Source organism: Coffea arabica, chromosome 1e (assembly GCF_036785885.1).
Source record: "Coffea arabica cultivar ET-39 chromosome 1e, Coffea Arabica ET-39 HiFi, whole genome shotgun sequence".
Classification (NCBI taxonomy): Eukaryota; Viridiplantae; Streptophyta; class Magnoliopsida; order Gentianales; family Rubiaceae; genus Coffea; species Coffea arabica.
Genome location: NC_092311.1, coordinates 43948051 through 44092229, shown reverse-complemented (window position 1 = coordinate 44092229; position 144179 = coordinate 43948051). Strand labels below are relative to the sequence as shown.

General features: G+C 34.0%; 9 protein-coding genes and 1 pseudogene across 11 annotated transcripts; 3 read left to right on the top strand and 7 right to left on the bottom strand.

Annotated features, from left to right (window-relative positions):
• Nucleotides 1–18025: 18025 nt before the first annotated feature.
• LOC113705368 (NDR1/HIN1-like protein 1) lies at nucleotides 18026–19157 on the bottom strand. The gene has a single exon (XM_027227203.2). It carries the CDS (start codon nucleotides 18933–18935, stop codon nucleotides 18309–18311), a length of 627 nt encoding a protein of 208 aa, XP_027083004.1. The 5' UTR covers nucleotides 18936–19157; the 3' UTR covers nucleotides 18026–18308.
• Nucleotides 19158–28469: 9312 nt separating this feature from the next.
• LOC113705359 (NDR1/HIN1-like protein 10) lies at nucleotides 28470–29554 on the bottom strand. Its single transcript, XM_027227191.2, has one exon. It carries the CDS (start codon nucleotides 29438–29440, stop codon nucleotides 28685–28687), a length of 756 nt encoding a protein of 251 aa, XP_027082992.1. The 5' UTR covers nucleotides 29441–29554; the 3' UTR covers nucleotides 28470–28684.
• A 35453-nt stretch (nucleotides 29555–65007) lies between these two features.
• Nucleotides 65008–66255, top strand: LOC113695041 (putative F-box protein At3g52320). The gene has a single exon (XM_027214004.1). It carries the CDS (start codon nucleotides 65008–65010, stop codon nucleotides 66253–66255), a length of 1248 nt encoding a protein of 415 aa, XP_027069805.1.
• A 3805-nt stretch (nucleotides 66256–70060) lies between these two features.
• Nucleotides 70061–74592, bottom strand: LOC140018404 (uncharacterized). The gene is made up of 2 exons (XM_072071511.1): nucleotides 73263–74592; nucleotides 70061–72078 (listed from the first exon to the last, which is right to left on the bottom strand). Exons 1-2 carry the CDS (start codon nucleotides 74590–74592, stop codon nucleotides 70061–70063), a joined length of 3348 nt encoding a protein of 1115 aa, XP_071927612.1.
• A 29070-nt stretch (nucleotides 74593–103662) lies between these two features.
• Nucleotides 103663–104357, bottom strand: LOC113695029 (uncharacterized; annotated as a pseudogene).
• A 4035-nt stretch (nucleotides 104358–108392) lies between these two features.
• Nucleotides 108393–109055, bottom strand: LOC113695020 (uncharacterized). The gene has a single exon (XM_027213971.1). The coding sequence runs from the start codon at nucleotides 109053–109055 to the stop codon at nucleotides 108393–108395; it is 663 nt and encodes a 220-aa protein (XP_027069772.1).
• A 3259-nt stretch (nucleotides 109056–112314) lies between these two features.
• On the bottom strand, nucleotides 112315–121545 carry LOC113705348 (serine/threonine-protein kinase Nek5-like). The gene is made up of 14 exons (XM_027227172.2): nucleotides 120782–121545; nucleotides 120603–120669; nucleotides 120281–120346; nucleotides 120141–120187; nucleotides 119996–120041; nucleotides 119710–119790; nucleotides 119582–119624; nucleotides 119435–119484; nucleotides 118980–119061; nucleotides 118187–118236; nucleotides 115617–115690; nucleotides 114982–115033; nucleotides 114256–114900; nucleotides 112315–114182 (listed from the first exon to the last, which is right to left on the bottom strand). The coding sequence occupies exons 1-14, from the start codon at nucleotides 120877–120879 to the stop codon at nucleotides 112650–112652; spliced, it is 2934 nt and encodes a 977-aa protein (XP_027082973.1). The 5' UTR covers nucleotides 120880–121545; the 3' UTR covers nucleotides 112315–112649.
• Nucleotides 121546–130110: 8565 nt separating this feature from the next.
• Nucleotides 130111–133448, top strand: LOC113705327 (uncharacterized). 2 transcript variants are annotated; one of them, XM_027227145.2, is made up of 5 exons: nucleotides 130111–130215; nucleotides 130463–130630; nucleotides 130872–131128; nucleotides 131775–132226; nucleotides 133000–133448. In XM_027227145.2, exons 2-5 carry the CDS (start codon nucleotides 130503–130505, stop codon nucleotides 133270–133272), a joined length of 1110 nt encoding a protein of 369 aa, XP_027082946.1. In that variant the 5' UTR covers nucleotides 130111–130215; nucleotides 130463–130502; the 3' UTR covers nucleotides 133273–133448. The 2 variants fall into 2 exon arrangements, with proteins under 2 accessions (XP_027082946.1, XP_027082938.1); XM_027227137.2 differs by having other exon boundaries at nucleotides 130130–130215; nucleotides 130468–130630.
• A 3505-nt stretch (nucleotides 133449–136953) lies between these two features.
• Nucleotides 136954–137909, top strand: LOC113696569 (uncharacterized). 2 transcript variants are annotated; one of them, XM_072072501.1, is made up of 3 exons: nucleotides 136954–137138; nucleotides 137237–137301; nucleotides 137485–137909. In XM_072072501.1, the coding sequence occupies exons 1-3, from the start codon at nucleotides 137048–137050 to the stop codon at nucleotides 137656–137658; spliced, it is 330 nt and encodes a 109-aa protein (XP_071928602.1). In that variant the 5' UTR covers nucleotides 136954–137047; the 3' UTR covers nucleotides 137659–137909. The 2 variants fall into 2 exon arrangements, with proteins under 2 accessions (XP_071928602.1, XP_027071771.1); XM_027215970.2 differs by having other exon boundaries at nucleotides 137228–137301.
• Nucleotides 137910–142274: 4365 nt separating this feature from the next.
• Nucleotides 142275–144008, bottom strand: LOC113705318 (pentatricopeptide repeat-containing protein At1g05750, chloroplastic-like). The gene has a single exon (XM_027227126.2). It carries the CDS (start codon nucleotides 143964–143966, stop codon nucleotides 142383–142385), a length of 1584 nt encoding a protein of 527 aa, XP_027082927.1. The 5' UTR covers nucleotides 143967–144008; the 3' UTR covers nucleotides 142275–142382.
• Nucleotides 144009–144179: the final 171 nt, after the last annotated feature.

Genomic DNA, 144179 nt, shown 5'->3' with positions numbered 1-144179 from the left:
AATTGACACAAAATCCACCACATGGAAGGATACATTGGAAATATGGCTACTCTACCACTTCACGCGATAAGGGCAAGAGGCGTGTTAGTGGGTGATATTCATATTTTAAGAATTTTTCTTGTCAAATCTCCCGTTATTATCATTCAAGTTCATGTGCTAATTATTGCACTCATTTATCGTTTAAATGGTTGAATGCTACATTATTTATCATTATTTAAATTAACATTAAAACTAAAATATTAAAAACTTGATGACTTGGGCATATTTTATTTTCATTTAACAACATGCATGATTAGCACAATTCTTATAGGCGAATTAAATTTTAGATTTCGTGGTTAGGATTAATATTACATGTTAGGGTGTAGTGATTTCGAGTTTAGGGTTGAGTTTATGATTAGGATTAAGGTTAGGTTTTAGCAAAAAAAATTAAACGAATTGCCGCATTGACTTAATTGCATCATAATGCTGAATGCGGCAATTCTTAATTGCATTATAATGCTTCGCTTCGCCGCTCATGAAGGCTTTTCAAAAAAAAAAAAAGCTCCTTAAATAATAATTCAAATGAGCAATTTCATGAAGTAGTTTGATTAAATAATAATTTGGCCTTTGCCGCTCATTTCACACGCGGCAAAGGCTTTTCAAAAAAAAATTTGCTCCTTAGCTTTGTAGAGGAAAAAAAATAAAAAAATAAAATTTTTTTTAAAGAAGCCTCCATTACTGTTTGTGGCGATTCTTAATATAGAACGAGCTTCTAACTTACACCACTTTCGTGAACTTTTTTTTATTTTAACAATATTCGTAGAAATTTGCCAAAGTTGCTAGGGTAACGGCACTTTTGGACGGCTTAAAAAATGATCAGTAGAATTTAACAAAACTTGCAATGATCAGGTAATTAACCCCAATAATCGGGCTGAGCCAAGCATCCAGGCAACTGCAAAGTCATGTTCATCCTGTGACTGGAGTGCAAGATCTCCAAGCCATGCCATGTCATGCCTTTTCTCTTTCTTTTTTTTCTCTTCCTTATTTTTTTTCATTTTCTATGATATGGCTCTGGGCTTTTTCTCTTTTCTTTTTTCTTTTTCATGAAGAAAACGGAGATAATGGCTAGAAACTTCTCCTCAATGGCTGCATTATATATATGTATATGTCTATGTATATTGTGTAGAGCTTTATCAATCACAATAATATGCATTTTATGTTTTCCTATCATCTCGTGACTGCACTTTGGTATTTTCCATCATAATTTTTCATTAGATCTGTGCAGGCTTGTTTATATCCAACCTAACTTTTGGAAGAATTACATTAATATAATTGCGCGCCTTAGAAAAAAAAAAGAATCACTTATGTGACTATCTAGTTTAGATGGAGACTTACATGTTTTTGTTATACAGAGTTTTTGGGAGTCTTTAACATATGATTGCTTGTTATAGCGAAATGAGTGGCACGGAGATTCAATACAAAAAGATAAAACAGCAAAAGGGACTTCAAAGCCATGGCATTGATGCTACTATCAACTCGAGTCAAGCTTTATTAAACAGCTATATATTACCAGCATGTGGTGATTTTGGGAGTTAGAAAGCTGTTATCGTAAGTCTACCATCATCATCCCTACCACCTTTCTCAAAGTATCTCTTGAATTCTTGATCTCCTAAATGTTAATCTGAAACTTGTAACTTTTTTTATTTTGCCACCTTACTCGTTACAACGTTGGTAATTCTATCCATAAATTGAAATAGAATGGAAATCTAAAATTTTCACAAACCAAATCCATTAAAAGTGAAAATCTAAAATTTTCACATAAAAAACTCATTAAAAGCCTTTGCCTCACTAATCTTATTGTCATGCTACCTTGATTAGAATATTTGAATGATAGAAGGTGTTACAATTTAATGGCCATGATTGAAATAGTTTGGCCACAATATATAGCTTGGTCAAGAAGAATTGTTTTTCTTTTTTTCATTTTCTTTTTTTCTATTATCTTTTCCCTTTTTTATCAATGGCTTGTCTTTTGAAAAATTATGAAGGTTATTATAGTCATTATCTATCATCAAGAGAGGTAAGTGTAATATTGAAAATCTCAAGAGAGCTCAATGAAATCGTCAGAAACCTTAGAAGAGGTTTCTGAAATTATCCATTTTATTTTTTAAGGTAAATGAAATGCTAGGTAGGGGATCCTCCTACTTATGTCATTACAAAAAATAGAAGATTTTGTTTTCAAACCTCTCATTCACAAAAAAAATTATATGTATATATTTTATAATTATTCACTTAAAATAATTGAACATAATATCGTCCTAGTATTTGGATTTTTCTTTGTTATTGTTAATTGAGTTTCATAAATATCATCATTTGATAACAAATAACTCCTTTGTTTCCAAAAAAAAAAAGACAAAAAGGAAAAGGAGATTTTAAATACAAAAAAATTCTATAATCCCTTTTGGGTGCTATTCTCTTAACATGTATATCTAAGTATTTAACAATATTCAATCTAAGGATGAATAATACTTCTTTCACCATTTAGGGTCTATTTGTTTCGGGTGAAAATCTTTTCTAGGAAAATATTTTCCTAATTTTCCATGTTTGGTTGCAAAAAAGTTACTGAAAATATTTTACTGTGTAAAAGATTTTCGCTCATCCTACAGAAAACAACTTCCCTTCCAATTTTACTGAAACTGTTTTCCTAAACGCATGCGTCCCGCCTAATAAAGATATCTATCAAACTTTCAAAATTTATAGTATGTTCAAAATCAAAAAAAGGTCTCATCGTGCTCACTTCAATATCTTTGACACCAATGAGTTCGCCTTTGACGTTGACGAATTTGCTGGTGATGCCGACACTGTGAATTTGTTAACAATTTGGATTATTGTCAATTCTCACTGTCTTTTTTCAATCATTTTATTTTTCTTTGCAGTGTTTTCTTAAATCAAAATTACGTATCTTTAGTTCAAATTTGGCTTGATTTTAGTGCCTTTGAGATTGTGGTTTAATCGCCGGTATATGATCTTTAAACCAGATTTCATATACGAGTCAATAAGAGCACTAATCATATAAAAAAGAACAGAGCCTATTTCTTCAACTTGAGGAGATATTCATGCCTGGTCTTGCACTTTCATTGATTGACCTTAATCACCAACCATTTCGTGGTCTTAATATGTCTAACTTGATAATGTCTTTTATGGCACCAATAGTTATGAGTCAACGAATTGTCCTTTAATCACCAACCATTTCGTGGTCTTAATATGTCTATCTTGATAATGTCTTTTATGGCACTAATAGTTATGAGTCAACGAATTGTCCTTTATACTTGACCTGGATTCTTCTATTTTGAGTGGTTCTGCTATGTTTAGTGGTAGGAAATAGGAAGATCGGTTTTCCAGTGGTGGAAGAGAAAAGTGGGTGGCGAAAGGAGTAGAATTTTGATGATAAGAATGCAGTTAAAATTTTCAACCAAACATCAAAAAATATTGAAAAAGGTGAATATTTTCCCAGAAAAGAACTTCCATGGAAAATATTTTCTTAAGGAAAATACTTTACATCCTACCAAACAGAGCCTAAATGGGGAATTTTACTTGCAGGTATAATACCCAAAAGAGACTGTAGAATCTCCATTAAATACATAGCCAACTTGCCTTTGACAAGTTGGTTGATTGACAATAATCGCTTGTTCAAGCAGTTATACTAAACAATATCGGGGAAGGCATTTTTAATTTAAGTTCGTTGATAATAAATAGCTCACTTAAGTATTGGATAGTATTAGAGAATGTAGTTTGAGTATAAGCTGGTTGAAAATAAATAGCTTGTGTAAGTACGGACAATGGACAATATTGAAGAAAAGTAGCTTGTTGAGACGTGTTTTAGAACAAAATTTCCAGTATCTTACAATTGATTAGGAAGTTAAAGATATAATTAGTAACTACGAGAATAAAGCTTTAATTCAAGATTGCTGAGCTTTGATAGAAGTGTTTTTTCTCCTGGACTTGGCAATGGCAGTGGCATCCTATACATCTATTACAAAAAAAAGAGAGGAGTTCGTGGTTTATTGTTGATAAGTTTTCATTTGCCTCTTATAAGATTAACTTAGTAGTTTAAGTCACTATCGTTTAAAGCTTTCATTCTCGAATTGATTGTAATTTATGCAGAACCAACTAGTAATGATAGTTCCAGCAAACGTAAACGATTCTAGGATTCTTAGCAAGACTTCTTGCGCTTAAAATAGTATTGCAAGGTTTTGACAGTGGCTATAACATGTGTCTAGAATGAAAAAAAAAGAGGAATTGCTAAACTGATGACTAAGTTGATCAATATCTGGTGTACCAAGCTAAGAATTTAAAGCGTAATTGGGCTAATTCCTTCATTTATTGCTCACAAAAATCGTGCAAGTATTGATATGACAGAGAGAATGTATTAAATAATAAGTCCGGTAGGCTACGAATTTTTTTTAATTGCTGCCCAACAATCAGTTGAATTTAAAAAAAAAAACTGATGGCTATCGGATTGTGTCAAAAGGAAAAAACACACGTCAATGACTTTACGCTAAATTTCACTGTAAAATGAAATAAAACATATGTCAACTACATTATAAAATGACTATACCACTAGAATCCTTACATTTTTTTTATGAACTTTAACAGATGTTGATGAACCATTTCCTGCGAGAATAAAAGGAATTGATTTAGAAATAGAACACAACCATAGGAACTCAAAACCGAGACAACATTAAAAAAATGACCTTTATCGAAGACACCATCTGATCTACCATATTCTCCCTTATCAAGAGAATTAGAATTACTTTGGATAGAGTATTATTTGAAATATTATTTGGAATAACTACTGTTGCACTTTTTGTGATGTGATATATGTGAAATAAAAATGTGATTGGAAATATAAAAAGATGTGTTGGAAAATGTGTTTATGATACAAGCGAAATATTATTTGAAAAAATTTGATAACCAAACAGTATGCAACTACAAAGCTACGCCCGCTTAATTTTCTTCGCTTGGATGGTGCTTCATGTTAACATCTATATTGGAGAAAAATGAGGATTACAAGTATATGGAACCTACTACAGAGTTATTACAAAAATAATTTCAAGAACTTGACTAAACTAATTTTAAGAAATTCAAGAGAGTTTCCAAGGCGTGTGATCACTCTCCTTAAGGTGTTGCAAATCTAAAATTTCTTAAAACACAATTTGTAACAAGAGAAGTTAGACTACCTCTTATTTATAGGCAATACAAAAGTAAAAGTACATGAATTTCATTTAATGCCCATTTACGAATATAGTGCGCTAAATTCATGAACTGAGTAGTTCTATACATAAACTAATAAACTTGAGAAGATACAACAATGTATCTTCACTTAATATCCATTCATGAATTTAGTGCACCAAATACATGAATTGAGTGGTTCCGTGAATGAACTAATGAATTTGAAAAAAAAATCAATGTACTAATGAATTTTGTAGGAAATTCATTAATCAAACTTCTAGAAATAAAAAGAAAGATCATGTCACAAGTCATGATCAATTTTCATATCACAAACTAATTTTCAACATTCCCCTACTTAGTTTGTAGTATGAAATGCTAAACCAACACTTATGATATCATGCATAAAGAAAAATAACTTTCGTTTTAAACTTTTCCTTAGTGCAAATAATTCACAAGTCCTAATTAAATCAGGGTGACTAGATTGCTTAAACTAAGATTTAAGATTAGAATAAAATTATCACACACATGAACTAATCAATTGCATCCAACAATCACATATCATTTTTAGCACTATTACCGCTCACGTGCTCATTCTAGTTCATGATCATGTATAAAAAATTACCCTAAACTTTTACTAGAAATGACACCACTTCTATGATCATATAGGTAAATTATATTTCTAACTTTAAAAATAAAGCACTAAGAAATATATTTATTAAGAGAATAATTCTCAATCTGCTCAATTAAGAGAACATGTTGTACTACCATTTGGAATCATACATACAAAAATTATAGTATTCATAATCACTTATTAACAACTTGCTTTTACCCTTTAAACCTTTCTAATTAGGGGTAGTGCTAGAAGAAAATTGGGTTATCATTGCTAGTGATTCTAGACAAAAGGTTTTAATCCCATTCTTGATGTTGTCGAATTCATCAAGTCTCTTGCAAGAGATTTAGTCAACGGATTCGCTAAATTATTATAAGTTCTTACAAATATAATTGTGACAATGTCATCATTCAATATTTGTCTAATATAGGTGTGTCTCAAACTTATATGACTAGATTTACTATGGTACACTTTGTTCAATGTTTTAGACATGGTAGCCTCACTATCACAATACAATGCAATTGTAGGCATAGAACGAGGTCACAAATTTATATCAAGTAATAAATCTCTAAACCACTATGCTTCTCTGCATGCAAAAGCTAAAGTTATGAATTCAGTTTTTATGGTGGAATGAGTAGTCACAGTTTGTTTCTTTGAAATCCAAGAAACAGCTCCACTATTCAGCATAAAGATCCATCCACTTGTAGAATTTTGATCACTAATACTAGTTACCTAATTAGCATCTGTATACCCCTCAAGAACACTTAGAAAATTATTGTAGAATAGACCCAAATCTTTGGTTCTTTTAAGATAATTAAGGATTCTCGTCACTACTTTTCAATGATCTTTACTAGGATTCTTAATATATCTAATTAGTCTACACATTGAATAAGAAATATTTTATCTTATGCAACTCATTGCATATATTAAACTTTCAATTCTACTTACATATTCTAACTGAGCAATTGGATTACCAGTATTCTCATATAATTTAAAGCTAGAATCAAAGGAAGTACTAGTCTCTTTCACATTCAAATGTTGATTCTTGTTTAAAAATTTTATCAATATAATACGATTGTGAAAGTGCAAATCCCCCACTATACCTTTTAAAATCCCCCACTATGCCTCTTAACTTTAATTCTTAAGATAGTATCCACATCTCTAAAATCTTTTATTTTGAACTTAGCAGAGAGATACTTTTTAGTATCTACTACCGCTTGGTAGTTAGTACCTACAATTAGCATGTTGTCTATATAGAGATAAATGATCACTTCATACTTGCCTCTGAATTTAGAATAAATGCACTTGTCATCATTATTTGACCTAGATTCATGTGCACGTAAAACAGATTTAAATTTTTCATGCCATTGTTTAGGTGTTTGTTTCAATCTATATAATGATTTTACAAATTTACATACCTTATTCTCATTTTCGAAATTCTCCATTTATTCCATGTACGCCTTTTCATCTAAATCACCATTTAGAAAGGCTATATTGACATCCATTTGATATACACAAAAGTTATAGATTGAAGTTAGAATCAAAAGTACTCTAATGGATACAATTCTAGCAATCGATGCATATATATCAAAATAATCAACACCTTTCTTCTGTCTAAAACCTTTGGTCACTAACCTAATTTTATAGGTTAGTATGGATCCATCGGTGATATATTCCTTTTGAAATACCTACTTACAGTCAATAGGTTTAGAACCATGTGGTAAGTCAATTAGGACCCAGGTACCGTTAGATAACAATGAATCCATTTCGTCATTTACCACTTCTTTTTAAAATGGTGAATCTCTAGATTTCATAATTTCACTAAATGTTTTAGGATCATTCTCTATACTAAATAAAATTGGAGTTTTATTTAGTAGAGAATCTCTATTATTTTTAACAAGAAAGACAATAGCTTGTGAAGAAATGAAATCAGAGGGTAGATTCTTTTCTTTTCTTTGTTTTTGACTCCTCCTTAATTCAAAAGGAGTGCCAATTTTCTTCCTTTTTGTATCATTAGAAATATCAGCATTTTTTGGAAGAACTTGGTTCACAACTCTTGAATTATTGATAAACTTATTCTTAAAAAAGTCAACATCTTTTGATTCTACAATCACATTAGAATCAAGATTAAGTAACCTATAAGATTTAGAATTTTCAACATAACCAACGAATATTCTTTTAAGTGTTTTAGGTTCCAATTTTATTCTTTTATTTTTCAGAACTCTATAATAAGCTATAAATTTCCAAATTTTTAGATAATTCAAATTTGATTTTCTTCCTTTCCACAACTCTTATGGAGATACTTTAGTTTTCCAAGAAGGAATGCAATTATGCACATGACATGTAGTTAATAAATCTTCATCCTTTAAATTTTTTGATAGATCAGAACTTAAAATCATGACATTTACCATATCTTTCAAAATTTTATTTTTCCTTTCAGTCAAACTATTTTGTTGTGGAGTATAAGGGGCACTTGTTTGGTGTACAATATCATTATTTTCACAAAAATTGAGAATTTGGTAAGAAAATATTTACCATCTTTATCACTTTTCAATACTTTAATTTTTCTACTTGATTGATTTTCAACAAGAAACATATGTCTAAAACATATAAAAGGTTCCATCTTTTATTTTCATTAAATATACATGCACATATCTAGAGCAATCATCAATGAATGTGATGAAATATCTATTTCCACTTCTTGTTAAAATTTCATTCAATTCATAAACATCTGAATACACTAGATTAAGCAATTGTGAGTTTCTTTCTACTTTAGGAAAAGACAGTCTTGTTATCTTGATTTGAATACATACTTCATACTTCTTATTCACATTGTCATTAAATAAAATTAGACCATTTTTAAACATATGTTGTAGCATTTTGTGATTAACATGTTCTATTCTGTCATGCCGCAAAGAATAAGAAGAATCAACAAAATAAAGAGAAATGTCATCAATCTTATTGATACTCAATTTAAACATGTCATTACAAGAGTAGTCTTTTTCAACAAATACACAATTCTTGGACAATATCACTTTGTTGCCCTCTAATATAGCTTTCAACCATTTCTTGTTAAGAATATAAGCAGAGACAAGAGTTTTTACAATATTCGAAACATGAAATACATTAGTGAGGACTAATTTCTTGCTAAAAGTAAATTGGATATTCACACAACTTTTGCCATGCATTTTAGCCCTTACACCATTTGCCATCATCATTTCATGTTCTTTAAGAATTTCATAATCGTTGAATTGACTCTTGTTATTGCACACATGAATGGCTGCACTAGAATCATATCACTAGTCCTTGGAAGAATTAGGTGTGGTCATGTTCAATTCAATCACTATACCAATTGACATCATAGCAATGATTTTTGAAATTTCGTCATCAAGATTTGCGATTGAAACACCACTAGCCTTTTGTTTCTTATCGTACATGCATTCATATTTGTAATTGTTTTTCTTGCCACAATTATAGCAATTTCTATTCTTCTTTTTATTGTCTTTAGTGTCACGCCCCATTTTTTTGAAAATAAAAGAAAGTGTTAAAAAATATGTTTTTTATTTTATTTTAGAAAACAAAGAAAAGGGGTTGAAGATGGGACATAAAAAATGTGACGGTTTGAACCTAAAATATTAGTCTAAAAAGAATTTTTTTAAAAAAAGTAGAGTCGTCACTTGATATCGAGTTTAGGTATACCAAATCACCCAAAATATATTTTAAATAAAAAAATAAATAAAACCTTTTTATATGACTTCAAGTCATTAGAAAACAAGAGAAAAGAGTTCGGGAGTTACGGTTGAAAAAATAGAAGGCAAAGATTTGATAGGTTCAAATCTAAACCATCATTTCAACTTAACCAAAGTTAGTTGCGAGATTTAGTCAAAATTTTTTCTGATCTAACATCTAAAATTTATCACATTTGGATGCTTCTATATGAATGCAAATCTAGACCTAAGGTATTGAGAGGGATGGAATGTCTCTTCAAAATTTAATTGATGCAAATCACATTAATTGTGATATCCAAGAATGATTCTTTGAAGAGGTCACGAAAAATATGAAATATGAGACAAAAAAAAGAAATTATAATATTTAGATAAATATACATAATTTAGAAAAAGAGAATGCAATATAACGGGTATCAGAGACGAGAAGTCATGACTTAATTTTCTTTCTTATAGAAGGGTAATAGCGTGCTAAGGTTAAAAAAATCATATTCGCTCATTTTCCATATTGGGAGGGTAACTCTCTTAACCTATTCAAGCAAATGGACTAACCTATTTCTAATTTGCTAAAATGAGATGCAATTCTAAATGATATGGTCCAAGCATATAAAGGGTAAGGGGATAATAATAGAAAAAATATCATGCAAATGATAAAACAATCCTAAAAATAAGAAAAAAAAATACATGAGATGTAATAAATATCATACCAAAGCATGAATCTAACGTATCGATGGTGTAAAGGGTCTAGCGTTAGACTAATCCATTTCTTAAAGTCCTCACTAGTGTTGGACTAGTGAGAAATTAGAGAGAAAAATCACAACTAGCGTTGGACTAGTGTGGTGACGTCATGCATTTATTATAAATAAATAAAGTATAATTAAAGCAAATAAACAAATAAAGCAAATAGAGTACATAACACATATGCATAATATCTAGCTGCAAAATTTTAGAGAAAGTGAATAAATACACAAGCATACACACAAACATGCAAGCAAATAAAATTAGCTATTACATTGGACGCCCTAACTACAATTTAGAAGGAAAATTTTTTGAAATAATAAATCTATCTATTACATTTATCTAACTAATTACATTTTTGACAAAAATAAAATTTATCTATTACATGGTCTAATTAAATACATTTCTTGGGCACCTATCTATTACGATTTGGCATTTAAATACCTCCCAAATAATTAAAAATTAAATAAAACAAATAAAAAATTAAAGTGAATAAAATGTGTAAATAAAGGAAAAAGCACTCAAAATATGCAATCACACATAAAGCATATAGGAGTACATAAAAGAATTTAAAATAATAATAGAAGGTATCTCCCTTAACATAGTGGTTAAATGAAGTAAAGTTTGTCCTATTTATACTCCAAAATCAACAAAATGGTCAAGGCACCAATTTAATTAACAATTTAATAAAATGTAAACATGTAGCAAAATTCACTCTGTTATTCCAAAGAAATACGAATAAATATAAAATCCCTAAAATTCATCAATTAAATGTATCTAAATGTAGTATGATTAACAATTAAATGAAATAAACAATTGTAGTTAAGAAATGATGAAGATTAGGAACCTAATTGCAAAAATTGGAAGTTTTTGAGGTTAAATTATAATTATTAAAAAATTAGGGGTACAAATTAAATAAAAAGATAAAGTTTATGGACCAAAATATAATTAAATTTACAATCTAATTGAAATAAATTCAAAATTTTAGAGCCATTGTGAAATTAATTGAAAGATCAGAGGCCTAGTTGCAAATTTCGTTTCTGATTTGCAAGAAAACAACGCAGGCTTCTTGTGTTTTTTTTTTATTTTTATTGGGCGGTAAACTCCTTAGCCCAAGCCGAAACCCGAATCATTTTGTCAGGAAAAGAATGGACCAACCCACTTGTTTTATAAGTTCCAAACCCAAACAAAACATTGGGTTTTTGCTTCACAACCATGTCACAACCAAAAGAAAAATAAAAACAAACCCATTCATTAAAACCCATCAATACATCAACCCATTTCTTAAACCATTTTCATAAATCCCAAAAAGAAAAAGAAAATGTCTAACTAAGTAATTTAAATCCAACAAAATTATTTTTAATTATATTCTGGAGACCAGAAATAATTTATTCAAAGCATGTATATAGAATATATGAAAGAAATCAAGGCTTTAATGGAAGAAATTCATCCATTTCTACAAAATTTTGGGCTTTAGTGCGATTACACAAAATTTGGAGGGGCAACTTGCAAATTTCAGAATCCTTCATGCAAGAACAGCAAATGATTCTGCACTTTGGAGATTCACCAACCCAGGAAAATGTGCAAAAATGGTTGTCCAAGATTCGGATCCAAATACACAAGATTATAATCCAAATATCCACAAGATCTAAACATCCAAGTGCAAGATTCAACACAAAATTAAGTAATAGAAAATCTAAGCTGAAAGTCTGCAAAACAAATGGGGGAAAACAGCGGAAAGAAAAGGAAAAAGAAAGAAAAACGTGTGCAGCAAAATCTTGCTACATCTGGTGAGGACCTAGGCCCGTATGAAGAAGAAAGAAACGAAATAAACTACCTTTGATGCCTTGTAGAGTCAAATAAACGTGGTAAATCTCAAGGAAAACGGATCCAGGTGCTGAAACTAGGAAAAGCAACTTTTGTTGAAGAATGTTCAAGAGTTGTGACTGTAGCAAGTTAAAGCCTCAATACGAAGGGGTTGCAGCAATTTTTTTCGAAAATTTTCTAAATGAAATCTTCTCTACTAAGATCCTAGATTACCCAGAAACAAAATTTCTCCCAACAAAGCTATATCAAAGGAGAAAATTGAGCTCGAAGATGGCTGGTCGGTCAGCCTGTTTTTCCAGAAAAAATTTTTACAAAAAAAATTATTTTTTTCCTTGTTTGCCTTTCTTTTTCTCTTTTCTTTCTCTCCCTCCCCAGATTTTTGTGCAGCCGACTTTCCTTACCTCCTCTTCTTCCTAAGGCTGTGTCCTTTGCTATTTAAATGAAATGAAAGCCCCCAAAACCCTCCTCTCAAGGGTTGAGATGCAACCATATTTGCTGCTAATTTTTGGGTAATTTGATGGCCTCTTTTTCAGAGGTTTCTTGATAAGAGTTTGATTGGTGAGGTGGCCTTTGTACTGGTAATCTTGGGAAAAAAGAAAAGGAAGAAAAATCGAATCAAAATTCCTCAAAATTCCAACTGCATTTCTGTACAATATTGCTGGTTTCTGCTGAAGAAGAAATCGCGCGCGTGCACTGCACGCGGGCGCGGGAATTTTTTTTTTAAAAAAAACAATAATCTGATTTTCAAATTCCATTTTTATTTTCCTATCTTCATTTTCCTATATATATATATATATATAACTAATTAAATAAAAATGATTTTTCTTGAAATGATAATTAAAAGGTCAAATGTAAAAGTAAAAAAATAAAAATAAAAAGATAAATAAATAAATAAATCAATTAACAAAATTTTGGTGTCTACACTTAGAATTAGTATCTTCAAGTTTCTTCCTTTTGACATTGGAAGACTTTCTTTCATTCATAAAATTTACCTTAGATCCTCTACTTTGACTTTGGATTCACCATTCACATCTTTCTTTTGAAGATTTCTAGTATCTTTTTCAATCGTTAGATGTTTCAAAACACCATTTAAAGTCAAAATTTCGGAAGTATGGAGCCATTTCTTTTGATAGTCATTCTAACTAGGAGGCAATTTGGCAATAATAACCCCTACTTGAAATGCTTCTGAAATTTCAATACTTAAATCTTTGAGTTTCGAAACAATCATTTGCAAATTGTGAATTTGATCAAGAAGTGAGAAATTATCTATAAATTTGAACTCAAAATATTTTTTAATAAGAAACTTATCTGAACCTTGCTTTTGGTCGACATGTTGACACTCAAGGGTATCCCAAATCTTCTTTGGTAAATTGACGGTTGTGAATAAATCATAGAGAGTATCTGACAGAGTATTGAGAATATGACCTCTAAACACCACTTGATCTTCTTCACGCTTTTTCCTTTGTCTCTTCAAAGCCTCTGAATCGTCATCCTTTGGAGGAGGAATTTCTGGAAGATCTGGATTCAACACGTATGCCACCTTCAAGGCCGTTAAGAAGAAGATCATCTTATCCTTCCATCTATTGAAATTGGTTCCAATTCCATCCAAGCGATCCAACTTAACAAAGTCTTAATTCATCACCTTGATAACAGATTCTTGAATAGACTCCATACTAATTTCAAATAACACCTTAAGATTGTTGGAGAAAAATGGGTATTACAAGTGCATGGAACCTACTACAGAGTTATTATAAGAATAATTTCAAGAATTTGACTAAACTAATTTTGGGAAATTCAAGAGATTTTCCAGGATGCGTGATCACTCTCCTTAAGATGTTATTTGCTCCCACTATCTTGCTAACCGGGTTGAGATGGCAAATTACCTCTAAGATACAATGAAAACAACAATTAGCCTATAGCAAGTTTAAGTTTAGTTTTCACAAGAAATGGATGTAAGAAACTGGTTTTGCAAATCTAAATCTAAAATACCTTAAGCACAAGTTGCAACAAGAGAGGTTAGACTACCTCTTATTTATAGGCAATACAATAGCAAAAGTATATGAATTTCACTTAATGTCCATTTATAAATATAGCACACCAAGTTCATGAATTGAGTAGTTCCATACATGAACAGATGAACTTGAGAACATATAACAATGTATCTTCATTTAATATCTATTTATGAATTTAGTACACCAGGTACATGAATTAAGTGGTTCCATGAATGAACTAATGAACTTGAGAAGATAGATCAATGTACTAATGAATCTTGTAGAAAATTCATAAATCAAACTTCTAAACATGAAAAGAAAAATTATGTCACAAGTCATGATCAATTTCCATACTACAAACTAATTTCCAACAATCTATCCCTCGTGTGAATGAACTTTCTGTTTCGATAAAATGACCTCATTCCTTCAGCTACAATACCAATATGTTAGTCGTAAATATTTAGAGCAATAAAATAACTCTATAAACAACCTAGATAAATTAGTGAAAAACAAGGCATTCTCCAAGGACATAATGAAGAGTCTCCACTTATTGGTAGAAGTGTGAGTCGGAATCGAAATCGGTAATTCGAAACTTTGAAATGGGAATTTTTCTGAATTTTGGTATTAGAATTTCTGATCGAATTCGATTTCAAATTCACCAATTGTGAATTCGATTAATTCGGTAAATTCTGATTTCACCGAATTCATGAATATAAAAATTATTATTATTATATAAATGTTATATTACATATATATAAAAAAATTATATATATATATTTGAAATTGAAATAGGAATTTTAAATCACCAAATTCAAGAATATAAAAATTACTATTATAATATATATGTTATATTACATATATATATAAAAATAATATATATATATATATATATGAAAAACTGATTTGAAATCGAAATAAAAATTCCGAATTCCGAATTCGATTTCAATTTCGAATTGTGAATTCAAAATCAGAATTTTCGACATGAAAAATTCCATTACCGAATTCGACCCAATTTCGTCTAATTCGAAATCGGATATTCCAATTTTTATTTTGAATTACCGAATTATCGAATTCGAAATTTCGAATTCAATTCGAATTCCGTCAATAAATCGAAATTTTTTGATTTTGTACACTCTACTTATTGGTGTTTGAAACTTCATAATCTCTCAACTTGGGAGCAACTCTCCAGTATTTCGATTGCAGCATCTTCCTAATCCTTCGATAGCCATTGCGTGCTTGCGGCCTGAAGGCCCCAAACTTGGTGCTAAACTCATTGCACCCAAAAGAATTATCGCCATCATCTCTAATTCCTAAATTTACATTATTCTTGTGCTTGGGAAAAGAAGCACTAGAAACAGGGTCCTGTACTAGAATGAGCTTTTTTTTTCCCTTTTTCCTTTTGATGATGGCCACCGGGCCATCACAAAAAAAATCCAGCTGGAGCAATTTTTTTTTTTTTTTTTAAAAAAAATTCATAGTTTGTCGGGCTTAATAAGCCCGGCAGGCATAGTTCAATACATTCTCTCTGTCAGATCAATACTTGCACGATTTTTTTTCGAGCGATAAAGGGATCGAGGAATTATTAGCCGGGTAATTGCCACTCTAAAAGATTGAAATTTAACTAATGCTTAAATGTTTTTAATTAAATTATAAACTTCAATTCATAATATATATATACACACACATATGTTGTGATCATAGAAGAAAACTTTAGATAAAAATGCGTGTAATAATGGATGAACTATATAAAAGGGTAAGAAACATGTAAAAGATTTTCATGTTTTCTTTGTTCCTTTCTCTCACATGCTTTTGTTTTTACGGTACCTTGACTTGTACTTATTTACACTAAAGTTAAGGGATCACATCATCTGTGGAAAATGGAAGCGTTGAGAGAGACCAATTCCAAGCAGAGACCAATTCCAAGCACAACAAATCTTCATAGTTACATGCTACCACATGGTAGGTAAAATCACTTACCAATCACCACCTCTTTCCAGCCGTACAACCCACCGTTTTTTATCAACACACACATATATTTATATGTATGTGTGTGTATGTGTCTATATTTATATATATGTATATATGTATGTATGTGTATGTATATATACGTATGTATATAGGCTTCATTCACTAAGGATATGCCCACCACCAAGCAAGAATTTATTGTTTCCTTATTATCAAAACACACATATATTTATATGTATGTGTGTGTATGTGTCTATATATATATGTATGTATGTGTGTGTATGTATATATACGTATGTATATAGGCTTCATTCACTAAGGATATGCCCACCACCAAGCAAGAATTTATTGTTTCCTTATTATCAAAACAAAGCGGTGCTTTCCCATACTTTTAGATGCTTGAGTTAAAATAGCCGGGTTGAAAAAATAAACCTTAAGTATTGAAGAACCATAAAGATGGAGGTTTGTAGTAAAAAAACATGTGATTAATCCTTACAACGTTGTAAGTGGCTGCAATTATCCAGAACCAAAAATGAATTTGTCATTGCCATTTGGATTAATTAAGAATAGGCATTTATTAATGAAGTTAATTTGGAGATTGGGAGACAAGGAAGAACCAAATGTGGCCTAAGCTTGAAACTGTTCTCAAGATACTACAAATGTGCATGTCCAAGTTTCATGCAACATGATCCTGATATGGTGCTGATACATGTTAACGAGACCAAGAACGATAAAATTCTTAGAACTTGCTGCCAAATTGATTATTCCTTCACAGTACTCCCTCTGTCCCATTTTGATAGTTCTAATTTTTTTTTCATACAATTTAAGAAAAAATAGTTAACTTTGTTGAAACAATAAATTTAGGTGGCTATTTTCCTAAAATACCCTTACATTAAATAGAGTACAACTTTATATTAATTATTCATGAAAACTTGAATTGATGGTTTATAGGAACTTGAATAGATGGTCAAGAAAGAATCAATTCTCATTTTACATTATTTCACATTTTAGCTTGAAAGACTAACGAAGCTGGCTTTTCATATATTAATATGTCTTGGAAAATCTAAATGTATTAAATGGGGTAGGTTAATAGTCTATATTAAATAAGGTAGTTTATACTAATAACAATCTACATTGAATAAGGGTATTTTACAGAAATTAAAATATAACTACATTTTTCAATTGGAAAGTGAACTACCATTTAGGACAGACGAAAAAGGAAAACAAAACTATCAAAATGGGACGGAGGGAGTAGTATCTTTTTAATCAAACCTAGGAGTCCTTCATAAATTAGCAACAATCTTGGACAAAGTACTACCAAAAAAGAAAAAAAAGGAAATTGGGATAAGCATGCTGAAGAGAGCTGAGTAAAATGTGTTTCAACCCTTTGAAGCTGACAAGAAAACTTTACTCATAGACATAATTGAGAACTGGCTGCAAAATTTTCCCCATGACTTTAGTCATCAATGGAGCCAAGTGTTAATAATTTTGACAAGCCCCTTTCGGATCAGCAACATTTGTCTGTGGCACATTTATCCTTACCCAAAAAAAAAAAAATGGAGATCGACGGGCCTGTGATGAGTAGGACGAGGAGGAAAAGACAAAAAAAAAAATGGTTTGGGTAATTTAGTTTCCATGAAAGAATAATGCATTTCCCAAAGTTTTGAGCACCTATTTTGTTTTTGGTATTGAAACTTTAGTTGAACTTTTAAACCCAAGAATTTTTCAGCACTTCCACTCAAAAAGGAAAAGGAAAAGAAAAAAGAAAGAAGAAGAAGAAGAAGAAATTGTTCCATATTTTAAAGTTGCCTTTACGGGACCCATTAATGAGCAACTATGCCCTTTTCTTGGCATCTTGCATTTTGCCTATGTATATCAATTACCACAAAGTCTATATTTCTGTGCAGTGCCCACAATCAAGAATCTAACAAGAAAAGAAACAAGGGAATCACAAGCGTGCATGCATCCAAAAACAATTATCAGAACTAGAAGCAGCGGTTTGTCGGTGGGGCAGCTCCATTAATTCATGAAACATTTCTTTTTTTCTCCACCAATTACATTGTACATACTACAAATATAAAAATTTAAACTTCAAATTGAGTAAAAGGGGTTAAAATTAACCACTGTAAATTCATACATAATCTCCAATTGACAAGAATTTAATTCCTCGAATTGGATGAAAAGAAAAGATAGTGGAAATAACTCTTCACCTTGAGCGGTTGAGCCCACGAAATTGGAACTCGTTCAAACATCAACATGGCAGCTCTGCACCAATTGATACTTAATCGCTGGTCCAACCATAATGCCAGAATTCCGATTTCCAAGATTTATATAGGCAGGACAATTAACGTATAAACGGTATCTTCCAGAGATAAACGTACCAACTTTCCATCTAACTCTTCCATTAACTTTAATGTTGATCAAAACCGTCCCAGCAAATTGATCTTGAGTTAAAGCATCGGTATAATATGGTGCAATAGGAACTGAATTTCCATACAAGAATGGGGACCAAACCGTAATATCCTTGTGACCCTGGTAAGTAGAAGGCAGCAAAGTTGGCAAGGTGATTTGTTGGCCACGGTAGGATGCATAGGCATCAAGTCTATCGTAATAAATGCCAATACGGTCATTGGGGTTGCGAGAAGAAAGCGTGATTTGGAAGTCGGACGTGAGCAAGTTGGGAGCTGAGACGTTGAAGGCGTAAACGGTGGCGTCTTGTAGGAGGAAGTGTGGTTTTGTGGGACGTAGGATGAGCCATACAAGGAGAATGATGAAGAGAATGAGGATGATGAAGGCGAGTAAGGCCACGAATAGGCGGCGGAAGAGCTTCTGTTTCTCATGCTCGTAGTGGCCGCAGTCCTTGGCCGACATAATGGTGGTTTGGAGGGTGTTGGAAGAGGGTGGTTTCCGGCAATAGGGGATTAGTTAGAGGAGGAGATTTGGTTGAAAGTTGGAACTGGCTGGTATTGGTAAATGGCTTTAGCTTTGTGGTATGTTTCTAGATTTTAATTTGAGAGTGTGAGAGATCGCTATCGATGTTTTGTGGTGTCATATATAGCATTCATTGGGAGTAGGATTGAGTGGAGGGGCATTTAGGATATGAAGGTTATGAAAGCAATACTAGCTCTAGTAGAAAACAAAAGGCATATAAAAGAGTATTCATGCATTTGATCTTATACATGCTATAGTAGGATAGTACATTAAAAAATTAAGTAGAAGTAAGCCACATAAACTAGTGTTGTATATTGTGGGTCAAATGTGATGAAATAATTAATTAATTGTTGTTATGATCAAGGAAATGTTAGCGTTGCTAATGGGAGGTGAAAATTTGTGGTTTTTATAACACACAATTTTACACAGAACCATGATGGAAGTGTTCTTCTACATAAAGAAATGTGGAGATTGTGCAAAAATGAAGTGGACGGTGGAAATAAAGCCAAGGGCATTTGTTTGTTTGTTGCAGTGTGACCTTATCTTTTAGGGCAGATGCGTCTAAGCAAAGGCTACAGGATTCACGAATTATGGGAGGGGCCCTTCTTGTTTCACACTCTCATGGATGACATTTGGTAACTTGTAATGGCATCATTCTTTGGCCACCAACCTCTTGGCTATGGAAAGAACTATGATTGATATGAAATTAGCCATGCACATGAGGTAAGTTGCACAATTACTCAATTTTCTCTCAGTTCTCATCATAACATCAAAGAATATGTCTAACCAGATGAGTTGGATTCAAGATCATATTTTACAGATATAGAAATTGGACAAAATTGCTTCATCAATACAAGATTGATTTGGTAAGCTTATATAGGATCTTATTTAATTTTACTTTTTTTGAGTTTTCAAAGGGAGAAAAAGGGATAATGCAGTGGTGGTGAACAAGGATTGTAGAAATTTAGCCATTTGGATAAGAAATGAGGTGTATGCTATAAACCTATGCTCTTCTCAAATTAGCAGTCTTTTCAATTTCAAACATTTTGCTTGATATCTGATCGAGAATTTATGTAACGTTTAATTCTTTTCAAGAATATAAAAAAATTAAACAAGTCTTCATAAAAGGGAGTTGGAACAATCTGCTTGTTTTTTTTTTTTTGGGTCACAGCAATAGTATTAGTATAACTTATTTTAACCTAATTTAGAGAAATTGGGAGGAAAACCTAACCGACGAGAACCCGTCGAAAGCAGCCACGTTCGAGTGGTAAGGTGGGAGACAAGGATTCAACCTTTGACCTCCCACCTACAACACCAAGACTTTAAAGTCTTAGGAATGACTAACAGCCTTTCGAAACAATCTGCTTGCATTAATTGTGTAATTAATATTCTTGTCCTCTGCATGTGCCTTCTACAGTAAAGACGGTACACAATCAATGAATTTCTTTACAGATATTTACCATTCAGTTTATTATATCCATTTTAATTTTTGTGTCTCTTAATAAAAAAATTATCTTGAAATGATCAGAGTTTGACGAGACTCTTCCTGTTTGATCAGCGAAGGTGATGGAAAATGGTTTTCCAAGAAAGGGAGAAATTATTATAGATAGTCCAAGTTTTTTCTTTTTTAATGGATAGTCCAAGTTAAGTCTAAGTTTAGTATGCCTAATTAGCTACCCTTGTAGACCTGAGATACTGCAGACAATTTGTAACTTTTGTTCATATCATGTAAATCAGTAAATAATTAGCATTTTATTTACCAAAAAAATTAAGTAATTATTTGCTTTGTATCCTAAATGCAGAATTACTTTCAGAAGATAGAATTTAAGATTAGTATTCAGTACAACTAGAAATCTACCTAATCCACCGGACACATTTCACTGCACCATTCGGTGTGGTTTCCCCTCTCCTCTGGATATGGATAGAGCTTGACTACTAGTCAACTTTAGGACAATTTCACAATGTCATCAACCACGTGTCCGTTCAAAAGCATTTATTTTAAGTTGGGACAAACTGCACTACTTCCTAGTACGCCATTTCTTTAATAATAACAATAAATAAGTAGTAAACTTTTGTCAACATCTCCTATTTTTTAGAGTTTTTTTTTAAAAAAAATGTACTGTATCAAATTAACGTATGTGACATAAACAAGTAATTAAAAAATACATTCATAAAAAATGTAAAAATCCTTTGAGAAAAAATGACAATCCAAACGGGGTGAATTTTTTTGTCTCTGAATTTTATGTACTATTAGTGTATTACGACCATTTTATAACTCTAGTACAATACAGAATTTTGTTAAATCTCATACATCAAAAATTTCAAATGTCTGTTATATTACTACCTCTATTAAAATTTTTAGATGTATATGTGTTACACATCATACATTGCTAAAAAGTATTACTTACAAAATGAAACTAGAAATGCAATACTAAGTACTATTTGCCAAAAGCAAATACTACGGGCAGTTTTAATCAGCTATACAAATTCAGAGCTTGTTAAAGGCAAATGATGCGAAAGGCTAATTACTTTAGGTGAGTGGTCGCATCACATGATAAGATGGGGACTTCCCTTCTACTATACGTATTCAAGACCAATTCCCATATGTGCTATAAAAAACGTTAAATGAAATAAAAGATTGGAGAGTTGTGGAATATTAGAATATAGATAGAGTAAAGGACTTTCTATTAATTAATAAAAAGTTGATTCTTAGTAGGTCCTTTGGTCCCTTTAAGAAGCTGCAATAGAATCTCAGAATATCCTAGACATCAGTGTTAAGGAATGGCTGCAAAAAATATCAAACACTTTACTCTTATACCCTGTTTGGATTGCAGATTTTTGGGAGAAAGTTTACGTTATTTTGTGAATATTTTTTTTTTACACGTTTTCTAATCATTTTAAAAAATACTGTAGTAATTTTAAAAATAAAAAACATTCAAAAAATACTATAGTAATTTCGCACGCATCAAAGTACTATAATAAATTTTCTCCAAAAACTCTTCAAAAATTTTGATCCAAACAACCAATGTAGTTGAGTTAATCAAAGACATTACTAGCTTTATTTTGGCTACACTAATATATAGTTGTATACTTCCTCTAACGCTTAGTGAATTCCTTTCGTATATGAAAACTTTAACCATATCATGTATGTGCAAATGACGAGTCAGATTTTAATTTTTTTTTTTAAAATAAAGTTAAATTGAAAAAGATAATATAAATCAGGACAATAATTGTGAGTTTGTGAATTTACATAAAAAGTTAAATGCGATTTAAGTGTATTAAAAAGTGTCTATTGGATATCTATTGAAAAAAAAAAAAAAACCCAACATCTTTTTATTGACAAGATTACATACAACTCACATACTTTCTCCTCTTTTCTTTTTGTGATCATACATGAGTTTTTAACAAGGCAATTTGCTGTCTTGTCTTATTGATCTTTTGTTTGCATGACTACATATTGTACAAACAATTTTTATTTTTATTTTTTGGGTATTGCCTTGAATAAATTCACATTCCATAAAAGCATGATTCTTGTAATTGTTTCGCTTCAAAGCCAAGGAAATTTTGAACATACGTGGTTGTTTAGCTCCATCATGACACCACTTGCAACAACCGTTTGAAAGCACAAAGATGAATGAAGCCAATGGATTTCCAATTCCACCATTGTCAACTACTCCTATCCAATCGATCATGACTTGGATTGGACCATTTATAAGATTGAATTATACTTGATCACCATATTTTTTGTTCAAGAATTTCTGCATCAAAGGTCGACATTCCAAAAGATATGATGGTTGTTGCATCTACTGAAAATGATGGTGCTTTTCTTCCCCAATCTCGATATCATCATTTCTTCTTTGACCCTCTTTTTTGGTGAAATATTATGGTGGAGATGATGTAGCTATCAGATACAAGGGATATTACCCAATGAAAATTTCATGTCCTGTCTAAAATATATTAGGTAGGGAGCAACTTTATCATAGATGCAAGATTGGTGTCTTAAAATTTTTTTTTTTTAAGATTGATATATAGTCACATTAGTTAAATCTTGAAAGAATAGCTTCAAAAGTTCATATGATTCGCTGCAAAAGTTTACATGCTGCTATATGCAGGATAATTTCCCTCCATTATAAAACCGCAAGTATTTGGGGCCCCAAATTCCAATTTCATGGACTAAACACGTTGGGTCTTCTGCTGGCTAACAACTCCACCCAGGTGGTATGATGTCCATAAGTCAAGAACCACAAAAAAAAAAAAGGATAAATTCACTGAAGTAAGGACAAACATCAATTTAAGTTAATACTATTTTCTATATTTTCATGTTATTTATGTATTCCTTTTTTTATCTCAGCAAAAAAAGAAAAAAGAAATTATGTTTTCCTTTTTCTTGGGTTTTTGTTTTTGAAAGAAATGTCTGGTTAACTTCAAAAGTTAGATAAAAGATCATTGATCAAGCCTCAAAAATTGAATTGATTGTTGAATTGATAATTTCCTTTTTCCACAATTTTTTGTTGAAATGATAGTTTTCTATTTTGAGACATTGATTACCTGCATTTCTCTCTTTTCTTTTCGGGTTTTTACGTTTCCCTTCTCTGGTGGAAAAGGGCATTTCTCTTTTCCAAGGACGAATAAGCCTTTTTCATGGAACACAAGCCAAGGATATTACGTCTTCGCAACATTTCCAATTTGCATGCAAAAAGTTGAATATCTTAACCTTTATGAGCCCACAAAGCCCCCAAAAAATAGCTCCTTTGGATGGAGATATTCGTTTTCAATCTCATGAAGCTTCACTAGAATATCCACCAAAGTTATTGAGCCATAGACGACAAAATCCAAAAGCAGAGGTCACAAATTTTAGAAGAAATAAAGGTGCAAGAAGCTTCACGCGTGCAAGATTCTGTCGGAGATAAGAGAAGTGGTAAAGAAATTGAACACAACACCGGGGAAGGAAGAAATGAATCTTTTCAGAGTTTAATGAAACAACTTTTCAATTGAGTTGAGACAGGATAAGAATGGAATGATGAATTCTGAATTTGAGTGCTCACAAGTGAGGATCTCTACAAGGGATTGGGTTCAGTCCAAACTTTCTTTGCAGATTGTTTGTGGGCTCGAACTCAAGTTAAAGAACATTTTGATTCTGGCGCTCGGACAAAAGAATGCTCCAACTCAACTCAATAAATTGGGAGCCTAGTCCTAATGGAACCTCTAATATTTCTAGCATTGGTTTTAATTTTAATGTAAAGGGTAAGCAGGTAGAGTTACATATAATCAAGCCCCTTACAGTTACTGGGTTTGCTTGGGTGAGGGCTTTTAAAGTCCTCCTCGTCTGCTAGGTCACGGGTTCGGCTCTGACCTAGCAGATTGGGGGTTAGAAGTGGATTTGGAAAAGGAGGGAGGTAAAATAAAAGGCAAAAAAAAAAAAGAAAAAAGAGTAGAGTTATACTTACATGTATAATTAGTATTTAATTTTATGCAATTTCAGGAATATATAAGACAATGGCCTCAATCTTAAACACAATTAGCTTGTATTTCTTAAGATTTTAACCAAAGTATTAGTTGGATCGTCATAATATGAAACATCTTTGTACTATGTGTCCAAAAAAAGGGGAAAACTTTTGAAGGTTGTAGTAATAATTCTCCTTTGCATGTTAAAAAAAATACTGAAATATTTTTTTGATGTGATGTATATCGGATAAAAAGATAGTTTAAAAATATATTTTCAATGCAAGCAAATAAATTTTACAAAGAATCCACTGTCCAAACAAACCCACATGAGAAGTTGAGGACCATGCATTAAAAAATGACCAAATTAATATGAATTTGGACGGAGTTATTTGACTAGGTCATTTATTCGGCCATCGCCGTGAGATATGCTCTAGGATAAATTGTAGTGCAACTGTGTAATAATTTCTCATCAGAATCATGAATCCGTTCCTATTCACTGGACAGAAGCAAGAGCTGAGCTGCAAGCTGTATTGATTTGTTAAAAATATTTTACCAACTCAGATATTTTTGACCCTTACATTCATTAGTAGTCAACCATAAGTTGCTTGTATAGGATAGAAGACTTCAGACCATTGTCAAGAGTTTTCTCGCATTTTATTCTTCGTAATAAAACCAGAATCTCAAGCCGACTTCATCATTTCAAGTTCGTGTCATTGGTCAATAATTAAGACCTTACCCCATATTCTAGATCCAGATCTAAGATGACAAAACAAGTTGAGAATAAATGGCCTCTCCAGAGTTGAACATTACCATTAGGGATAATTTCATAAACATCCCTTGAGATTTGTAACAATTCCATTGAACTCTTTTGAAGTTTCAAAGATTACACGTACCTCCCTTGATTTGACAATTTTGATAACTTAACATTAGCTAGCAATTTAAATGAATACCCCAAAATACGCTCAACTTATAATGTTTAGTTACTTTCCAAAGTAATTATTAGCACAAATATAAGGAACGAGTGTCAAGTTTTCAATACCATATTTATTGTTTTAATTACTTTCCAAAGGAATTATTAGCACAAATATAAGGAAACGAGCATCAAGTTTTCAATACAATATTTATTGTTTGATAAGTAATTATGACAATAGTTCTACATTATGATAGAATGCTTTTAATGGTGATTTACTGGGGATAAATATTCTTCTAAATTGGAGATGAAAATATTGCCATGCTACTTTTAGAGTTTGTGAATTTTTAAATTGCTGGAATTACCATAATTTTGTAGTAGTTTTGACCGTTTCGTTTTGAGTTAGTGTGCCTTTTGATTAAAAAAATGGTCGACAAATAAATATTGGAGGATCGCATTCTAAGTCGTTAAAAAAAAAAAAGTCACCAGTTCAACATTCAGGGTCGATATTTATACTTTTCTACAGTTTCACTAGCCAAAATATATAACAAAAAAGGAATAAGAAGAGAAAAGGAAAAGAAAAAATAATTATAAATCCTATTCTTTGTATATACACATCCAACAAAAGAGTTTTATTAAAATATTAAGATAGTATTATCATTTTATGTGTAATTTTCAAAACCTTGAGGGAGCTCAATGAAATTGTCATAAACCTCAGGGAAGGTTTGTAAAACTTTCCCTTACAGTTAAATTGGAAGCAGAATAAAGAACTGCCACGAAACACAGAGCCAGTGGAAGAAACGGTCATGAAGAAGCCAGGGAATATGTAGTCAGCAAAACATCGTCATGAAGAAGGCTCAAAAACTCAAATAGAGAGATCACATCATACAAAAAATATACTCCAAAAACTCTTCAATTTTATTCGGTCAAATCCCACAAATATGCTCATTTTTCTTCCAGCACAAGGCTCGCCGTCATGTTGTCAAGGCACTTGCTCAGTGCATTACTGCAACTTACAAAAGATGAAAAGAAAGCCATGTGTTTCTCTAAACAACACCAGGATATGGCTCTAGGCTATAGTTTAGACCTTCAAAATCAATAGATTGCTCCTCGGTAGCATCTCATTCTGCCAAAAAGGATTTTCATATACCATTTATCTCTTAAACTGCAAAGGAAGAAAATAAGCATGCATATATCACCTTTTCGACAGCTAGACAATATTTTTCTGTCTGTTCAACTTACAAGAGTGCAACAACTCTCAAGAACAAGAGAAACAGTACTGTAGTGAACCGAATCTTACTCTGTAATAATTAACAAAGGTTGTATAACCTATTTATTCAGTCTCACTTAATTCCTTAAGGTATTATAGTTTGACTCCTGCCAACCTGCCAGGTAACCATGACATAAACTATGTGTAAAACCTGTTTATGCATGTAAATATAAATATACCTTTCAGGCAATACTGGATATAGACCATCCTTACCCAGCCAATGTTTTAGGAAGAGAATTGGAATTATACTTTTACATTTGAGAAATGAAACTTCAATCCATCCGCCTTATAAAACTGTACTACATTAATAATGCTTGCTACAATCTTTACTAAGTAATAAAACTTTAGAATGCAGCTACATCATCAACTGGTCTAAATCACTAAATATGCAGCATCATAACCAACTAATAACTCATTCTAGACCAAGTATCTTTCATGCTTGCCAGAATTAGAGTACCATGGAGACACAGAAAACTGTGCTTATAGGCCAGTAATATTTCATAATCAAGTTGTGTCAGCATGCTAATCAAATAATGGAGATCGAATAACATCTTTGCATTTGTACACCAACCAGAGATAAAAAAAACTTTGACAGAATCAAACATAGCATGTCGTCACACTCCATGTAGAAACAGTGGTCCAATCGATGCTGACGAGTATTTTGTGCTCGAAAGACAATCTTAATGCAGATCATAAAATTCAAGAACATTTTCAGATGTCTTTTATGCACCATAAGTTACAAGTGACACTAAAAAACTTAAAAGTAGATTTTCACTTTAAGTCAGAAATTGTTTCCCCATTAAAAAGGAGTGGAAAAGTGCTCCTCACCATGTCCTTGAAATCGCAGACCATGCCAACTATGTTATCAGAAACATATCAATCATTTTGTGTTTTACATGTCAGCCTGACCTAGCAATGGCAATATTAAACGTAGAACTTCGAAGGAGACACTTCTGACCTAAACACATAACCCGTCATCCAACTTAAAATTACTCTAAATTAAGTAGAGCATCTAGGCCACGTTCTCATCAACATCAGCTAAATTTCCTACAATTGAATCTATTCACCTGTATTCACCAAACTTCCAATGCTATGTAAATCAATTAACTATTTTTCTCATCTCAATGTACCTCAGAAGTCCAATTATGCTCGGTGATCTAAAGAAAAAATAAGGTCCAGGTTGAATTTCATTTTTTTTTACCACTAGCAGATCCAAAAACTAAAATTCATATGTCCATTCATGCTACAGTATATGTATGTCCTCACGTTTCAAGACCAATTATCTGTACCACACTAAACATCAGCAGAGATGCAGAGAACTAAGCACATTAGACTGGCAGTAGAGCAAGCAATAAGGAGTGCATATACCTAGCAGTATGCTCATGTAGACTATCTGCAATTGAATGGTGCAGACACTGTTTGGTTGCCAGTGGACAGTGTCCTCAGAAATGCTCCCATTGAATACTTTTCTAAGTCTTTAGACACTCGACTAATCATTTTCCATTGATCTTCTATTATGTAAAACCAACAACCTTTCCACAACCATCAACATAAGATCCCTCAAGTAACATGTGTTCACAAAATGCAGTAAAGGGCCAAATCAGTAGGTGGTGAAGGTAAGATCTATGTGCTTCTAGTGTAAGTGCCAATATGCCCTTCACCTGAATCCAGAACAAGGAATAGACAGCACAACAAAGAAAGTGCCAGATTGCAATTTCATAGACAATCAAGGCAACAGCAAACATTGGACCAACCGATAACAAACAATATCACATCATGCGAGAAAATATGAATACTGCAATACCAACTGTACACTAATCACTATGTAAGAACCTACGACAATACTGTCTAAAGCGTAATGGGAATTACACTACCAACACAGCGTTTCACAAACACAACATCAAGTCACAGTGCCCCTAATTCAAATGCCAATTCCTAATCATCATATTACATTGCTTATACTCACTAATCAAGGCACAATAAAATTGCATTCTAAGTATAAAACTACTAAGAACTTTAAAATTTTCATTGATTTGATAAAAATCCCATTTCACCTCAAATCCCTCAAAGGCCAACACGGCACTGTCGAGGTCCACCGGTTAAAGTCCCATTACTCGCATTAGCAGAAATCCCTACCGATAAATCCCCGCAAAACGCCTTCAAATACCTCCTCCTAGCCTTCCAAGCACCCGCCTTAAACCTCACCTCCATAAGCATCCTGACATTAAGCACCACATTTCCACTTTTCCCTCTTTCCCCATTAATCCCATTCGCAATATCTCCATCCAAATAAGCCTTTACCGCAGCCAATTCCGCCGTGAACGAGGTTTCATTCTTCTTCCCCTGAGAAAACGGCGGAAGAGTAGTTTGGGAAAGCTGAAAATTCTTAAAATAAACGGCCGCCTCAACGTTGTCGTAAAACAGAGTGATTTTTCCATTAGGGTTCCGAGCAGTAATTTTCACGTCGAAATCCGCCGAGACAAGGGTACTCGAGGAGAGATTGAAGTTGGAAACCGAGAGCGAGTCGACTCGGAACTCGGGAAGACGGGGGCGGAGAACCAGCCAGATGATGAAGAGGATGGTGCCGAGGATGATGACGCCGGCAATTATGAAAGCGAAGAGGCGGCGAAGGAAGGTGGCGCGGCGGATGGCGTCGGGATCAGGCTGATGGTAAGCTGGTCCAGTGTAGTATTGTTGGTTGTAGTAAGCAGCAGGTGGTGGTGCAGCGTAGGGGTAGGAGGTGTTGGACGGCGGCGGTGGGTGACCATTGGTGGCCGGAGCTGGGTAGCCGGTGACGGGTCGGTTATTCGGGTCAGCCATGGAAGAAGCGGAGGAGCATGAGGAGGTGCAGGGGTGGCAGGGCGGTGGTTATGAAGTTAGTGGAAGTAGTGGGACGAGGTGAGAAAGTCGGCTAAGAATCCAGCAAAGCATCCTCGATACTTTCTTTTTTTTTTATTATTAAAATAGTACACTTAAACGGGAAAAATTACATAAATAGTCCTGAATATTTTTACTCTGCGAGTTTTGGCCCTTCACATTTGAAATGTGACATTTAAGGCTTGAGAAAGTATATTAATAAGGAAAAATGATAATCACATAAATGGATTCACATATTTTTACTTAGTAGTAATTTTTAGGTCTACACCATATCTAATGATCAAGTTTCAAGTTTCTTTTTTGCCTAAAAAGATCAAGGATGCATCGAGTGACTGATTCTTTTATGAGTCTGTTTAATGGGTGCCTTTAACATATATTTCAAGTATCATATTTTTGAAAATGTAAGATTAATTAGAAAAAATAAATAAATACAAGAGAGAATGGGTAAGATTAAATAGATAAAATATATAAATGTAAGGGACGATAATAATTATTAATATGTGTATATACATGATAATTAGATGAATGTTAGGTGTGTTAACAAGTGTCTTATAGGTACCTATTAGAAAAATCATTCTTTAATACCAAAAATGAAAGCATAGTTTTTTTTTCTGTAACAAGTGAATAATTTTTCCCGCTACAATAAAAATTCCTTCAACCTATGAATTTTTTTTTTGTTGACACATCTTCAAGCAAAAAAATAGACTGAAACAAAATTTTTAGACACAAGGATTCTGAAGCATGGGGCCAAAATGGTTCATTTCGAATATGTGGGCTAAAAGACAATGAAGTAAAAATATGAGGGATATTTTTCGTTAATGCCAGATTGCAGTGTGGAAAATATCGGAGGTTTGATATTTTAACTTTGGGTATCGGCTATTCGCCTATGTTCTGTGGATTATTCTATTTTGCAGCTATGGAATTTAATTCAAATTCATCATAAAAGATCATTAGATTAGATATGATTATTGCCTTGTCCCCTTCAAGTTTATCCACTCGCTGCTTTTAACTTTCTAATTTCTTTTGAAGTTTATCCACTAGTTTTTTTTTCCACCGGAAAAGGACATTCGAATCAGTAAGAAGAAAGAAAAATATATGAATATGCAAATGGAAAATGAAGGGAAAAGGAAACCTTTTTACCCTAATACTTTTCCCCGGGAATTCTTACAATGGTTTTCCTAAAAAGATAACCCAAAAACATAAAAATGGAATTTGTTATTGTTTTCTAATATTAGATCTGCAAAATACTTCAATATTGGATGGGGCCTTGCAAAATACTTCAATTAGCTCTGTTTGTTTGATGGGAAAGTTGTTTAAGAAAGTGTGTCGTAGAAAAAGTAAAGTGAAGTGATGTAAAAAAAAAAACTGATTTTTTCACATTTGTTTGGTTAACAAGAAACTAATGAAAGAAAATACGAATTCTTTGTTTGTTTAGCCAGAAAGTAACGGTAAAATTTGACTAGTCTATTAATTAATAGAAAATATTCAATATTGAACTTATTCACTTTTGGTATTCAATATACATAAAAACATGTAATAAATATAACATTTTGCATATTGGAAGAATTGTTTATCTCAGAATTAATCGCATTCTTTAACAATTAGTTTATATGTGTGTGTAAGTTATTTCATAAGATTGAGTTTCGGTCAAAGAGAAGGTTGAATTTCAACCGCATAGGTAGGGACTTTTTGGGAATTCCTTATATTATGAAGTGTTTTGCAAGCTGAAGGTACAAGTCAGGAAAGCCTGTGATTGGGTATATTAACCGAAATGGCCTTCTTTATAGACATTTAAAACTTTAAATGTGGTTGCGTGTTTGGGTATTTATGGTATGTGCAATTAATCTGGAACCATTTGTTGCTTTTGGTACAACTCATATAAGCATGTGGGTTTGTGTAATTACTGAAATGGCCTTTACACAGCACACGTTCAGCTCTTGAGCCGCAGATAGCCGTTTGGGACTCGCGCTTTGGCTGAAATTGCCTAAAATGAGTCTTGGCCGCTCTCACAGACAACCGTTTGTGTCTGTAACTTGAACAGCCTTTTTCCCCGCTGTTCTTGGCCACTGTTGCCTAATGTTTCATGAGCTTTCCGGATAGCTTCATGTTTGCATCTGGGTATTAGTTTTTGTATTCTTTGGATGTTGTCTCATGATATTGTTAGCTTTACCGTCCTGATTCCCAGCTTGTCTTTTTATCCTCTCTCAGGTGTGAACTCCACTATTTTGCTGTCATTTATGCCTGAATTTAACGGCCATAAACATGGGTTTATTAATGACTCCATGTCTGGCCTTTGGGATTGGGTCTGTTTCCCCCCTTTCAGCTTCAGGGATTGGGATTTTCCATGCCTCTTCCTTTCCCCTCTCATCCGAGCTCATGTCCGAAAGACCCCATTTCTTTGACATTATAGCCTCAATTAAATAACCAAGCGTTTGTATGTTAATGCCCAAATGGCTGCGCATTGATTATGCTTATTTCAATGCCTCCTCTTTCGTCTTCTTCAGTTTCACCCTTTTAATATTCTGGGATTTGGGCTATTTTTTATGCCTTTCTACCGAGCATCTCAGAATGTTCTTTAGCCGCAGCTACTCCTGGTGGTTCAGCTTGAAGTAAGATTTTTCCCGCAATTTTGTCGTTCATGTGGATGGTTTGGGCCGTGTGTGGCATCGATGTGTGCTTAATTCCTAAAATTTGACACTTGACCCTTGTAATTTAGTTGCAACATACAGATTTTTTCACAAATTTAGAAGGCCTTTGTAATTTGACTGGTTTCCTTATAATGTTATAGGTTCGGGATAACAGCAAGAAAAAGCTCTCGGTGGGGTTTCCGGAATAAGGTTAGCTTTCTAAAATTTGACACTTGACCTTTGTAATTTAGTTGCAACATACAGATTTTTTCACAAATTTAGAAGGCCTCTGTAATTTGACTGGTTTCCTTATAATGTTATAGGTTCGGGATAACAGCAAGAAAAAGCTCTCGGTGGGGTTTCCGGAATAAGGTTAGCTTTCTGGGTATCAAGTCATTTGTGTGGTTTTCTAATATTTGTCACTACGGAACAACATCTGCATCTTGGAATACCGGAAGTGCAATAAGCACAACTGTAGTAGCCGACAACCCAGACCTCAACTCTAAAGGAACACAAATGGATGTTGCAATACAAGCAGTGGAGACAAAGAAAAGAGACAGCTCAACCACTTTGGCACCCTCACCGTCTATAAAGTCTAGTGAAAGAACCAGTGGTACAACCCCTGCAAAACAAAATGAAGAAACCACCAAGAAGCAACGTATCTGAATGCTGCCTATTACAGCATCTAAAAGATTTTACTACTATTACTATCACTAAATAAGTGGACATACATAATGTCCTTTTGAACTACTCTATTATCTATCTGGATCATGGGAAACCTATTCGTCCGTACATTTTTGGGAATTTGCTGCATCTACTTATTTGTCTTGGGGAGCTTGCTGATTCTAATATTAGATGGCTCTTATGTTGTTTGTCTCGTAATCGTACCTGCCTCTAATTATGTCGCACAGTGTACTATTTTTAGTTCAACGAAAACACTTCTTTAACCACAGATACCAAACACCCGCGCGATGCGCGGATACCCCCCCTAGTCATAAATATATAGACATAAAAATGAAGCATTAAATGTAAAAGTAAAAATACTAGGGTTAATTACATCTACCGCCCTTGTCCTTTGGCCAAAGTACAAATAGACCCCCTAGGTATGAAAAATAACAGTCAGCCCCTTTGACGTGACACTTGCTAAATGTCGTTAAAATTCTACATGTATGGACAAACATACCCCTTAAATGAGAAGAAAGATGAAAAAAAGAAGAAGCTATAAACCATCAAATACTAGTCATCATATTCAGGACAGCCAATCAAACCAACCCACAAATCTCTCATCTTTTATCGCTAAACACAAATTTATACCTACCTATCTTCAAATACTAGTCATCATATTCAGGACTTGAAAGATGTTGTTGCTCTTTTCTTTGGGTTGATATATTAAGAAAAAGGAATGGTGAATACACATGCAAAGGTAGCGATGGTTTTTGGAATAACAAACGATGGAGGCAGACCACCGACTTAGGGTTTTTCATTGTTTTCCTCTTCTCTGTTGCCCTTTTCTTTCATCTATTTATCCTGTTTTTTCTTTTTGCCCTTTCCTTTTATTTTAGGAAGACGTAGGGGGGTAATCTTGGACTTCTGAATATTCTTTGGCTGGCTTGGGACAAACAGACGTTAACAAACTAATGGGAAGGGCTCATTTGTTAGATCTATGTTCAGTCAAAGGAGGGTGACTGTTATTTTCCAAATCTAAGGGGGTCTACTTGTATTTTGGCTATAGCACAAGGGAGGTAAATGTAATTAACCCAAAATACTAATGTCCTATAAATTCAAAAAATTGCTCATTCATTAATTGTTAAAATAAGAATAAAATGTATAACTACAAGCTAGTTTTTTGAATGGTAAATTCTAAGACATTCTAATTTTTGTACAAGTTCAGAATGGAGGAAGTAGATTAGAAACTAGAAAGAAAGGAATTGTAAAAGAAATTTAATTAGTTGAAACTTTCTTGTGACTCACTTCCCTATCAATTTCAATAGGAAAAAGTTTATATCGCAAATACATATCCCAATCACCTTGTTATATTCAGTATCACATATATCACATCATAAAAAAAAATACTAGTACATGATTATTGTAAATATATTTTTAAATAATCTCCTATCCAAACCTACTCTTTGATAGTCCAATGAATTATTACTGTGAGCATTATAATAAGCGATAGTTTTAGAAACCTCCCTTGAGGTTTTTGATAATTTTAGCTAGCACCTCTCTTATTTTAGATATTACACTTACCTTCCTTATTACTACACTATGGCCATCTTAAACCACGCTAAATATCCAATGCACATATCAGTGCCAAACAAAATTAAATAAAATGAAAAACAGAAAACAATTAATCTTAGTTTCAAATTTTTTTCTGCCTAGTTATGGTGATTCTTGATTTTTTTGAACTACTCAGCTTTGTTTAATCTATAATTTTTATCAATAAAAAAGAATTCCTGCTAGAGAAAAAAAAATCTGATGTAAGTACTTTATTTATTTTTTAAAAATTTTATTTTCTTGCCGGTAGCTTGTGATATTTGTCGGGAGATCAAAGATGGCAGCCATGGTGTTATAGGGTTGATAGCGGTATTGGCACTGGCATTTAACAGAAAGGCATTACAGTAGGTCTTTTTCTCCTCCATCTCTCTAGTATTTTGGGATTTTTATTTGGATATGTACTATTCATAAGGTTTTGTTAATCAAACATTAAAATAAAGGAAATAAGTGTAATATTTAAAACAAGAGGAGTGCTATGTGAATTTTCTTTTTTTCTAGTGGAGGCTTATGAAATTTTCCCTTATAACAATTTAAAGAAGAAAAGTGAAAGAAAAAGAGGCATAGAAAAAGAAGATTTAATTATTAAGAGGAGAAACAAGGGAAGCTAGAGTTGTACAGTTGATTTTCATTTTTTATTCTTTGTAAGTCGAAGGACCACTCTGAATTTTTTTTTGGGGTGCCATTGGGCTTTTCCACTCCAAAAGCTAGCTCTTTTTTTTTTTCAACACAGAGGTATTCTGACTTACACTAGCCTAGTCTCCTTGTAGTGCTGCAGAATTCACTCCAAAGATATACCACACGGTAACAAGTGGAAATCGAAACGATGACATCTAAATAAGGATCCAGAAAGCCAAGCAGCGAATAACCCGTTTGGGGGTTTCCAAAAGTTAGCTCAAAAGGTGAGATTTTTTTTTTTCATCACACTTATAACCAAACACCCTGCTCTTTCCACAATCAACGTGGGATGAAACACCTTCAAATCCCACCGTAAAAGTTGTTTAATTTTTTCCACCTTGTGAAAATATTGGAAAATTGGCGTCTCTAACAAAACTTGGACTATGTTTTCTTCACGAAACTTGTCATCGTGATACAGGGAGGAAGTGCAAAGGACGGGACAAGCCAAACTAGTTATTGCTCTTGATTGAAAAACCAAAATTCCAATCGGCAGTTACTTGATTGGTAGATATGTTAAACTTTTTTGGAGTACGATCGTGTCTAAGCTGAAATTACTGTGTGTTTCTAGGAAGAATTTGACTACTTTTTAATACATTGTCATTAATTTGCATGCGAATTGGATTTAAGTGGAATTAATCTAAGAGGTTAGGATAGAAAGTGTTCAAAATTGAAATATAAAGTGTTCAAAAATCAAGAATTCACTTGGGTAAGAATATACAACTCAACTCAATCCTATCAACAATTATGGTAATTAAGAAATGATTATCAACACGATAAAAGGTCAATATTTCACGAATTCAGCACTACTGAATGTAGGCCAGGTAAAGTAGCCATCAGGATCATTTTATTCAGGAAAAAAGGGATATGGATACGGTAACACAGTCTCTCTACAATCCACAGAAATACCTTTGACATAACGTCCCATATATATATATATATATATATATATAGAGGAGGTTCTGCCAAAGTTTTCTTAGTTACAAAGTTCAATCATCACGCAGATAAATCTGATCATACTTCTGATCCACTCCGAATATATGGGCATCCGAGTAATTGTACTATCCTCAATTCTTCATTTAATCTAACAAAATCGTCCATCTATGATGCTCGGTCTCAATACATCGGACCAAGCTATTCACTTTCTTCTCTCTAACTTTCTCCACTCCTCTCAAACAAAACAACACCTTCCATGGGAGAGGAGGGAGGCCATTTGATCTTCTTCCCTCCTCCTAGAGGTGTCAAAATGGGTGAATTGGGCGGGTTTGGGTTGGGTAAAATGGATAATGGGTATAAGTGAGTTAACATATTTATATCCATTTAATTAGATGGGTATAAATGGGTAAGTCAAAAAATGAATTGGGTAACCCAATTACCCATTTATAACCCATTTATTTTAACTTTTTGTAAACTCATTTAAATTCATTTTTACAAACTAACTTATCAATTTATACCGCTCTTTGTATCCATCATTAGTTTTAAATATTTACTTATAATGTTCAACAAGCCTAATTACCAATTTTTTTTCATTTATACTCTATGTCACAAAATTACCTATTATTTAATAATTGAATAATAAGAATATAAAAATTTGAACTAAGTACTATAAAAATTAATATAAAAACTTAATCCAAAAATTTTGAACCCCTAACATGTTTTTTCATATATAAATTTAAAATTTCATTTTAGACAGATAAGAAAATAGGCTAAAATTTATCATAAATTGGTAATACTGAAAAATGAGCAAGTTAACAAACTAAGAGAAAATAAAACAATAAGATAAAACCAATAAATAATAAAAATAATGAAACAAAAGTAGTTAACATCATAACAAAATAAAAAATTTGAAAAAAAAAATGAGTGGGGGAAAAGAAGAGATTGGGGGGAAGAGAATTTTAAATGGGTTAATTGGGTTTGATGGGTTACCAATAATACCCATTTATTAAATGGGTATTATTGGGTAACCCATTTATACCCATATAAAAAAATTTAAGATACCCATACCCATCTATTCATGGGCGGGTATGGGTAAATTTAGTTAAGTGGGTTGATTTGTCACCTCTACCTCCTCTCAATCCTCCCAGTGATTTTTTTTTCTTTTTTTTTAATGTTAGTAGGTAATAACCAATGATTTTCTTTTTTTCTTTTTTACGTTAGTGTGTAACAAGTTTTCATTTGATCTAAAAAAATTTTTCTTTTAATTTGTGTTTTTCAGGCGTGTTTGTCAGATTTGTCATATGTCAGATCTCAACGGCTCGGCATAAATTGCATGCAGTAGCAATTAAACAGATCTGTTTGGCACAATTAGAAACTGTGCATAGATATTGGTTGGGGTCAAATTCATAATACAATATTTCTAATTTTATCAGATTTGATGATGTATTTGTAGATGATGTATTTTGATTTTTTTTTTTTTGTAAAAAAAATGACAGTAGATACAAACATGAAATCCAACTACGTTAGAAACAAACATGAAATCACAATAGATACAAATATGAAATCCAAATTACGATATTCTTGAACGATAAAACAAACATGAAATCCTTAAAATCAAGGAGGTGAACATGAAATCCTTAAAAAACAAACAAGGAGGCAGGGTCACAATATTCTAAAAGATAGATACAAATATGAAATTCTTAAAATTAAGGTGCCGTCACCTAGTATTGAGTTTTCCATAAAATAATGCACTAGAAATTTTACCTTTAAACCTACTTCCTAACTTAATAATCACGCTATAACTGGAATGTACTCCATTCAGAATAACAATCCCTCATCCATGGGCAACAGTCCCTCATCCAAGAAAAAAATTATTCCACGAAGAGTTACAATCACAATCCTTGCCATAATACACCCGTGTAGCAACTCCAGTAGTAGAATCTGACGAAATACCTATCTTCAACTTTAAACAGTCAACAGAAAGAGAACTTGCTGCCGAACGCATTATCCCCGACAAACATTTTTTAGGTATAGGTTCAACATCCCCTTCAGTTTTAGCTCCAGAGAGACATTCAAAAGTTCATATCTTTCTCCGCCTTCGTTCTTCAACTTCTTGTCAATGGGCACTGAAACACCCTCAAATCGTGCTGTAAAAGTTGTCTTGTTTTTTCCACCTTGTGAGAGAGTAGGACTAATGGCATCGGCGACGAAATCTGGTATACTGTTTCTGTCGCCGAATCCGTCAGTTTAGTAATAATATAGGGAGGCTTTGAACTTATAGGAAAAGCCAATCTTATTAGTGTTTTCGATAGAAATGTTGAAATTCCAATCTGCAGTTACTTGATCGGACGAGATGTTAATATTCTGGAGCGCTATGGAGTCTGTGCTGATCCATGGGGCATCCGGCGTTTTAATTGCTATGCAAATTACCGTTGCAATAATTGAGAAAGCGATGGCCACTATAATAATGCTAGAACACACGTAGTTGGGCTTTTATTTTTCCATGGCCGGCCGAAAGGGCTATCTCAGGGAACCTAAGGCTATATTGGAAGAATTTTGATTTAATATAATGGGTTGTTTAACCTTTTTACGGCTTTTGAAAGAATATTATCGGCTGTTAAACCCTTTTACGGCTATTGAAAGATCATGAAAACGGGTTTGTAGATGTTAGAGGGTCCTAATGAAGTAAATAATGAATATCAACAAGAATGACGTATCACAGTGGGAGTAGGATATTGGTTACTTTTCCCTTGAGATAATTTTATCCCAACTTCTGGTTTCTCCCTTGAAAGATAGCAGATAACCTTGTTGTTATAAACAAAATTGTCTTATTGTTATAAATCTGCACTAATGACGGATATAATATAGTGTTAATTACTAATTAAGTAGTACAAATTGCTAAACCGTTATCATAAATTTCTAATATTTTATTTACTAATATAAGATAATTTAGTCTTGAAATATTGAGTGTGTTTGGATTGTAAGTTATTTGCCCAAATATATTTGCTTACATCACCATTACAATTTTCAATACAATTTTAGACACTTTTATTTTTACTACAATTTTAGATTTTTTTAATTTAGTAATCTTTATAACTTAACTAACCGATAATAACAACCCCTACAAATCATGTTCCCTACAAATTACATCTGCAAATTATAAATCACGTTTGACATTTTATCACACAACTAATAGTAACAACTAATTGATAAGGAACTCTCACCTACAAACCAAATACAGTAAGAAAAAAAACACTACCTATCATGCTCTCACAATGGACGAATTCCACCTACAAACACTTTAATGGTGCCTCAATTCAAAACCATGGCTATAGTAAAATTACTCCATTTTAATTAATTACTGAACAAATTTTTCAATTCATAATCATAACCTGTACCTTCTTTCATTCTTACTAGGTTAAATATTTCCAAATACCTACTTAGATTCAGAGCATTAACATAGAAAACATGTTTTATCAGATATGCAAAAATTGTGGACAACTATGTGAAGGTCATTTTGCAAAAATAGTGTATATGCATTGTAATGACGTAGTTGACACCATTGTTGGGTAATTAATTTCATGTACCTTTAAGTTCAACATATTTTTCTGTACTGTATAAAACTTTTTCTTCTCAAACAGGAGCAATGTTAATATACAAATCAGAGATTTCAGCGGTAACTTGCATTTTAATCTACAAGACAGACATGCACGATTTGTATTTCATTGTGATGCTTCTTATCTTAGAGAATTGCAAAGGAAAGTAGAATTTTTTTGAAACATATTTATTTTTATAATACTATTTATAAACTGTGTAAAAATACACTAATTTCGAATTCTGCATGCTCTTAATTCTCAAGAAAGTAGAGGTAGGTAGTATTTGAATGATATACATATTTTTGTTATACTTTGAATTATTGCTAGACAAGTCTTACATTTTAATTATACTGGTACGATTTTTTAATTAATTTTTTTATTCACCCCCTCTTTTAATTTTTGTTAATAATATTAGCACTGTACATAGCACGGGTATTCATACTAGTTCCAATGTATGTATAGCTGTATCAAACTTTCTTTAGTTTAATTTTCGGATTAACTTAATTGCTTAATTTTGGCTGTGAACATATCAATATACTACTAGAGAATGGATGTGTTTTTGTAACTTATAACTAGAGTTCTATTTCCACTAATTAGTCTCTACACCCGGCTTTTTTCTTAACACCACTCCCCTTCCACATCAGACGTTCATCCAAACTTTCACTAACATTGTTGTCCTGGAATTTTTCTTGTATTACTAAAATAATTTATTGTCTATACGCCCTTTTAATCTTTCACTTGTTACTCTTTATTTTGTTATCCAAAATGTAGTTCTCAAAGCTTTAGAAAGAAAAATTACTTACCTGTATAAATTATAGGATGCTATGTATCTATATAAATCCCTAAATTACAGGATAAATCCCTTTACTACTCGTAAAGTGTACTTTTTTTGGATAAATTACTTATTAACCTCCTGTGATTTTACATAGATGATCTCTCTAAGGTTTTTAAAAATAGCCACATAACTCTCTTGTATGTAAAGTAAAAAAGAGAGGGAATGGCAAATTAGTTATGGTGTTTATACCAATAAAATCTTAATATCCATGTAACACCCTTAAAGTTTGTATAAATATCCATTTTACCTCTTGTAATTTCTGCATTTATCCATATAATCTCCCTATACTTTTATACGAGTTGTTTAAGTCATCGATTGATTTAGTATATAAGTAAGGACATTAATGGTATTTCAACTAACAACATTATATAGGCTATTTTTCGTCAAGTCTTCACTTTACATAAAATAATAGGGGGTGAAGTGGACGTTTTGAATTATTAGAGAGGTCATATGGTAAAAGATGAAACTACAAGGGGTGGTTATATGTAATTTACCCTACTTTTTTTAGAATGTTGTTTGATAAAATTTCATCTGAACATGTATCACTGGGACAGAATCGGGTATAATCCCGTGGATAATAGGAAGTTTTCCTGTCTGAAGAGTTTGCACCGAGTTTACCCTTTTCATACTTTTCTATGCCCTATCAACAAAATGTTACTTTTGAAGCATAACATATAACAAAAATCATGGCCACCTTTGCAAGAATATTTTACACAACTCAATCCTATAAAGAGTCAGAGTAGTTAAGCAAGGATGGTCAATTGGAAAAACAGGTCAATATATCACGCATTAGCACGACGGGATTTAAGCCAAGTAAAATATCCATCAGGATCATCTTCTTCGGTATACTGCAACAAAATATCTCTACAGTCCACAGAAATGCCATGACAATTAAATCCCATATTGGAAGTGGTTCGGGCAATGTTTTTACAGGTACATTCATTTCAATCATCCTGACCATTTTAATCTAAAACCTGATCGGACCACTTATCGAATCCAAAAACAAATAGGCACCCAAACAAACGTACTAGCTTCATATTAATCTAACATAACAAAATATCAGTCAATAATGTTCGTTCTTGGCCACTCTATTCAAAGGTGAAATCATATTCTAGTCCTCAAAATCGACACAGTTCAGATGGTGGGAATATGAACTCTTATACCCTAACATCTATTCTCAAACTTCTGTTCTTATTTTCCCCTGTACTGACTTGAAGTCTCCGATGCACTAAATATGATCATATATAGTGCATTTTGAAATCAATTGAAACCAATGGCTCAGATCGAGATCTTGGGTCAATGACTGGACGGTACCAGCCACTCATCCATGGGCACCAGTCCCTCATCCAAGCAAAAAATTATTCCACCAAGAGTAACAATCACCATCCTTGTCATAATAGACCTTTGTAGCAACTCCGGTAGTAGAATCTGACGAAATACCAATCTTCAACTTTGAACATTCGACAGAAAGAGATCTTACCGCCCAACGCATAATCGGTGACAAACTTTTTTTAGGCACAGGTTCAACATCCCCCTCCAGAGTTAGCTCTAGAGAGACATACGAAAGTTGTGAATTTCCACCACCATCCTTCAACTTATCGCAAATGGGAACTGAAACTCCTTCAAATCTCACCATAAAAGTTGTCTGATTTTCTTCACCTTGTGACAACGTTGGACTAATGGCATCTGCAACGAAAATTTCAGAACTGGATGATCTACCGTATTCGTAATAAAAATAATAATATAAGGTGCCTTTGAATTTATAGGAAAATCCAAACTCGTTGGAGTTCTTGATAGAAAAATCGAAATTCCAATCAGCAGTTACTTGATCAGAAGATACTTTAACATTCTGGAGTGGGACGGAGTCTATGCTGATCTTTGGGGCAGACGGATTGTAATTACATACGAAAATAGCTGTCCCCAAGAGTGAGACCAATGCGCCGCCGACTATAATGCCAGCAAAAAAGCAGAAGAAAACTTTCATGGCCGGGTCACAGACGATAGCCTGAGGCTATATTTGAAGAATTCTGATTTCAAAAGACGGGTTGTTTTAACCTTCCTACCGCTATTAAAAGATCTAAGAGAATATTGGGGGGTGACGATCAGAAAAATTATTGCAGTAGGAGTCGGATGTTTGTTACTTTTCTATGCATTGACATAATATCAACCCAATTTGTGGAAAGATATTTCTCCTAAATTTCGGACTATCTTAGTATGGATATAGTTTAGTCTTGAAATAATCTTTAAAGTCCTTCAATTGCTGCTCCATATTTTCTCATCCAAATTTAGACTAGTATTTTAGCTGTGCATCGGCATGGGAGTAGGACTTTTTGTTGGCATAGGACTTTATGTTTTGGATGATGTTATTGCCGTTCTCTCAAACAGTCTCTTGCTCCATGACTCCATGAACACTTCCCGGTTTTAAGCTCCGGAAAGAACAAATTCTCTTCTTAGTTCCAAATTCCAGAGGGGGCCCGTTCAAGTTCCAGACCAAACAAAAATAGTTCCTGGATTCGTAGCAAAATATGACGAACTGAAGGTCTTTTTTGTACGACAGAAACAAATTCTCGAATTTTTCCATGAAAAATTTTTTGTAAAGAAAAATTTTCAGCTGATGTTCTTCCATTTGATAAAGTTTACAAATGTATTTAGAGAATATTTAAAAAAAAAATTTTTTTTACGAAAAGCCAATGACTAGAGTAAGGAATTCGAAAGATCTAAATTTCAGTTCCAAAGACGTAATCATTACATATTGAATAGAAATGAAAGAGATCGAGCTATTGGAAGAATTGGGATTCTGAAAAATCACATAGCACTAAGTCTTCTACACTTGTTACTAAACAAATATCCTAACTTATAAATCACGCTATCCAAAGACAAACGATGACTATCCTTGCCATAATAGACATGTGTAGCAACTCCAGTGGCAGAATCCGACGAGATACCAACCTTCAACTCTGAAAACTCGACATAGAGGGGGCATACGGCCCGACGCATTATCGGCGACAAACTTGTTTTCGGTGCAGGTTCGATATCCCCCTCCAGATTTAGACCCAAATGGGCACCCGAAAATTCTGAATTTTCTCCACTTTCGTTCTTGGAGATCAACTTATCGTCAATGGGCACTGAAACACGTTCAAATCGTACTGTAAAAGTGGTCTGATTTTTTCCACCTTGCGAGAAAGTTGGACTATTAGAATCCGCGAGAAAAGTTTCAGCTCTGGCTAAGTTGCGGAGTTTGTAAGTTTTGTCATAATACAAGGAAGCTGTGAATAGATAGGAAAAGCCAAAATCGTTACTGTTTTTGATTAAAAAATTGAAATCCCAATCGGCAGTTACATGATCAGAAGATATGTTGATATTCTGGAGTCCAATGGAGTCGATGCTGATCTCTGGGGAATTCGGCTTGTTAATGTCTATCCAAAGTAATGCTCCCATCAATGACATATAGACCCCAGCGAGGCCGATAAATATGTAGCAGTCGGAGTTTTTCATGGCTAGCCAACAGGACGATCTAAGACAACCTAGGAAGAATTTTGATTCAATATATATGCAGCAGACAGATTAAAAAAAAAACATTGAATTATTTTAAGATTTCATAGAATCGCCTATATATCTATAACTAGTAGTTGGATATGTCTATACGCTAAGAATTGAGAAAGAAAGATATTAAATAGGGAATCGCATCCAAATACAATTAGTGGTTACAATTAATAAATGCTTTAATCCAAATCAATCAAGTGATTGAAGATTCTTGATTAATTGGAGAAAATGATCATGATTATGGAGATTATAAATCACAGGAATTTATTTCCATGTATAGATTGTCGTAACTAGACATGTCTTATTCACTTGTACAAGTACTAGAATTCTCACCCGTCCACATTTCAAATCAAAATAGTAAAATAATTTTTGTTGAAAAAGTTGAAAGTTTGAGATGGTGTCAATTTCTATCAAAATATATTATTTTGAAAAAAACAAAGGAATAAAATCCCCACTCGTGGATGAATACTTCCTAAATTGTGTTTAATTGTCATATATTCTTACAATTGCTTATGTAAGTTTGTCCCATTCTAGGAAAGTTCCTTTCTTTCGTTATATCATACCGTGAGAATTTTGTATATTTTAAATTACCTATGATTCAATGAATAATTAAAAAAACTAATTCAAGTTGCGTTATTAGATAACATTTATATTTAGTAAAAAAATATAAAAAGTTACTAAAATTAAATAGAAAAAACACCCAAATAAGGTCCAAAAATATTCCGAATATACGGATCACAACCATCCTCCTCATTCGCCTCTCTACTACCTTTCCGACCCTTTGGTTTCTACCCGTAGATAAAGTAAAGCTTATTTAGGTAATTACCTTTTACAAGGAATTTATTATCTTGGCACCTTGTCTTGGGACTCGAATTTTGATGATCCTTTTGAAAGATTTTATTTTGATCTATTTTTTTTTTTCTAAGGCTTGCAATAGGGTTGAGGAGAGAAGAGGAAAAGCGAGAGCTTCCGGTATAAATAGGTCTGTCAACGGTTCGGGTCTAGATCCTGACCTGGACCGGATCTGTGAAATTATTACAGGTACAGGTAGGGATTTAATTCCGTTACCCGGACCCGGATCCGGATCCATTTTGTCAAACAAAAAAAAGGGTCGGATACGGAATATAATATTCCGACCCGTATTAGACCCGGATCTGGATATAAATGGATTAATAATTTAAAATATATATATATTTATCAATATAATTTGATTAGAGTGATGTATTTGAGTAAAGTCAATTTGATTTCTTTTATTTTTTATTTTTTTTGTATTAGTTAGAAATTAGTTTACAAATATATTTTTTCTCATTTTTATTAGAAATTGTAAGTTTTGATAAATTTTTTCGGGTAAACCCAACCCGGATCTGAGACCTGTCGGATTCAGATCCTGAATATAGAGTAGAAGGCCTGTCGGATAAACGGGTCGGATCCGGGTCCGGAATAATGAATTCCGGTCCGGACCCGGCCTAGGTATCTATATCTATATGTATTGCAGAAGGGGTTTTTAGCAGAGACCCTCTCAATGACTTCCAAACTTCTCATTCTTTTTTCTAAATTTTTATATTTATTTTAATACATAAAAAGTAGTGGGTTATAACCAACCCTATCACCAATCAAATTTAAAATTTAAAACATTCCCACTATCTACTTCATAAACCGTTTATAGTTTGTTATTTATACTTTAAATCCTTTTTACTCCTTAATTAAAGACAAATGCTCATTCGTATGCTATTTTAATACAATGTTAAATTTTTATAATTAATAAATATTTGTCACCACACTAACCCTATAACCACCCCTACAAATGAGCTTTGCAAATTACAATCACGTTTCAAAAAAATCACAAATGTGCAACTAAATGTAAAGTTGAGGGGGTAAAGTGCAGCTAAATGTAAAGTTAAGGGGTTTACTGTATTTAACCCTAAAAAAATCCCAAGAACGTAACAAGTAGTGGGTTATAGATTTTTGTTTTTATTTTAATACATAAAAGTAGTGGGTTATAACCAACCCTATCACCAGTCAAATTTAAAATTTAAAACTTTCACATAATCTACTTCATAAATCGTTTATAGTTTGTTATTTATACTTTAAATCCTTTTTACTCTTTAATTAAAGACAAATGCTCATTCATATGCTATTTTAATACAATTTTAATTCGCAAGCATACAACATGATCAAGAAACAGCAGAGCCAATTAGGACTAGATTTTGACAAAAAAAAATTAGACCTAGATGGCACTGGCACGTTGTCGTAACTTGCGATGCCAATTAGGACTATTTAGTGCTTTTTTTTTTTTTTAAAGGAGTTAGGACACTGTAAAGCTTATTTAGACAAACTTTGCCTCATCGGTGATTTGAGTATCAAGTTATTGAATATACTACAAATCCTATATATCAGTCTGCTTCAAAAAAAAATAATATTTTACTAGCATGTGGTATTTGCGTACGAAATTTCAGAGGTAAATCAAATGCTTTTATTTATACTCTATACAATTGAATAGTTTTTTAGCGAATATAACCATACTCTGCAGGACCATCACTTTGTACAATTGGAGCTAGCAAATTGTATATCATCATAATTTAGATTTTGCTCGATACCTGCGCAGTTGGTGAGTTCCATCAGTAACACTACATCAAACTTTTAATGTTGTTTTATACTCTTATCAACATGTATTTCAAAAAATTGTAGGTTTGAAAATAATACATGTGCTCGAAAGTTAGTTACGTGGTTGAGGTCAAGCAATTTTACAGCATCACAAGCATTGTTAATAGCAAATTCAAAAAAAATATGAATATCCGAATATACAATCATGCGTACGGTAAACTTAATTACTCTATTTAATTTAATTACTACATAAAGTTTTTAAATTTATAATCATAACCTATACTTTTTTTCATTCTTACTAGGTTAAATAATTTCAAATACTTGCTTACATTCAAAGCATTAACATAGAAAACATGTTCTATGAGCTATGCAAAAATTGTGGATAACTATGTGAAAGTCGTTTTTAAAAACAGTGTGTATGCATTGTAATGACGTGGTCGACACTGTTGTTAGATAATTAATTTCATGTACCTTTAATTTCAACAAATTTTTCTGTATTGTATATAACATTTTATTTGTCAAACAGGTACAATGTTAACATACAAATCAAAGATTCCAGTGGTAACATGCATCTTAATCTACATGACAGACATGCACGATTCATATTTGATTGTAATGCTTCTTATCTCAGAGAATTATAAAGGAAGGTAGAATTTCTTGATATATGTTTATTTTTTATAATGCTATTTGTAAACTATGTAAAAAAAATACACTAATTTTGAATTTCGCACATACTTAATTCTCAGGACAATGATGATAGGTTGTTCAACCAACAAATCAATTCATGCAAAGATCGTGCATTTTCATTTGTAGTACGCATTCCATAAAATTCAACAGAATTAATTAAATCACCAATTTTGGCTTTCGTACTAAAAGTTGATTTGTGTGAAGAGTGTTCACACCTTCATGCAAGATTATCAAATCGAATGCATAATATTTGTAAGTATTTCATTTTAACAACATTTAATTACATTCATTTTTATTCATATAAATTTCTATTATTTTTTCATGATCTATCATCCGAAAAAAGGTAATTTTTAAATAATATACACATTCTATCATATTTCAAACTATTGTTAGACAATTTGTACTATTTTTTAATTCACCCTTTTATTTTCATTTTTTCAATAATACCAGCACCGTGCATAGCACGGGTATTCACACTATTCTAAAACAATTGGACGAAACCAAAAGAACGAAGTTCCTTATTCTAAAACAATTGCTTAACTTTTCTCCGTGGGCCCCACAAAATAGTAACAAGGCTGCCGAATTACTCCTTGTTTTAAGCCTCTGTACGTTTCTTTCTTCTTAAAAGCCCAACATGACTAATGCTTCATACTCCGTGGTCCCCGCCGAATTGAGTGAAAGGTTACCAGAAGCAATGTTTTTAAACTCGGACCGGTCAGTGAACCGGAGAGGTGGCCGGTTCGCGGTTCGACCGGTCCGACCGGCCGGTTCAAAGGTTCACTGTTTTTTTTTTTTTTTTTAGTGTTAAGTACTAAGCAGGTTTCATTCTACACTTGAACTTTACCAACATAACTTAATTTAAGTTATGATAATAATAAATTTTCTAAAAATTATACACAAAACATGGAATGATAAATATAATTAAAATATCATAATTCACCACAAGTTTTCATAAATTCATTATAAACATAAATAGATACAATCCAAATGTGCACCAATTATCACAAATAAAAACACAAAAAATAAATTAATTAAATATTGAAATTCTTTTACAACCCTTAAAAAAATCCATAAAAGAGTTCAAGTTAAGACAAACTATTTGAATAGCAAACTTTTATCAGTGGCATGATAAGCAACCACACCACCTTCACAATTTCATCAACTTAAGCTGAAAAAGTTAAAATTTTATTATAAAAATATAAATCTAATTGCTCAAACTAAAAAAAACAAAAAATTTTTTAAAAACAAATATACAGTTAAACACATAAAAAATTAATTGCTACTAAACATTACTAATTAACATGTTATATTAAATTCAATGATCCTATACCATTAATTATTTTAAATTCAATTATCAATAGCTTCGATTATGTGCCAACTACCATATTTTTGACCAACCCAATGTTATTATTTGTAATTCCTACCCAATTCCTACACGGATGTGCACTACTTTTGCAAAAATTTCATCCTTAATTAATCGAATAAAAATAAAACAAAAATGAGGGAAACATATGAAAATTGAGGGGAAAAAGAAGAAAATGCAAAAAATCAACTAAAGATAATAATATAGAAAAAAACCTTGAAAAGAAAAAAATTAAACTTACTAAAATGTTGGAAAACAAGAAAAGTTGAAATTTTCAACTTGTTTACAATCTGCTAAAGATAATAACCAGATAATAATGGTGAAGACTTGAGAAAATCTTGTTGTGGATATTTGGGTTAAAAATGGTTAAGAAGAAAAAATTGAAAAAAAAAAATAAGAGAAGAACTTGATGTTTTAATATATTTTTTAGTCAAGTAGAATTCTTAACAAACTTAAGTACAGTCTAGCGGTAAGATTGTCATATTTAAACTTGAAGACCCAGGTTCGAATCTTAGCTATACCATTCTTGATATTTTGTTGAAGAATTTAAAAAACCGCCGGTTCACGGTTCTTAACGGTTCGCACGGTTCGTCCGGGTTTCAACGGTTCTCCATGAACTTCTGGCTTTAGCATTAGACCGGACCGGTGACATGGCCGGTTCGCGGTCCAACCGGTCGAACCGGCCGGTCCGGTCCGGTTCTGAAAACATTGACCAGAAGTCAAACTCTGCCCAATTCCCTTATTGTTTCCTATTGACCTTCGTACTCCAATCTCCTCATCAGCAAAGGACATGCAATCCCTTTGTAGCACCATGTGGGTCCGGTTGTTTGAAGTCTCCATTGTCTCCCGAAAGTCCCTCCTATTTTGTGTTTTTCTGTTCCACTCCCTGAAATTGAATCCAATACCAAATATAAGTAAATATTAATAATTAAAACAATATTTGGCAAGGATAAAGGGGAAAATTAACAATAAAATAACTAACAATTAACACCCTATCAATTCCCCCCACACCTAAATCATACTTGCCCTCAAGCATGGGGACGACAAATAACACCAATATTTAAAAATGGGCATTGCTCCAACTGCCGTATTGCCAAGATACCCAAAAAAAAAAATATATATATATATCAAGCATCACAAGTTAAGATTCAAGAAAAACCATCCCGGTTAGTCTCTTAACCACCAACTCCTCCAAGTTAAAGCAAACTAATCTAAGGAAAAGGAATAGTTGCTCACATTTATCAGCAAATTGTCCAACTATTAATCCAAATCTCAACATTAACCCATAGATCGGTAAGCTGACTTTAGACACACACTTACACAACCTTCACCTTTTTCATCACGCTTTTCTATTTTTCTTTTTTTAAAAAATTTTTTTTTCCTCTTTTTCAATAATAACAAAAGACTTAGTTTCTAGCCATTAGAGCCTTTTGACGCGAACTCCAACATTTGATAGATGGAGGAGCCCGGTTACTCAGCTCCAATCGCTACGGGACCACGCACTCATAGCAATTACTACCTTTTGACGCGAGAATCGACACTTTAGGTGAAGATCCCCGGTTACTCAGTAGTAATAACTAGCGGAGTACAGTCACCTCTTATTTACAATCATATAGCACAATAACTAAAAACAACACAAAAAATAACAGCAGTCAGCCCCAAATTTTCAAATATGGAGAACTAAAATTAATAATTGGACCAATTCACATGAAAATTGCCAACAATCATTCCCTATGCCTAGAAAAGTTAACAAAAAATTAGAAAAGTCAAGCAATTACTGATATTCACCAGAAAGATGTTCCTGAACTTAACCCCATTAACTTGATACCCTTTTATTACTAAAACTTGGCAACATCAGAATTAGAGACAACAACCATCATCAAACCTTGGTAGTCACAAAAGAGCTGATTGCTAATAAAAGTAAAAAGAAAATAAACGAAAAATAGAACAAATAACAACGAAAATAAAGGAAAAGAAAAAAAACTAAAAACTGAACACCAGAAATACCAGCTGTACCACAGCTCTCCCCCCCCCACACCTAAATCCGACATTGTCCTCAATGGAGATCATAAAGTAAAGAAAACGAATAGGACAACTACACTTCCCTGAATACGTGGTGGAAGGTCTCGGGCGGCTATGGAATAGGTGGGAACGGTGGAGTGAAAATGGTGCTACGGTAGTGCGCGGCAGTGAAAGATTGTAGAGGGAAGGAGAGCTCCGACGACGTGCGTCTTGATCCAGGCAAACTAGAGTGCAACAGAGAACATCAAACCAGCAAATTTCCAGACAATGCAGCAGTTTCAATCAATGGCCGAGGACGTCCAACAATGTGCTTGAACGCAGTCAATTCCAACGAATATGGCGATCAAACAGACTAGAAGTGGTAATAGAGTCTAAATAAATCAACAAATCTAAACAAATGAACCCAATTCTACCCAAAATCGCAACAAATGTCCCCTAAAATTCAGCAAGTCCAGTAATAGCAGGTTAGAATTTAAGCAATAACAACTTAGTCACAAGCTCTGAGCTTTCAATCAAGCAGCCAACCAAGGAGAATGAACAAATGCAGTCAAAATACCCCAACCCGTACCACTGGTGCCTCGCACAGATAATGAAGCAACAAAAAGGACCACCCCAATCAAGAAAATGGAAACTTCAGGCACCTAAGGACTAGGCGAAAGTCTCAACAAAGCAGCTATTACAAACAATAAGCAATGGTGGTCCGAATATTAGTCAATGCAGAAATAATGCAACTCAAAATCTCTGCAAGTGCTCCAATGAGCTTAGCAATTGAAATCACAAAACCGAATACTCCCCAAACAAGGTACTTAGAGTCAACCAATGGCAATACTAATTCAACAAACCAACCCAGAAAATTACTCAACTAAGGGTGCAATAGGGGTCTCCAGCAGCCAAAACCCCAAATAATGCCCAACAATTCGATCAATACCAGAAAATCACCCCAAACAATGTAACAGTTAAACTCCACGGGCAAGGGACGTCCAACCAATTTCACTCGAACAAACTAGGAACAGTGTGAGTGACTAAACAAAGCAACAAATTTCAGCAATTGGACACAAATCCACCCAAAATCTCAACAACTGCCTCCAATTGGACAGTCAAATACCCAACTCAAACGATCAAAACTTAGCAATTGGGCCAAGCAACAGGCAATGGCAACAACCAATGGTTAGAATTCGAGAACAGTTCAGGCACCAAAACTCAAGAATCAAATAAGCAGGCCAGTACAGAGGATTAAGAAATGGAAAGCAACACTGCAACCAGTACCACTGGTGCACAGACAGGAAAGAATTAAATTCAATGGCAGCAACTCAACTGCAAGAACTTAAACTTTAAAATTAATCAACCAGTACCACTGGTGAGTCACAGGGAAAAATTAATCAAACGGTCAACAATCTAGCAGCAATTAAACTCAATTCAGTTCTAAATGAACCCCAAAAAATGCCTCAATCACCCCCTGCTATTAGCTATCAAGAAACCCAAAAATGCAAATTCCAGCATTAGAAGAACTAGAAAAATACTAATCGAGGTTGAAAAGGGAATACCTCCACCTGTCAACTTGGACAGGTGGGATGGCGTGAGCAGCTGACCAGCGACGGCTAGTGGCGGTCACGAGGCCAATAGGTAGCGGCGCGCTTGGAGTTGCGCGCGTGGTGGAGCAGAGCGAGAGAGGGCCGCGCGCTGTCGGCTGTGGGCGGCGATGGGCTGGTGGTAGCCCGCAAGCGCAGGAGAAACTGACACGAGGGAGAAGGTGCCATGAGCGAAGCTGGAGCTGGAACAGGCGGCGGCGTGCGATGGAGAATATCCGCAGCGTGCGAGGAAGAAGATCTGCGGCGCTGCGCGCTGGATTGGCGGTTGAGCTGAGGTGGCCGAGAGCTGTGGCGGCTGTGAGCTCGCGAGGGAGGAGCGGCGCGGCGTGCTGGAAGCGCGCTAGCGGCAGTCGCGCGACTGAAGAGGAGGCGCGCGAGCTGGTCTGGTTGTGGGTGAAGCTGCAGCGGCGGAGGCTCAGCCACGCGCGCGGTTGTGGGCACGATGGTGGCTGGTGGCGGCGAGCTGAGCTGAGGAGAGTTGATGGTGGGGGCCGCGAGCTTTGGAGGAGGAGCTAGCGGCGGCGGCGGCGGCGGACGAATGAAGGACAAGAAGAAAAAGGGGAAAACAGGGGCAGCGGGGAAGAAGGAAGAAAGAAGAGAAGGAAAGAAAGAAAGAAAGAAAGAAAAGAAGGAAAAAGAAGAAAAGAGAAAAGGGAAATATTTTTTCTTTTTTTTTCAAAATTACTCCAACGTAAATCGTCCAAATTGGAAATTACTTTAAAAATTTTTTTTTATTTTTTTTATTTTTTTTATTTTTTTGTTTTTTTTGTTTTGTAATAATAAAATAAATTTTTTTTTCCTTTGGATTGGAAAGAGAATAATCTTTTCTTTTTCTTTTGATGATAGTAATAATAATAATACTACTGAATAATTAATAATTTTTTTTATTTTTTTTCTTATTTTTGCCAAAACATGGTTTGGGTCGTCCAACACCGCGTGGGCATGCCAAGATTACAAAATATCCTCTGACCTCAGGAGACACAAACACCGCGTGGGCGCGCCAAGATTAGTCTTCGTCCTCTGATCTCAGGAGACACAATCACCGTGTGGGCACGCCAAGATTTCACTTCCTGGTAATAGTGGAGGAGATATTAGCATTGATACTACCCAACGGAGAAATGACAAAATGAAAGAAATAAACAACTAAAAACAATAAAATCAATATTCGGGTTGCTTCCCAAAAGAGCGCCTTTCTTTAACGTTTTTGGTTAGACATTGTCATCTTTGCTCAGGGAGGATAAAATCTTGTGGTTCGTTTCAATGTTTCATCCTTTATATAGTCCTGATAACCCTTGTAAATAGAGTAATCCTTGAGCACACGAGCTACGGTTTTCCTTGGACTAGTAGATGGTGCCAAATAATCAAGCAGTGATCTTAATTCTTCATCCACTCCTCCATCAAGAGCACTCAACGGTTCAAGATATTTGACCATAGCTACTCTTAACTTATTTCTGTCATGAGACTCAAAAACTTCCGGTATAACAAAATCAATCTCATTAACAGAAATCATAGAGTAAGAGTTAAGAAAATGCGGATTAGGGAATGGAGGAGGTGTGACCACATTTGATGATTCTTCACTGGATTCTTTCACTTGAATGGGTTGCGGTTGGGGTTCCATTTCTTCCTTTTCGGCTTCTTTTTCAACTGCATCTGTAGATCTCTCATTTTGACACTCTTGCATCTCCTCATCACTAGTCAAACAAATTGCACTCTCATTTTCTTCAAAATCAACAATGATTTTCGAGGGCAATTCTTCAATTTGAGAAGCCAATCGATTTATTCTGGATGTCAATAGACATATTTGATTTGCCAGATTATTCATTGCATCCTTCATCATCCCATTTCTCATTTGTGTCTCCTGTTGGAATTGATATGTATTAGTAGCTATTGATTCAACTATTTTTTCAAGAGACATACCTGACATAGATGATGATTCTTGAGACTCATACTGCTGAAAATTCATTGGCCCTGTTGTATAATTATAACTGGAGTTATCCCACCATCCTTGATCATACCCGTTTGGATTAGGGTTATACCACGGTTGAGACCAGGGTGAAAAATCTCCATAATTATTGAGTGGGACACTCAGATTATCTTGATATTCGGGACACATACCGGTTGAATGATCCCTGGCATAACAAATTTTACAGGTTGCAGCAGCCATTCTTTCTCTAATAGAGTTTAGTGCCTCTGAATATGCAAACTTAGCTAAAAAACAAGCCTCATTGCCTTCTCTGGAAACAAAATCCAGTATATCACCAAAATACGGAGTGTTAGAAGCCATAAACTATATAAAAAAATAAGAGAAAAATAAATAAAAAAAAATAAAAATAAGATGAACTCAAGAAGAAACAAATTAATCTGGCACCAGTCCCCGGCAACGGCGCCAAAAATTGACAGGTGTCGAACCTGTACAATAATAAATACCTGCTTAAATAAAATAAAATTTCTGTAGATAGTGATAAGTAGGGTCGAATCCACAGGGACTGGGGATAATTTATTTCTTTTAGAGTCCGAAGTATGGGGGAATTTTTGGAGAATATAAAATGACTAATTAACTAACTAATGAAATAACTAATAGAAATAAACAAGAATTAATCAAGAACCAATATGACTCTAGCCAAAGGTGCAACTTTTCAGACACGGTCCATTCAACTGATCATTGATGCAAAGATAATTCAATTACTCATTATTAGATTGGTTATAGTTGTCATACACGCGATAAACAACCAGTCTTTCCTTACCTTTTCGATAGTCAAGGTACGACCATTAACTATTTCCCTAACTAAGAAATAACCCTAAGTACGACCGTAGGATTTAATTACTCGATTGCATTAATGATTAGAAAAGCCCAACCATAACCAACAAACACGCTACGAGGGTTTGTTTAAATTAGATCATGCGTTTCCTTAACATGAAACCAATCACGCTAGTCGCCACTGGTATTAATCAATTGAACAATTACGGATTCAATCAATTAATTTGACATTAGATCATTAAATTAATTCGAATATCGGGCCCTTGGCATTCAAATAACATAACAAGCATAAGCAATTGAATCAGAAAACACACAAATACCAATAAATAAAAGAAATAAGTAAAATAATTAGATCTCACAGATGTTCGGAACCGAGTCCTCAAATTGACCTTCGACTAGAAAAACTTAGTTCATTTTCATGGAGGAAATCCCATGCAAAATTACAGAAGTAATTATTCTAAAACAAAGTTATGTTTCCCGCCCTCCGAAGAAATGAAAAAAGGGCAAATAAATAAACGAAAGAATTGGACGAAACCAAAAGAACGAAGTTCCCTATTCTAAAACAATTGCCTAACTTTTCTCCGTGGGCCCCACAAAATAGTAACAAGGCTGCCGAATTACTCCTTGTTGTAAGCCTCTGTACGTTTCTTTCTTCTTAAAAGCCCAATGATAAGTGACTAATTTACGTAATAATTGTATGACATTTCATATTATTTTTAGTCACTTTGGTTATATTATTGGAAGAATATGAATCATTTTGGCTATAATTGGTGAAAAATGCTTTTGTTCAATTAAATGAGGTTTTTATCACTTTTTACTTGGATTTTGTGTTTTTTGACAGTTTTGACACATTTTCGTATTTCGGCTATAACTTGAGTTACAATGATCGGATTTGGATGATTCTTGAACCCATTTGAAGATAAGAGATAGATCTACAACTTTGGTGAAGACATCTGAATCCAGTTTGAAGGTTTTTCAGGTCAAAAAGCCGAAGTACAGAGTCAATTGCTATTGGTCGAAACTGGAACAAGGCATGGAGCAGGGAAGGGTATTTCGGTCATATCTCAGCCTACACAGATCCAAATGAGGTGATTCTTGATGCATTGGAAAGATAACTCAAAAGGCTACAACTGTCATGTTTTAGACATGAGCTGGTTCAGCCTCTAACATCAAGAAACGATCGGTTGAAGTTGGGCCAAAAACAGAGCAAGTGATCCACACTCGGATCCACTATTCATCCGAACCCTCGGCTGTTTCTGGGTTAGTGGATCCGAGCTCGGATCCATACGGATCCGAGGCACTGTAGCAGCTCGGATCACTGTAGCAGCCCAGATTTACTGTAGCAATCCGGCCGGAATTTGGCCGGATTTGTGGCCGGATTCCTGGCCGGATTGTGGTCAGAGAAGTCTGCTTTTTACGCGGAAAACTCAATTTCACCTCCACCAACTCACATGGGATGCTATACATGTGAGAAACATTCCCAGCTGTAAAAGGGAGATGTAATCCTCATTTCTTGACCACCTTTCATCATAAAAGAGCCAAATTCATTGCAAGAAGGAGGGGAGTAGATAGCAGAGAATGGAGTTCATAGCAGGAAAATAGAGAGTGAGCTACGGGAGAAAGCTTGAAGTTGCAGAAATGTAGCTCTTTCATCTCTCTAGCGTTAGTTTAGCTTAGTATAGTGTAGTATAGTCTGTCCATTCTTGTTTATTATCTAGATTAGGATGAAGATGGAGGATGAAGAAGGCAAGGAAGAAAGCTCATGTGACAAGGGTTGTATTCCTTCCAAACTCTTTATCTTTTGTACTTGATTCCAAGTTTAGTTAATATACAAGTTCTGGATTTTGTGTTTAATATGTGTATCTAAAGTTTAAGCCCTGGGTTTGGTTGAACTTTCTATAATTGTTAGTGTTTATTATTTGGTTATTTGACTGCTATGATTTGAGCAAGTTATTTAGCACTTTGGCTTCTTAAATCATGATTAATCTGGTACCATTGATTGTGATTATCTAAGGTGTTATTTCTGCAATGAAAATTGAGACTTAGCACTAGTTCAAGAAGTGCTAAACATAGGGAGTACACTCACGAAAGTAGAGGTGCACCTATGTGGTTTTTAGTGATTCATTTCATGTAATTTCATTGAAAAAATGAACTTGTAGCTAATTTCATAACCATGAGAATAGGTATGAATTAGTTATAAGTATAATTGATTCACTACGAAAGTAGGATTCAAATGCATAAGGAAATTTCACCATAATTAGCCTAGATGTAGTAATTAATGATCCAAATATAGCACTTGCATGAGTAGTTGGGGATACCATAACCTAAGGAACTTTCATTTGTCATTTTGTATAATTTCAGTAGGATAAATTTGTTATAATTCATTGATAGTCTAAATAATATAGAAGCTTTAGTAATACCGGTAATTGTTCACTCTTCCTTGTGGGATCGACCCGATATATACCCTAAACTACTAGTTGATCTGTATACTTGCAGTGAACGGGTGTAATTCGGTATTTTTTAGCTTGCACGTATGTAAAATACCCGTCAAGTTTTTGGCGCCGCTGCCGGGGAAGATTTGGCAATATCGGTGTGAAGAGCAACTTTATTAGTTTAGACATAATATTAGTTATAATGTGAATGTTATTTTCTGTTATTTTTGTATTTTATGTGTATGTGTTTCATTACCTATTTTTCTTACTAATTTTGCTTTTGAGGTTGTTTAAAAGCAATTTTAGGTGATGAGAAGGGTAGGTCAATTTGGAGGACAAAGCTTGAGAAGTGGAAGATTGGCAATGGATGGTTACCAAGTGCAAGAATCCTTCAACAGAGGTAACCAAGAATTTACTGAATGTATGTTTTTTGAAGATGGTTTAAGGTGCTTAAAGGCAAAATTTGATGTAATTAAGTTACAAGTTCAAATGGACACCATGATGCATGAAATTGAGCAGAGGAGGAATGTTAATGTTTTTAATTCTTATCATGTGATTTGTGACTTGTGTGGAGGTTATCATGCTACTAATACATGTATGCAAGCACAAAATGTGGATTATTATGATGAATTAGAGCATTACAATCCTTGTTTTGATCAATATAGTGCTAATTGGAGCAATTCTCCTGCTTATGGTTGGAATAATCAATGTACTTATAGTGATAATTCATGTTTTTATGATTACCAACCTGAAAGTGTCCAATATGAATCAAAACCATCTTGGGAGTTGGCAATAGAGAAGTTAGCTAATACACCTCTACCTTGGGAGTTAGAAAGTGAACCATTAGCTAATGATTCTAATGCATCTTGGGAGCTAGCTGTAGAAAATTTTTCTAATCAATTTGATTTAGCCATAGAAAAGCTAGCAAATGCAACCTCTGACCGTTTTGATAGGATTGAGGAAAGGTTAGATGAATTAGCTTCTCACTTTGGTGATATACATGAGCAATTGAATGTATTGTGTGAAGTTATTTCTTCTAATAATTTGCAAAATGATCCTAGCATGAATGGTGGAAATGTTGTATGTGAAAATGGATTGCATTTTGATGAAAATGATGAATCTCAAGAGTGTTTTAATGAGCAAATATCCATTTCACATGATAATATCTTTGGAACTAACTTTGAACCTCAAGATGTGAGTTTTAATGACTCATTTTTCACCCCTCTTGAGGAGTGCATTGAAAGTATAGGTTCTAAAGGTATTCCTGCTCAAGATACTCTCATGACATTTCCTTTGGTAAGTTCTCAAGTGGTGCATATTCAAGGTAATATCTATGAAACACTTGGAATATGTAAGTCACTTCCATCTCTCAGATCATTAGATCATGTGGCTTTTTCTATTAAGTCACCTTACAATGATCCACCAAGGCTTAAAATGGTGGATTATTCGTTAACTAAGCCTCCTTGAAAAATGAGGTGATATAGTCAAGCTATTGACTTTAAAGAAGCGCTTATTGGGAGGCAACCCAATGCTTGTTTAAGTTCGTGTTACTTTGGAGTGATTTTATGTTTAAAGTATAAGTTTGAGTAATTTTGTTATTTTTCATTTGTAGGTTTTGGAAAAAAATGTAAAAAAAAAAAAAAGACCAAATGAGGTGAAAAAGGCGAAGTTTGATCAAAGATCTCAATACCTCAAATTCAGTAATTATGGTTTTTGATGCATTAAAGAGGTTTAGAATGCATGTTTAGATCATTTTACATGTGCGTGAATGGTTTATTTTGACATAGAAATGATCTAGGGTGTATTTTGAAGAATTGGGGTCAAACTGAAAATTGCAAAAATTCTGCAATAAGTGCAGATTTAATGGATCCAAGGCCTCGGATCCATATGGATCCAAGGCCTCGGATCCACTTCTGCAATCAGAGAAAACTTCGAGCTTCTGGATCCAAGCTCGGATCCATATGGATCCAAGGCCTCGGATCCACTTCTGCAATCAGAAAAAAATTCGAACTTCTTGATCCGAACTCACTCACAATGATCCGACCTCGGATCCTTTTAAAAACGAAGGCTTGGATCACTTTTCAACTCCACTTTTCTTCATGTTGGCTTGTTTTTAGTAAGTTTTAGTTGTTCGACTAATGTTCTTGTGTGTTTTGGAGGTGGCAATGGCAAGAGTTCATGCAAATGATCTCAATTGCAAAGGTGTTTATATTAAGGCAAAAAGGGAGTTTTCATGTTCAATTGCTGCATTTCATGCATTTAAAGTGTTTCATGTTTAAGTTATATTCATGTATGATCATGTTAAATTTGAATTTTATTCAAAGAACATGAAGTAGGTTGAATGTGGAAGGTTGGCCAAGCAAATTTGGAGGAAAAACTGCAGAAAACAGCTTTTTCTGCAGCAAATCCGGCCATAAATCCGGCCAAATGTTGGCCGGATTGAAGGCCGGATAGTCAGGGGAGAAAAGAAAATTTTTTCGAGCATTCTGGACAGAATCCGGCCGAAAATCCGGCCTGAAATCCGGCCAAAAACTGGCCGGATTGTAAAAAAAAAAAAAAAAAAAATCCACTGTAGCAAATCCGGCCTACAATCCGGCCGGAAATCCGGCCAGAAAGTGGCCGGATATGCAACAGTAAAAAAAAAAAAAAAAAAAAAAAAAAATTTCTGCCCAGAATCCCTCCAACAATCCCTCCAGCAATCCCTCCAATTTCTGGCCGGATTGTGAATAGTAACCAGCGTAAGATGAATCCGTTTCACGGATTCCTCACAATTTTTCTCTCTTCTTCTTCAACCTACACACACACTCACACCTCAAACACACACCACTCACTAAAACACCACTTTTCACCATTTAATCTTCAAAAAACCTTCACCAAATCACTTTCTCTCATCCTCTAGAGTGAATTTCATAGTTCATATTTTTTCAAAAACAACTCTAAAGTGGTTTCAAGCTTACCATTAGTTAGGGTTCTACCTTCTTGAAATCACTCAATTGAGGTCATATTGGAGTAAGTTTCTTGGGGGTTTTCACATCATATTCATCTCTAAACATCACCAAACCACCTTGAGGTAACAATTCTTCACCTAACTTTGTTATTTGAATTTTGCCATGAATGAATATTTTCTATTTTTAGGCAATTTTTAATATGTGAAGTTAGGTGTATTTATTTGAGCTTATTGATGCTATTGGTGATTGTTAGTGATAACTATATTTTGTGATTTGCATTTATTGTACTTATTTGGTGAATTCTTGCTAGTTTTATGCTTAATTTGGCTTGATAACGAAGTTGCATATTAAGTAGCCAAATGTAGCATTTTAATTAGTTTAGTGGGAGTTTTTGATATTCATGTGAGTAATTTAGATTATCTAATGAATGAAAAGGTGCTTGATTGAATGATTTTGTGAATTCTTAGGTAATTCTAAAAGAAGAGGTGAATTGAAGATGACCTTAATTGATGAAATTCATAAATGCACTTATAATCCTTGTGGTTCAATGGTTTTTAGTATTTCATGAATTCTCAAGAAGGTCATTTATATTTTGGTTTGGTGTGTTTGTCTCCATTTTGAGATTACTTTTGTACTTGAGGGGATTTGATCATTGATAACAAAATGTATAAATGGAACTTATTTTGTTCATGATTGTGGATTTTTTGTGTGAAATTAGCTTCCCTTTGCTTTGGATACTAATGCTATATTTGATTAGCAAAGATTAGCTCATTTCATGTTTTTATCCCTTGAACATTGTATGGTTCCACATGCTTGATCATTTTTCCTTTTTCCTTGAATTGCATGATTTTGTTGATTGCAACCTTTTATTTTTAAGAAATTTATTTGTTTTGATTTTGTCTTTTTCAGGGTGCAATAAGTGAACTCTCCATTCTTTCTCAAATACGATTGGAAATTCATCACTTGGACATGGATTCGGATTACGCAAGTTCAATTGAGCAGTATTTTCTTTTACTCCTTATTTATTTTCCTTTTCTCACATTGAGGACAATGTGAAGTTTAAGTGTGGGGGAGGAAAGTATTGAACTTGCATTTACTTGCTAGGTGATGATATTTTGTGGATTTAAATGCTTAGAAATGTTGGAATTGTGTTTGAATTATTTGCCATGTGGATAATTTGATTGAAATTGGGTTTGTTGGCAGGGAGTTTTCTTCCATTTATATGGGGAAACTCCGTCAAAATTTTTCTAACATCTTGTCCAATATTTCGCTATGGCCCAAAAGTTCTTCAATTTTTTCATTTTTATTTCAAAAAGGGCCAAAGTATTCCAACCTTAAGTGTTTAATTCTTCAAATTGTTGAAATGTTATATGTATTTTGGAATGTTTAGTCCTCATTTAACTTGGAAATGGTTATTATGCAATTAGGATTTTTACATTTTAGAAAGTATATTCGGTAAAGTGAGGAAAATTACGCCTATAATTTTACATGTTTAATGAAATTTCTTCTCTTTACTTAATTTTATAAATAAGTGATTGATATAGTTGATAAAAGGTTATACTCCTCCTTTGATTATTTCTATATATATTTTTTTTCTATGAGGGAAAAATAAAGAAAAAAAAAAGAAAAAAAAAGAGAAAAAAAAGAAAAGAAAAGAAAGTAAATAAAAATTGTTCTACTCCAATGATTCACCTACCGAGTAACCGCGGGTTGGCATCTACAAATGTCGACATTCGCGTAAAAAGGTATTTGAATTAAGAGTATGCATTAGCAACTTGAATAAGTGAAATGTTGAGTAACCGGGGATCTTCACCTAAAAGTGTCGATTTTCGCGTAAAAAGACATTCTCACTAATTAAGTAAAATTTGTGTGAATAAATCCCTCTTAGTTATAGAATTTTGAGAAAAAGATGATTATAAGGAGGTGGAAGGCTATAAATTGACTATGTGATTTACTTATTTGTAAAATTAAGTTACGGTAAGAGATTAAGTTTAACTTGTTGAATTTAGGGTATAATTATCTTTTCTTTACTTGATATTATAAGTATTTAGTGTGAATTGAATAATTGTATAATGATTATTTTCCAAGTCTTGAGTAATTAAATTGGACAAAGTGCATATATTGTTTCACCTCTTGAATCATTGCATTTGATTATGTGTGAATTGCTTGAGGACAAGCAATGATTTAAGTGTGGGGGAGTTTGATAAGTGACTAATTTACGTAATAATTGTATGACATTTCATATTATTTTTAGTCACTTTGGTTATATTATTGGAAGAATATGAATCATTTTGGCTATAATTGGTGAAAAATGCTTTTGTTCAATTAAATGAGGTTTTTATCACTTTTTACTTGGATTTTGTGTTTTTTGACAGTTTTGACACATTTTCGTATTTCGGCTATAACTTGAGTTACAATGATCGGATTTGGATGATTCTTGAACCCATTTGAAGATAAGAGATAGATCTACAACTTTGGTGAAGACATCTGAATCCAGTTTGAAGGTTTTTCAGGTCAAAAAGCCGAAGTACAGAGTCAATTGCTATTGGTCGAAACTGGAACAAGGCATGGAGCAGGGAAGGGTATTTCGGTCATATCTCAGCCTACACAGATCCAAATGAGGTGATTCTTGATGCATTGGAAAGATAACTCAAAAGACTACAACTGTCATGTTTTAGACATGAGCTGGTTCAGCCTCTAACATCAAGAAACGATCGGTTGAAGTTGGGCCAAAAACAGAGCAAGTGATCCACACTCGGATCCACTATTCATCCGAACCCTCGGCTGTTTCTGGGTTAGTGGATCCGAGCTCGGATCCATACGGATCCGAGGCACTGTAGCAGCTCGGATCACTGTAGCAGCCCAGATTTACTGTAGCAATCCGGCCGGAATTTGGCCGGATTTGTGGCCGGATTCCTGGCCGGATTGTGGTCAGAGAAGTCTGCTTTTTACGCGGAAAACTCAATTTCACCTCCACCAACTCACATGGGATGCTATACATGTGAGAAACATTCCCAGCTGTAAAAGGGAGATGTAATCCTCATTTCTTGACCACCTTTCATCATAAAAGAGCCAAATTCATTGCAAGAAGGAGGGGAGTAGATAGCAGAGAATGGAGTTCATAGCAGGAAAATAGAGAGTGAGCTACGGGAGAAAGCTTGAAGTTGCAGAAATGTAGCTCTTTCATCTCTCTAGCGTTAGTTTAGCTTAGTATAGTGTAGTATAGTCTGTCCATTCTTGTTTATTATCTAGATTAGGATGAAGATGGAGGATGAAGAAGGCAAGGAAGAAAGCTCATGTGACAAGGGTTGTATTCCTTCCAAACTCTTTATCTTTTGTACTTGATTCCAAGTTTAGTTAATATACAAGTTCTGGATTTTGTGTTTAATATGTGTATCTAAAGTTTAAGCCCTGGGTTTGGTTGAACTTTCTATAATTGTTAGTGTTTATTATTTGGTTATTTGACTGCTATGATTTGAGCAAGTTATTTAGCACTTTGGCTTCTTAAATCATGATTAATCTGGTACCATTGATTGTGATTATCTAAGGTGTTATTTCTGCAATGAAAATTGAGACTTAACACTAGTTCAAGAAGTGCTAAACATAGGGAGTACACTCACGAAAGTAGAGGTGCACCTATGTGGTTTTTAGTGATTCATTTCATGTAATTTCATTGAAGAAATGAACTTGTAGCTAATTTCATAACCATGAGAATAGGTATGAATTAGTTATAAGTATAATTGATTCACTACGAAAGTAGGATTCAAATGCATAAGGAAATTTCACCATAATTAGCCTAGATGTAGTAATTAATGATCCAAATATAGCACTTGCATGAGTAGTTGGGGATACCATAACCTAAGGAGCTTTCATTTGTCATTTTGTATAATTTCAGTAGGATAAATTTGTTATAATTCATTGATAGTCTAAATAATAGAGAAGCTTTAGTAATACCGGTAATTGTTCACTCTTCCTTGTGGGATCGACCCGATATATACCCTAAACTACTAGTTGATCTGTATACTTGCAGTGAACGGGTGTAATTCGGTATTTTTTAGCTTGCACGTATGTAAAATACCCGTCACCCAACATGACTAATGCTTCATACTCCCTGCCGAATTGAGTGAAAGGTTACTAGAAGTCAAACTCTGCCCAATTCCCTTATTGTTTCCTATTGACCTTCGTACTCCAATCTCCTCATCAGCAAAGGACATGCAATCCCTTTGTAGCATCATGTGGGCCCGGTTGTTTGAAGTCTCCATTGTCTCCCGAAAGTCCCTCCTATTTTGTGCTTTTCTGTTCCACTCCCTGAAATTGAGTCCAATACCAAATATAAGTAAATATTAATAATTAAAACAATATTTGGCAAGGATAAAGGGAGAAATTAACAATAAAATAACCAACAATTAACACCCTATCAGTATTCACACTAGTAAATAAGGTATCATGCAGAGTCTTCTCAGGGCTGTTTGGGGCAATCCTGCCTTTTTGTGTGATGCATATTATTTTGTAGTATATTCTTTATTTTCAGCCATGGTTGATTTTTTATTCGCAAATTTTACGCACAACATAATCCCATATAGTTTTGTGCCCCATCCAGTTTGCCATACTTTTACGATTGAAGATGGCTGCGAGGATTGAAAATTTGAGACCTTGTCGTAGGCAAAACACGGTGAGTGGGTGTCTACCAGAATCAAAGAGGTTGGAATCGTGTCCTCATTCTAATCAGAAGAAAAAGGTTTTGTGTATGCCTCGTCTTCCCCAAGAAATTGTCTTCAATATTCTTCTGTGTCTTCCTGCTGATATTCTCTACAATGTTATGAGATATGTGTGCCGAGAGTGGTACAATGTTATTCGTGATCCAGTTTTCGCGAATGCACATGTCCTTAAGTCTGATAGAGGCAGCCTCATCTGGACAGGCCCGAACAGATTGGGTGTTCCTTACGTGGAATTGATGAAGCCACGGGACCTGATTGAGATGACTAGGGTGCGGTTTCCTGACTTTGGAGGGATGCTCGTGTCTAGTTGTAATGGTTTGGTTTGTTATACTACAGTCAAAAGGTCATACTACCATTACATTGCAAATCCAGTTACAAAGGAAATAGTAAGAATCCCTACAGCATCTGAGGTTCCCTGGATATCATGTCTTGGATATACCAGTTCTTCTAAGGAATATAAACTGGTGGAGTTCAATGGAGGTCATGAAAGATTGGATTGTGGAATTTTGACTCTTGGAGTTGATAAAGAATGGAGATTTCTAGATGCAACAAACCAAACTTTGAAAATAAAACGATTTCTGATTGAGGTGTTGGTGGGTTCACAAGTAGCTACGGACGATGGGTTTGTACATTTGCCACATTACTCTTTTAACCTTACATTAGACTTGGAAAGTGAAACCTTCTTCTTATGTTCTGTTCCAAATTGTTCTAACACCGAGAGGGAAGACATGAAATATTTTGGGACTGGGAGGTCACTTTGTTTTATGGATCGCAAGGGGAAGTTTTCATGGGAGCTGTGGTTGCTAAAGAATGTACCAACTGGAGATTGGACAAAGCTTGCCACTATTGATTTAGGAAGTCAAGAGCAATGGCTTCGACAAAGTCTATGTCCACAAGGATTTAGGCTTGGGCCTATTGGTTGGTTGAAAGATGGGGAGATTGCAATCTTCCATGTTAATTATGATCCTTCATTTGGCAATCTAACTCTCTTCCACGATGCCGAGGCACAACCACTACGAAATTGCATTGCTTATAATGTGAAGACTGGAGCAATGAATTCGTATCAGTTGGATGAAGATGATAATTTTTACTCGGGAGGGAGTTATGTTCCGCATGTCAAGAGTCTAGTTTCTCTAGAATTTGCAACTAACTAGTAAGTGATTCCCCATTTTATTGTTTAATTAGTTTGTTTAGAGTGAGAAGGCCAGAGAGTGACATGAATTTGCGTGGGGAAATCAGAACTTAATTATCTTTGTTAGACAAGGGTTTTCATTTTTTTTTTAATAACTTTTAAGGATGGCAGTTTAACTCTTTATTCAATTTAAAACCACAGCTTATGTGTTTCAATTATTTGTCATAGATTTAACTTGTACCTCTTTGTCTTTGTTTGGAAAATAGCAAATCCTGACTTGTAGAGATATTGTGGTACTGTATCCCTATAATCCTAAAGAAGATAACCCTGATGGTTATTTTTCCTTGCCTACATATATACTGTTGTTGAATTCATGAACTATCGACCTTTGTTTGTGTGATCATCATTGATTAATTATTCTGATTATTTATTGAACTGAGTTGATTTGTATATTCTTACAAAAGTGATCTTGATTTTTGTTCTCTGCTATACTGTTTTTTTTATTCTGAAACAATAAGTGATTTTATTAATATTATGTATGAACTATGCACTTAGTGAGCAAAGCCTCAGATAGAGCTATACAAGTGCAGTATGGCACTGAGGGTTAAGCCACTCCTTATCAAAAGATATGCTTAAAGGATAATTGCTAATATGGTCAGTTCTATCACTATCTTCACTTCTAAGCAAAAAAAAAAGAGCATTCCACAAACATAGACCATAAGCTACTGATGTCTTCCAGGTGGGAGTATAAACTCATATCCTTGGATTTGTTGGTTCTAATCATCTCCAACAAGTGTTGCTGCGGAATCCCTACTTGAATCTTCCTCCATTGCTATTCTCTTCCCTTACATAAATCAAGTTTTATAGCCGCAGCTTGGTCCATGAGCTTATTTCCTGAGCTGAACTCCTTCAGTACCCATTGAGCTATCACTTTTTCGTTGCTGCTTTCTGCCATGACGCCGATTCCCATCTCACCTCTTTCTGCTTGCTGTTTCACTGCCATGCTAAGATGTATCCAGTCATTTTCCTCCCTTCTCTCTTGCTGATCATTCTCTGCTCTTGTTGTTTCTGTGTGCTTATCTTTCTTTCTTTGTCCCTTACTTATTTTTATTCCAGCCATTCACTCTGTGCCTTTTGCATAATCTTGGTTGGATGTCTTTGAGACGCATTGAAAATCATGTCAATTCTAGCTTTCCATAACTGACATAAGATATTGACAGTGAGAGCTATGTGTTCCATTCCTTCTGACCTGCTTCTAGCTTCTATCAAAACACTCCACCATTTTTTGAAGTTCCCTGTATGGTCATCTAGTCAATCCCAGTTCACTGGTGATAAGCGCCACATTTCCTTAGCTTATCTGCAATGGAAGAACAGATGCTCTGCTGTTTCTGTGTCCTCACCATAGCTTTTGCACATCGGGTCTCCCACCTTGGTTCTGTTATAGATCACTTCATTGACTGGCAGGGCCATGTTCATGCTTTTCCAGATAAACAGCTTCAACTTCTGTTTTTAAAAGAATGGCTGTAACGGAAGAATTCATTCCTGGAATGGTACTCCAGTTCAAGTCTTCTGTTCATTTCTTACCTTCTTCAATTATTAGGCAGAGGTATTTATTCTATTACATACAAATGCTTCAACTCAATTATTAAAAGAATGGCTGTAACTGTAGAATTCATTCCTGGAATAGTACTCCAGTTCAAATCCTCTGTTCATTTCTTGCTTTCTTCTTCTGTTCAAATCTGTCCTATTTTTGTCTCTGTTTCCTTCCCACTTTTCCCTCTTATTATATTAACCATATAGACTAAGAGCAAAAGGATCCCTCCACGTGTTTTTGGTCGTCTGCCTAAGTGGCACCAGAATATATTATGATTTATTGTAGGTTAAATAATGGTGAAAACTACGGGAGAGTAGTAACTATCTTTTAAAGTATTATAGATATTGATTTATTGTGGGTTAAATAATGTATTTTTTCTAGTTCTGTAGGTGCAAATGATAAGATTTTGTCTTCAATCCGTTTGAGAACCTTTTCCTAGAATGGTAACTCTCTTTTAAAGTATTATATATACATACACAATGATTTAATGTGGGTTAAATGATGGTGATCACAACTGGCATGGACGGTGGTGTTCATTAATTTTACATTTATGAATAAAGCTAACAATTATTTTGTTTTCCTTTCCCCTTTTTGGTGCATTCTTGGTCTTACACCTTTTCTGTTTTTTTTTTTTCCGACCGATTCATTGTGCATGACTTTGATTTTAAGAGTTAATGGTCCTATACTTTTTTGTGTAATGGATTTAAATTTTTTTTTTAAATTGACTTATGATTAAACAGATGCTACAAATTTTCATTAGTCATATTGGCAAGGGTAGTTTTTTAAAGCTACTTCTTGTTCTATGCTTTAGTTTGTTACTGTGTCGCAATTTTCGACATGTCATGGTTTCTTTTTTATTTGAATCTAGTTTCCCCAAACCTTGTGTTCTTTTGGTCTAAACTCTTGCTTGTTCAATAAGACTTGGTGCAGAATCACATACTGATATTGGCTTTTATCCTTTCTTGAAAATAAGTCACGACCTCTCCAACAGTTATGGGATATTGATTCGAGCAAAAAATTTCGAATTCTTACCAAGAACCATAAGAGTTTGATCCTTATCAATTAATTGTTGCAGCATGGTTCATGGTAAAATGGTAAATGTTACAGAAAGCAGCAACTCCTGCAACATTTCTTCCTCTTCCTGATACTCCTGATGGGCTTGATTGGACTGTTAGCCACTCAGGTAATTCCACTCTCGACTCTGCTATGAAAATTCTTAAACCTCCTGGACCTATCAGTGGGTGGAGGAAGCTAGTGTGGGGAAATGGTTACCTCCCACAATATGCTTTTATACTCTGGCTTCTATACAAAAAGAAGCTCGCTACCAAGAAGCTTTTACGTTTGGGGTGTTATTGTGGAGCATGATCAGTTTGTGCAAGTGGTGTCACTGAATAAATTTAGCAAACTCTTCTCTTCTGTAATTGCCCTGTTTCCATGAATGTGTGGCAAAAAGTGTAGTCTTTGCTTTGCCTGTAAAGGGCACTATCCTCTAGCTGAAGGAATTCCCTGGTTAAGCCAACATTCGAGGACCGATTTCTTCGCTGATCAAGTTAAAAGATCACTCCTTGCTGCTACAGCTTATCAAATCTGAAAGGCTAGGAATCAAGGTGTATTATGTAACATGCAAGCCTCTACTGCAACCACTGTGGCTGCTGTACTTAAATTCTGTCCCTACCTGGAATAATATCCCACGCACTCGGACCAACTTAAAGCTTGTAGTGAAGAAGGAAGCATGTATAGTAGGTGGACATCTAAAATCAACCTCAACTCTTCTAACTGAAGCTGCTTTCAAATTCACTTCAGAAAGAAGAGCCATCTCTTATTTGGTTTGATGTATGAAAGCACTCACAGAAGGAAGCATATAAATTCCTCCTGATATATATTTCATTAGCTCTCTCTTTTTGTTCTGATCTCATAGATGAATGTATTGAATACTGTAAACTTTAAAAGAAAAGGAAAATGAACAAAAAACTCTACTTTTCTTTATTTTCCCACACACTAAAATATGCTTACAAGGTAAGCATTTATAGGACAACCCTATCATAGTTCTGCCACCACTTAAGGTAATAGAACCATGATTTTAGGGATTACATAATCAACTCATATCCTATCTATTCAAACTTGATTGATCATAAGCAATAAAATTCCATAATCATGGGAGGTAATATCTCTCATAATCATGGAAGATAATATCTCCCAGAATCATAGGAGATAATATCTTCGACACCCCCCCTCAAGTTGGTGCATATATATTTATCATGTCCAACTTGCTTGTAAGAAGTTCAAAGTTTGGTCTGAGGAGTCCTTTGGTGAGAATGTCAGCTATCTGCTGAGCTGATGGAACGAATGGCATGCAGATAATTCCTCCTTCAAGTTTCTCTTTTATGAAGTGGCGGTCAATCTCAATATGTTTGGTTCTATCATGTTGCACAGGATTATGAGCTATGCTAATTGCCACCTGGTTATCACAATAGAGCCTCATTGGTAGTTCAATAGGTCTTTTTAGCTCCTCTAAAACTCTCTTCAGCCATAACATCTCACACACACCATGAGCCATAGCTCGGTACTCTGCCTCTGCACTACTACGAGCTACAACACTTTGTTTCTTACTTCTCCAAGTAACCAAATTGCCCCATACAAAGGTACAATACCCCGAGGTTGATCTTCTATCAATGATTGATCCTGCCCAATCAGCATCTGTATAAGTTTCAATGGTCTTTCGATCTCCTCTTTTAAAGAACAATCCCTTTCCTGGAGTACTTTTTAAGTACCTCAGAATTCGATATACTGCATCAAGGTGCTCTTCATATGGAGAATGCATAAACTGGCTCACAACACTCACTGAAAAAGCTATATCAGGACGAGTGTGAGCCAAGTAAATTTGCTTGCCTACTAACTTTTGGTATCGAGCGGTATCAACTGGTGTTCCATCTTTTATATCTGCTAACTTGTGATTCGGATCCATAGGAGTGTCTGCAGGTCGACATCCACTCATCCCTGTTTCCTTTAAAAGATCCAAAACATACTTGCGTTGGGACACAACCATGCCCTTCTTGGACCGAGCTACCTCCATCCCTAAGAAATATCGTAGTGTTCCCAAATCTTTGATTTCAAAGCTAGAAGCAAGACTTTTCTTCAGCCGTTCCATCTCAATTAAGTCATCTCCTGTGAGGATGATATCATCCACGTACACAATGAGTACTGCTATCTTCCCGTCCTTGGAGTGTTTAACAAACATGGTGTGATCACTCTGAGCTTGGATATAACTTTGATCCTTTACCGACCTAGTAAAATTTTCAAACCAGGCCCTAGGAGATTGTTTGAGACCATATAACGATTTTTTTAGCTTGCAAACTCTAGACTGAAACTTCCCTTCAAATCCAGGGGGAGAATCCATGTACACCTCTTCCTCCAGATCACCATTTAAAAATGCATTTTTGACATCAAGTTGTTGGAGTGGCCAATCAAGATTTACTGCTATTGAGAGAAGCACCCTAATAGTGTTTAATTTTGCCACTGGAGCAAAAGTTTCAAGATAATCGATCCCGTAGGTTTGAGTAAATCCTTTAGCCACCAATCGAGCTTTGTACCGTTCCAATGTCCCATCAGAATTATACTTGATGGTAAAGACCCATTTACACCCTACTGTCTTTTTCCCTTGTGGCAGGTTTGTTACTTCCCATGTTTGATTCTTCTCAAGAGCATACATCTCTTCTTCAATAGCCTTTCTCCACTCTGGAACTTGTAATGCTTCCTGTACATTATTTGGAATTTCCACAGAAGAAAGTTGTGAAGTAAATGTCAAGAAAGTAGGGGATAACTTTTCATAAGAGACATAGTTAGTCATAGGGTGTTTGGTACAAGAACGCACTCCCTTTCGAAGTGCAATAGGAAGATCCAAATCAGCAATCTTTGAATCAGAGGAAACTTTATCTGATGACTCAAAAACATCAAATTCTGCCCTCGGTTCGGATTCCTTGTTGTGAAGAGAAGGGGGAGCTTTATCTTTTCCTCGATGATTTTTCCTGACATAGGTTTTCAGGGTTTTTTCAGTTACATTCCCATCTCTTTCACTAAGAGAATTCGACTCTGTTATTGGCATTAAAGACAAGAGATCCTCTTCTAATCCCTGATCAATTTTTTCACGTTTTTCAAAATCCTTTTGACGGGCAAATTGAAGAGTGTCATTTGATTTTTCAAGATTATTATCTTGAAAAGATACTTGTTGAGGAAATTGTGCTGTAGATTCTTCTAAAAAATCAGAAAAATTTTGATCAAGAATTTGATTTTCAATACAAAAAAATCATCATCTTCTACAAGTTCTTCTACATGCCGAGTCCCCTCCTGAAGAGGATCTCCAAAGAAAGGTTTATCTTCAAAAAATGTTACATCCATGGTTACAAACATTTTTTTTGAAATGGGGTCAAAGCATTTATACCCCTTTTGCGTGGGTGCATATCCAACAAAAATGCATTTCCTTGCTCGAGGGTCTAACTTGCTTTGACCTTGTTCATGATTGTGAACAAAGGCTATGCACCCGAACACCTTTAATGAGACTTCATATGTTAATCGAGACATGGGATAAATTGTTTTGAAAAAATTCAGAGGAGTTTGGAAATTCAAGGTTCTTGAGGGCATTCTATTTATGAGATATGTAGCAGTTAAAATTGCTTCGCCCCATAGATATTTAGGAACATTTCTTGAAAAAAGTAATGCCCTCGCCACTTCTAAAAGATGTTTATTTTTTCTTTCAGCTACCCCATTCTGTTGTAGGGTATCATTGCAGGAGCTTTGATGCACAATCCCTTTTTCAAGAAAAAAACTTCCCAAAATTTTATTGAAATATTATTTTCCATTGTCACTCCGAACAATTTTGATTTTTTCTTGAAATTGTGTCAAAACCATGCTGTAGAATTTTTGAAACACACTTGCAACCTCTGATTTCTCTCTTAACAAATACACCCAACAAACTCTTGTGTGATCATCGATGAATGTAACAAACCATTTTTTTCCAAATGAAGTTGAAATTCTAGAGGGACCCCAAACATCAGTATGTAATAGAAAAAACGGTTTTGAGGGTTGATAAGGATGTATAGAAAATGTAGACCGATGATGTTTAGCCAATTCGCAGATTTCACATTGAAAGGAAGATGAATCTTTATTCTTAAACAAATCTGGAAATAAGTATTTCATGTAATAAAAACTAGGATGTCCTAATCTAAAGTGCCATAACATAATCTCTTTATTACTAGTAATAGAGACAGACCCGTAACATGTGTTTTTGATTGATGTTGTCATATTTGATCCATCTTCAAGGAAGTAAAGTCCCCCATTTTCTCTAGCACATCCAATCATCCTCCCCGTGGTCAGTTCCTGAAACTCACAAAAAGAGGGGAAAAAATTAATCCGACACTTGAGATCCCTAGTTAATTTACTTATGGACAGCAAATTGCATGATAACTTTGGAACATGAAGAACTCTATGAAGTGTTATAGTAGGAGAGATGACAACGGAACCTATGCTAGCTATGACGGATAATGATCCGTCAGCAACCTTGACCCTTTTATTGCCTGCACATGGACTGTAGGTAGAAAATAATTGTGACAAACTAGTCATATGGTTAGTGGCCCCAGAATCAATAACCCATACAATCTGTGGACAAGATGCATTTGATGTTTTACATGAAAGAGCAATAGTAAAACGATTACTATTTTTAGCAAAAGAACAGAAAGGAGTGAAGCTTTTTGACTCAGTGATTGAAAATTGTGGAGACTTAAAGAGTTTGTACAGTTGGCTTAATTGTTCCTTTGTGAAAGCTGGTGTCTCAGAGTCAGTTTGTTGCTTTTGAGAATCCTCATTCACAGTCTGCAACACCTTGCTATCACCTCCATTTTTCTTCTTGAAATTCGATGGTTTCCCATGTAATTTCCAGCACGTGTCCTTTGTGTGCCATGACTTTTTACAGTGTTCACACCAAGGCTTCCTTCTTTTATCTCCGTCCAAATCTGTCCCCTTAGAAACCAATGCTGAAGTCTCAACTTTATCCTCTGCCTTGGACTTTAGCATCACCTTACGCCTTGATTCTTCTCTTCTGACCTTAGAAAATACTTCACGAATGGAGGGGAGAGGCTTCCTGCCCAAAATACGACCTCGCACCTCATCAAGTTCTTGATTTAGTCCGGCCAAGAAGACATAGACTCTGTCGTTCTCCTCCCGTTTCTTGTATCGAACACTGTCTGCATGGCAGTCCCATTCATCCTCATAACAAAGATCCAATTTCTGCCATAAAGTTACCATCTGATTGTAATAGGTTGTAACATCTCTATCTTCTTGTCTTGATTTCCACAATTTGAGATTGAAAATTTGAGACGAATTCTCTATATCGGAATACATATCCCGGACAGCGTCCCACACATCCTTGGCTGTGGGCAGAAATAAGTGTGGCTTTCCTATCGCTGGTTCCATAGAGTTTATCAACCAAGCGATAACTAGAGAGTTCTCTGAATGCCATCTCTTCAAATTGGGATCTTCAGCAGCTGGTTGTTGAATTTCTCCAGTAAGGTGGCCGAGTTTACCTCTGCCATCGATAGCCAGTTTTACGGATTGAGCCCATTCCAGATAATTGGAACCATTTAATTTATGAACGGTTATTTGTTGGGAAGAATTTGAAGCGGAGTAATCTGTAGTTTGGATAACTACTGAAGACGAGGATGAGTCTTCTCTTGTGCGAGCAGTCGATCCAGTCATGGCTGCTCGGTAGTTCATGGCAGGAATTGGTACAGAGCCGGAGCTCTGATACCATGTAAACTTTAAAAGAAAAGGAAAATGAACAAAAAACTCTACTTTTCTTTATTTTCCCACACACTAAAATATGCTTACAAGGTAAGCATTTATAGGACAACCCTATCATAGTTCTGCCACCACTTAAGGTAATAGAACCATGATTTTAGGGATTACATAATCAACTCATATCCTATCTATTCAAACTTGATTGATCATAAGCAATAAAATCCCATAATCATGGGAGGTAATATCTCTCATAATCATGGGAGATAATTATGGAAGATAATATCTCCCAGAATCATAGGAGATAATATCTTCGACAAATACAAATTTTATTAGCTATCTCTTTTTATTTTATCCTCATGGATGAATGTGATATGTACTGTAACACTTATTTTCACTTGAACATTTTTAATTTTTATGATATACATCTAGGCTCTAGCTATATGATTTGCATTTTAGTTTTTGATTATGTGAATTTATCCTTTTTACCTATTTATCTATGCAAATGCTTTCACTAATGTGACATCCATAAGAGCAATATATGTCATATTTATAATTAATCCCTTTGCATTTATACACTTTTTCTAATTAATCTTATATTTCTAAAAATCTAACATGTGAAATACATCTTAACGAGTGCCTATGAAGCACCTGTTGTCCTGATTAATAAAACTTACAAGGGAATGTTAGTCACAAGTTCTATATGTAAATTATGACCCTCTTCTATTTTTACTCTTTTGTTTTATCATTTGTAAAATTAGGAGTGGTTTATGCTAGAGCCCCCACGACTGTTTAAAACTGAAAAGGAAAAAAGGTAATTAGGACAACTCGGGATCTTTTATTGACCACTAAATATTCCGTTATATTTGTTTTACGTCACCTGTTTAATTCCATGCAACTTAACTATGTTCATTTGTCTTTGACAAGAGAATATATAGTCTTTACACATATAAAGATTGGACCTAAAAAAGTGAAATATTAGTCAAAGTTCAGATATATAAATACACTGCCATAACACTATTAATAAAATACATTTACTAAACAACGGTAAGATTCACTAATTAGAAGTCTAAGAAAATTTTTTTGCAGCAATATACGTACTTTTAATCTTAATTTCTTCTTGTTTTCTGTTAGATGTACTAGCCTTGATTCAGTAGGTTGAAATTGCTTATGCTTAAGTTGTTTTCTGGGGTAATGTATAAAGCATTCATTTGATCAAACATTGTATAAATTGTGTATAGAAGTTGTACTCAACTTGTATTCTTTGATTAGAAATGCAGAGGGCTCCTTCCATTACGATGTTTTCTAATCTAAAAATAATGTCTCAATTTAACTTTTTAATTGTGAATTTATATATTATTTCAAATCCTGAATTCTTGAAGAAAAAGAAAAGCCCGTGCAGTGCACGGATAAATTTTGCATATTATCAACTTAGACAAATTCCTCCTTAGCAGAATTATTTTTATACGCCAAGAATAAAAACAAATAAACAAAAAAAATTAAGGATCCAAAAAACACAAAAACAGAACAACAAACTAAAAATTTCTTATTTGCATCTTATCAACTTAGACAAACTCTTCCTTATTAGCAGGACCTCCTTTTTTTTCCCTTTAATTTTTCTGTCAAGAGATAGAAACACACACACCCATTAGACTAGAAACACTCAGGAGGTTAACGGTTAATGGACCAGTTAAGAGTAATCTAAGGGGAACCCACAAAAAACCCACGTCCAACCAATTGGTAACTGAACGAAACCCCTATGGATCTTAAACTCAGGTTGAAGAACCCACGATCAACCGATGTGGGAAGGAAGCACCCCCCCCCCCCCCCCCCCCCCCCCCCCCCCCGAGCGCCTGAGCACACCCTCACCAATTAAATGATATTTTTCTGTCAAGAGATAGAAACACACACATCCATTAAATTAGAAACACTCAGAAGGTTAACGGTTAATGGACCCAGTTAAGAATATTTTTTTCCCTTTAATTGCTTACTAGAATGTTGATCGGGAAAGCAATTTAGGATTTAAAACTAAACAATAAAGTGCTTACGGACTGGTAGCACTTTATCATACAATTTCCAGCCACTCCACTTACACTGTTCAACATTTTTGTGATTAAATATTTGCTTGTTGTTTTGACTTTTGATAAGCAATAGGAGCATATAGTCCCAAAATAGCACTAAATCGTGTGCCGATGGCCAATTCACATAGTTTGTGGTTTAGCAAATGGGGATTCAACAGGGAATTTAAAGGGCACTGCTGGCTATTAGGTTTGACAGGATTAATATAAGACTTAACGCCGGATTTTGGGATTGATATCTTTCCCAATTGAAAGGTAATGTTACAGTGTTGCTTGTTCTTTTAAGTGTTTAAAATGCTACCTGTTTACTTCCAAATCAGTTGCTGGAATATTCTTTCAATAGGGTATATTGATACAGCACTTGAATGTCCATACAATATTTATTTAAAAAAAAAAAAGAAAAAGTGCTTTTTCCGTTTGCGTCTTGGGCAGAATACAGAATTATCCTTGAGGTTTGTTCTTGTGAACTTTCAACTATTATTAGTAGTTTTCTTTCGATTGAGCATTTTAGCATCTATTAAACCCAGCCCGGCCCGTGATTGAATCGGTTGGACCAATAATCCGGGCCCTGGCTCTAGTCTGACTGGACAAGAAATTGATTCGGTCAAATCCGGTTGACCCGATGGTTCAATCAAAAATCTGTCTGATTTTTCAATTGACCCGGTTTATCTTTTTTTTTTTTTTTTAATTGTGGGTCTTTGTTTTTGAAACAAAATCTATATATGCTTTTGATAAGATTTTTACATTGGATCTTCATTTAAATATATATAGACTTTACCACTTGTTTAGTTTTTATTTGATAACTAAATTTTTTTAATAAAGTTGTTTATTTTTTTATTATACAATTAATCTTTTTAACTTTTTAACTGACAATATTTTATTAGTTAGAAAATTACTTTGTTTCTAAATAAAAAAAAATAATGCTATATTTTGAAAACAAGCGATATAAATTTTGTTTTATACTTGACTATATTATTTATTTATTTAAAAATTTGATAAAATGAAATTAAATCTTCTATTAATATCTATATATTATTATATGTCTTTCTAAGTATAATAATTAGTATCTAAACGCACTTTATTATATATTTTATGTGTATTAAAATTACTATTTTATATTTATAAAATTAAATTAATACTCATCAGTTCAACAAGTGATCCAATGACTCAGTCCCTCTGCTGGGTTTCTTACCGGATCGGGTTTAATAACTATGTTTTAGATATCTTGTCTTCTTGATACTAGTGAAAAATTGAAGAGTTCTATCAAAGGATCGGCGTATACACGTCAATCTAGAAGGCTAACCCAAGATAATGAAGATTCAAATGGCAATCAATCAATATGAATTCAAGTATGCGTTTATGTTACAGTTACATTCAAATACCTGATATTGGGATAGTGAAAAAAATCTAACATTATCTTCATGATGTCTAATTTAATCTTCTTTCCGTTAGTTTGTCTCTTTTTTCCTATCCATTGCTTTGTGCTAGCGGAACTTGAATGCTTAAGAAATACAAAGATCATTGACAGAAAAAAAAAGAAGAAAAATTGGAGTCATTCATCACTCACTCATACATTTTTAGAGGTATAATTTAATTACCAGAGAGTAAGTAAATTTGTTGATTGTATTACTCTTGTGAGTTCTTTGATAATCTTATCCCAAAAAAACAAAAAAAAAATGTTACCAAACGGTGGTTTTTTCTCTCTTTTTTTTTCCCCTTCGAGGAGTTTTACAATAATGAGGTTTGAGATCGGTTTCCCAAAAACAAATTTAATGAGTAGGTTATGCGGATGAAGAATGTCTTCACAAAATGCAGTTTCTTTTAAACACTAGCCAACTCCGTGCACCAGGCGTGTAAACTTTGTGGATGGTCAATATTATATAATCATCTTTACTCCAATTCTGTTCAATTGATTTTGTCGTACCTAACAATTGAGTGGGTCGGACAGGTTTTGGACGGATTGATGTTAGGTTTTCATTTAAATGGATTATACCTAATCCGTTTTGATTTTGAGTTTGATTGTATTGAGTCATCTTAAACCCATTCATCCAAATATAATCCAACATATAATTTTATGCATCCTCTCTCTCTATATATATATATATATATATATATGTATATATATATATCGAGGAAAAAAAGAGGGAAGAATTGGAGTCAAGTTGACAAGAAATGGTGAAGAAATGGTTAGAATTAGCAGCAACAGCAGTTATGAAAAGCAAAAGGGAGAAAATGTCAACCAAAAGATCTTCAATAGAAAAAGGAAGGGAACTGTTAAAAAGAATTTCAATGATGATGAGAGTAGTGCAAGTGATGTTAGGATTTTGGGGGAAGAGGAAGTGGTGGAAAAAAGTGAACTTTAAGGAATTTAATAGGATGAGGAGGAGGAAGAGGAGAAAGTGTTTACAAGGATAGGAATGATGATACGGGAATTAGAAGTAATATTAAGATTTTGCAGGAACAGGAAATGTATGAAGAAGCGATTACAAATAAAATGAACAAAAGGGGGAGGAAAACTGCTACCACGGGTAAGAATGATTGTGATGATGATGATGGGAGAAGTGGAAGTGATATTGTGTTCATGATTGAAGAAGATGTCCCTCCAAACTTAAGATGTAATTATGTAAAGGGTAGGAAGCAGTTTCCATCTTAGACGAAAGAGGGCTAGAAGTGATGGAAATAAGACAAATGAAAGGATGACCATTGAGAGTAAACCTTCAAGGAATGGAGCTTAGGACAAGGGAAAGGGTCTATTGATTGAGAATCTTGAAGCTCTTGACTCAAAATCCTCTAGCTCTGAAGAGGATGCTAATGATTTTGATAAAGACTATATCAAGGAAGAATCAGTAAGCTCTGATACAAATGTGGAGGTGCTAAATTCAAGTTGAAGCCATATATACCTAGAAAACCATCCTAAAGTTAGAACAAATTAGAAAATTAAAAAGAATTAACAGCTCTAGCCTTCGTCACACCGTCAAGTGCCTAATATTTTTATTCATAGCAAGCGTATGTTCTTTTGATAAATAAACCCAAAATAAGGAAAAACAAATCTTTCAACTATAAATATTCTACTGAAGTGGAAGGACAATTATAACAATGATGCAAGAAGATGAGAACTGAAACTACCTGCAACCACTACAATTTTGACATTTGACTAAGAATTTTAAATCATAGCAACCACTATTTAATTCGAAAAAAAAGAACAAATATTAGTGGGCATCATGAAAAACACAAAAGGAAAATTAAAATAATTCTTATAACCTGCAGGGTTTTTTGGCCCAATGATGGGTATGAAGTAAAATTAGGGAGTAAATCCAATCTTGCATAGACTTCTATTTGGCAGACAAAATGGTACTTAGTGGGCAAAAGTGAAAATGGTTGGATTGTACTAGTCAGTAGTTTTAAATTAAGATTTTTGCTTGGGTGTCATTGAGGAGACAATTGTAGAGAAAAGCAGAGGAAGGAACAGTTAATAAAAGAAATGGAACACGTTACTCGCACGGGCTCCAACCTCCTCGAATGTGAATTTTTTCAAAAGACAAAAAAAGACAAGCATTAGTGTTTTAAATCAATGAAAAGACTAAAGAAAATATTATCTATCTACAAAGCACACGCGAAGTGCACGCTCCAGCCAAATACCTTTTGTGCTACAGGAGATGCAACCAAAGTAATGGCTGATCATAGAGCCATTTGTGCGGGGGTGAAACAAGCGAAAGCTACATTGCTAGGGGAAGGAAGTGCCACAAGAAGGGAGGTGAAACACGTTAGATGGGAAAGACCTCCAGAGGGTTGGTGGAAGATGAATGTGGACGGAGTCGCAAGTAAAGGGACGCGGAAAGGGGGGACAGGAGGAGTTCTTAGGGATTGCTGGGATCGACGGGAGTCTAGATTTGTAATGAGTGTTAGTTTTGCAGATAATATATCAGTAGAGTTATGGGGAATGTTTAAGGGATTGGAGTTGGTGTGGGCTTCTGGACAGAAAAAAATAATACTAGAGACGGATTCGAAAGCTGGAATTGAGCTTGTTAGAGTAGTGGGTAGGGAATCCTCTTATCACAACATGGTTTGCCAAATCAGGAATTATGTCAACAGAGACTGGGAATGTCATCTTTAGCATGCATGGAGAGAAGCCAATAGTTGTGCAGATTGGCTTGTGAAATGGAGCATTAATCCGGTTCTAGGATTGTTGCTCATAACGGACCCGCCTGGAGAACTTAGGGTGTTGTTAGGAATGGATATTGTTAGGGCTGCGACCCATGTCTAGTTTCGGTTTAAGAGGCTCGGCCTCTCCCCTTGTAAGCAAAAAAAAAAAAAAAAAAAGGTATCAAGCTAAATTCTCAATTAGCTTGACATTATCTACAACAAAATGGTATGGCAAATTTTGGGGAAATATAGATTTTGAAAATTTTTAATCTATTTTTTCTAGAAATTATGTTAATGCCAAATGGAAGTAGATTTTCTAGAAATTATGTTAATGCCAATGTCTTTTAGTAAAAATTAAAAAACCACCTCAGGATCATATCCTAATTTGAGTCAAAAGTCTACATTAGTTACTATGGACAAAATTTTAAGGGATAATTTCAAAAACCTCCCCTGAGATTTTTGACAATTTCACTTGGCTCGCTCGAGATTTACATAATTACAGAGACCTAATAAAAAGAGAACAATGCCCTTCATTAATTGTCAAATCATTGAAAAACTCTATCAAATATTAAAACTCTCTCATCTATTATCAACCAATAATTCAAGCTACAGTTTTTCTCATTTAACTATCTATCCTCTTCCTCCTACATCTATTTTTCTTTCAAACTCATTTATTTATTATTATCAACCAAATGTATACTATCACCACTAATAAAATCACTATACACACCAAACCACCAATACTTACATATCTTGGTATCTATTCCCAATTCTCAATTTTTCATTATTATTAAATAGTTTCCTTGCGCCTATTTTTGTTTCCAATTTTTGATAGGCATTAGCAAATTGAAATTGTCAAATGACAAATTAAGTGCTAATTTCATAATCAAATTAGATGGAAATGAAGATAGTGATAGTGATAAAAAATAAAAATTAAGGATAGGAAGTGGAATAAGAACTAAATATATGTTATACTGTTATAGTTGCATGAAAAAAGTGTTCTTGGCATATATTTATAACTACATTGTGTTTCTTTTTTTGATTTACAATTATTGATATTATTCCTATAGAGAGAATTTGATTGATTATGAACTTGGTGTTAATGAAGTATATTAGATATTGATATTAGTAGTGATGGTTTAGATTATTTTGTATTAAAAAGGTGGTAGCCGTGGAATTGAAGTTTAGGGATATTGATAAATATTGGTGTGTATTAAGTAAAATCTGATATTGATATGAAATTGTAAGTAAGTTTTTAGATTTTTGATATAGCGTTTATAGTTGATACAATGGTCTACATCAGAAATTTTTAGGTAAAAGGGGAATATTATAACAAAGACAAGTGTTTATTTAATGGTGATTTAGATGTTGATGAGTAGGTAATAGTGATAGCAAGTAAAGATAAATGAAATTGAAACTGTGAACAATTTTTTTCCTTTACATTTTTGTTGTGAATTATAACTCAAGGACATTATAGAAATTTTGAGAAAAAGTATAGCCTTTTGGGCCTAGAATGTTACTTAAATTGTGAAAATAGGGGAGGTAGGCATAATATTTAGAACTTGAGGGGAGCTTTCTGTAATTTTCAAAAACCTCAAGGGAGGTATGTGAAATTAACCCAAAATTTAAACTACAAAGCCTTTACAGTGTTACTTGTTTAGAACAATCTGCGTAAACTTTTGAATGTCTTGAATTTGATTGAATTGATACAGTATCAATAAATTTTCGAAAAAATTCTCCCGATTTTTGACATTGGTGGCTATCTCAGTTGCTGCATTTCTTGTAGAAATTGATGGACCTCTATGCGTATTCTAATCTTTTAGATGTTATGTACCTACTAAATTGTATCACTTAAAAAAAAAAGGCAGGTATGTTTTGTAGTCAATAAATAAATCGACAAGTTATAGGACGTACACTTGTTTCATTCGAACATTTGTCTCAAGATTTCAGATACAAATTGCTACTTTGATTATTTTTGTACTGATGAAATACAATGGCAAATCTATCGTGCATTTCACGAGCACTCTACCAATGAATTAAAAAAGAAAAGAACAGCATTCAATTACGGAAGATTTTTCTAAGTTGATAATGTCTAAAATATATTGTGAATTTCTCGAGCATTTGTTTTTCCTCAAGCATCTGGGGTTTGAAACAAAATATAACACCTAATTAAAAAGTTAAAAGTAGGGCTTTTTTGAGACTATTTTATCAAGACAGAGGAAACCTCTTCATTTTTAATCAAAGAATGTAAGCATAACATCTATGGGATTAACACACATACAATATTGGGATTAACACATACACAATCACCAGTTGTATGGTCAGAAGACATTTTAATATTTTGGAGGGTTGTAGATTCAATGTTGAAGGTCGGGCTATAAAGCAAATGAAATCCCAGCCAGATATTTATTCCACAAACAATCATCATACACAGATTTACGAGCAACAGAATGTAGTATATTTTTTTGTTGAGAATTGAAGCAAAGTAGGAAAGTGTTTAAAAACAAGATGATTTTTTTCTTCTAACTTCTTAATATAATCCAATTCGATTTCCTCTTGCCTTTAGAATAGGACGACAGACAAATATTCCATTTGTAATTGGAGTATAGTTTGCTACTTTCAATTTGAGATAAAACCATTTTTTTGTTTAAAAAAAAACTCTAGATCTTACTCTTTTTTTTTCTAGTTCAAGGACAAATTCCAAATCTTACAAATAAAAGAAATAAAAAAATGAAGTTTGAGAGTCAAATTAGAGATGTAGAGCTCACATTCACTAAATAACCATACCAACTAAACTAAACTTTGGAGACAAACTTAATTTAAATGTAAGATTTTTTTTATAATAGACATATAATTTACTACATTCACTCAAACACTTGCTGATTCAAATATTAGACTCACCACGGGTTTAGTCGCTTTTCATTCTCCAGAGTGAAAGATGTCAGCACCGAATACAATTAAAATTCCCATGCATCTATATGATAAGTGTCGAGTCTGTGCAATAATAAATACCTTCTCAAATAAAATATAAATTTTTGTATATAGCGGGAGTGTGATCGAATCTACAGGACTGGGAAAAATTCGCTTCTTCTAGAGTTTAGAGTACAAGGGAATTTTATAAGACAGCCGTAAAAATTGTCTAATTTTTTCCACCTTGCAAAAATGTTGGAATCAAGACAGCCATATGTATAATTTGGGATTCATCAACATAGTCATCGCGGCATTTGTTAAAAGCATCAAAATATATTGAGGGTTTGAACCCATAAGACCAGCCAAACTCATTGGTGTTGTTGATGGAAAATGTAAAATCCCAATCAGCCATTAATACATGATTGGAAGATGACAAATTGGTGTTTTTGTAGGAAAACTCCGTCTAGGTTCAAGTTTGGGAGATGTGCTTGGTGACTAGAAAAAAAAATCCACTACTTCCCCGAAACCCAACAGAGATAACAAAACCAATGACATTAAGCCCAGACAGCCAATTAATATCTTATCAGTCTTGTCCATGTCCAGTGAACAGGGTTATCTCAGAGAACCAAAGATTGTTGGGAGAAATTTGAGTTGATGATAAGGTTAGTCTAATGCTCTAACATTCGTAGGATTGAAATTTGAAAGATGCCAATGGCCTTGGAACTAGCTATTAAGAGTCGTATAAAAGAAGTGTCTAATTTAGAACATAATTGGGTAAGTTAATTTCAACCTAATACAAGTAAAATTTGTAAAGGAATATATCATTAGTACATCATCTATCATCATCATACTATTATTATGATTATTTTGTTCGCTGTACCCAAAATGGTACCTAAATACTAACTTATTAATGAAAAAAAAAATACATATGGTTAGACTTGAATTCATGACCTAATATTATAACATTCATACTACTTAAACAGTTTCCATTTTTTTTATTACATTCTCAGTTGTTCGTCTCAAGTTACCCCACTTTTTTTTTTCTCCTACATGAATAATACCCGTTGCTTTTCTCCTTGTGGGTAGATGCATTGTAATGCTTTGATTTTTGGATCCGATGTACTTTGTCAAAATTCTAACCGACAGAAATTAATCATACTCCAATAAAATAAAAGTAAGCAAATTTCCTAGAAGGAATAATTACTCGTGCCATGCATGAAATTATGCTAACATGCATAAAGGTTCTTGTTGTCCATACATCTTGGTATTGTTTATCCACAAAAAATTGTGGTACGTTTTCACACACAAACATTGGAGTTGTTTTCAACTCCACGAAATTGTAGTACGTTACAAGCTAATAGAAATTGCTTTTTGAGCGCAACGGATCCTGTATACCACATTCTGTCTCACATCTTATCTCACTCTTTCTAATCTTGCCAAGTGTCTCTTTATAAACCAAATCCTGAAGCAACCCAACTCAGACCATATTTAATTAGTTAACCGATTAATCGGGCAGAAAAACTTAATCTCTATAACCGGTTATCAACTAAAACAAAAACCCAATCACAAAATTAGAGATTAAACAAGGGAAAAAAAACCATGAAACCCTGAGTCGTCATCTGCACCATACCCTTCGAAACAAAAGAATCAAATATCACTCCTTCTCAAAAGCATCTTTCGAGTGAAACTCATCATCTTTTCGCAACGGAGGATGTGAGACAGAGTGTGGTATAGAGGATCCGTTGTGCTTTTCGAGATATAAGTTCCTTGGATAATTACATGCAAATTGATAGGGTATAATTTGTTAGTATTTTTATTATTAATTTTCCCTTCTATCCCTGACAAATATTGTGTTAATTGCTGATATTTACTCATATTTGGTATTTGGAATCAATTTCAGGAATGAAGCAGAAAACTACCAAAAAGGAGGGACTTTGTGAAAAGTATGGAGACTTCTAAGGGCTTCAATCCTTGGGCCCTTGAATTGGTGGGGGACCACAAGCTAGTGAAAGACATTTGGTCATTTGGGTTTCAAAGAAAGCAACGTAGAGAGACTTGGAACAAGAAGTACTTGGGAGGCTTTGTCCACATGTGTGGGGACCACCTAAATAGCTTTTAGTCATCTTTCTTTTGTTGCTTTAAAAGGGGACAATGTACAGAAGCAAAAGATATCTAGGGCTTTAGTTTTAGTTTTTAGTTTAGTTCTAGTTTTCTTTCTTTGGACTGGCCTCTGACACACGCCAGGTATTCGACAATATTCCCCAACGGGGAGATTTTCTCATAAGGCGTGGTTAAGCTTTTCTAGTCAAGGGGACAACTGACGATTTGGTTCGACAATTACTGTGAGATCGAATCTGTTTTAATTATTTTCTTCATTTATTGGTATTTATATGTTCCTTGATTTTTGTGTATGATTGATTAGTGCGCAATAATTAATTATTCATATAGGCTATTTTTGCTAAATAGGGGTAATTGAATCCGTAATTGTTCGTTATCTCTACCTCAGTAGCAACTGGCGTAATTGAGTTTATGTCAGGGGAGCATATGATCTAATTTAAACAAACCCTCGTAGCGTGTTTGTTAGTTAGGATTGGGCCTTTCTAATTATTAATGCAATCTAGAAATTAAATCCTACGGTCGTACCTAGGGTTATTTTTGGGTTAGAGAAATAGCTAACGGTCGTACCTTAGCTATCGAGAAATTAAGGAAGGGTTGGTTGTTTATCGCGTGCATGACAACTATAACTAATCTATTGCTAAATGTTGGAATTATTTCTGCATCAATGATCAGTGCCTGAACCATTTCTGAAGTGTACCCTTGGCTAGAGTTTCTCTTAATTATTTCTCTTAATCAATTATTTTCTGCACTTAATTTATTTAGTTAGCATTTAATCCAAAACCCCCCATACTTTGGACTCTAGAAGGAACGAATTATCCCCAGTCCCTGTGGATTCGACCCTACTCACCGCTATATACAAAATCTGTATTTTTCTCGAGTAGGTATTTATTATTGCACAGGTTCGGCACCTGTCACAAATCAAAGGCTACATAAAATCAGCTTTTTGGTATTATCGAGTTTTACTAGGAGGAACAAGTAAGAATTACGCCCAATTACTCGAATGTTAGCAGGAAGACATATCATAGCAAAAGTGTCACATCCATTAGGTGTTTGTTCTACGAGCATTTCTGTAACCAATTAAATTAGTTTAGTTAAGTAAAATGCAGACAAGATTTAGCAGAGGAAGAGTTACACTAGATTGGATATCCAATTTTCTATGGAAGATTGTACAAGTAGGAATACTAGTAGTAAGTACTAAACATATATGTGTAGTAGTGCAATTGAATGAAAATTGTAAAATTCGAAATCTCTCCTTAAATCAAAAAAAAAAAAAAAGAAGTTGACATGTTTGGGATTCTTGGAAATTGCTATAGACAAAGTTTGGTAATGCCCCAACCCAATGAAGAAGGTCCTTCCACTCGATTCCCCCTCCCACGCTCCCCTCAACATTCTTATGCACTCTAATCAATTGCTCACTTCACTAGTTTTGCATTCATCAGTACTAGTTGGTCCTTCGAGATGGATAGACAAATTTTCATTGTTTAGCGAGAAACGAAAGTATTGAGAAATTGAACATAAAGCTCTAGATACCATGATAGAGAAATTGAGATTTGGAAAAATTATAATATATTTGTGATGAACATATACAAGGGATTGTGGCTATATTTTTGGGCTTATACAAAATGAATCCAGACAACTATTACATTGAACCTAGAATAATCTATATAAAGAAAATCCCTAATTGATGCTAATAAACTAATTAACATATTTATATTAACAATAATTGATGTTAATAGACTAATTGATACACTAGATATGTATATTAACATATGTACATTAACAAGCAATAACAGAAGGATCTCAACATCTCATTTCATACTCTTCTAGCATTGCAATTACACTGTTACATGTACAAATGTATCTTTGTTTCAGCATAAATCCATTAAACTTGGAGTAGAATAACAATATTCTTTTTCGGTTAAAGAAAAAAAGATGAAATAGTGGAACGTACAGGGTCAATAGTAAGAAAACATATAAGCTGCCTTTGTCATAGAAAAACTAATAAAATTGTTCTTGAATCAAAAATGAATTTCGTATTACAGCCATAGGTAGCGAGTGTGCGATAACTAATAATCCCACTGGGTCCTACAGTGGACCATAGAATCGCATAAAAATTGTACTATATTAGTCTAGGAACAAGATTTTCTATGAATTTTGACAACATACTAGGTTGCCCATGCAATGCACGAGACAGAGTTAGTATATAAGTATCTTTGTTGATGGAAAGGCTGCAATAATTTTTTCTTGTTTCATTTTTCTTCTAGGTTTCTATTTCTCCCATCTGCATTCACTAATTTGTTACATATCAAAAGCAAGACGTATGGTGTATAGGATTCTTTCTCTGATAATGGATCAAGAAGCCCTTTGATTGTTTAAGGAATACGTATTACTTCCTGTAGATAAGTTGGTCAAAATATGATCTCACGTAACAGACTCTTTTCTAAAATGTTGTTAATAAAAAAGTAAGTCCTTAAAATATTTACAAAGAACCTGATATCTCCTATGCAATTTTCAGCTGCCACACATATTTCTATCAATAAGAGAAGCTAAGTTAAAAATCATTCCATTTCTTCACAATTTTGTACACGGTATTCATGGTGTTACTCTTATGTATGACAACAGATGATATTCATGGCGTTACTCTTATTTATGATATTCACGGTGTTACTCTTAAATGACAACAAATGTACATTATTTATGATTATCTATGCCCTTATTTTCGAAATTATATCTCAACCTTTACAACTAAATAAACTAATACCTTATCTACAAATGTCTTCTATCCCTAATCACAGTGTTATTCTATGTTATTGACTGATATTATACTATTGTTATTTGCTTTCCATCTCTTTCTAGTGCCTTTGATATTCCGTTTAGAGATCTCATTTCCCTTTTTGCCCTTTTAATTCTAAAACCCAAACTATTATAATAATGTTTACTTTAACAAAATTTGAAAATAACAAAAGTTTTCTATTAAACTAAAATAGGTTCTCAATTAATTACTATCTTTCAACTGTTTACATATCAAAGGTTAGGTTTAGCAATTAATTCTGAAAAACGATTGTTGGTATAATCAATTTCACTAGAAGGAGCAAGCAAGAATGACGCTATAGCTAGTTACCTCATACATTAGCTGGGAGAAATACCAAAACAAATATCAAACACCCACCAAGATTTTGTTTCACAAGTTTGAGAGTTACAAGAGAAAAACAATAGATTCTTCTCTTCTTTTCTATCTCATAATTAATTAAAAATATGTATTATTGGAGCTCTTTACTCTCTTAAATGTAGATTTATGAGAGTAACAATAAGTGTGGTTGAACTGCTTGTAACATGAGAGTGACAAACTAGAAATTATGTTACACTAGAATAGATTTTTTCACAAAATAATTAAATCACATTAAAGAAAGTAAATTACTCGTGTCTCGGCCTTCCACACTTATGATTATTTTATTATTATTGTTTAACATTTTCTTTTTCTATTTAACGTTTGTTTTTTGCTCTAGTTGAACAACACAAAGTGGTGATGTCTGTTTGCCAGAACATGCTGACACTAGCGGACTTTGGCGTTCATCAAGGAAATGGAATTAGGTTTACTATTATGAAGGAACAGCTAGATCTGCTAAAATAATTAATGCAAGTGAAAAGACTCGCAAAGGTGGGAAGTCGAAGAAAAGTGTAACAAGTTTAAGGATCTCAGTGTCCATCTATCCGTTTTTATGAGGTTTGTGAATCATGAGTGATGAAGATGTTGAATTGAGAAAGAGGGACAAGAAACAAGGGATTGATTTCTTTCTAACTAGTTTCCTCTTCTTCGGTTTACCTTATGTTTGTACTATAATAAGTTCAGGGTACTGGAGCCTTTATGCAACTTTTTATCATCAATATGGCATAAGTTCTTTAAATTTGGAAAACAATGAAATTATGAAAACTTTGTTTGACGACCTTCAGTATTGTGACATATTATCTCATGTTCTCTTACACTTGCTTGAGAATCATAGAAGGTTTATCTTTCTTTAAAAATTTAAAAAAAAAATGAAAAATGTTAGGTGGGGAATTTATCATGTGCAAGTGGCGTGGCTTGAATTGGTACCAAAAGAACTTGTACTAGCGGACTTCGGTGTTCATTGAGGAAATGTAATCAGGTTAACTACTTTGAAGGACCAGCAAGATCTGCTAAATCAATTAATGCAAGTGAAAAATCTTGCAAAGTTGGGAATTCCAAGAAAAAGTTTAACAAGTCTAAGGATCGAAACATCCATCCTTCTATTTTTATGAGGTTTACGAATCAGAGTGATGAAGATGTCGAATTTAGAAAGAGGGACAAGAAGGTTCTCTTACACTTGTTTGAGAATCATATAGGGTTAGTCTTTTTTAAAAAAAATAAAAAATAAAAAATGATAGGTGGGGGATTTAATTTTAGACCAATGGCTTAATCACGTGCAAGTGATGTGGCTTAAATTGGGACCAAAAGAATTATATGGTAATGTGATAAGATGCAGCATTGTTCAATTGCAGGTGTCTGATGTTGCTTTGTTAGAAGAACTATATAGTAACTGCAGCTAGTAATTTGAGCTTTTATACTCTCTCTTATCAACATTTTTAATCATTTCATCTCAATTAATTTATATGACATTTCTTTCGATTGCTTGTGCTCATAACATTAGGTTCTTCTAACAAAATATGAATGTTTATTCATGAGTATGAATGTTTGTACCACTGAATTAAACACCTAGAGTGGATCAAAATTCTTGGAGCATTGAAGTTGTAATTAATTGAAGTTATCTAGTGATGAGGCCCATCTAATGGGTGATCAGTGAGCACTCGTTAAAATATATATCAGATATAAATTTTTTAAAAGATAAAATTAATTAGAGAAAGTAATTTGTGCTGACTCTAGACATAGAATGAGTGTTTTAAAGAACATACATTTTATGAGAGGCAAACAAAAGTAAAATTGGACATCTGTGATGATATTAATTTCTACATAAAAAGTCATTTGAGGTTTAATCCTTGTTTTGCTAAACAAAAAATAAAAAATTAATAGCATAATTGGAGGGTTTAGGACATGTTTCATGCATTTACCATAGTTTTATCCTAAGGTTTTTATAAATTAACTACAAGTAGCTGATTCTTTTATTAATAATACCTGAAATTAAATGTCAATGCCAAAATAAACCATATTTGGATGCTTCAGCGAATCTCAACTGCTATTTGACATTGGCCATATGCTCAGAAAATCATCTTAAATTGTTTGGCAAATCTGGGATAAATACACAAAAATCATCAAGAACTTAATAGGGTCCATTTGGCACAGAAAATTAATGGACTAATTTTACTTTACACCCCTAAACTTATATCATTTTTGCTTTGCACCCTAACTTTTAATTTTAGACACTGTGCACCCTTACCAAAATTGATAGTTTAGGATGCACAGTATTCAAAAACAAAGTTTAGAGTGTAAAGTAAATAGTGGTACAATTTTAAAAGTATAAAAATAGAGTCAATCCAAAATATACACACATACAATCATTTAGGACTAAAAGATTAAGAACTACACCTGCAAGAAAGAATCTGAAGAACAATGACTAACCCCACCAAGATAAGCATATATAGCTACACGTTCCAGAATATTTAGAAATCCGTAGTATGAAATTTGCTTTTTCCTAGGGATGGCAAAAACTCAGAATCATCTTCTAGCTACGAGTAGAAAGCACATACAGGTAATGGAGTAATGAGATTTTTATAAACACTTGAGACGAGTCAACCATGCAAGACTGAACAAAAATCAGTGAAAGACTAAACAAAAATATCTATATCCGTACCAAGCATTCGCAAGGCGCACGCACCAGCAAATTGGTGTCAACCTAAACTTCTCAATTAGCTTGACATTTTTTCTTTTAGCCAATTAGATTGATATTATCTAAAAAAAAAAATACCAGCAGGTGATGATGAGTTCTTATCAATCCACCACAAGGACAGCATAGAAGACAATCATTAATATTGGACACAAGTTATTTTCAGTAAACATGCAAAATACATTCCTTATAATCACTTGAAAATAATAGGTTTTTTTTTTTGGCATTGTAACCCATTGTCCAATTAAGAAACAAATCCAAATGTTTGGAAATTGGAAGAACTATAAAGTTAAGAAACAAATCCAAATGTTTGGAAATTGGAAGGACTATAAAAGAGCTAGTTTGAAAATTTTAGATGCATAAAATATGAATAAACAAATTTTATCTTCGACTATTTGGTTAACGGGTACCCATTGGACATTTAATAAGAGGAGATTCAGGTGTTAATTTTTTAAAAAAGTGCAGTTAATTTGAAAAAGTGTCACAATTCTCTTGATTTTAAGCATAACAATATGAACTTCAAAAAAGTGTATTAAATTTAGACAAAAAAGATATGTTTAACATAAATATCCATTGATTTTAACAGTACTTTATTTTATGAACAAACCTAATCAAGGTGAACACCTTAGTGTTCAAATCATTTAATTATTTTTACAAGTTTGAGATTGTGTTCAAATTTGGATTATTTATTTATCAAGCCAAGTTTGAACATGTTTTATGAAAGTGAGCTCAAGTAGCTTTAATATTTTATGTAGAAATTCAATCAAATCAAGTTCGAATCGAATTTAAAAATTTGCCGACCATAAATCACTGATCAAACTTAGCTTGATTTGTTCATGAACCAAATTCGACCGAATTCTTAACGAATTAAACTAGATTTGAGTATTGAGTAGGTTGGTTAATCTTTCAATCCTAACTTATTTCATATGCCTATTAGAGATTGACCCCTCCTTGATAGTTCAATTCCGTTCACTTAAGCCTTACTCGACCTTCTCACTTCAGTGTTCCTTTCCGTAAACCTATATACTTGATACTTTCTGATCAATCAGCTTTTCTGGTGAGAATTGGGCATTCTATGGCCAAACTCCACCGGAAGATCATCCTAAGTTTACTTTTCCTCTAGCTTTCTCAGCTTTGCTTTCTTCACTTTTATCCTAAGATCATCTGTTTTAATTTCGATTGTTTTCTAAGTAGTAGAGATGGAAATCTAGATGCCCCAAATTCCCCTCATATTGACCTACCCAACCTGATAAAAGAGGATCTTAGAATCCTCTAAGCCTAAATTATCTTCTGTCCCGTGTTTATACAACAGCAATGTGTGTTGACATATTGATAACTCAAACAAACTTTTGACTTGTTGACCGAGTTTGTTGTCAGTTTGCGACCCAGATTTGAGTACCTTTTTTAAAAGATATTTACACCTGATATAATTATTGGGCAAATTCCACTTTACCCTCATGTGGTTTAACCTTTTTTTACATAACTCTCTTATGGTTTCAAAAGCTATACATAACCCCCTTATGATTTGGATTAAAGTGTCAAAGTGACAGGAATGACCATTCGTAACGGAGTCACCTAAAATGTCAAAAATCCTTATGTAAAGTTGAAAATTATTTATTAACTAAGGGGGGTTATGTGTATATTTTGAAAACTATAAGGGGATTATATGGTAAAATATTAAACCATATGGGGGTTATTTAGTAAAATATAAAAATCATACGGGGTTAATGTGTCATGTATTTATAAGGGTAATTCGACATTTTTAGAAGTTCCATTACAAGTGACTATTTCCGTCATTTTGACACTTCAATCCAAACCATGAGAGAGTTATATATAACTTTTGAAACCATATGGGAGTTATGTAAAGAAACACTAAACCACAAGAGGGTAAAATGTAATTTGTCCATAATTATTTGGCAGTTTTGCCTGTACTTTAACATTTGAGCTGGATCACATATCATCTACCTTGCACACTTAATATTTGAGGATGAAGAGTTCCATAACATGAATGCTTAATCAACTACAATTTACAATTTCGGTCATAGAAAATTAAAAGTGTAATTACTTTTATGGTATAATTTGCGTGTGATTTAATTTGGATTAAAAGGACTAAATAAATTATTTTTGTAGGGTTGCTAATTAAATGGTTTTCAATTGTACACCTTTCATCTTGCAGGCAATTTCAAAGGCACTGTCCTGCCACCGGTAGACAGCATAGGTGAAGAGGTAACGGGATTCCTTGTCAACACTTCTGAATGCAAAGTCGAATTATGTAAGCTTACATATCTATAAAACCAATTCTTCTTTTTGATTTTTCAAAGTGTACTCATGATTGAATTGGTCAAAAGCTAGACAAACACAAGCGTTAGTGCATCAGATCAATGATAGACTAAAGTACAAATCTACATGACAAGTACACGCAAAGCGCACGCACCACAAAATGAGATTAAGCCAAAGTTCTTAATCAGCATTTTATCTCCAATAAATCGATGTAGCAAACTAATGAGATATAACCTATCCTAAATTTTTGGACTTTCTATCAATTGAAATAGGAAAATAGATATGAATTATTATGAATGGATAAATCACATTATTTGTTTAAGGTCGTTAATTAAATAGTTCTCAAGTGTACGCCTTCCACCCTACATGCGATTTCCATCATATGAAAATTGCTTTTTCCTTTCTTGCTACAAGTGAAAAAAACATGAGTGATGGAGTAATGGCATTCTTTATAAAATCTTATAAATGAACCTATTAATTTTCCATTTTATTGCTATTATTAAAGTATACTTACATTGCACACCACGGATGTTCTTTGAATTGGTAATTGAAAAAGACAAAAACACACATAGTACTGTAAATTAGTGGAAAAGCAAAGAACAAATGTACATACCCAACGCATGCAAAGCACACTCATCGATAAAATGATGTATCAAGATAAGTTTTTCAATTAGATTAACAATACCTTTAACAAAATGCCTACCTATTTACTGTTCAATTCATTTTTCAAGCATAAAAACTTATTGTTGATTTTGACATTGTAATTCATTGTCTATTCGCGAAACAAGATTAAAATGATGGAACTATAACAGAGAGGTTTGACAAATTTAGATGATAAATTACCAGATAAATAACTTTAATTTTCAAGACAAAAAGGACCTACTCTAGGTATGGGTGGAATACTCTTCAACAAATACGAGTACTAGAAACAAATACGAATACTATTTACTTTTCTTAATCAATTTCTTGAATCTAGAGCTCTGATACCTAGGTGTAAGCCCTCAACAAAATACACATTAATCAAACAACACTCAATATGATGAATCAGAGAATTATCAGGAAGTTTCCTATCAATAAAGCCCATGACTCTCATGCAATGAACGCTATCGAGGGAAAAAAGAGGGAAGAATTGGAGTCAAGTAAGTTGACAAGGAATGGTGAAGAAATTGTTAGAATTAGTAGCAATAGCAGTGATGAAAAGCAAAGGGGGGAAAATGTCAACCAAAACATCTTCAATAGAAAAACGAAGGGAACTATTAAAAAGAATTTCAATGATGATGAGAGTAGTGGAAGTGATGTTAGGATTTTGGGAGAAGAGAAAGTTGTCATGATCCAAGTTTGGAATAAACAACTATTAAAATATCAAGTGCACAACAATTTAATAACAAATAAGTCACAAGTATGAAAAATAAACGACACATAATATTTAACGTGGTTCGACTCCACCATTGAGCCTACGTCCACGGAGAGAAATCCGTTCTTTATTATGAGAGGAAAATCCTATACCAGAATACAATTTGAACCAAAACCCAACCCTTGTATACCATCTCTCATCTCCCAAGAACCTTCTCTCAGTCCCTATGTATAAGGTTACATGTCACCTCTTGTGTGTCCCTTGTGTGTCTCTTGTGTAGTATGCCAACCCACCTATTTATAGATAACATTATTTGGCCAAAATCCAAATAACAATAGAAAATCAATTCTAATTTCTAAACTTAAATAGAATAGAAAATAACTTCTAATCCTAAATAAAATAGAAAATTTTTTGGCTACTATTTCAAATAACTAAAATTAATTACAAAACTATTTACTTCCACACAAGACAAGAAACTTGCCTAAAAGAAATTAAGCCAATTTTCTAACAAATCACCTCCTTGGCGAAAATTTCTTTTAACAACCATTTGCTTTCAACTACCAAATAATATGGTACCGAACTATACACTCGAATCAATACAGTCCGGACACCAAATTGATTCAATCGACAAATGAACATGTGTAGTTATCCCGAGTCCAATCTCCAGTTGATTAGTGAGAAGGTGTCTCAATTCATCATCTCTCTTTGCAGGATTTCTTCTCACCACTACTTGCAATCCAGGATCCCATTTTGTGAGCTCTAACCCTATCCATGGAGGCAACCAAGTGGTAAAACCACCATACTTCTTCTCATCCTCAGGACTGTCTCGCCACATGTGGTTTCCAAGACTCCACCTAAAACGAAAAACTCGTAACTGTCAGAATCTTCTGACATATGGAAATTAGATCTCTTTGTTTCTTTGGGACATATGCCACACCACCTAAAAAACATAACCAAAATCTAAAATCCATCAAGATGAAGTATCAACTGTTAGAGGTATGAGAAAGTCTCTACCGATTCATGTCCAAAATCAATATTGGACTCCACATTTTTCTTGATCCAAACAAACCTATTGACTGGCAAGAGTTTCGTTTAAAGAATTTCAAATTTGCCGGTTTTTGTTAATAGATAATTCATACAGATTATGGAATCTAAATTAAAATGTAAGGCACGTTACTACCATAGTGGCAATGATATGGAACTAGTTGGTTTTGCCCTACTCTTTGCACATGATTGCTCGTGATTTTTTTCATAATCTATTGGCAAAAATGTTAATATATTAACTATGAAAATAATTATTTGAGCAAATATGTGTCAGTTAAAAGGTTAATATGTTAACTATGAAATAATAATTCAAAGCAAAAAAAGGATAAAAAAAATAAATTAATCTGTTAGCTTATTGAAATGCATGATTCATACTTGTCTAAGCTTTTAAATGACGAAAGAATAAAAAGTTAAAATTTTCATAAAAAGTTTACACGCGGATAAATTTTTGTATAAGTTTATATAAAAAGCATCACTATGATTAATGAATACATTAAGCCGAAAATGTAACAAACAAAAACACGAAATTTCTGGTTGTTAGTAGTACAATCAATGTATATATACAATGCATTTAGCTTTTATAAATTAGGTTGATTTATATCTTTATTTTTCAGGTTTTAGAGGTTATCATATTATTCGAGTCAACACTACTCAATAATTTAACTTAACACTTTATAAAACTTATAGGTTAATCTTTCAAAGTTTTAGAAACAGAAAATACTAGAAACCAAAAATATCAAAGATGTAAGAGACCAAATCTATTAGAAGCTAACTCAATAAGATTAATCAAAAGTAACTGAGCAATTCTTTTAATAGATGAGTTTCTATTTTTCCCAATAATTATTTATTCTTCACCAAAGAAATTAGTTGTTAAAGAATTAACCATCTAGCTTATTGCATCATTGTAATTAGCGTAGTGATAGGCACTCTAAAATGCTAAATTCTAAATTGCAAGCTATCCTAGCCATAAAGTTGTGTATTACTAAGGGGAATAGACATTTTCAAAACTTTTTAAGCTATTTTGGTTTTCTAGAACTTATTTTTTAATGTCAAATTCAATTAGATTTTATATTGATTGTGGTCTTAAATCCTCTCTTTTATAACCTAAGTCTTTCAAAATTGCTCAAAAATACTTGATCTGTCAAAATTAATTTACGAATTTCTGTAAACTAGAATATTAATACATTGATGGTCAAGTTGAGCGTTAAAATGGGCATTCTTATCAATTGAAAAGAGGGAAATCAATTGAATTATAACCAAAGGAGAAAACATATCATCATTTATGTAATGCTCACAATTTCCATCATATGAAATTTGCTTTTTCCTATGGATTCATTCTAGCTAGGAGCAGAAAGCAAAGGTGATGGAATAATGACATTCTTAGTATAAAATTAATGTAAGCTACTAACTCCATAGCATAAAATTAATGCTCCTTTGTATTGCGATTACCAAAGGATACATAGATTCCACACCACGACGAAGCATGCATAGCGTCGCAAGTCATTGGAAAAGCAAAGAACAAATATACATACTCAAACACACGCGACGTGCACTCATCGATAAAATGATGTATCAAGAGATTTTTTCAATTAGCTTAACATTATTATCTCCCAAAAATGATGTACCAACTTTTGATATTATATATCATTAAGTAGTACCAAATCCGAAGGAAAAAAGTACGGCGCAATTTGAAAATTAGCCTTGTCACGGAGTATAATTTATTATGAATTGGCAGTGTTTTTGTCCAGAAATATAATAGGGTTTCGTCTAAATATTTCCAAATGAAGCAAGCCAGTATTTGATAAAAAGTAATTCTTACAAATTCTAAATATTGATAAAATAAACCAACATTAGAAGCATTTATTTATGTATTGACTAGTTCTATTGAAATCAGATCTTTAGTAGTTATGTTATTTAGAAGTATATGTTTCATTTGGTAATTGCTGATATAATTAGTTTCTTTTCCAACAAGTCTGGCAGTTTATAAATAGAGGATTAGTTGTCATAGTTTCTCATTCTGAGAGCACGGTTATAGTGTGAACTAGTTTTCTTCTATTATTTTGAAATATAATAATATTGTGAGTTATTTATTCTCACCCACATCAATATTATGAGTGATTATGTTATTCATTCAATTCTGTAAGCCTGCAAGCATTAATTATTATTAGAACCCTGAATTTGGATTCCACATTTGGTATCAGAGTTCCCTTATTCTTCTTTACTATAGTCTTTATCAAAATCATCAGCATCCTCTTCAGAGCTAGAGGATTTTTGAGTCAAGAGTATCATGATTCCCAATCAACAGACTCTTCCCCTTTTCCTGGGCTCTATTCTCTTAAGGTTCACTTTCAATGGTCACATTTTCATTTGTCTTATTTCCATCACTTCTTCCTCTCTTTCCTCTAGATGGAAACTGCCTCCTACATTTTACATAATTACATCTCAAGTTTGGAGGGACATCTTCTTTAGTTATTGCATCCACTTCCCCATCATCATCATCACAATCATTCTTCTCCTTAGTAACAGTTTTCCTCACCATTTTGTTCATTGTACTTGAAATCAATTCTTTACTCTGTTCCTGTTCGTGCAAAATCTTAACACTACTTCCAGTTGATGACCATACATTGAAATCTTAATATCATCTAGAACAGAGCCTTCAGTATCAATGGAGGAATAATAGTTTCTAGAGGCTAACTCACCCAAATGAACCTCGTGAATACCAAAGCAATCACCTCTGTGAAGGCCAACCCAATCCCATCTTCATAGAGTCTCCCTTTCCAGACAAGGAAAAATGTCCTTCATCTCCGTATACACAATTTGACAACATTTGCATATGATTCCAATTGGCTCCTCAAGAATCAGATGAAGTTCCCCTAACAGACATAATTCTACTTGGCTCTTTGCCATAGACAAATTATTATCATTGACAAATTCTCCCCTAACAGACATCAACCTATGTAATACATTGACAAGTACTCTCTTCGAGGAGATAGCAAGATGCTTGATTTGATAGATATGGATTTTACCGAAATTGAAAAATATTTTGCTCTTAAGGAGTTGATTGACAGTATGAAGGTTTTTAGTAATTGTGGTAATGGAGTTTCTGAATTATATGGTAGTGATCATTTTGGCAAGAAAGAAATTTATGAATTTATATTTTTGGGCACTTATGTTGGCAGTAAATATGCTGACTATGGTGACGAATGGGTTTTCCATAAATGTTTATTTTGATCGAGAAGATGCAAATTTATGAAAATGTAAAATTAGTTGTCCTTTTGAATTGCGATTAAAGTATACTTATGTACCTTTAAAATGACAAGATTGAGCACAAAGACACACAAAGCGCACGGACCAACAAGATGATATCAATTTAAAGTTCTCAATTAACTTGACATTGTCTTTAAAAAAAAAAAAATACCAGCAGATGAAGATGAGTTCTCTCATACATCCACCACGAGGGCAGCATAGAAGGCAACTATTGAAAATTCAACCTAAAGTATTTCAGTAAACATGCAAAATGCATCTCTTATAAAATACTTAAAAAGAAATAGCTTTTTCTAACATTGTAACCCATTGTCTATCTATAAACAACCATGTTTCACAAAATTTAAATGCATAAAATATAAAATAAAAACTTCTATCTTGGACTAATGATGTGGCAAAGGGAGAGTGAATGTGCTAATATACTTTGTCTGTGATTGAGAAGAGACGAGAAAGTGAGGGAGTTGGTTTGCCGGAGTAGAGATGCTACATTCGTTGAGGAGGCGTTGGTTTGCTGGATAAAGTTGAGGTTTCAAGATCTAGAAATATTAGGTTCAAATCTCCTTTCTCTCACCCAACTTCTTAAATTCCATCATTCCACTACTCGAAAAAAGTTTTTAAAAAAAGGATGCTAGATGCGAGTTCAAATTACATACCTAGAAAATCGTCTAACTTTAGAATTAATTAGAAAATGAGAAAAAAAAAACATTAAGCATTTCTATTCAATCCAACTTCTTTATCTCGAGCTTCGTCACCAAAATTTTTTTTATTCATAGCAAGCATATCTTCTTATAATAAATTAAACCCAAAATAAGGGGAAAATATCTTTTGACCCTAATATTTTACTAAAGATAATTATAACAATGATGTAGGAAGATGAGAACTTGAATTACCTGCAACCATTACAAATTTGACCTTAGAGTAAGAATTTTAACCATAGCACCCACTATTAAATTAAAAAATATTAACTGGGCATCATGAAAAATACAAAACAAAAATTTAATAAATGCTTCCTTCATTTCCTCCTCACACCCTTTCCACCACCAACTATTAGATCCAAGATTCAAATCTTAAATCTGACAATAAAGAGAACTCCAAAAACCATTCCCTATTTGTTAGGGTTGGCCCAATGATTTATACAATATATATGTTAATATTTCAATTGAAGTTTTAGAAACAAAAATGTAGGACTGTCAAATATATCAGAAGACATCTTAACAAGATTGATGAAAAGTAACTAAGCAATTCCTTTGATTGACAAGCTTCCCATTCCTCTCGTTCAAGAAATTTTTAGATTTTTTTTTTTACAGTGACCATTTTTTTCACAAGAACAATTAGTTGTTGAAGAAATAAACGCTTAGCTTATTGTGTCAATTCTAATAAGAGTGATGACAGACACTTTGAAATACAAAACTACAAGCCAGCGTAATATCTTACGAAGTGTGTAATTTTTAAGGAAATAGGGATTTACAAAATTTGTAAGCTATTTTTTGTATAGAAATTTTGTTGATGCAAAGTCGAAATACATTTTATATTGCATGTGGGCTTAAATCCCTTCTCAATTGTGTGCCTTTCCATCTTATGAAAGTTGCTAGGAGCATTAGTTAGGTAACATTGAGGTTCCTGGTTCAATTCTCAAGTCCTCCCTTTTCCTCATCTTTTATGAAGTTTGAATTCTCTTCTTAGACCAACAAAAAAATTTTAAAAAAAATAAAACCATAAGTGATGGGGGTAATAACATTCTTCATAAACACTTATAAAATCGGTCAATTAATTTTCCATTTTATTGCGATTATCAAAGTATACTTGTGTTCCACTCCATGGATGTAGTATGAACTGGTAAAAAGACAAAAAACAAACATTCAGTTTGTAAGTCAGTAAAAAATCAAAAACCAAATCCACATACCAAGCACACGCAATGTGTACGCATGAACAAAATAATATATCAAGCCAAATTTCTAAATCAGCTTGACATTATCTCCCACAATATGATGTGGCAACTTTTGTTATTATACATCATTAAGTAGTACAAAATCCTACGAAATATGGCTCAATATGTAACCCAGCCTTGCCACGGAATTCAGTTCATGCTAAAATGCAAGTGTCTGTCAAGAAAAATATTGCAGGCACGAGTTTCATTTAATTAACTAGTTTCTTTCCCGTGCATTTGCACAGGCACTTTTTTTATGTTCTATAATTTATATTTTTTTGAACAATATTTGTTATAAAAGAATTTAAAATGCTATTTTATAAAATTTAATATACTAATTCTAAGACAAACATTAAAATCAAACATATTAAAAATGATTAATTCAAAACAACATAATATTTTGTTTCAATCAAACCTTATCCCATAATTTAATTATGTTTATTCTAATTAATAGTGGCTAGTCAACATTTGATTCTTTCACTACTAAAAAGAATTTTAAAAGTAAGCTAATAGAATGCACTTACTATTTGCTCAAATTATTAAAAGCTAAGAAACTAATTTGGGAGAACTTTTACAACTCCGTGTTTATATGAATACTACTTTGGCCTTAATCGAATTTGAATGGAGGGAGTATAAAACTTAATAGAATATTTTTAGGAAAAAATGAATATTTATACAATTTAAAATGGACTTTTTTTTTATTCAAATGGACTTGTATTAGTAATATGCTAAAATTGTGTAATGCAGATTCATTAAAAAATGAAAATTGTCAAAACTTTAGAATTACAAATAAATAATCAAGTATAATAACAGAGATAGAGTGAACGTAATTGAAGAAAATTAAGAAAATAAAAATTATGCATTGAATAATTAATACAAATTTATGCGAGGTAGGTTATTGATAGATTTGTTGAAATTGACTATAAATAAAAACCATGCTATAAATAAGGAAGGAAATTAATTATTACCAAAAACCACTGCAAGAATACAAAATAAAAAATACAAACATTAAAGACATCCACTTGGCAAAAAGATAGATAGTCCACTTGACAAAAGGCTAAAATAACCAACTTAGCAACAGCAACCTATCAACATATATATATATATATATATATATATATTTGTGTGTGTGTGTGTGTGTGATTTCAGATGTGCCAGTTTTTTGTTAATAGGTAGTTCGTGCAGAATCTGGAATCTAAAGTAAAATGTAAGGTACCTCACTACCTCCCTATGTAGGACTCTTACCATAGCGGAGAGAATATGGAATAACAGTATTTGGCTAGCCAGAGACATAAATTATAAATTCGCAGGGCCAGATCATTAACATTTATTTTGACCTACTCAAAAACTTAAACTTTTTTTTTAAAAAAAATAACATCAACTGTTTTGGTAGGTTTCCAAAATCAATAAGGCCTATCTATTTACAATCTTATTCATATTCCAAGGATAAAAACTAATAGTTGATTTTGAAATTGTAATCCGTTGTCCATTCGAGAAACAAACCCAAATGTTTGGAATTGGAAGTATAAAATACCAAGTTAATTTGACAAATTTAGATGCATCAAACCTTCAAAAGAAGATGGACTTAATCTAGGATTGCTCAAATACTTGTTAAGAAGAAACGAGTAATAAAAATACTTGAGATTGATAAAGTGACAATATGAGTATGTGTATGCAAATATGCAAATGACTAGAAAAATACAAAATAAGTGTGCATGTGTATGTGTGCCTGTATTTTGGCAGTTTTCTCGTTCTCAATAAATGAAAAGCTCTAAAATGACTTCATATGCTACTCGACAAGTCCTCTGTACACAGCTGAAAAGTGAGAGGCTCTAGATTGGTTCCATTCCATCTGACAAAAGCATAAAAATTATTGAAAGGAAAAGCATTTGCAGTAAAGAAGGTATATAAGTGACCCTTTAAATTTGAAGAAAGCAAAAAAAATAGACCATTTGAGTTCATCTGCTGCTTTTCATCATGGTACGCTTTCAGATCACAAAATGGAATGTAATTCTTCCCATCTGGCACATTCCAACTTGATAGAGGCAAATGGAGCTAAGTCCCAAAGGTCACTCACTTAGATTGTAACATACAATCAGCATCCTTTAGTGCTTGAACAAGATGGTTCGTGCGATACTGGTGCTTGGCATTTTCTGCATTTAGCTGCTTTTAGCTCTTTCTAAAGCTTGTTCTGCTTTCTTCTCTTCTAGCTTTGACTGAAGCTCACGAACCTTATTCAATAATTCCTCATTTCCAGCACTTCTGTCACTAGCAATTGCAGCTTCAAGTCTCTCCAATTGAGTCTCAGCTCAGCCAAGAGATTTCTTGAAGATTGTTTGCTGCCATTAGAGTAGATGGACGCAGCAGCAGCCAAGAGACCAAAGGGACTCAGCCTCAGAAGCTCGCTGGTAAAAGGGTTTCAAGATTTCTTGAAGATTGTTTGCTGCCATTAGAGTAGATGGAGGCAGCAGCCAAGAGACCAAAGGGACTCAGCCTCAGAAGCTCGCTGGTAAAAGGGTTTCAAGATTTCTTGAAGATTGTTTGCTGCCATTAGAGTAGATGGAGGCAGCTGCCAAGAGACCAAAGGGCGGTATCTATACGCTGAAGGATACTTCTACATCGTGTTTCGGGAGTCCATAGCAAAAAACCACGTGCATAAGTGCCAAATATACATAATAATCATTTAAACTCATAATAACCAAAAAAAAAAAAAAAATCTTTGAACTCTAATATTCTACTGAAGAGAATATAAAATTACCTGCAACCATTTCACAGCAGCCACTTTTTAATTTGAATTAACTGGGCATCATGAGACACTTAAAAGAAATTAAAAAAAATGCTTAAATTCTCTTGGTATCTTTTGGCCCAACGATTGGTATGAAATAAAATTAGGGAATAATGAAAATTTTATAGAGTTCTATTTGGCAAAACACGTAACTCGCACGCCTCCCACCTTCCCTTCAACGGTAGGAGATACTAGCCAACTAGACTACTACTGTATATTACCATTTTATATTATCTCGGTGTCACTTTATCCCCTGAACTCAATAAATAGGTATTTTGCCTCCTTACTTTATATTTTAGGATAAAAGTGTCTTCTATATTGATTATTGTTTTATTTCTTTTTCTGCTTTTTTTTTTACTTGTCCCTTTTTTTTATATTTTTGAATGTTTCTCCCTTCTCTCAGGTGATCAACTACTTTCTTCTCTTTATTATTATTGTCTGTATATTAATTCTAATCTTCTCAAACATATTCTTTACTTACTTCTATCATTTTTACTTTTTTTGTTAAAAGTGGTAATTATCATGAACTCTATGTTGTAACCAGATATGTGTTATCTATGCACATAGATTATTTCATATATTACTTAAATCGCTATGTAAATAGTTTAGAAAAAATTAATTTTTAATAAGAATAGTAGCGAATTCACATCTTAAAAACATAGTGATTAATAAACTGTACACAAAAAATTAAATAAAAGTATTACTTACTTTATTTAATGGGTATACTTTTAAATATTAAGTAATTTAAAGTTCTAGCTTGCTGATATCTTTTTAAATAGTCAAATTGCTAATAATATGCTCTTTTTAATTATGATAGGCATATATCTATCTTCTAATAGTGTAAATAAATAAAATAAGAATGAAATTATAAGTAAAAGATAATTATAATATTATAATAAGGATAAAATTAGTAATAGAGTAGGAAAGTGAAACAAAATAGTGACATGAGAGAAGTGAAAAGAATAAAATAAAAAATAAAAGAAAGTAATGGAAAAGAAAAACAATAGTGCCTAAAAAAGAAACAAAATAGAATAGTAAAGGCACTTTGGTCTTAAATATCAAATGGGTGGACAAAATACTTATTTAATGAGTTCAAAGAAGCAAACCGCAGCTAAAGTAAAGTTCAATGGCGTCTAGTGCATTTAACCCATATATATATATATATATATATATATATATATGTGCAGATAGATGTTTTTTAGGTAGATGTGAATCTTTTGTATTTCAAAATTGGCGAAACAAAGAGATCATTATCCTTAAGACTACATGTTAATGATTTTCCTGATTCACTTTGCTAATGGTTCTTGTCATGAAAATGTTTTGGAACTTATCATATTTCCAACTTAATTCCCTTGAAGTTTCAAAAATTACACATACCTTCCTTATCCATTAATTCAAAATGACAATACTGGCCTTAACATTCTAATGAAACTTCCTTATGTTCTATGCTTATACAAAAAATGATTTTATAATTTATTTTCCTTTTTTCTTCATGTTCATTTCTTTTATATTTAGTTGGAAAAAACAAAATAAAATTATCAATGTTACCCCTGACCTCTATCCTGATCAAATGTCAAACCAATAACATTTTTTTTTTGGATAACTTCTAATATTATCCAACTTTTTTGCAGCTTTCATTTGTTTTTTTTATCAAAATCAAGAATAAATTAACAATAACCTAAAAACAAATGGCCCAAAATCACTACCAAACTATGATAGTTCCACCACTTAACTAGTCCACAAACTCTAAACAAAAATCAAGATGTGATTTTTTTCTCTATCTTAGAAAGAATCTATATATCCAATAAATCACTATGAAAAGTAGTCTATTATAGTGATAAATTTATTGTTATACTTGATTATCAAATAACAAATATTGTTATGAAAATTTTGACGCTCATTTTTTTGTAATTGTACAAAATGACTATGAAATTGTTTAGAAGAATAAATTAAATTTTATAAGATAACTGCATTTTAGGGTATTCATTAATTTTTTTGATCCTGTTTTAGGATTTGGTTATCGAAAGTGTCAAATCAAGGGAGGTAAATACAATTTTTAAAACTTTGAGGGAACCAACTGACATAGTTGAAAGCCTCAAGAGAGATTTCTGAAATTATCCCTAGTTAATCCTGCCTACGATTCAAATGCCATTGAATAGAGTTTTCAGACCTCACATTCTGGATGCTGTTTCAATTTATTGTCTTTCTTCTTGCAATTACACATACACACAGAGAAAGATGACTCCACAATATTTATGAAAAGTTTCCCACTCCTTTCTTTCAAGAAATACTCCGTTTTTTCCACAATAACCATTTTTCTCGCAAAAGCAATAAGTTGTCAAAGAAATAAGCATCTAGCTTATTTATCAAGTTTAATAAGAGTGATGATGGACAGTTTGAAATGCCAAACTGCAAGCCAAGTATAATATCCTACAAAGTGGGTAATATTCAGGGGAATAGAGATTTTCAGAGGTTTTAAATTATTTTTTATTGGGATTTTGTTGTCGCCAAATGGAAGTACATTTTCAAATGCATGTAATCTTAAATCCTTTTACATAACTTGAGTGATTCAAATTTAATTTAAGAATTAAACAATCCTGGAAATTTACTTACATTGATCCCAAGTTGAGCATTAAAATAAACATTCTTGTCGACTGAAAAGTGGGAAACAGATTGAATTATTATAAAGTTTAGGGTTGTTAATTAAGTGGTTATGAATTGTAACCTTCTATCCTACGGGCAATTTCCACCCCATGAAAATTGCTTTTTCCTATAGATGTCAAAAGCTCAGAGTCATCTTCTAACTACAAGTAGAAAGCATAGGTGATGAGGTAATTGCATTCTTTGTAAAAACTTATAAAAAAAAGAGTCACTTATAAGCTCCATAGATATACTAATTTTAATTCTCCTTTTGTATTGCCATTATCAAAGTTGCCTGATGTTCCACAGCACGAATGTTGTATGAACCCCTTGAGCGTAAACTGGTAAAAAGACCAAAACAAGCATTAGTGCATTAAATCCGTTAAAGACTAAGTAGAACTCTACATACCAAGCACACGCAAGGCGCACGCAACAACAAAATGACATGAATCCAAAAATGTATCCGATAGATGTTTTCGCCAAAATCCCTCGAATCAGTTTTGTGTGTGTGTGGTGAGTACATGACAACAAACCATATGTACAAAAGTACCAAACATTTCTAATCAATAGCAGGCATTTATCATTATAATTATTCAAGCCCAAAATAAGAGAAAACATTAACTCTCATATTCTACCGAAGACAATTTTAACAATGATGCGAGAAGATGGGAATTCAAATTACCTGCAAATTTGACCTTAGAGTAAGAATTCTAAATCATAAAGAACCACGACTTTATTCAAGAAAACTAGATAGTATTACTTATGCATCATGTGACACCCAAGAAAAAAGATTGAAATATGCTTACAATATGTAGGTTTTTTCAGCCCAAGGATGCGTATGAAATGAAATTAAGGAGCAATGAAAATGTTAATAGAATTATACTTGGCTGAGAAAAGATTAGATTCGTTGGTGCTGAAGCTACTAGCTGATTAGGTTACTATCACTACACTACAGTCGTTTGCTAGCTGATCAGGTTAATTTCCAGTGCCATATTTTATCACGAAAAAATATGGACAGCTACATACATTATCTGAAGGGAGAATTCGCCCAACACACATGTCGCACGTTCAAGGCAAGTTTAGCGAGACAATTAAAAGAAAATCATGGAGAACAAAAATCTGGAGACTGAAACTTAATTATGGTTTTTTTTTCATTTCTCTCTTATTGATTGTAGTTGTCCACTGGGTGGAAGAAGATTAAAAATTAATCTTGTTACATTTCTGAAGAACCATTGCAAGTCAATTATTTGACTAAACTTTGTAAAAATAAATGAATCCTCCAAAGTTATTAAAAAAAACAAAAAACTACTATCCAAGCTAGCAGCCTAGCAAACAAATCAAAAGCAAGAAACAAAAAATAATAATCTTGGAACATATGTCAGGAAGCATTACTAAAACGAACTAAGCAGTTCTTTTCACCCATGAATTTCCAGCTCCTCTCTTTAAAGAAGTACTCCATCTTTAGATCCTGACATAAGATTTCCATTTTCTTCTTGTTGTAATACAACTTCCCAGCAGAGATGACAACAGAATCCCTCACTTCCACATCGAAACTTAGTCTTTTTCTTGTCACTTCCATTCCCATGTCATCAATAGCATTTGTTTCTTCAATCTGTAACCAAATGTTTGGGGAGGCTACAGCAAACTCGACACTCTGGGTTGTCTCGTTCATTTTGTTCAGAGAAAATGTCTCCAAAGAAGAACTTGAAATCTTATGACCATTGTAAAACAAGGACATATTCAAAGTGCAAAACCACAAACTCGTTAACAAGTTGCGGTTTTTGACCGTGAATCCCATCTTATATTGAGTGGAATTCGATATATCGAACGAGTTAATGTGGATAATTGGTACTCTTGGACGAAGAACGTACCACACAGCGAAGGTGCATGCACTAATTGCTATTACGAGCAAAATTAGTGCCCATATCATGCAACGTAGTAACGGCCTTGCCTTGTTAAGCCCAGAAGAAGTTGATGAATATGGTGTGAAATGCAGAGTAGAAGTTCGTATTCGTGCAGCTTCAAGATCAATGGATGCCATATTTCATATGAGAAATATTGTATCACTAAGAGACGGTATATAAAAAAAAAATGTAACACGAATGACCTGAAGGACTGTTACTAAAGATTTGTACCTCTGACAATTAAGTAAATAATTTGATCGTATGAGGGAGTGAAGACATCAGGTGAATGAGTTCAAGAATGTTGGAGACATGTATATAAATGTATATATATGCTAAAGTGCAACGAGTGGCTTAAGGTTCCTGTGAAACTTCCTGTGGCGGCTTTTGTTGATTAGAATGATGAAATGCCATGAAAACGACGTTCAATTTTTCTTGACTGGGCAAGATCCATTGAACTGCAGGCAAAAGTCAAAGTTAACGGTGTATACGTGCTTCTGTTTCTATGGTGGTTAATGCTGACATGAAAGGGCGCCATGCATGGGACTCGTCTTTTTCACACTTTGTATGGATGGTCGGTTGTACAGTGTGCATATGTGATGTGGAGTTGTTAGAGACGCAACAAAATTAAATATTTTGGTAAAATGTTTAAATACGTAATTTTGGTAAAATGTTTAAATACAGAGAAGCCTTGTATAGGATAGTTAAGAGGAAAAATCATCCAAATGTCCATCATATTTTATCAAATGAATTTTTTTCATCTTTTACTTTTAAAATGTTAATTTTACATTTTTTACAAATTTAAATTAGTAAAATTTAGTTTCAACCTAAATTTTCAATCACTTTTTACCTCAAATCATTATGTAACTCACATGCAGTTATTTAAAAGTCAGATTTCATTTTTTTAATGACAAAAATAAATATGAAATGAATCAAATCTCACTCTTTTAGGAAAAAATAAATATGTTTTGGGTCACATCTTACGTTTTTAAGGATAAAAATGAATATGAATCAAATCATTTGTTTAATTACAATAAGATCTAACCTTTTTGTCGCTAACAAAAGTGACAATGTATAGGTTACGTAATGGATTCAGGGTAAAAAGTAGTCGAAAATTTGGATTATGACTAAATTTTACAAATTTGAATTTGTAAAGGATGGAAATAAACATTTTAAAAGTAAATGATGAAAACGTTCATTAAACAAAATGTAAGAAATGTTTTAAACAAATTTTCTAGGTTAAGAGATGGGTAAGTGAAATTTCATTTTCTTTGTGTATATGTGTTCGAGCAGAAAATGTTGGCAAACTACTGTCTGTGCTTAATTTTATTAGAGATTCAAAGCATAAATCCCACTATTGAAAGTTATGCTAAAAAAAAGGAATTTGGGTGGACAAAATCATTTAAAAATTTGTACATCATTACTTTCGACAGCCAAAACATGAAAAAACTTGGAGGGTTAAAAAATGAGTAAGAAATACACTTGGAAACCTACTATACTTAATACAAAATTATGAAAAAACAATAAATTAATACTACTTACCACCGATATATTTTTTTAGGCCTTATCTATGTAAGAATTATGGAACATGGTTTTATTAGTAGGTTTACTTGGGAAAGAGAAAAAAGACAACCTAAAATTAATTAGGACTCCAAGAAAATTCAGCAATCTATATTCTGCATTTTTTTAAAATTAACGAAAAGGCCAAATGAATCAATCCAACTTTTTTCATTCTTATATTAATTGACTTAGTTTTGACCCTTTTCTCAATTACGCGGGTTAAAAGGCCGCTGTTGCCCTTGACGTCATATTCCACGTCACATCCCATTTCAGGCACCGCATCTGCACAACGTTACGGTGGGAACTTCATCCGAGGGTCCCGGCGTCAGGGGAATGGGTCGTGTGGGCAACAAACACTCGGGTGTGTTCGAATTGCCTACCGATTCATAAGAATTCTTATAAATAATCTATGATTTTGGGACATGCTCTGATTTGTATTATTAGTCAGAATCGAGCCATTTAAACTTCTAATTACAACAAAAAATCATGAAAATGAGACAATAATAGTTGTAAGATCGATTGGCGGCCAATACAAAAATTCAATTGTAAAATTATGGTATATAATTTTAACAAAATTAACATGTACGGGTGATCAATACATGATTATTACATCACTTTCACAAATTGTAACAAGTTATTTATGATGAATGATCATATATTTAAAATGTCATACACGATTCGTATCGTTCATAATTTATTGAACAATTAATATCAAATTTGGTGTTATACATTGTATTGAACAAGTAACACGAGTGTTTTAAACTAGAGAAATGTATAATGACGCTTCTCTTTTTGTTAGTCACACTCCTATTATCATTTTTATCATATGATTTTTATTTATTAAACTATTTGATAAAACAAACAGTGAAAGTGCAATTAACAAAAAATAGAGCACGATTACCTTAAACTAAATGAACAATAATGCAGCCTTTGTACTACCAAAAAATATATATATATACTACTTGTGTAACAAAAAACTCACAACTTTCATCAACCACACACGGTAGATAGATTTGATGATTAACTATATAAATTCAGTGTTACACGTTGTATACCAATTGTGTACTTAAAAAAAAAAAAAAAAAAATCCAAAGCCTTTCATCTACCACACTGCAGATTGGTTTGGTGACAACTTGCAGCAGTCTTTGTGGGCGATTGACCTTTCCTGGATTCCACGGTCCGTGGACTATGGAGTCAATCACCAGAGCCGCAAAGGACATACGCGGATGCTTGCAGACGCGCCTTGTACTCTTTCTCAAGTGTCCAAAGATCAATACTTCCCCTCGTTCAGTCGTCAATTAGGAAAGCACGAGGTCAACACTCAAACACGTGCAAATTTGAAACTTTTTCCAGAATATCGTGGCATGCAGAGAATGGAGGCCTAGGTTTGAACTTAACTTGGAAGTAATATATATGTTCTCAAACATGGAATTTTGGCACTAAAGGGTCTAAGCAGGTGAAACTTGGTTAAAAAGTGTAAAACTTCGAGCTGGAATGTTCAAGAACCCTTCATGTTTTAATGATCCTGAGATTAGTCCGGACAATATTCTTGATTTTCAAAAAGTTGTGTATTTAATGATCCTGATCCATTCAAACATTTTTTTTGACATTTCAAATTGTATATCTGATGAATGACATTTGTAAATTGTCCGAGAAGGCAAATTTTGTCTTCTCAACTGCATTGGTTGATGTACGGTACCAACCAACACAGTAACCTCTAAAACAATGCAACAACATGGAAGTCTGCTCAAGGAAAAGATTTGCCCAGATTTAGCTGAAAGCAAATGGAGGGAGATATTAGCCTGCGCGTGCAAATGAGAATGGATGTAACAGTACATCTGCACAAAGCATTCTCAAGATTTCTTCTGAGAATATCCCTTCGGGTGATACAAGAAGGAACAGTACTTCTAATCTCGCTAACAGGATAACAATATGATGTTCCAAAAGATATCCTTACAATTTTCTGGAACAAAAAATTATTGGGTTTATATTGTTGCCACTATGTACAAAATATTGCACTGAAAGAATTCCAAGTAAAAAGAAGATGAAAACATGTATTAAATCTATGTAGAAAACTTTTAGTGGAACTTGGAGAATGCCAAATCTTTGGAGCCCGATGAACATGCAAGGAATTAAAAAAAAAGGCTCCTACCAGCAGGGTTTTGGCTGATTGTTCATGACATCCGTCCTGAGTCTTCAAGCATCATCCCTTTGAGACTCTTAGCTAACCAGATTGCTGTCTCCCTTGGAGAAACCTTATCTTTTCCGAAAGGTTTTAGAACAACAGCAAGCTCTTCTAGTCTATTATGCTGAAGCAAATCTGCAGACAATTCTAGGAGCCCTTCTAGTGCCTCTGCCCTCTGCCGGAAAGATTTGACATCCAAAGTTTCCTTTGCTGGTGTTGTTGGGGCTTCCTCCTGTGCTACAGGAGAATTCATTATTGCTGGTTCTGAAGAATCTAACTTTGGAGCTGGAGTGAAGTGATTGGTCGGAGCTTTCACGTCCACTTCTTTAGCGTTTGCATAATCTGAGAGGTTTGATTTTAAACTCAGAGTCTCAGAGCAACCAGGAGATTTTGGTGTAGTGGCTAGGTTTTTAATATCAACATCATCTGTCACCACATTTATTAGCTTCCCCACATCTAAGTTTCTATCCACTGTATCAATCACTGGTTGATCACTTCCAACTCGGAAGCTGCTATGCCGAATGACGTGAATCACATCATCGAAAGCTGGTGGAAGATGATTACCAGTTGGTTTTTCGATAATGACATTTTGCTGAATCGTTCCCATATCTGACAGCAAATTTTTTTGGCTGGATGGCACAGGATAGATACCAAGAGTAGTGCTCTCAGGTACTGAAAGTTGGAGTTCCTTTACCATGAACTTGTCATCACCACTGGATGCAGATGGGTGGATTGCTGGAGTTGAAACATCAGGCCTATCACTTGACCTCTTAACTGAGGCTTCATCTTTAGAAGGAAGCAGCTCTTCAGAATGCCGAAACGGAATCTCCAAATCTCCAGTTGAAATCAGTTTGCTGTTATTAGCAGCCTTATCCATGCTTTGATGTCCGACATGCTCCTTTGGTGTTTCCACTAAGCACGCTTCAGATTTGTGTCTGACATGCTGCTTTGGTGTTTCTACTAAGCACGCTACAGGTTTGTTTTCAAACCCATGATTCTCTCTAGAAGAATTTTCAGGCATGTCAGAGTACGAGGAACCGACTGAACAGCTTGGCCGTGATTCTAAACTTCCAGTCTCAGTCGTGTGCTCCTGATTCCAAAATATCTGCGCTGCTAAATTAATGAATGGAGTTGTTGCATCATCACAAATCTCGAATGCTTGGATTGACACAGAAGAGGATGCAGAATTGCTGCTCTCCGTAGGAGCTCCTTTAGATGCCTTGTGAGTTTGCTGCAAAGTTCCCCTAGAAACACGTGTCATGCAGCCATTAGGCCCTGAATCAGGACTCCTCTCGGGATCTTCAGCAGTCTCAGATGGAACAATCTTATTACTTGCAGGAACAGGAGCATCAAGTCCAACATTTTTCATCCTTCCAGGGCATGATGACCGTCTCACTAGATTTGGAGGAGTTTTTTGTCTTGGCCTCAGAGGAAATCCATCTTCAGGAATATTCTTTACAGGAAGAGGAGGGATCACCTCATGTCTTGGTCTAGTCTTAGGGGTGGAATCAGAAACAGGTAACTGCAGAGAAATGCCATTAATACGAATAACAAGGTATGCTGATACCAATTGTAATGCAAGATACAGCTAGTACCTGATGCTTCAAAGATTGCATCGCAGGCCGTTTGACAGATTCAGAGCCGGCCTTGGCTGTGACAGGAGATGGCATATCTGTGTTTCCTTTTAAACCTGGTGTAACTGAACTAGGTCTGGGGATTTTGGGAGGTGCTTCAATATTAGTTTTCTGTGTACATATGCCACCAACCTTTGTTCGGTTCCTCATGGGAGAACTGTTTTCTCTGGCTTTTCCTTCTTTAAGAGCCATCATGATGTTTCTTATCATCCTTGGCTGCTTGACTTCAGAATTACATCTCTGCTCATCAGGGAAGGGTTTAATCATCTCAGCATCCTCAACATTCGTGGTGCATATGTCGGATCCATGTGGTTCATCACCTGGATGAAGCAGCCCAGAAGAAGAATCATCATCAACAGAAGCCAAGTCTGCATCACTGGTTCCTTTTTCACAGTTGTACACCACGGCCTGAACATTTCTTTCAGTTGACAGCAAACTATCTCTATCACTGCATGAGCTGTTACTACTTTGGCTTTCAGCCATATTCTTCCGAGAATCTCGAGTGGTCAGAAGTTTCTCAGGATGGTTGGCAGGAGCATGTGTGAAGGATACGCGATATTGGTCAACATATGCCTGTAGATAAGGGTGCTTTAGGATTTCAGATGCCTGCAAAATATTGTGATCATGTAGTTGTTATTACATCCTGATGAAAACTGCATATCAAAATTGTCTTCTATAGAAGATTACACTTGGCCGATGTTCAGGATTCTTTCTTAGCATGCCCTTGATAAGTGTTTTCCTGAGAAGGAAACAGGAAATGTTATTCTCTGTGAAACAAGGCATGAGCAAGTATTGCAACACAATGCAACATAATACACCAAATAAAAATAAGATTGAGATAAAATTTTCAGGGAAGCTGAGAAGATCAAAATATCATCTCATCTTCAGAGAACTGTGACATAGAAAAGCTCTTTCCAGTTCATACTGTTCAGACAAAAACAAACTGTGATGCTGTTCAGACATCACGGGCTGTTCAGGAATTTATTTACATCAAGAGTATGAGCAATTATGAACAAACATCAACTTGCATCCACAAACAATATACTAGACAATGAATGTAATAGCTTCCTAGGAAAACCACCCAGGGACCTGGAAGTGCAAATACTTGCTCATAAAAGCAAACAAAGTGTAACAAATATCAATGAATATGAAAAATGTATGCAACTATACATAAGTGACTGCATGACTGCTCGGTCACATTGCCCACATATGCTGAGGGGATTCCAATATAGATAAATGACTAAGTGATTCATAAAGGAGTATGGGTTTTAAGATGTTCACAACAATATTGATATTTGAGTAAACAGCAGAAGCCAACTTACAAGGAAGGAGAGTAACAAGAAGGCAAAGGACCTATTGATGATCTGTTGATCTTACTAATCAATCCAGCCATGTCCTGAAACACAGCATCATGCCAGAAAAAGATCAACAAGGAATCCATGCACGCAGAAAAAGCATTAAAATGAGGAAATTGCAATTTTTTGCGCTAACGTCGAGTCTATTAATTCTTAAGTTATGTCCAGTAGGAAAGCAGCACAAAAAGGCCAGTTTACTTACTTAAAAGACAAGAAGAAAGAACAAAATGCAGACAGCAAAAGTCCTCTTTTAAAAGTACATCCTTTATCTTCCAAAAGTCTCATAAATTAAGAAGAAAATGATACAATGAAATTTAAATTTAGGCTGATCCTATAAGGAGTGTTAACAGCTTAAAACATCTGGGCAAAGGAATCGTTGATGACCTCATCAAACAGAGAAATGGTTGATAAGATTACAATAAATAGCAAATGAACAGTTGAAGTTTCATGTAGCAGTCAATTAGCACAGTCCAAGTACAAAAGGATATGGCAACTTTCAATGAGAAAAACTCTGGTCTGCAAAGTTTCACATGAACCAGCCAATACCATAACCGCTGAAAAGGTTTCAATTGAATTAATTGGATAATAGTTCTAGGGCTATTATCAAACAAGAAGCTCATTTTATTGACAGGATTGGATAACAGAGAGTGACAAATACATCAATGAGGAACTAAAGGAAGTCACCAAAGTGTCTCAGTTTAGTATGACCTCCCCAAGCTTTGTACAATAGAATGAGGTAATGTCCAACTTTCAAATAATCGTGTGGTTGGCACCAAATTGACAAAGATCTACCCAATATCGCTAATGTCTGGTTACGCTACAAAGGACATTCGCAACATCAGACCACCATTTCCTATCCTGCACAACCTTCATGCCATGGCAACAGCAATAAAGTTTCAACAATTTTTTTTCCAGTGAAGAAGAAAACAGAAATCCACTACATCTGCAGAAGCTTAAGTCTTTGTGGTGCATAAGACTTCATACAAACCTCTACATTGGTATAAAGACAGACCTGCACCTGTTTAAAACAAAAAATGTCCTGCTCACTGCACATACGGAAGCCATTTTTTCTGGTTGGCTAGTTGGTTCTTATTTTCATCTGCTGGAAGAACACCAAAGAAGCATCTTCGCGGAGCCAGTTTCCTAGTCAAGACCCAGAAGGTTAACTGTTGCTGTAACCATAACCATCGGAATCGGGCTTTTGAGAACCTATTTCAAAATATCATAAGATAAGAAAAAGAGCGCCTAGCCCAACAAGTCCCATGCTTTTCCTTGGTCAACAACCAAAAAAGGTGATTTCTAGTCTACTTCTTCACTACTACTTCTACAGGCTTGATGGAGTTAAGCTGTCTGGAAGGAAGCATTTTTGATTGATCATGATATGGACCCTAGGTTCTTGAACTTTTTATACGAAATGGCTCAGGACATTTTAACCATATTTGGGGTTGCATATCTTCAGCTCATTGTTCTTATCGTATTCAGGGTGGGTGGTCACCTTCGCAGTTTAAATGAGGAGAACATGACCAAAAGGCTGGGGCACCTTTGTTTCAATACCATCAAATCACAAATTCAGGATAAGATAAGAGTTACTACAGCTTTACTATGGTAATATGGAGCTTCCATCTGGTCAGAGGATTCAAGACGTTGCGACCCATCTACATCAGGATTCTGATTCCATGGAACAACTTCTGACTATTTTAAGAAATCTAACTGAATTGGGACTTCAAAGTAACAGATGCTATGGCAGAAATAACCTACAGCAGGTTTAAGTCTTCACAAGTTGATCCTACTGGCTTAATGTGAGAGTTATTGAAGTTGAAACCAGTTCCACAGGTAGTAATCATCCCCTGCAACATTGGGTAGCTCCATTGATCACAGCTGGCAGATGTGAAGAGAATCTTCTTGGGAGTGGTGAGAAGGCAGAGAATGGTCAAACTAAGAGTGGCAACTGGAGAGGGTTGAAGCAGTGGAATAGTAGAAGACCAGAAGAGTCGGCAGGAAGGTTGTGGAAATGAGAATGGGAAGGAAAGTGGCAGCAACAATCAGAGGAAGCAATAAAGATAGCAATGAACAGAAAGATTATTTTGGAAATGGAGGTCAGAAATCTATTCAGGAAAGAAGATTCAAGCTTTTAGAGTTACATAAGACGGCAGATGCAGGATTATGCCATTAATATGGAGTACTTATCACCTTAATATTGATTAAGCACTATAGGATCCAAAAACCAGTTCACCTGATTGTAAACAAAACAAGCCCTAAGAAACTAACGTTTTATGCTGCATGGACACCTAAGAAAAGCTGTATATCATTGGTTTTATGCAAGATCAAATGTTTCTACTAGTAGAATTTTCTATTCCATCCCTCCATCATCCAATAAGATTCAGAACTATTAATTCATAATTAGTCGCTATTATGATCCAACTGTAATTCGCAGTAGATTGATCAATGGCAGGATTGAACTGCAAAAAGAAATGCTTTTAAAAAAATAAAAAAATAAATAAAGAGGATTATCAGTAAAAGAAGGCTGGATGTCTTACAAAAGCTTTAAATGCAGGCCGGTGAGCAGCCATTTCATACATACAACAACCTGTTCCAAAAAGAACAATAACAATTTCAAGACTAAAAAGAGAGGAAAAAATTTTGTAGAAAGAGATAACAAGAAGTACATGCTAGATGTCGAGTCTGATGACAGCTACTTAACAAAGTAAATGTTCAGAGTTGACAAAAGTTAGCCAAATACTAATTGAAAAACTCAGAACCAAGTAAAACTTCAAAACTCGGGTACACATATTGTGAATCCAACAAAAGATGTTACTATTTCTTTCCAGAATAACTCAAACTATGTAAAAATAAAATAAATATAAAAGCCTTAGATATTTTTCTTTTTGCCTCAAGTGAATAACCATCTCCTCGACTGAATACCTTAAAGAACTAGCGAAAATGCTAAGACTTACTCAAAAGTAAACCAAAAAATTAACTTGACTAGTTCTGTCTAATTCAATCCACTCCATTGGGAAGTAAAGCAAATTTGGAAAATCTATAACCATGCACATCTCTATATGTGATAATATGCTTTTCATAATATACATAGAAAGTGAAACTCAAATGGCAAGGAGAAAGTATATGCTTCATTTCTTCGACTCTAGTGCTTGATTACCAATCAAGTCACCAATAAAAAGAGCAGTACTAATAACGCCACTAGTGTCAGAATTTTTTGATGATAATTGCATCTAATAACAAGTCACAGGAAGAAATACATAGCTTTTTGCATTGAGTTAAATACAAATGCTACATTGCAAGGAGAAAGATAGAGCAAAATTATGTACCAACCTAGCGACCAAATATCGGATTTGAAACCATATGGAATATCAGCAAGAAGTTCAGGGCACATGTAATTGGGAGTCCCAACTACCTGGGTAGAAAGAAACATGCAATTGGTAAAACATCTTTGACACTTAATCACAGAGAAAGCAGTTGAAATATAGCAGTTATAGCTTAATTCATTAGAAAGTGCCAGATGAATTCAGATTAGCCACAATGAGCCAAGGCTGAAATTCTCTAACCAAATCCCTGCTACATGCTCATAAGTCATTTAAGTTTAACCAAGAACTCATTGTAAGACAACTAAAGTAAAACGATACTTAGATCATTTCTCTTGAAAGGAAAATCCTTGTAGAAAAGTGCATTATTTGTCTCTTCAAATTATAGCAGGTATCCTAAACATGATAGTAAAAAAAGGTTGATTCCTAAAAACACAATCAATAGATACAAAGAGAGATACATACTGAAGAAGCCAAGTCATCAGCCTTCAAAGTTTTAGCAAGTCCAAAATCCCCTGGACAAGAATGACAGTTTCCAATATAAAAATCAGTATAAAGGTTTATACAAATTGAGCATGTCATTCAATATTCAATTGACAAAGCTGAACTCACCAAGACGAACATCTTGATCTTTTGTGAGAAAAATGTTAGAGCACTGCAAGAAGAGGTGCAGAAATAAGTCATAATCTCAACATAAATTCCTAAAAGCCCAAAATTTCAACTGGTACTGGGGTATATACTTTAAGGTCTCGATGCAGAACAAAGTTGGAGTGCAGATATTCCACTGCCAACAGTAGTTGAGTAAACCACTTCAATAGTTTCTGCATGATCCACATTGTCAGAAGTAGTCAGATAACATAGATATAATTACCAAGCATATCTCAAAGTTACTGAAATTCTAAGTTAAAACTTATCTTCTTAAAGAATATTGAAATATGTTGCACATAACTCAATAACAGCACCACCCCTTTATGTGTTGTGATTCAACAAAAATCATTTTCCCAACTAAAAAAGTGAAAGGAATACCTCTTCCGGGAAGTATTGCCCATTTGATTTCTTCATGAGTTCAGCCCTGATAAAGAGGTATGCATAAAGAGAATTTAACTGTCAATATCAGAAATGACGTGAACACTAAAACCGATATAGGATTCATTTTCAGTATAAAACTTACATGTCACCACCTTCACAGTAGCCAGTAACTATGCAAACATAACAACCCTACATTATGAACAAACATTGCATCAAAAACAGCTGATAAAGTACTAGCAACAATAACCAATGACCAAGTATAGATTTTATGATTCATCTCACCTTCTCCACCCATGCCTCCTTGAATTCAACAATATATGGGTGCTGAATTCTAGAAATTAAAGCCATCTGCATGTCCAAATTGGCAAAATGTCGATTATCAATTTCACCTCACCTTAACCACATATTAACCAGCAGATACACGCAACTAGAGAGGGCGCAAAACTTAAAAGTTTGGAGCAAACGGGAAATAAATACGCGAAGAGCGTTCCAAATTCAACCAAATTGCAATAATCAATTGTTTCGCCAAAAAAAAAAAAATTCAATCATTTTCATTTCTCTTCACACCCCCCCCCCCCTCCCCCCTCACACCCAAGAAGTGTACCTCTTGATGAGCAGATCTTCTGCAACGCTCAGTTTGTCGAGCTAATCGAATCTTCTTCAATACATACCTAAAATGAATATCGACACAATCCAACAAAAGATTCTGAACAGATACTCCAAAAATCAATCTACATTACAGAATATATAGAAATAAATTGACAACAACCACATTGCACCTACCTCTTTCTCTCCAGCTTATGATTGACTAAAATGGCTGCTCCAAAAGCCCCTCTGCCAATCTGCTCCATGATCTCATACTGATCCATTCTTGACTCCATTCTCAAACCTCCCAAATCCACTCAAAAAACAATCTTTCTCCAACTAAAAACACCCCAAATTTACACACTCAAGAAACCCAATAAACACTACAAAAAGATAAAATCCTTGGATCTTTTCCACCGTCTTTGACCCATTTCAACATCAAATTCAAACAAACCAAAAGAACCCACCTGGGAAAATGCATTACCAAGCCTGATTATCTACTCAACACCGAAAATGCTTTCTGGGCTTTTCACTTCTATGAATGCTATACAAACTAGTGTCTGTCTGTGTACGTGAAGCGCTCGTTTCTCTCCTTCTTGGGCTGTTGTTGGCTGTTTAAGGTCTGTTTTTCTGATCTAAACAAACAGTTCCTACAGGTGTTCTCTTTCCAAATTTTTTGTGAAAGTGCAAGTGAGACAGGACATCATTGGCACTATTTTAATTGGAAAAAAGAAAGCACTAATTTTTTAAATTTGGGAAGTTGTGTAAAGAGAAAAAGTAAATTAATAATAATATGGTTTAGTGGCTAATCATGGTTGGGGAGAGATAGCAAGAGAGGTAGGTTTAGTTACAACTTCCAACCAAATTCTGTCTCTCACTCACTCCCATTGTCTTCTTCTCTTCCTTCCTTGCCTTTCTGATTTCTGTGCAGTAACTGCAGCTATTTAATAGTAGTGTACTACACTGCTGTTACTATTTTCCTAGGAGGGAAAGGTATATTCTTGAGGAGAAGCATCCCTTAGCTAGAAATGGTTGTAGGTAGGAGCATTAATCTTGTCTACGAAGGAAGATTAATAATTAACCCGATTTGGAACATGTTATTCAACTAATTTTTAGACTTTGAACATGTTAGGGTAAAAATTGCTCTTTTTTAATTATATCTATAGCGTTCCTAAATCAAGTTATAGAATATAAACATCCGTACTACAAAAAGATGTCATGTAACTGATGCATGATATCAGCCTGTGCATCACATATACGTTTCGGATGTGAAGAGTTATATCTGCACCTCTTTATTCTAAATTCATGTTTTATATAAGATTTAATATTATGGTACAAGTCAATACTGCATTCAATGTGCAAAATTCAAAATAGAGAAGTGTAGATTTATTTCATCCGGTTTTGAAATGTCAATTACAGTTTTGCATAGTCTATTCGATTATTAATATTAGGGGGTTCACAAATTTACGACGGCAATTTTACTGCGTGAGACTCATTTGAATTGCTATTTTTGGAGTTTTTGAAGAAAAAAGTATATTGTAACAATTTAATGTATGTAAAATAAAATTTTGATTAAGAAATATATTCACGAAAAGTCTAAAAATTTTTTTTAGTAGAAAACTATATATAGTTCAAACACCACCTAAGTTACGACCTTTTGCTAATGAAAATGAGTCAATTAGTTTTACTACTTGACTTTCAACAATTTCTATTGAACATTTGATTCATTCATGACTCCTTTGACTCATCCATTATTACAAATGAGCCATTTCATTTAACCGAAGTCTAACTTTAGTCTAACAACTGTGGAGCAGATTTCACAAATTCTTGGAAACATATTCTTGGAGAATTGAGGTCAAGGCAGAGAATTATTTAAGTCCATTTTGTATTGTCTTAATTCTACTTTTCCGTCATTTGACCAAAATTTATAGTGCCACGTATACAATTATCAAGAATTGATGATGAAATTAGAAACTTAACTTCATGGGATAATTTTAGAAACCTCCCTTGAGGTTTTAATTAATTTCACTTAGTAAAACTGAAATTTGAAAAATATCACTTGCCTCCCTTACTTTTGACTTTTGTAACATTATCGACCCATTTCAAAATATATTATTAAAAAAACTCATTTTTGGATAGAGAAGATGTTGTCATTCCAAAAGTACCTTTTGTTGTCATTTTTTTTTCAAAATTAAAAATATGTTAAGAAAAGCTTGAAATCAATAGACAAATTATGTGAATGTGCAATTTTAGTGGGACATAATATAACACCAGGGTTTAAGGTATAAATAATTTATTTTTAAGAGAGTATTCAAGGTGTTTTCAAGCCAAAAAATATTATTAATTTACTACAAAGCATTTGCAATCAACTTAGGAAGTTTTTCAAATTGTTAGAATTTATGAAAACTAGAAAAAAAAAGCACGTTTAATATTATTTTTAGAAACTCATTTAAGATGCTTTTAAAGACCAAAAAGAAATTATTCTTTTGCTGAAAAGTGTTTGTGAATTTCTAAAGTTTATGTTTATTGTACCGACTGATGACATGAAAACTATTAAAAGGTCCTTCAATACTGTTAACATCCTATAATTTTCAACTACAAAACCAAATCGGCCAAGTTTTTAAAAGTTTAAGAGATTAACGAGATTTTTTATGAAAAAAAAAAAGGTACACAAGAAAAGTGGAATATTAGAATGAAAATATATTCTCTATCCAAAAAGGAGTTTTTTTTTTAACAATATATTTAAAAATGGATTTACATTGTTACAAAAAGTTGAAAATATGGGAGATAAGTAATTTTTTCTCAGTTTAAGAATGCTAATTAAAATTATCAAAAATATTGGGAGAGGTTTCTGAAATTATCCATAACGTCATTGAAGAATGAAGCCGAGCTCATGGGACTGCTTACCTTCCGCCGACACACTTCCGCCGACACACCCAGCTGGTTTTTCAGCCAAAATTAAATACTCTACGCGCTAGCGCATAGCCATCAAATAGAGATGACCCCTTAACAACTCATGATGGTGAGATGCAGCTTCATCATCACCGTTGACCACAAAATATGGGTCCTACTAACTTTAATCCCAACCACCAATTTCACAGAATTTTTTTTTGTTTTGACCAAAATATTTTAGCTACCTAATCCAGTACAATTTCTCAATGATTAGATTTTGTGATGTACGAAGGATCGTAGTAGGGTGTATTAATGGGGGTAGGGATCTAATTAGGGGTGCATATAATTTTGATTACCATGTGCTTGCATGCATTATGCTCCCCGGCTAGCACTGCGCCCATGCACCTGCCCATTGAGTGGCCTTGATGCAACTACAAATTTAAAAGAAATATGTGTTTTGATATATTTAATTGGGAATAGTAGTAGTTTTTTAAGATTATTTTGTATAAAAGTAATCAATCCAATTCAATTTTAAAAAACGGAGTTGCTAATTATCTCTTCACATTTCACACTTCACTGGGGAAAAAAAAAACAAAAGAGCGAGCGGTTTTCTCGTGACCTCAAAACGTTACTTCGGTTTGGATGATTATTTTTGAAGTGTTTTTGAAAATTTTTATTGTACCTTTGCTGGTATTTTTTTATATGATATAAAAGTTATTAAAAAAAGTATTGCAATTTTTTCAAACCCACAGAAATATTTCACCCCTTGCCAGAGATAGTGTGGTACCATGCAGACATTTATTCCCAAAACCCATAAAGGGGATTTAAGGCACACCACCCCTACCAAAAATGGTGGTCCTTTCTTTGTCATGAAATAATGACGACAATGGTGTCTGTGAGTAAATTAAAGAGAGGACGATTAAATAAAGCTTTTCATTTTGTGATTGTAAAATTTGAAGTGAAAATGAACATACATGAGGAAGTAATTCTTGATGTTATACCATCTACATCACCTGAAAATAATCTTGAATGAATATTCTACCCAATGTTCATTGAGTTTCTAAAGCTTAGGAAGATTTTCTTTGGTGCGAGTGAGCTGCTAAAGGGACCATAGAATTGCCCTACTTTAGGAAGCCAGAGGATTGATAGCAAGCAAAATAGTTCCCAAGTCCCAATCTTGTTGTCCTAAGCAAAGGTACTAAGTCATGATAAAAGAAATCATAATACTAAGGAGACGTCAAAGGAGGGGCAAAGAAGCATCCTGAAACAAAAGAAGACATGATAAAATTGCCAACACATAAATTAAAGGGAACGCCATTCTTTTTTTTTTTTTGTCGAAACGATAGATGTCCTATAACCTAATCTAGCCTAGTCTAAGGGGAAGGGGTTCGATGTGAGTACAGACTCCATCGATGAAGGTCAATTAAAACCGTCACAAATTGTGACAAATTTGTGGGAGGCAGTGATTGAACCCCTGACCTCCAGCATCACCTTTAATGGTGATGACCACTAGACCAAATGGCCAGTGGCGGGAACGCCATTCAAGTCCCCTCAATTACAATAATATTACATAGGATGGAAGGTGCTCTTGGAGGGGTACTTACAAAGTTACAACATTGACCCCTTTAACATGGCTGATATTCCCTAGGTGTTTTCATGTGTCACATGACAAAACTTGCAATTGAAAATTGAGGATCAAATGATAATAATAATGATTAAAGAAAAGTGTTGGGTTTCTTTTTTTTTTTTTTTTTTTAAAAAGGTCTTCTTAATACTTATAAGCCTACCTTTGTAAGAGATGTTTTGTTTGCAGTACCTTACCGGTTCTTGAAATATGCTACTCAAAAACTCAATTGCTGTATACTAATATGACAGATAAGTGTCAAAAGTGCAGTGCAGTGGTATGACATGATATTACAAGTAACTAATTTTTTCAGAACAAAAAAGTTTTCATGTATTGAAACTTCAAAGCCATCAAGGACTATTAAGTATTTCTTATGGAACTACACAAGTTCATGAGTGCAAAATGTTAAAGAAAATTACACGAAATTTGCTACATCAGTTCATGAGTACAAAACGTTACTTTATTCACACCACTGTCTATTCTTTCCTCTCTCTCTCTTTTTTCTTTTCTTTTTTTTTTTTTAAAAAAATTAGGTATCAAAAGAAAATCTGCAATAACCCTCAAATCTCAATATACTAATCACGTTAGATTTAGACATGTCAAAAAAAGGACAAGAATGCATGTCAATTCTCCTCACACTGGCGTAAACTTTAATTGACAAAAAATTGTTCATGCTGCTATTAGTAGTAAAATTGTCATTTGACAATGGCAGATGTTAAATTGCCACTGCAAATTGTCTGTTTTTGTTTGATAGAGCCGACTGCATGGGGGAGGGAGGTCCGGGGATTCTCATTTGCCTCTAAATTCCAAGCTCCAAAAGGCCGATAAATTACTGTATTTTTGTCTCAGTAATAGGCTGTAATTCTCATTCTGAATTCTTTATTCTCATGCTCACATGAAGATTCTACACAACAAATATAAACATCTACATGGGTTTGTACTAGTGTCCCTGTTAGCTTCAAGACCACAATTGCAACTGAGATTTTGAGTACTTTATGCGAAGCCAAAATTGTAGAAAAGTACTACTATAAAAGATGGGTTACATGGACTGCTGCCTAGCTGGTCATGTAATTAATGTTGAGCTATATATAAGCACTGCATGGGAGTATCAAGTAAGTACCATATATGTTGGATGAACATGTAATTGATATAGTTTAATCTTTAATCACATGATAAATTAATATTTTGGGAATCAAGTTTATTGGTTTACTTTTGGCATTGATTCCACCATTGATTTTAATCTTTGTCTTGTCACCCAAAAAAAAATCAATATTCACTTTCTTTCCACTTGTCTATCACACTTGCTAATGAGGTAAAATGGGAAATCACCTTTTGGTTTACCCTACCTCTATGGACCACTTTTCTTCATTTTGAATGTTCTTGATTCTGATTATGATGCTAGCTAGAGTTAGTAACCCCCCAATAATGGAGTATCATTAGGTGGGGGTTAACCATATTATTAAGAAAACGATATTGCTTAATCATGGTTTCGTTAACTGTCCTATTAAAATCATGACTTCTTAACACCTTGACATTGAGAAAGTAACCAGAAGATTATTAACGTAACATGTATGCATGAAACAGAAAATCTTTATAAACGTAACTTTTGACAAAATGGATGGTACACAGTATATAGTCTATCATGAAAGATCATTTGCACACAGGAGTCATCATTAGATAAACCAAGTATGAAACTGTAACAAATTTCTCAAGTTTGGTTTATTTCACAGGTCTTTATAATTTTTTTTTCTCATCTGCAGTTCTTTCTTCTTTTTTTTTTTAACCTTTTAAAGATCATCTGCAGTTCTGTAATGAGCTTCACTACGCTTTCTATGCATCAAGGCAAACATTGCAACATTATTACTAGTCTATTATGGCCATCGACCACATTTTTCGTGGGATACATTTCCATCCACAAATTCTAATGGGAATTTAACTGGAAGAAGTGTGTAAATTCTACAGGATTAATATGAAAATCAGTTATCCATTGCCTTCTCTTTCTCCTAATCTGTATAGGGTTTTTGCCCTAAATCTGATCAGCACCTTCACTTTCTCTTGTCATACATTTGGTCTGTAATTATACCATGAGGTATAGTGCAGTTCTTCCTGCTGAAAAGGTTTCAAGAAATTGTAATTACCAGTCATGACTCATGAGAAAATGTCAAATTGTTGCCACAAAATAGATTTTCAGACTCCCTCTTTTAGAAGATTTTTACAGGTAGTCCACCCTCCTGAGGACATAATCTTTTGCTTTATTTATGAATATTATTTTGGGTCCGAACATGTTCGATTTATTTCATGGCACAAAATCTTGTTTGATAGTAAAAAAAAAACCGAGTGGTCCTTTACCTGCCAGCTTAGGTTATTGAATAAAGTTAAAGCCGCATGATCGACTTTCTTGGAATTTTCTTGTTTCTTCTCTTCGTTTTTGCTTGAAGATGGCCACATGCATTTATCTCAAAGTACAAGAGTACATGTGACTGTGAATGTTTAGTTTATTGGCTTCATTCTTAAAATAGCACTGTTCAAGATCATCATTATTGCTTACTATAACAATTCTGGAAATTTATATGTATGTTTTGAAAAAAAGTTGTTTTTGTGGGGTGGGGTGGAGGGGTGGGGGGTAAAAAGTTTTAGTGGCAAAATAACTTTTCTATATTAAAAAATTTGATTAAATAATACTTCAAACAAAAAAGTAACAGAAAAGCATTAAAAAATTATCAAACACTTTTTGACGAGTTTTTATCATAAAAATGAATAGACATGCAATTTCACCAAGGCTTAAATTGATCTCAATATCAATTGTAACCTGGCTAACACCATGTAGGACCAGCAATGAGCATAAAAAGTCACAAAATATGATTATTCGGGAAAAACTTTCAACCACAAGAAAAAAAGAAAGAGTTTGAGAGTCGAACTGCAAATTTTAAAATTACTAACATGACCGTTTAGAGTTTAATGTTTCTATGCCTCCTTATATTTGTTCTCTTGGTTATAAATTATAATCATTGGACTTATGGATTTCTAATCAGAGCCAAGATACCATTCATAATTATGGGTGGCCTAGTGGACCATTTCATACCATAATTTGTTGCTGTAAGTTCAAGAATTAGGTGTTTTTCAAATCTCTTGAAGGCTCTGAAATTGATATGCTCACCTATTAGGTCCACGCAGCCCCCCACCTTCAAAATAATGAAGAAAATAAAGTGAAATTTCATTATAACCTATGATTTTCTACCTGAAAAGTCTTCACCTTGAAGCTGTATTTTAATGTGATAAAGGGTTTTTTTCTTTCACATTTCCCTTTAGCTTTTCCTTGTAATTGCCTAAATGTTGAATCTATGTATTAATGACACTTCTTTTGTTTTTTCTTCCTCATGCATGGACAAATAAATTAAGATGGATTAAAAGGCAAATAAATTCTTAGCCAAACAACCACAGGGGTTTGTTTGGATATCATCTTATTTTTAAAATTTTTTTGCTTATATCATGAATATATTTTTCAAACATAATTTTTCTATTTTCAACTACCATTTATCTCACATATCACATTATAAAAAGTATTACAGTATTATTTCAAATAATTTTTTAAATAATTTTCTATCCAAACACGATATATGCCTAACTAAGCCAAAAACCTGACAATCCAAAGCCCAATATTTAAATGGTTTAAGTCCAAAAGTTAAAGATCTGGATAGGCTTCTGGGCAACACAAACACCAAAGCTAGCTTACAAGCAAGCCCACTTCTAACTTGGCTTTGTCCAACAAGGCTGGTAACTTTGTCATCATGGCGTTAATGGGCTTGCAAATTGTCGATCAATCTCCTTCACTTTGACATGGTATTTTGTAAGTGGCAATTTCACAAACATATTATTTTGTGTTGTTCTGTGATGGAGACTCTAAACTTTAGAAAGGAGAAAGAGCAAGACCTGGGAGTTAAATAAGGAATTTCAAAGTTGCCTAGTAGTTAATGTTGCAGTTACTAACTTTACTATTATTTGAAATAATTACTGTAATAATTCTATGATGTGATATATATGAAATAAAAAAAGGTAGCTGAAAAGATAAAACAAGTTGATTGAAAAATATGTCTGACATATATGACATAAAAAAGTGATTAAAAAACATGTTTATGATGCAAGCAAATAATTATGGAAAATGTTATTTATATTCCCTTTTTCGTTATTTGCACTTCCACCATTTGTTCTATCATATAGTTTTTAAATGATAGTGGATGCGTGAATAATAAAATGAGAGTACAAATAACATTTCTCATAATTATTTGCAAATAATGCCTATCCAACACAAATTGGCAAAATGGGCGGGATGCATTTTGGAGAATGATAAATGGGCTCATGCGCAAACAGAACACAGCTTAAGGGATCCACCCAATTCCCTTAACGCTCCCCGTTAAGACATCTAAGGCTTCAAAAGAGGTTAATAAAGGGCCCGCCCAAAACTTAATAGAATTTTTTTTTTTAACTTAATACAACTTATGGGAACTTTACCAAGGGAAATCCAAAAGGGCAAAAAAAAAAAAAAAAAAAAAGGCAACAATCTGTACAACCTCAAAACCTTTCTCGTATAATTTAATCACACTCCTTCTATCATTTTAATCGTATAATTTTCATTTATCAGATTATATGATAAAACAAATAGTGAAAGTGCAAATTACAAAAAATAAAATACAAATAACATTTTCCATGATTTAATTGCAAACAACTTAAACATCACCTTTTTTATTTTTGCATTGGTTTTCCATTCTAACTTCCGGCCTTTATGTAAGCATTAACCCGACGACTTTTCTTTTTTTTTTTTTTTTAACTCTAGCAAAACTCAAATTCGATGCTTTTGACTTTCAATCAATGTTCTTATCAAGTCAAGTAAGATGGTTGACCTAGTATTTTCACATGAAGTTCTTTTGACACGGTCATGGCCAACTTGAACAAAAATTAATGTATAGTATCAACTAGTACTTGTTTAAACCCAAGAAGCAAAAGTCAACTACAGAAGCAGGAAAAAATAAAGCTTAATGGGAAAGTTCTTCAATCCCATGATTCAAGGGACGCCAGCTGATGAACATTCCTAGAATCCTTCTCACTAGTTGACAAACATGTTGGTACATGTCTTTCTTTAGTAGTATTTCTCAAGGCACAATTTATAGTTTTATTGAATGAAATCTTGATCAAAAGTCTTATCTAAAAAAATTCTTCAAGTCGACCAAGTAAACACCAACCACTTTCCTTGCCACACAAATGTTTCTTCTCGTTTATCAGCTCTTTCTGGGGCCAATTTCTTCTCTCTGTCATTCATTGCAAATCTTGTTTACTAGATAAACATCATGTTGTTTTTGTGATATTAGTACAGAAAAGGAAGAGGGATACTGTTGGAGGAAGAGTTGGATGGAGAAGGCAGGGGACATGGGAATTGGAAGAGGAGGGAGGAGGGTGGTGGTGATAGGAGGTGGAGTAGCTGGCTCCCTCATTGCTAAGTCTCTTCAGTTCACTGCAGATCTCACCCTCATTGATCAGTAAGCTCTCATTCTGATTTTTTTCCTCTGCTGATCATTACCGGAATTTGGACACTTCAATTGGCTCTCGTATGATGAGTTTCTTTAGTAGTCATTATTGATATCTACTTTTGTCTGTTTTGCCTTTATTCTTCATCTTGCACAGTTAATATTTGGTGGCTTGAGATAAATTCTGCTTCGCTTACTTGTTCAGGATAAAATAGTTGCAATATAACTTGCTCTTCTGTGATATTATAAACAGGAAAGAGTACTTTGAGATCCCATGGGCAAGCTTAAGAGGAATGGTGGAGCCTTCATTTGCAGAGAGATCAGTGATCAACCATAAAGATTACCTGACTAATGGCCGTCTTGTAGTATCCAAAGGCATCAATATTACCAATTCTGATGTCTTAACTGCAGAGGGTCGCCTTGTTGCTTACGATTACCTGGTCATTGCTACTGGCCATGATGATCCCCTTCCCAAGATTAGAAATGAGAGACTTACCGAGTATCAAGCAGGTATTACTGCGTTGGTGTAGCTCCTATCTATGCTATCTGCAGAGAAGTGAATCATACTATCTATAGCTACAGACCAGCAAATTATACTATCTATTGCTGAAATTTACAAGTGAACAACAGACACGCAGATTAAACTTCTATAGAAATGGTATAGCTACAGACAAGCAAATTATACTGTCCATAGAAATGGTATAGGTACAGACAAGCAAATTGTACTATCTATTGATGACATTTGTGTGTGAACTAGGAGTGAACGTGCTATGTTTCATTTTACCTTGACAAAAAGTTTTGCAGGGCAAACGCATGCTTGGAGTTGTAAGGATTTTCTGATCTGTTGTTTTCTGGATTTATAATGACTCAAGCACAAAATTAGATTCCACAACTAAATTAGATGTTGGCCTAATTTTTCACTAGGATATTATTTTTGCTTAATCATAGTCATCCAGTCACTGGTGATAAAAGCTAGATCCTGCTCCATGGCAGCAGAGAGATATCAGAAATCTGTGATGGTTGTAGAGCAAACATGATGTTTTTGGTCCAATAACTACAGCTAAATTTAAATTAAAATTTCCTTGAAAATCTTACATCCGACAGAGTATCACATCCTTGATGTCATGTTTTAAATTGCATTTTCTCTTGGTGGCAGAAAATGAAAAGATTAAAGCTGCTCGTTCCATTTTGGTTGTCGGAGGTGGTCCTACTGGAGTTGAACTTGCTGCAGAAATTGCTGTTGATTTTCCAGAAAAGAAGGTTGTTTTGGTGCATGATGGACCTAGGTTGCTAGAGTTTATTGGACCCAAAGCTTCTGACAAGACTTTAGGCTGGTTGAAAAACAAAAACGTAGAAGTGAAATTGCAGCAATCTGTTGAGTTGGTTAGAAGTTCAGATGGAAGCAACGCTTACATAACTTCATCTCGTGAAACAATTAAAGCAGATTGCCATTTTCTGTGCACTGGAAAACCAGTGGGTTCAGCGTGGCTAAAAGAAACCATCTTGAAGGATGGCATGGATAGCTTTGGGAGATTGAAAGTTGATGAGAACTTGAGAATCAAGGGTCACAAGAATATCTTTGCAATTGGAGACATCACAGATATTAAGGTGAGTCCTAAGTAGCACATAAACTTTTCTTTGTTCCTTCTTCTCTTTGCATTTTCATGGTTGATCAAGGAACTATGGCTATTTCTTTTCACTTAATTGGGCATTTAAGTTGGACCTCGAATTAGACAAATGCAAATATGATAGGGATGTTCTGGTGCATTTATAGTCACTATGTCAATTTCAAAATTCAGTAACAGGTTTCATCTGCAACTCTCATGAATAAATCATAAGTGTAGAACTACGTGTTTTGTTCCAGTTGGTGTAAGTATCTTGTGCTGTTTGAACCAGATTATGCATTTCTGCCTTCCTAGTAAAAAGATGGGCCTGAATTCCTAATCAAATTGGGTAGTTCTGAAAATGCAGAGCAGCCTCTGAGATTTAACTTGGTATCTGTGGTTAAAGGAATAGGAGGAATTCGGACTGCGCTTTATGCAATTTCATGGCATTGAACTTCCTCTGATATTCAGAATTTTCTGTCAGGGATTCTCTGTAACAACTGACACTAAGAGTGGATGAAGAAAAATGAAAGAGGAACTTGGGTAACTGCTAATTATCCAAGCAATAAATAGGAGGATAGAAACACAGGATGGGAGGATTGTTAGCAATATTAACTTCTGTCATGCCATGATCAAAGGCTCTCTTTCATCAATGTCATACTTTATATACTATTTCTTTAGTGCTGACCGCTGATAGTAGATTCAAAGTTTAAAACAGCTTTGATATATCATCAGAAATCAATTCCAGTACTAACATAAGATGAACTTGTAAACCAGGAAATTAAACAAGGGTATTTAGCTCAAAAGCATGCTTTGATTGCTGCAAAAAACATAAAGATATTGATGGATGGACAAAAGGAAAGCAAGATGGCCGTTTACAAGCCTCGTTCAATCAAGGTTATTGTTTCACTTGGAAGGCATGATGCAGTGGCTCAATTTCCTTTCACAACACTGATTGGTCTTGTTCCTGGTTTGATCAAATCCAAGGATCTATTTGTTGGGAAAACAAGGAAGGCGATGGACCTTAACCCTCATATTGTTCACTACTAGTTTTGGGGTTGATTGCCTTGTTTATACATATTCTTTCCACAAATCATCTGATTTGCAAGTTGTTCTTGCCCTGTATGATCTGCACCAAAATTCATTTGTTCATCCAAACGTGCATAACTCCAACTCCTGAGTTATGATCATTGATTCATTTCTTTAGAGATATCAGTTTTCACATATTCTTAGCTATATTACATTATTATTATGATTGTGAAAGTCATAATCTGCCGACATCATGGTGTATGTAAAAATAGCTTAAATGGTATTGAACCATCAATCCAAAAGCCTAATGAGGCAAATGCTTTTGTACTAATCAACTCAATTCCACTTTTAATGGATTCTATGAGAAAAATATTAGGTATACCATGTAACAATATCACCTGGTGCATTATTTCCAATGACAATCTACCAATTCTTTTGGTTGGTCATTCTTTTTATTTATACCCACTAAACAAAGAATGATCAACTGTCATTATTTGATGATTAATTGGTCCTAATACATACCACAAGCTATACATGATTTACCCAGTAGTTTCCCAAGTCTGCCATTTGGATCAACACCATCTGCATGATGAGGTGGTACATTGATTACTTACATGACTTTGATTACAAATCTTTATTCTACATTTTCTTGAACCTAAATCGGCAATCGATGTAGATCGGGGAGCCAAGAGCTATTGGACTTCAAAAGATTGCTCCGAGGCATAATGGTATTATGTATGGTTGTTTCATTCAACAGTAATTAACAAATTTCGTCTACTAAAAGTGCTACACTTAGATAGCATAAGGTACTAAATTTTGACAGTTAATTTGCAAATCAAAAGTAGATCAGGGAGATGAATTGCAAAAAATCCTTTTTTTTTCTATGAGTTTTTTCTGGTTTATATGTTAATTTTGGAATTTTTGGATCTTTTCATCAGATTTCAACATTAGCTTTGAATTTGAATCGGTTGGATAATAAATCTAAAGAAATAGACATGTATAGATATTTATGGAACCGTTCGTGCAATTGGTGATGGTTTGTGATTTACAGTGTAATCTTTCTTATTTTGTAACTCTGTTAAATCTAATGATTTTTCATATGAGCTAAAACTGTGTCATATTTATGTATTATCTGCCATTAATGCAACGATCTTTGTCAAGTAAATTGTGTTGGCTGGTTTGTAACTAGTTTATTAATAATATTAACTTCTATTTCATAAAAAAGAATCCAAAATCAAACAAAGAAAATAACATGGGTAGAAATAATTTTTGAAGAAAAGAAATTTTTTTTTCCAATGACATCATTTTTTGATCACTGATGAGTGATGACTGCACGCTGTCGACCATCTTCTCGACCACTATCACATTGCAAATCTCAGCTGTACTAACCTCAAAATTTCTTTTTAGTGTCTCTGTGCATGTAACTGCAAATAGGCATCATGATATAAATCGAATCTCCTCAAGTAGATAGCTAACTCTATCTATAGTCTAAAGCTAGCTAGCTGCTCTGCATCTCTGTGTATTATATCCTGCTGTCAAGAATCAGCATCATCAAGATTCAAGAAGCAGGTTCATCAGAAGGGCATGGTCGTCATTCCACACCATAAAAGGTATAGTCCCAGAATAAAGGTGACCACCCAAAGTATCACCGTACTGATTCAAGAATATACTGAGATTTTAGTACTTTATAGTAACGGTAACTGCTAGTTCTATAAAGACTTTTATTCGTACAATCTGCACCGGTTGGGCTGCAACTCAGCCATGGTGCAGAAGACATTTGTAGAGTGACAGAGGAGAAAGATGTAAAGGGGAAAACAAAAAGAGCCCACATGTGTCATCACTGAGATTTTGCATGGATTTGGAGCAGAATTCCTATCTATTTTGAGTCTTTAACTCTAGATGAATTAGAATTAAAATGTTTGTTTTATAGAAAGTAGGAACTAGACAGATTTCTAAGAAATGCAGGCAATTTCAATTACATTTTTGCATGGATACAGTTTGTATAATTCCAGACAACGTACACAATATCGTTTATGTTTCACATCAATTTTTTCTTTTTTTTTTTTGAGCTATTCGCCATATCTTGGAGTTAGCTTTGTTCCTCTTATTTCACGTATGGATTAGTCTTTTTTTCTTTCTTTTTTTTTTGAATCCGGAATTTACTATTTTTTGACAAGTAAATAATAAGCCAGCAATTATACCTAAACTATTTTAGCACAAAATTCTTGACGATTATTTGGGACCTCAATCAAGAAAATTATTAAATGTAAAAACCCTCATCACGTATTCTTCGAAGCGGTTTAAAATTATATCATTTTCTATAAAAAGTACAAACTAGGTTATTTTCTAAATTAAAATTTGCATGGAAAATTGAATAGTTTATGCATGGTGTATGTATGCGTGTGCGTGTGCGTGTGCATATATATATCGTTTTTGTTTTCTGAGCTATGTGCAATATCTATATTTGGACTTATTTTTTTCCTTTCTTGATGCGCATTTGGTCGGACTTACTTTTCTATGAACAAGTAATAAGCATGTAATGTAAGTATACACAAACTATTTAAGAACAAATTTATTCATATTATTCATCCTAAACAAACAAGCATTTACATTTATGCACTTGTTACAATAACTATCCCTCCCTATACATTCTAATTTCGATACTATATGGCTTGAAAAAAGAGAGGGGACAGAGACATAAAATATGAGGTTAAATTTATGAAAATTAATTTGTGTATAGAAACGGAAAAAAAAAAGAAGAAGAGAAAAGCATACTCTCTCTCTCTTTTAAAGCGTTTGACAGTTACCTATACTATGACATTGATAAAGTATTTTCAATCAGTAGAATAAAACGTCATAATAATAATTATTATTATATAATGTTTGGTTTGTAAAAACTAGTAATAAAGATACTTTTTGCCAAACTCTTAACTAACAACAACACCTAATACCCTTTTTTTTTTTTTTGAGCAACAACATATAATACATTATATTGCATATATGGTACTGAACCCATTTGGCCCTCAGGGGCTTGATCTGGTGGTTGAGGTTGCTGAAGATGGAGCCTCAGGTCCCTGGTTCGAACCTTGCTGCCAGCAAGTTGCTGAGGATGGTGAATAGTCTGCGGGGTCCACTCCCTGCGGGACACACCTAAAAAAAAAAAAAAAAAAAGTTAAAAAAAAAAAAAAAAACCCATTTAAATAGACGTAAATCAGGTAAATTTGCAAGAACTCGATTGATGAATGTACAATTTGTGGATTTGTAGTTGTGGAACGTACTTGTCTAGTAGACTAATTTGCCAGAACTCTATAGATGCATGTACTACTAATTGTGGACTTGTAGTTGTGGAAAATACTAGTCTAGTAGACTAGTTTGCCAAGGGGGCTGCTAACAACTGCTAAAGGCTTTGCTAACAAGGACAGTAAATTAACTTTCTGATGTGCGAGTGACATCGTCGAAGGCTGCGCCGTCCCCAAGGAAAACTGGTTTGATGAGCTGGCCGTTGACAAGGGTCACCTGCACAAGTTGTCATCAGTAATAAAGATGATGAGATGAGTATCGTATCTCAGTTACTACTAGTCTACTACTACTTTGCAGATGGATTGTCGTAGTTTTAGTGTGTTAAATTGTTGTGTAATCTCTCTCCAAAATTGGCTGCTCGTGCAATCATTTGATAGCCTTCCAAGACTTCTATAAATTGGCCATTTTTGGCTTCATAAGCTTCACACTCACCTTTCCCTCTACCTTCTTTCTGAGAGATTGCATTTGCATGCACTAGTAAAAGTATTGTACCAAAATGGCCTTCCTTTCTATTGTTTCCAAGTCTGCTGTCATGCTCTTCATCACTGCCTTGTGCTTCCTCTTTGTCATGCAGCTCCAAGCTTCTGGTACTTGAGTCTTCGTGTTTGTAGATGTGAGATTAATTGATAAAGTTTGGTACTTGAGTTTGGTTATTGATTATTAACATGTATTTTAGCCTTGGCAGATTGCAAGATGGGCAGTGGATGCTTCTACGTCAAAGCAACTCTGCATGAAGTGCATTCCAGAAAGGTGATTTTTCATATGCAGCAAAATGCATCAATAACTAAGTGAAAAATCAGAAAATCTCCCTATAAGAAAAAAAAAAAAGGAAAAAAAATGTTTAAAGGGTACTCTTTTTTTTTTTTTAAACATTTCTTTGGTTTATTTTGATGCACTGAAATGTCAAGTAATTTTGGTTTTACACTTGTATAGTTGCTTGAAGGGATGAAGGGCAATGAAATGGTTTTCAAGAGTGGCATGGCTGGATCGGCAAGTGGTGGCAAAGGGATGAAGGTTGGTGCTGGTTGGGAGTTGAGGGAGGCTCCGATGGGTCCAGACCCCTTGCACCACCACGGTGGCGGCCCCAAGAACGCCAAGACACCATAGTGCTTTTGTGGATCCCCACCCTTTTGAGACAGAGTTGTCTTAAGTTTTGGCTACTCCGATCCTGCTATAAATCTAGAAAATGTGCGATAAAGTTTTTTGGCTTGCTTAGTATGATGTTAACATGTAAGATACTTACTATCGTTTCCTAATGGTAATGTAATGCTGTCGTAGCATGATCTTTTGCTCTATATACAGTGCACTATTTTACTGTTAATCCAAAGCAGAAGGCGCATTATATTCCCTTGAACTAAGTCATTAGACATCGACTACATTTTAAGGACATTCAGCTATATCAACAAAAAGTTTGGACGACTTAACTTTGGACCATACATTCTAAAAAGAGGGAAGAAAGTTCAAAAATGTGGTTTTGTTTTCTCTCTTGAGATTCATTAAACCCTAAAAACTTGTAAAAATCGAATGCCCTACTTGAATGCCCATCTTATTTTGCCAAAGAAGTCACTTACAATTGTCTTACAAAATCTCTGCTGGCGCACCAGCCCAACAGGGCCATTAGTTACAATTGTTTTTGTTTTGTTTGTATTATTGTTCAATATTAAGGGCATTAAACAACTCCCCTTTGATAGTAAATTGTTACTCTGTATGAAAGTTGCAATGTTACAACTCTCGGAGATTGCGACAAATTTTCTTAATCCAATACTTGATTCCACAATTAATGAAAAGCTCTTTTTTAAAAAAAAAAAAATTATTTTATTCTTTCTCACATCCTTTCTCACACCCTTTCTATCGTTGGAGACAGAATTCGAACCCGAACCCAAATCAGTCTAATTGAACTAGCAAGCAACTTTTATTCAAGATATATATATCATCCAACAGGATGATCTAGGCAGTCTTTTCTGAAATTAATAGTCTAGTCTGGTCAGAGGTAATGCTATCATAAGTTACCTGGTTTTAGCTTTGGTAGTACAATTTTCTTTGTAAGTCTTGTGTCAGCTGTAATTAGATGGCAAAGGCTTCTTTTTTTTTCTTTTTTTTTCTTTCCGTCGTTTCTCTGGCAAGGGAAGGCAGCCTCTCGCATGGAAGAACACTTTTGTCTCCCTTGCCGGAAAGAGCGGTGCTTAGAGGTCTACTAGGGAAGAAAATGCCTTTCAATGCAAGATGCTCGTGCTTATATGTAATGTCTTAATTATGTCGATGCAATTTATTTAGTATACGGATAAAATTTGTTGTTGGTATAGAAATAAAAAACAACCAGTTATATAGGGCGATGATAACCAACTGCCCAATGGTAGAGACAATTAGAGATTAGCAATGAGAAAACAACCAGTTATATATAAAGAAAATTAAGGTTAAATTAATAGTAGTAATTGTGCACATTCTTTTGAAGCAAACTTGATATTTACTCTAATGGCTTGCAGTCAATCTCCGTCAGTCACCATTGATTATTGAGCCAAGTGGTAAAGAACTCGATACTACTTAAGTAACGTCTCTACAGTAAGTTTTGTGAATGAAAAAAATAACGTTGAAAATATCTTTCGAAAAGAATCTGACAATATTGCTCGACTTTAAATTAATCGGATCCAATATGATCACCGGACGTTCGAGTTTACACCAATTCTCTCCTAGTCCACAAAGGGATCCCAAAACTCAAAAACTAGTTCGAAGTAAACTTTGTTTGGTTTTCGTATTTAACGCTTCAAATTAAGGCAACTAAAAATTCAGAATGCTAGTCCAATTTCAAAAGGATCTCAAGCATCCATAATTAGTCTGCTGTCTCTCAAGTCGTTGATCAATTCCAAAAGGCATCCCAAGCATCCTTCATTACTCTGTTGTCTCCAAGTTCTTGATGAGCTCATTGTTCGCTTTTTCAATCTTCAAAATTTTATCAAGGTCTGCATAGATCACCGCAGGGCCACCCAATCCTGTTAAGAGTCTTCCTGAATCTGCATGCCATGCATTAAAACCGGTGACTAAAAGGGCCTCTGCAAGCGGCAAAGACCACATCAATCGATCAGTCCCGCTTGATTTGGATATGATAAAAACAGCCATCCATATCCATATATACACACAAAGAATAATCAAATCTAATCATTGCGTATCAGTTGAATTTACTTCTATTGACAAAATCCCAGTTCACAGCTACATTTGTATAGCTATGTACCCATAAGATCTTTTCAATCTGTGCTCATATACATTGACTTTACACCCCTATGTACAGATTTCTTGTGTTCATTTCATGCAGCAACAACTACCCATTTCATAGTTTATACACAAGAATGGCAATATAGTAAAATACTGCTTTGATGTGAAGAGAATAATTTTTAGTATCTACTGAAGAGAATCCCAGATGAGATTTTCGTACTTCTACCAATTTGATTCTGAATTTAGTACATTGGAGAAAAAAGGCAAAATCTCCTGGAAAAAAGTGACAGTATATAATTTGTGAGCTTCATAGTCCACCGTACCAAAGTGGAATCTAAGCATAACAGAAACTGCAAGTTGTAAAGGCAATACATATCTGATTTTATCAGAAAAAGTTTCCATATGATCATGGCAAATGCTGTTAGGGGTGGCTGGCTGGGAGATGTCACCATATCTCGAGGGGAAGCATAATGAGCTGGAGCAGTCGATATAGGATACATACACTCTAATCTTTATTGTAGAAGCCTTCGTTTTTTTTTTCTTCTAGCATTGAGGCAAGTTTTATTCCCATAAATTTTTTTTTTTTAAAAAAAAGGTTTGTTTAATGGGTGTACAAAATGTTTCAAAGGTGTTAGTTTTTAAGAAAATTAAAGCTATATCAGGAAAGGGTTTAATTGCAATGGACAGATAATCAATTTGAGTGCATATATTGACATGGTGATCTTGGCATAAATTATGTGTACTAACACGTGTATATGGAGCCTCCATTAGAAAAATCTTTAGAAAGAAAAAAAAAAAAGAGCAAGTTTTTTGGAAAAATTATATACTCTATAGGATATGTCATCCAGAACATAATTACTAATTAAATACACGTAATTTTGTATTTAATCCCCGGCTATTAATATGGGAATAAAAATGCTTAGATATGGAGGGTGAATCAGCATCTAATTATTCCCATCTCTAGTTGAATTAATCTCACACTCGCTAATATGTGCAGACAATTGCTAAATATGAAAGGATTAAGTCATCAAAAATGATGAAACTTTGACAAGAATTTATTTAGTCGATGAACTTCAAATTCACCAATTAATTCAGTCATGGACATTTCCAGTGGTTCTTGATACATACCTTGGGACTCATGTGGCACGATATGATTTACTAGAGGAGAGAAAAACTTTGCTCGAATTGGAATGAGGGCCAATTAGAAAATAAAGAATAAACATTCAAGGATTAAATCGGTGAATTTTCAAACACTAGCATTAGAGCACATGGATTAAAAATTTCTAGGGATATTTTTTTTTGTAATACTAAACTAAATTTGTTTTTCTTTTGAATAAAGATATAAAAGTTGATATTCCACGTACTTTCTTATTCTGTTACAGTTCAAAAGAATTTTTATATAAAGAAAAAGTAAAGACTATATACCATTTATGCTTCCCAGCTTTCCAAAAGGGTTTTATTTGTTTTTGAGCCTCTGTTGCCTTTGCCATTCTTTTGATCTTCTTCCTTAGTTTTTGATCATAGAACTACGACAGTTCGATGAATTAGTACAACTGCCTCAATTCCAAATGATATAATTTGTAGTAATAAGATTCAAGTGCATAACCAAGCTGTGAAATTCCATAATTTCCAATCTGAATTCTACCTTATCCGCGATCTTGGACATGCAAAAGCAGTTTTTATGTCATTAGTACTCGAAAGAATCATATGATGAGCCATGTGAAGGAATTCCTCGTTTCTACTTTATGTACTACGAAATGCGAAGACTTGATCCAAAAGTATCGTGGGAGGGAGCAGCATTTCAGTAATATGATGAAATCTAGATTGCAGGTTCATGCAACGGTTTGTTGCTTATAATTCTTGTAAGTGCTTTCTACTTGTGGAATCCATGGACAACATACTTCAGCCACATACTAGAATTAGACGATATGGACCTGACTATGGTGCAAGAAATCCTCACTATATATGTTGTACAAATTCTGGGAATTGTTACAGCTCATGCACAGACGATTAGAAGCAGTGATATGGATTACAGATAGATAGACAGACTCCAAATTGTAAAGATGATCTTGTTTTGGAGGCAGGATTGAAAAACAAAGGTTGGTAAGAGCTAAATTTTCCTTATCAGCGTCCTGAAAGAACAACAGGAGTGTTATTCAATGGTTTTCTGCACTTGAGAGCTAATAATGGTGATGATTTTTGTAAATATCTTCCACCTAATAAGATCATTGATTTTGATTCAAAAACTGATCATGTGAGTGAGGTTGCATTGCTGAAGGACTGCCGAAGCAAGGAAGACAGTGTCATATTTGGAGAAGTCATCAAAAATATCTCATTTACCATAATGGGGTAATTTATATTTTCCATCCTCTTAACTCTAGTTCATTCCTACCTCACTACTATCTACTTGCAGGACCTCCGTTGGTGGTGTAGGATTCCACTGAAATCTGTTTACGTTCTATGTTAACTTTCCTAGTATGCTCAAACAAGCTAAAGTAAGCAAGACAAAATCAAAATGGTGGACATTCTATCAAAATTTCATTTGTGCAACGAAATAAATTTCAAGGAGGGAAACAGATTCTGTGTTCTCTTCAACAACATGAACATCCGACGTTACCAATGATTCAGTCATACTCGTACAATTCTGATAAATTACTCTCTGGCATGTAACCTGATAGTCTTAGCTCTAGCGACAACAATTCTAGCATGGCATAAACGTACTCTGTCTCAACATGGGATTTATCACCAGCTACAAATTCATGGATGACACCATCAAGCTCAATTGAACTGATTCCTGGTTTTTTCCGTACCCCAAGTGCCTTCATTTTCTTCCTAACATGGCTTGCCCCATGCCAACTTCCAAGTGCTGCATATATGTTGGAAAGCAATACATGATTAGAATCTCCTTCAGGATCCATTTGATAAATATAACTCATAAGCCTTTCAGCCAATTTGACATCCCCCTTGTTCCTACATGCTGCTAATAATGATCCCAATACAACTTCATTTGGCTTCATGGGCATGTCTTCTATCACCTCCAATGCATTTTCTAACATCCCTGCTCGACTGTATAGATCTACCATGCAGCCATAATGCTCAATTCTTGGAGAGATTCTATGTACTGTGCTCATTGTAGAAAACAAATTGAGGCCCTCTTTTACTAAACCTGCGTGGCTACATGCAGTGAGAGCTCCAGTAAAGCTCACAGCATCTGGTTCAAACCCATCCTTTTGCATCAACCAGAAATACTCGATTGCCTCCTCTGCATGCCCATTCATTGCCAAGCCAACAATGATGGAGTTCCACGATACCAAACTCCGTTTAGGCATGCTTTTGAACACTTGACGAGCCAAATCAACAGATCCACACCTACAATACATGTCAATCAATGAATTATTCACCCGAATGTTATCCCTCAGGTCACATCCCATCACATATCGATGCAACCATAGGCCTAAACCAAGCATTCCCAAATTAGCAATTGCAGATAATAAGGAGATCAAGGTTACATAATCAGGTTCTTGCCCTGATAACTGCATCTCCTGAAACCATACCAAAGCTTCCTGGAAAAGTCCTTGTTTCGAAAATCCACCAATCAAAGCAGTCCAAGTAATTGCATCTCTCTCAGGCATTTCATCGAACAGATTCACTGCTGCTTCAAAATCGCCATTCCTCATGTACCCATCAATCATAGTGTTCCAAGACACCTTGTTCTTGAACCCCATGTGATCAAAACACAATCTAGCCAGACCCATTTGTCCAAACTTGGAGTACATATCAATAAGAGCCGATCCAACCTTCACATCCCCTGTATCCAACCCGAGTTTTCGTGTATACCCATGAATAGCAGCTCCAAAACACAAAGCCCGAGCTGGAAAATGGGCACATCCAGAGATGATGCTCACAAAAGTAATGTGATTGGGTTCAACACCGGAGAGCCTCATGCGGTTGAACTCTGAGGCCGCTACGGATAACCGACCTTTCTGGCAATGGTAGGCAATCGAAGAAGTCCATGAAACTATTAGCTCATCAATAAGAGTATTTGGTTTGTTCTGGGTGGTCTTGCAGGTCGGTTGATGCTTTTGAGGACTGCCATTGACAGTGATGGTGTTGGGCGGTGGTGGGTTGGTGGTGGGATTATGGGGAAGAGGTGGTGGAGGGAGTTGGTTGGCGGTGTTTGTGGTGGCCGTGAAGGCGGGAAGGCTCATAGTTTAAATGACCGTTGAAAATCCCAGTTGGTGGTTCCATGGGCACAAATAAATGGGCAATAATTACAATTTTTTTGGTTCACCATTTCATTTCTTTTCTTTTTTTGGTTCACCATTTATTTTGTATGAATAAAACCAATTTATCCCCTTGAGCTTTGTCTTAAGTTAAACTAAATTTTTAACCGATGATTCATCTTAAAAGATATGTTGATT

What these genes read in the sequence shown, in the direction of transcription:
- LOC113705368 (XM_027227203.2), bottom strand. Translation starts at nt 18,935, where the DNA reads ATGTCGGCCAAGGACTGCGGCCACTACGAGCATGAGAAACAGAAGCTC.
- LOC113705359 (XM_027227191.2), bottom strand. Translation starts at nt 29,440, where the DNA reads ATGGCTGACCCGAATAACCGACCCGTCACCGGCTACCCAGCTCCGGCC.
- LOC113695041 (XM_027214004.1), top strand. Translation starts at nt 65,008, where the DNA reads ATGGCTGCGAGGATTGAAAATTTGAGACCTTGTCGTAGGCAAAACACG.
- LOC140018404 (XM_072071511.1), bottom strand. Translation starts at nt 74,592, where the DNA reads ATGAACTACCGAGCAGCCATGACTGGATCGACTGCTCGCACAAGAGAA. An exon ending in ATGCAATTTGCTGTCCATAA is followed by an intron (nt 72,079 to 73,262) that starts GTAAATTAACTA and finishes CTGATTTTTTAG; the next exon opens with AAGAATCTACAGCACAATTT.
- LOC113695020 (XM_027213971.1), bottom strand. Translation starts at nt 109,055, where the DNA reads ATGGCATCCATTGATCTTGAAGCTGCACGAATACGAACTTCTACTCTG.
- LOC113705348 (XM_027227172.2), bottom strand. Translation starts at nt 120,879, where the DNA reads ATGGAGTCAAGAATGGATCAGTATGAGATCATGGAGCAGATTGGCAGA. An exon ending in TTCTGCATCGAGACCTTAAA is followed by an intron (nt 119,625 to 119,709) that starts GTATATACCCCA and finishes CTCTTCTTGCAG; the next exon opens with TGCTCTAACATTTTTCTCAC. An exon ending in GGCCTGCATTTAAAGCTTTT is followed by an intron (nt 115,691 to 118,186) that starts GTAAGACATCCA and finishes GCTGTGTTTCAG; the next exon opens with GACATGGCTGGATTGATTAG.
- LOC113705327 (XM_027227145.2), top strand. Translation starts at nt 130,503, where the DNA reads ATGGAGAAGGCAGGGGACATGGGAATTGGAAGAGGAGGGAGGAGGGTG. An exon ending in GATCTCACCCTCATTGATCA is followed by an intron (nt 130,631 to 130,871) that starts GTAAGCTCTCAT and finishes TATTATAAACAG; the next exon opens with GAAAGAGTACTTTGAGATCC. An exon ending in GAGACATCACAGATATTAAG is followed by an intron (nt 132,227 to 132,999) that starts GTGAGTCCTAAG and finishes CTTGTAAACCAG; the next exon opens with GAAATTAAACAAGGGTATTT.
- LOC113696569 (XM_027215970.2), top strand. Translation starts at nt 137,048, where the DNA reads ATGGCCTTCCTTTCTATTGTTTCCAAGTCTGCTGTCATGCTCTTCATC. An exon ending in CATGCAGCTCCAAGCTTCTG is followed by an intron (nt 137,139 to 137,227) that starts GTACTTGAGTCT and finishes CATGTATTTTAG; the next exon opens with CCTTGGCAGATTGCAAGATG. An exon ending in ATGAAGTGCATTCCAGAAAG is followed by an intron (nt 137,302 to 137,484) that starts GTGATTTTTCAT and finishes ACACTTGTATAG; the next exon opens with TTGCTTGAAGGGATGAAGGG.
- LOC113705318 (XM_027227126.2), bottom strand. Translation starts at nt 143,966, where the DNA reads ATGAGCCTTCCCGCCTTCACGGCCACCACAAACACCGCCAACCAACTC.